We start from the raw sequence: 144,179 nt of genomic DNA, 5'->3' as shown, positions 1-144,179 counted from the left end.
GCAAATTAAACAAATGCAAGGAGGGAATATTGGGAAACACTGACTTATAACCAGTTGCTCTGAAATACGGTGACAACCCGGCCTTAACACTGGCATCTGAAGATGTGGGGGGCAGTCTTATAGGACTGAATGCTTCACCTGTATTATTTGATGTCATCTCCAGGTAGATGGTATCAGAATGTAGTTAAATTGGAGGACACCCCACTGGAGTCTGGAGCACTGTTTGTTGATGTGGGAAATACACACACACACACACACACACATGTCGGAATTGGTCTCAGAACACCATTTTAACAAATATTAGATTTTCAAATAAAAGCTGGTCATAGCTCCCAAAGCACTTCCAAACACATTAACTCCTTGATCTTCCTCATAGCCCTGTGCAATAGGTACTGCAGTTATTTTCCAGATGAGAAAGCACACTCTCAGAGGAGGAAGGTCACACTCCTAGAACTAGGCACACTGAAGATAAAAATTCAAGCCTTCTGGGTCCAAACCAACTGCACCTCCCACTTCCATTTTCAAGTGCGTAACAGTCATGAGAATGAGTCAATTCTCTGAGAAAAGAGCAAAACCCTTGGCGAGTGCTCCTAAATTTTTTCAGAGCCCCTTGGAGGACTCAGAGCTGTGTTTTAATCCCTGGGAGGGGAAGAGACCTTGGTGGGCTGAACTTTTGCATGAGGCTTCAGCAGCAGGCTCAGGCTGCAGATGGGCAAAGGGAGGGAAGACCAGGGTGCAACGCTCCAAGCTCGGATTAAGCATTCCAAATTGGAAAGAGAACAGCTGTAGCCCCTTTACATTACAGTTTTAAAATTCTGAGCGTGTAAAGAACTATAAACATCACAAGTAGGCCCTGGATCATAACAGATGAATAAGGGATTTATAATCTTTAAACTGCAAGGAGAATGGCTTACATTTGTACCATTTCCTATTTTGATTACAATCATTGTCCTGAGAGCAGATTCATGTTGTGCCTTTTCTGATTCTTTCTGCAATCCATCACAAGGAGACAACAGGCTGGTGATGCCACTGTACATTCTTTGAAAGACAATAAAAGCCTGTGTAACTTTAGACCTCTCTTGTTTGGCTTCTTTGTCATAACTTGATTGGGCAATTGTTTTCTATTGTGGCCTGTTAGCCACCTCATTAACCTAGAAGGGTGAGATGGTCTGGACAATGCACTTCTGGAAAATTTAAAAGATTAAAGCAAAAAGCCTGCTACTCAGAGCTTTTCATAAACTAGCTAGGATATTAAATTCAAATATCTTGATCCAGGGTCCCAGACAGTCATCATAAGAAATGGTAAAAAGCGAGGCTCTTCCTGAATTGTTTGAAAATGGCATTCTTCTAATGTTTTCTGGCCCTGTGTGGTCTATGTGTCAGTAAGCCCAGCAGAAATGTCTACCCTCCCTTCCCCACAACACCCTCCTGCAACAGAATGTCCTTTATTCCTTAGGAGGGACTTTTTTCCAGCTCAGTCTGTTTTCCTATGTATTACAGAAACTTCTGTAAAGTTGATAGGAACCTCTATAGCAACCAAATTCTCTATTTTTCTAGAAACTCACGAAATGGGGTATGAAGATATTGACGCTCATATGCAAAGAAACAAATACAAAAGTTTAGAACCAGTGCCTCTGGGCTCTAGCCTGGCTATTAACTATTATGGCCTATAGTAGAGACATCAAAGTGTGCACCTACCTGTATTATTGTGCTATATGTGCAACCATCTGGAAAACTATAGCTGCATCAATGCAAAACAAAAAAAGTGAAAAAGGAAGACATGGATTATGTTACAATTTTTCAGATGGTACTCAAGTCATGCAGTTGGTTAATGCAAGGACATAAAAATCCAGTGATTTCTAAATTAAAAAGGAAATATTCATTTTTCTTCTGTGTTGATTTTTTTTTTTCCTTTCACTCCTTATCCAGCTAGACTGCCTGGCCTTTTATAGCAAAGAAAATCTATGGAGCATAAGAAACTGGTAGCATGCCCATAGCTGACCTAACTTTATGGAATTGCACTCCTATCCCTATCACATATATTTATTGTACTCCAACTTCTCTTGAGTGGCTTTATACCCAGGTGACAGTTGGGATCTGTGGGGATGTTCCCCTGGAAAGCTGTAAAGCTCAGGGTAAATTATACCACATGTGGCTAATCTAAGAGCTCATTAAAGCATTTCCATACACTGCATTCTGATGGATATGCCAGCCTCAGGAATTCCAGTTGGATATATAAACAGCCTCTTGTTTTTTATTCTAATTGTGGTCATTATACAAATGTAAATGAAATGTACACTCTGCTCTTCATTTGCATGTAAAGTTGGCAAGCAGTATTTGAAAAGTCTTGTCACCCACTTCTTTTACCAATCACTCTCTTCTCAGACAACAGATTAACTCATTCATTCATCCACTCATTTATCCCACAAACATTTCCTCTACTGTGTACTCAACAGTATGAGAGGATAGCAGGCACAGGATATACAAAAATGACCAAGAGATAATCACTTCCCTCAAGGAGCTTATGTCTAGTGAGGAGAAGAAGAAGAAGAAGTCGCTCAGTCGTGTCCAACTCTTTGTGACCCCATGGACCGTAGCCCACCAGGATCCTCTGTCCATGGGATTCTCCAGGCAAGAATACTGGAGTGGGTTGCCATTTCCTTCTCCAGGAGATCTTCCCAACCCAGGGACTGAACCCAGATCTCCTGCATTGTAGGCAGACGCTTTACCATCTGAGCCACCAGGGAACCTAGTGGGGAGAAAAGTAGTTAAATTACAAGTACTATTTGTTAAGTGGTAGAATCTGGGTACAAATAAAATTGCATATCACAAGACCCAAGTAGGCAGGTTTAACAGAAATGTTATTTGAGTTGGATTTGGAGGAATTAGTAGGACATTTTCAAATGGAGACAGCTCAAAGGACACACTTGAAAGAAAAAACAAAGGCAGAGAAAAAAAATGTATGTCAAGGGAATACAATTTTAGTTCTGGCCTCAGCAAAACAGAATTAAGTAAAGGCAATCCACTTTCCACTGCTGCCCCTTCCCCTTCATAAATCACATGATACTGGCAAATTCCAATACAAATAATTTGGGACTTTGCTTCTGTTCATCTCCATTCTTATGAACAAAGGCAAGACTGTTACTGACAACCACAAAGACAGCAACTAACTTGGTCCCCTCCTCTTTCACATCACTATCTCCCTTGATCTCATGGGTCTTGGGAAATAATCAGTGCAGGCTTGTTGAGAATTCCCGGCTCTCTAAGGCCTACTTGGAATTAGGAATTCAATGTTTGTGCCAGGGCACGAGAGGTTTTCAAGAGGTTCAGTCAAGATTTCAAACCACAGTGTCTCCCACTGTGCAGTTGTGTTGCAGAGACTAGTTGAGCACACGGCTCCTGCCTTCTCAGGTCTTACTAGTCGTCTCCAGCAGGGCTGAACCATGAGGTGGTAGACCAGATCACTTCTGAAGGAGCTGGCTATTGCCCCAGCAATGAAGTGGTACAGGGACCATATTTTCTGAAGATAAAATGAAAACACATGGTCTGGTAACAGAACCAAGTATCTGAGGGCAAGGCCATCTTGAAAACCTACCAAGATGGAAGGGTGCAGCAACCATTTCTTTGAGGAGGAGCTGCTCTCTATACTATTGCTGTCCCGTAAAAATATGAGTCACAAATATGAAGCATACATGTAACTTTAAACTTTTTTCTAGCATTAAAGAACTAAAAAAAAGGTACAATTCATTTTAATAATTTTTATTTAGCCTAACCTGTCACAAAATATAATTATAAAATGCAAATAATACTTTTTAAGTATTAAGATAATTTACTTTTTATGTTCATACTTTTCTGTGCATAAGTCTTTGCCATCCAGTATGTATTTTCCACTGATAGCTCATCTCAATTTGGCATTGGTATCAGACGGCGTAGCTCTACAGCCAAGGAGCTGTCTGTGGTCTTCTCCTCCTTGTATACTCTGTACTGATAGTAAGACCCAAGTAACCAAAGCATTAGCCAGGGTTATTTAAGACTCTGGTTAAGGACATACAGTAACCATCCTTAGCTCTTTCATTGTTCCATTCATTTATTCACTTAGCAAATATTGTTTCAGCAACTATGGCATATCAGTTAAGTGCTTCATGTGGAAACATAAAATGAAGTGAGACTAGGTCTCTACTTTCAGAGTCTAGATGAAACAAGTAAAACAGTAATGACGCAATGTTTTGAATTCTTTGCCAGTGTGTACACAGGGAGCCTTGGGAGCCCAGAGGCAAGTCAGGGAAGAGAGGAGAGCTGAGGAATCATTCAGAGCACTTAGCACTAGTGCAAGTTTAGCCAGACAGTTGTAAAGTAGAAGGAAAAACATTCCTTGGAAGAGAAAGGGAAGAGGTGCAAAGACCTAAGGCATCATTCCACAGAAATCAAAAGTAAAATTTGTAATAAGGAGTTTCCAAAGATGTCAGAGAACATGTTAGGAAACCTAGTGTGTCTGCTACAGTTGGCACAGCATGGAGCCAGAGAACCTGCAAGCATTCGACAGAGTCTTCTGATAAGTTCCAGGCAACTCCCTGCAGTAGGAGTCTGTTATCAACATTCCAGAACCCAACTAAAAGTCTAACAGATTATGCTGCAAATGTACATGCTGGATACGAATGTAAGGTTCTACCACAGTTATTCAAACTTAACAGTATTTTCAAAGCAAAGGCTTGGTGCTTAACATCATGATGTCTTGCTTACCAAATAGAACTTTTCATACCAAGCTCAGAGAACCTTTTGCTAAAATACTTTTGGCAACAGTAGCAGGATTACATGTACCTAGGCTGACTCCCTTTAAGATGGCAGGCAAGCTTCCTCCCTTGCTTACATGCTACCTTCAGCCCCACCCTAACACTCACACTCCATCCACTGCACTCCAATCATAAGAAATGACTTGTCATTTCCAAAACACAGAGATGCAGTCATTCTCAGTTGCATACCTTTGCACCTATGAGTCCCAGGATGCACTAATTTCTACCTAGCCAACTGCTTAAAACTCAGCTCAAGTGCAACTTCCCTGAGGAAGCCTCCCAATCATGACCCCCTCCATCCATGTGGGTGCTATGTGCTTATGTGCTCTTGTAGACCTCAGCGTATATCTCTACCATTGCTTTTTGTGCCATTTACTTGTTATCTTTTCCTACAGGAATACTTATTCCTAGTGGGCAAACCTGTTTTCCTTTTCTTAACTTCTGTGTCTTCCACCCCCACTCAAATGCTCTATAAGTGACTGATAAACAGATAAATGAATGACTCAATAAACTATACCATCTTTAGAACAAAATTATTCAGGTTGGGAAATTATATCTTATAAATCATTTAAATACAGAAGGCAGAGTTATGACTAATCAATCAACTATTTTTTAAACAAAGCAATAAATGGTAAAGGTTATGAAGCGCAGCCGAGAGGAGCTACCCTGCGTCCGAGGTAAGAGAAACCCAGGTAAGATGGTAGGCACTGAGAGAGGGGATCAGGGGGCAGACAGACTGAAACTACAGTCATGGGCAACTAGCCAATCTGACACATGGACCACAGCCTCGTCTAACTCAATGAAACTAAGCCATGAATATGGGGCCACCCAAGACAGACGGGTCATGGTGGAGAGGTCTGACAGAATGTGGTCCACTGGAGAAGTGAATGGCAAACCACTTCAGTATTCTTGCCTTGAGAACCCCATGAACAGTATGAAAAGGCAAAAAGATAGGACACTGAAAGATGAACTCCCCAAGTCAGTAGGTGCCCAGTATGCAACTGGAGATCAGTGGAGAAATAACTCCAGAAAGAATGAAGGGACAGAGTCAAAGCAAAAACACCACCAGTTGCAAATGGGACTGGTGACAGAAGCAAGATTCAATGCTGTAAAGAGCAATATTGCATAGGAACCTGGAATGTTCCATGGTTCATGAATCAAGGCAAATTGGAAGTGGTCCAACAGGAGATGACAAGAGTGAACATTGACATTTTAGGAATCAGTGAACTAAGATGGACTGAAATTTGTGAATTTAACTCAGGTGACCACAATATCTACTACTGTGGGCAGGAATCCCTTAGAAGAAATGGCGTAGCCATCATAGTCAACAAAAGAGTCTGAAATGCAGTACTTGGATGCAATCTCAAAAACGACAGAATAATCTGTTTGTTTCCAAGGCAAACCAATCAATACCATGGTAATTCAAGTCTATGCCCTGACTAGTAACACCAAAGAAGTTGAAGTTGAACAGTTCTATGAAGACCTACAAGACCTTCTAGAACTAACACCCCAAAAAGATGTCCTCTTCATTATAGGGGACTGGAATGCAAAGGTAGGAAGTCAAGAAACACCTGGAGTAACAGGCAAATTTGGCCTTGGAGTATAGAATGAAGCAGGGCAAAGGCTAGCAGAGTTCTGCCAAGAGAACGCACTGGTCATAGCAAACACCCTTTTCCAACAACACAAGAAAAGACTCTACACATGGACATCTCCAGATGGTCGACACCAAAATCAGATTGATTATATTCTTTGCAGCCAAAGATGGAGAAGCTCTATACAGTCAGCAAAAACAAGACCGGGAGCTGACTGTGGCTCGGATCATGAACTCCTTATTGTCAAATTCAGACTGAAGTTGAAGAAAGTGGAGAAAACCACTAGACCATTCAGGTATGCCCTAAATCAAATACCTTATGACTATACAGTGAAAGTGAGAAATAGATTTAAGGGACTAGATTTGATATACAGAGTGCCTGATGAACTATGGATGGAGGTTCGTGACATTATACAGGAAACAGGAATCAAGACCATCCCCAAGAAAAAGAAATGCAAAAAAGCAAAATGGCTGTCTGAAGAGGCCTTACAAATAGCTGTGAAAAGACGGGAAGCAAAAAGCAGAGGAGAAAAGGAAAGATATACCATTTGAATGCAGAGTTCAAAGAATAGCAAGGAGGGCTAAGAAAGCCTTTCTCAGCGACCAATGCAAAGAAATAGAGGAAAGCAATAGAATGGGAAAGACTAGAGATCTCTTCAAGAAAATTAGAGATACCAAGGGAACATTTCATGCAAAGATGGGCTCAATAAGGGACAGAAATGGTATGGACCTAACAGAAGCAGAAGATATTAAGAAGAGGTGGCAAGAATACACAGAAGAACTGTACAAAAAAGGTCTTAATGACCCAGATAATCACAATGGTGTGATCACTCACCTAGAACCAAGCATCCTGGAATGTGAAGTCAAATGGGCCTTAGGAAGCATCACTATGAACAAAGCTAGTAGAGGTGATGGAATTCCAATTGAGCTATTTCAAATCCTGAAAGATGACGCTGTGAAAGTGCTACACTCAATATGCCAGCAAATTTGGCCACAGGACTGGAAAAGGTCAGTTTTCATTCTAATCCCAAAGAAAGGCAATGTCAAAGAATGCTCAAACTACCACACAATTGCACTCATCTTACACACTAGTAAAGTAATGCTCAAAATTCTCCAAGCCAGGCTTCAGCAATACGTGAACCGTGAACTTCCAGATGTTCAGGCTGGTTTTAGAAAATGCAGAGGAACAAACATCAAATTGCCAACATCCACTGGATCATCGAAAAAGCAAGAGAGGTCCAGAAAAACATCTCTTTCTGCTTTATTGACTATGCCAAAGCCTTCGACTGTGTGGATCACAATAAACTCTGGAAAATTCTTCAAGAGATGGAATACCAGACCACTGACCTGCCTCTTGAGAAACCTATATGCATGTCAGGAAGCAACAGTTAGAACTGGACATGGAACAACAGACTGGTTCCAAATAGGAAAATGAGTACGTCAAGGCTGTATATTGTCACTCTGCTTATTTAACTTATATGCAGAGTACATCATGAGTAACACTGGGCTGGAGGAAGCACAAGCTGGATTCAAGATTGCCAAGAGAAATATCAATAACCTCAGATATGCAGATGACACCATCCTTATGGCAGAAAGTGAAGAAGAACTAAAAGGCCTCTCGATGAAAGTGAAAGAGGAGAGTGAAAAAGTTGGCTTAAGGATTAACATTCAGAAAACTAAGATCATGGCATCCGGTCCCATCACTTTATGGAAGATAGATGGGGAAACAGTGGAAACAGTGGCTGACTTTATTTTTCGGGCTCCAAAATCACTGCAGATGGTGACTCCTTGGAAGGAAAGTTATGACCAATCTAGACAGCATATTAAAAAGCAGAGACATTACTTTGTCAACAAAGGTCCGTCTGGTCAAGGCTATGGTTTTTCCAGTAGTCATGTATGGAAGTGAGAGTTGGTCTATAAAGAAAGCTGAGCACTGAAGAATTGATGCGTTTGAACTGGAGTGTTGGAGAAGACTCTTGAGAGTCCCTTGGACTCAAGGAGATCCAACCAGTCCATCCTAAAGGAGATCAGTCCTCAGTATTCATTGGAAGGACTGATGTTGAAGCTGAAACTCCAATACTTTGGCCACCTGATGCGAAGAGCTGACTCATTGGGAAAGACCCTGATGCTGGGAAAGATTGAGGGCAGGAGGAGAAGGGGACAACAGAGGATAAGATTGTTGGATGGCATCATCGACTCCATGGACATGGGTTTGGGTGGACTCTGGGAGTTGGTGATGGACAGGGAGGCCTGACGTGCTGCGGTTCATGGGGTCGCAGAGAGTCGGACACGACTGAGCAACTGAACTGAACTGAACTGAACTGATGAAGGGTTGTGATTAATTTAAAGGGAGGCAGATTTTGTCTCAAGGTAGAACTTTCTAACAGCTAGGGCTGTCCCACAAAAAAAAAAAAAAAGTGGTCTATCTGGGGTAGGCAAATTATGCCTTTGGTCCAAATTTAGCCCACCATCTATCTGTTTTTATAAATAAAGTTTTTTTGTAACACATCCATTTGTTTACATATTGCCCATAGCTGCTTTCACAGGCAAAGGCAGAGTTGAATAGCTACAAAACAAAAAACTAACCCTTGAACTTTCAAAGCCTAGAATATGTACTATCTGGTCCTTTATAGAAAAAGTTTGCTGGCCTCTGATCTAGTAATGAGGTTGTGAGATTTCCACTGCAGCAAATGTTCAAGTAGAGGATGGGTCTATCCAGGATGTGAAAGGAATATATTCTTTAAAAGGGAGAAAGGTAAACTTAAAATGTCCTCCCCTCTGGGCAAGACTACAATTATATGCCTCTATTTCTATGACAAAAACACATCATATTTTGTCTTTGGCTGGCAGTCCTGTAATGAGCGGTATTGCTAGTGAAATGGAGCAGGACCCTGTGGGGTCCTCCCAGGCTCAAATCCATTCAGTCTCCCACCCAAGTAGAGGACGGTAACTTCAGGATGAGCACAAGACTCCTGCTACTTCACCACCAACCAATCAGAGGAAAGTCTGCACACAGCGGAAGATAATGAAAACAGACTCTGATCACTTCCCTAAATGATTCTCCCTTAAAAAATTTTCATGGTTGAGCAGAAACTTTAGAGTTGGTTTCTGGACACGAGTCTGCCTTCTCATGGGGTTGCAGCTGCCTGAACAAAGCAAACTTTCCCTTCCAGCTGGGCTTCCCAGGTGGTACAGTGATAAAGAACCAATGCAGGAGACATAGGAAACTCAAGTTCTATCCCTGGATAGGGAAGATCCCCTGGAGGAGGAGATGGAACCCACCCCAGTATTCTTTCCAGAAAAATTCCATGGACAGAGAAGCCTGGCAGGCTATAGTCCACAGAGTCACAAAGTCAGACATGAATGAGTGCGCACACACACACACACACACACTCATCCCATCCAACTAACACTTGTCTCTTTCAAGCAGCAAACAGCCAAACCTTAGCTCAGTACTACTAGTTGTAGAAAAGGAAATCATCGTCTATACAGCCATGGTTTCAGTAATGCACCTGACTTCCTAAATATAGTCTATACTCTAAATAATGAAGGAAGTACATTTTTGATCCCAGGCATCACCATGACACTATCACAGAAAGAAGTCAAGAAAGATTCAACGGAAGTCAAGGGGACAGTAACCTAACCTGTCATTGACTCTGCATTTCCCAACAGACTTTAAATGAAGCTCTTCCTCTAGATCACATGTATTAATCATGGGTCAGCCCTTCAACCTTTGCTATTCTTTATGAGGCTATGTGGTCACAGTGGGGAGGGAGCCACCTATGAGACTACTTCTGCTTGCCTTGTGCTTATTGATTTGCCTCAATATCGCTGGAGGTCAAGTTTCCAAGGCTGTTTTTTCATCCTTTAGCAGGTTTATTTACTAGGAATGAAAAATTCTCAAAACCGAGCACTCTGGATGAAAAAGAATTTCTTTTCAAAAATCTTCCCATTTTCACATATTATAATGACACACCATGAAATGGTTTTAATTTTGGAATAAAGCCACGTGCATACATTTACTTGGTATTTATTAGGAGGGTTGAAATGTCTGCATGCTTCCATACTTTCAATTCTAGAGGATATACCTTTGGGTAGATTAAGGAAGGAACTGCTGTATCAAGAGGAATAAAGGCCTTCCTGCATCCCATTTTTCTGGAGAAGGTGATGATGCAGGAAACTGGCCAACGAAGGCAGGTCTGGGGACAAGGTGCTCCCACCACCACGTCGGCCAAGCTCAGCTGTCATCTCCATACATTTCCCACATCACCAGGTATAGTGTTCTACAAATAAAGGAGGGACCACTGCAAGTCCTAAAAACCCCTCATTTTAAAGTGGTTCCACAGGCTATCCCCAAAGACACTTACTATCCCCTCTTCAATGATCTCCTCACCAACTACATCAAGACTCAAAGATGCTCAAAGATGAAGGCAGCTGAAAAACCCCAAAACATCTATGGTGGAAATTACTTATAGCTGCCATTTACTTTCTAGTGGTCTCATATACAGGTTTCTAGTAAATTCTCCATCTTTCCTCTTGCTTCTCCATGAAATGAATCTCTCTCCTTGTTTACCACGGTTGCTGTGCCAGTGAGCTGCATTCTCGCTCTTAGATTTCTGCCGACTCCTATTATCACTCTGGAGGAACTGGCTGCTTTAGGAGAAAAGGGAAGAAATCTCTCCAGTACTATGTATCTCTAGTAATAGTATAAGGGGAGGGTCGTGTAAGTTATAGCTGTCTGGGGCCAATTGTGCAGACACTTAGCATTTATTCTCTCTTTCCTCTTCCCCACCCCTCCCTGCTCTGCTGGAGGATACCTGCTGTAATAAAAAATAATAGAGAAAACTTGCTCCCATGAAGCCTTATTGAAATGCTCCACTGGAAGGAGTGAAAGTAGGTCGGGAGGGGAAACATTCGGTCAATGGATTTCAGAGTGATGCTCCCTCGTCTTGAACTCCAAGGCACCAACTGGCTGAACCAGTCATTGTCATTTATCACATCCTGTTCTGCTCTGTTCTCTGTGTGTGTGTGTGTGATTCACTCAAAGAGGGTGTAAAATTCCTTAAAGGCAGTCTAATTCCATGTGCTCTCCTTTGGACCTCCAATAGCTCCTAGCACAGGGTCTTCTACCCTGAAGTCACTTGAAAAAAAATTTGTTGCTGTGCTACTTTTGAAGACTGTAAACTAGTTTTGAATGCATTTTAAGAACTATAAAAACTTTTCAGAGTAACCAGAACACAAAAGAGAAGGGGGCAGATTTTAAAATCCTTCCTTACTGGGATAGACAGTATGATATTACTCCCAAAGCAAATATGTTGGGGAATTAAAGTTGTAGATGGAGTTAAGGTTGCTAATCAGCTGACCTTAAAAGAGGGAGATTTTCCTGGATTATCTAGGTGGTCCCAATATAATCACAAAGGTCCTTGAAAATGGAAGCAGGAAGCAAAAGAGTTAGTGTCAGAGTGATGTTATGTGAGACTCTGCTAGCCATTGCTGGCTCAATAGATGGAAGGAGACACAAGCCGAGCAATGTGGGTAGCCTGTAGAAGCTGGAAAAGGCAAGAAAACAGATACTCTCTAGAGCCTCCAGAAAGAAATGCAGCCCTGCAGATTCCTTGCTTTTACCTCAGTTCTGAACTTCAATAAGTGTATGCTGTTTTAAGCCACCAAATTTATGAAAATTTGTTACAGAAGCCATAAAAAAAAAAAAAAACAACAGATTCAACTCTCCTTAGCTTATGCAAAAGGAAGAGAATATCGAGGCATTTTCTTCCTAGGAGCTTCTGCCTTGAAAAGGGCCTTCAGTCCTGGTTGATCAGAACGTTTCTAAGTGATAGAGACTAAGAAGGAGTCAAGTGACTATCAGGCAAAATCTTTGGCCTCCAAGGCCCTTGCATGTTTCAGGTAATAACTCTTGTGGAAGGAAGAGCCAGCCCTGCTCTTATATGAAATGAGCACTTGCCTCTGTAGTGTTATTTCATGGGAAAGGATAAGGTTTCCCACCCTACTTCCCTAAAAGAATCCCTCTCGCTTCCCCACAGGGAAAGTAATATCATAGCCAGCTGAATCTCATTTCCTTGCTTTCTGTAAGGAAATCTTATATCTATGGATATCAAGGGTCTAGTTTTCACAATGGAAAACCACTTGCTGTGGTGCCTGCCCAACAAATGTCACTTGATATTGGTGCCTCCAAACCTGATAAGCAGCAGACACTGCCAACGAGATAGGCTCAGAGCCACTGATACTGGCTGGAAACACAAAGGGATGTATGAAGATGTAGGTATTTTCCAACCAGGGAGGAAAACAGAGGGAATTGGGCTCCAAGACAATCTTTGCTAATATCACAATTTTGCTTACTTTCAACACTTAAAGGGGCAGGCTCCCCAATTCGGTCTTTATCAAGTTGATGAGGCTGGAAAGGCTGCAAAGGCTGCCCCTATTACATCCTCTGAGTGAAACAGGAACCTCCAGGGTTCTTATAATTGTTCAGCACTGAGGTCCAAGTGAACACATTTATGGGAGTTGGCCCGTAGCCCACTTCTTATGAATACACATAAACACACCTTTTATTGCTCAATAATGCTTTCCCTTTTGGAATTTTTTATGAAACAGTAAAAAAAAAATGGGGCTTGTATTTTAATTTTTTAAAAGAAGAAACCAGAGAAATACCAAAATCTTCCAAATGGGAAATTTTCTTGCCTGCTGCCCCTATCAAAAATGATTTGTCAAGGGACTGGTTGAAGCTTCAGCATCAACAACTCAAGATATTAATTTGGTCCAAGTCCAACTAACTGACTTGCTCTCCAGACTGAGTTTCTGCATTCCTCTTTATGAGCCCAACCTCCTTCTCTGGGGTGCTTCAGGTACAAGGCAGAATTCATCAGCTCTAGATGCCTATGGGATGTGCTCCCCATGGGCTCTGTTACAAACCAGTATTCTCTCATCTTGGTTCCTGTCCAAAAGTACAAGAAGTTATTTGATACATGTACATCATCGCCTTGCTTCCTTGACACCATGAGTCCAAGAACTTTGTGACCCCTACCTGGACCACTGCAAGAGCTTCCTACATAGTCACCCAGCCTCCAATATCTGCATTTTCCAATTTATATAAGCACACTGCTGTCATACTAATCTTAAAGGAGAGACACAATCATATTGCTCCAGCTTAGATGCTCCAATAGTTTCCATTTTTCACCAGTTTCCTCCACCTGGCATTCAACCTCATACAACCAGGCTCAGAATCCCCTTTCCAGATGTAGCGATCACTAGTCTCTTTCATGCATTCTGCACTGCTGACAATCTGGATAATCTGGCACTCTGCAGTGTACTCTACACATGCCTTTTTTCTTGCCACTTTGAGTTCTTTGCTGCAAGCCACACACAGTGACTTTGGTTACCTTGGAAGCAAAGAGATGCACTGGAAAGATGTGTGGAAGTTAAGACTCTGAACAACAAGACACAGAAAGGACAACAACCAGAGATATTCAATGGGGTCCTCAGTGGCAGGAACCGTTGGACAATCTCTTGGGGCACAACCAAAGTGAGTAAGTGAGCCCCAGATCTTTGAGTTGTTTTTTTGTTTGTTTGTTTTTGCTGTTCTGTTCACATTACAGCTTCAGAGAGCATCAAATTGACCTGGCTTTAGCTGTAGGCAATCAGAGCACCTTGATCATTTTACAATCACTATCCAATGGAAGAAGAGAATTTTTCAAAAGTAAATTAAAGCATTAGTACCAAACAAATGAATAATAGAGGCCTGAAAGTCAAAAGCAACAAATACCTACAACATATTATCTCCACCTGGAATGTTCATTTTCTATCTACTGTTCCCTGCCCATTCTCCAAGACTCAGTGAGACATAATTTTGAAGCCAAAACACATCTCTCTTGTGAATTTCCAGTTCAGAATGTGCTCCTTTCAGTCTTCCTTACTTTCTTCCTTCTTTCATAGTTTTTATGTCATAACTGCTTCCTCACTAGCTCTGTGATAATAAAAGTCACATCCCCTCTCTGTGCTCCAGTTTCTGGATCTATAAAAAAGTCAAAGTGTTAGTCACTCAGTCTTGTCTGACTCTTTGCGGCCCCACCCTCCTCTGTTCACGGGCTTCTCCAGGCAAGAATACTGGAGTGGGTTGCCATTCACTCCTCCAGGGGATCTTCCTGACCCAGGGAGCAAACATGGGTCTCCCGTATTGCAGAGAAAGACTAGAGATCTCTTCAAGAAAATTAGAGATACCAAGACCATTTCATGCAAAGATGGGCACAATAAAGAACAGAAACAGTATGGACCTAACAGAAGCAGAGATATTAAGAAGAGGTGGCAAGAAGACACAGAAAAACTATACAAAAAAGATCTCCATGACCAAGATAATCACGATGGTGTGATCACTCACCTAGAGCCAGACATCCTGGAATGTCAAGTCAAGTGGGCCTTAGAAGCATTACTACGAACAAAGCTAGTGGAAGTGATGGAATTCCAGCCAGCTATTTCAAATCTTAAAAGATGATGCCATTAAAATGCTACACTCAATATGCCAGCAAATATGGAAAATTCTCGCAGTGGCCACAGGACTGGAAAAGGTCAGTTTTCATTCCATTCCCAAAGAAAGGCAATGCCAAAGAATGCTCAAACCACCGCACAATTGTACCCATCTCACATACTAATAATGTTCAAAATTCTCCAAGCTAGGCTTCAACAGTACGTGAACAGAGAAATTCCAGATGTTCAAGCTGGATTTAGAAAATGCAGAGGAACAAAAGATCAAATTGCCAACATCTGTTGGATCATTGAAAAAGCAAGAGTTCCAGAAAAACATCTACTTCTGCTTTATTGACTAAGCCAAAGCCTTTGACTGTGTGGATCATGACCAACTGTGGAAAATTCTTCAAGAGATGGGAATATCAGATCACCTGACCTGCCTCCTGAGAAACTCGTATGCAGGTCAAGAAGCAACAGTTAATACTGGAAGTGGCAAAACGGACTGGCTCCAAATTGGGAAAGGAGTACGTCAAGGCTGTATACTGTCAACTTGCTTATTTAACTTATATGCAGAGTACATCATGCAAAATGCTGGACTGGACGAAGCACAAGCTGGAATCAAGATTGCTAGGAGAAATATTAATAACCTCAAATATGCAGATGACACCAACTCTAATGGCAGAAATCAAAAAGGAATTAAAGAGCTTCTTGATGAAGGTGAAAGAGAGTGAAATGTTGACTTAAAAACTCAACATTCGGAAAACTAAGATTATGGCATCTGGTCCCATCACTTCATGGCAAATAGACGGGGAGAGAGTGGAAACAGTGACAGACTTTATTTTCTTGGGCTCTAAAATCGCTGCAGATGATGACTGCAGCCATGAAATTAAAAGACGCTTACTCCATGGAAGAAAAGCTGTGATCAACCTAGACAGCATATTAAAAAGCAGGAACATTACTTTACCAACAAAGGTCCACTTAGTCAAAGCTATGGTTTTTCCAGTAGTCATGTATGGATGTGAGGGTTGGATGATAAAGAAAGCTGAGTGCTAAAGAATTGATGCTTTTGAACTCTGGTGTTGGAGAAGACTCTTGAGAGTCCCTTGGACAGCAAGGAGATCCAACCAGTCAATCCTAAAGGAAATCAACCCTGAATATTCATTGGAAGGACTGATGCTGAAGCTCCAATATTTGACCACCTGATGTGAAGAACTGACTCATTGGAAAAGACCCTGATGCTGGGAAAGATTGAAGGCAGGAGGAGAAGGGGAAGACAGAGGATGAGATGGTTGGATGGAATCACCAACTCAATGGACATGAGTTTGAGAAAGTTCTGGGTGTTGGTGAAGGATAAAGAAGCCTACATGCTGCAGTCCATAGGGTCGCAAAGAGTTGGACACGACTGAGCTACTGAACAACAATGACTGTATGAGTAAGGATTATCACAGATGTTCCATGAAACAGGAAAATAGCTTTCCTTGATCATTCTGTGGTTCTGAGACAGTTGGAAATACAGCTCCAGTTCTGTTCTTTGACTGTAATAGCCTGTGTCTGCAGGAGATTTTAAAATGTGTAATGAAGAGGAAGGAAGAATGGCAGTGTACAAACATCTAGAAATTTAAGGTGACCCATATGATAGAAAATGGATATCCCCAACCTTGACCTAGTGACCAGTTCTGTCAGTGTCCCCCTTAGAAGTCATTCTTGGTTATACTTTGTGCAATAGTTAGGGATGTTCCTTAGGCAAACTCATCTCCCTTGGTTACCACTATGGGTCTGCCATCTATGAATTTATCTAAATCATATTCAAATCTATCTGTATGTTTAATCTATGCCACTTTCCTCTTATATTAAAGTTTTGATTTAAATCTCACCTAAAATGCTAGGGAAGAATGAGAAAAACCTCATCCTTCCAAAAGAGAACTAGAGTAAGTTCCATTTAAACCATACCTGTGCCAACCACCAACAGCTTGGGCCAGGCATTTGCCCTCCCTGTCTCACCCTGATCCATTTAAAACTGACAGAATAATCTTCAGATTAAAGGTTAATTAGATTTTTAACTTTTTCTTGCCACTCAGAATATAAAGATTATATAAATATTTCATCTTATTATAGATTCTAGATAAGACTCTTTTCTTCATTTGATTAAATTCGTATTCCTCCCTGACCCATCCTTTGTCTTCAACACCATAATTTTTTTTACACACTTTAGATAATCCCTGTATTACCACAAAGTGTGGGTATGTAGAAGAGGTGAATTACACTACTCTAGGAGGTGAGGTTCATATCCTGTTTATCATATGTATGTCTATTCACTTTGAAAATTTCCACACAAAATGTCTGTAAAGTGTCTCAGGGAAGGACTACCTCTTTCTACTTTATACAAAGATATTTAGAAGATAAGCCTGGCTGGATCTGAAATATCTCTATGTCTCTTCCAACTTTATCCTTGAGTCTTTTAATTAACTTACATTTATTAGGTAGATTCAAGAAAGCTCAATGATATTTCAGCTATAATATACATGTAGTAGTTACCTCCTGCATCAGACTTCCTCCTCAGAGCAGCATTTCTCCTGGAGCTGGTTTCTGAGGCCCAGCACTTCCTCTTCTAGCCTTGGTTCTGGGTCCATAAGATACATACCTTAAAGCAGGTCTGAAAATTAATCAGGCTTCAATGTCTTCACTCCAGATCCCTCATGTCTGGCATAGAAATCTGTCTCAGATTGAGTGTGAAGATACCAGGTAAATCCCTAGAGTAGCAATTAACAGTATCTTTTATTTTCTCCTCAAAACGAGATTGTCCCCTGGAATTGACTCCTTCAGGGCACTGAAGAGTTATGTTTTTAACCCTAAGAGTAGAGGCAAGAAAAACATCTCTTGTTCCGTGTTTAGATTTAATATTTCCCGGTGGATTTAAGAAAACCACTATTATTTTGCTCCAGGTATGTATAAATGTGTGCACACACAAATTCAGATCATCAATAAAAAACAAGACAAAAATTTTAACAGGAACGGTCATCACTTCACAAATTTGGGAGTCAGAATTCTCAGGATGATGCAAGCAATCATCCGTCAAGTATTTAAAGAATTCTTACCCAGAACTCTGCTTTTGTTGAAACCAGAAGGGAGACAAAATCCTTACCCCAGGATAAGAATGGAAAGATGTCAAGTTATTTTACTAAACCTTTCTTTTCTAATCTTTAAAATGACAATAATACCTACCCCACTGGTCATTTCTAAGTGCATACAAGCTCAGTCACACTGGATTCTTTACGACACCATGCACTATAGTTCACCAAGCTCCTTGCTCCATGGAATTTTCCAGGCAGGAATTCTGGAGCAGGTTGTCATTTCCTACTCCAGGGGATCTGCCCAACTCAGGGATTGAACCTGAGTCTCTTGTGTCTCCTGCATTGACAGGCAGATTCTTTACCACTGAGCCACCTGGGAAGCCCAAGATCATTAGTTGAAGACCAGATCATTAGCTGAAATATAAACATGAAATCTTCTAAGCAGCTAATGTTCAACAAATACTTATGGAAAGCCTACTGCACTAATTTAAAAGAGAAGCACTGTTCCTGTCTTCACAGAGTTATACTTTTTATAGGGTCTTTTTTTCCTCAAGAGGTTTTTGAGCAAGAGAACAACCACTGGTGTGCCAGAGGCAGTGTATATTGACTTGCAAGAGCCAATTATTAAAATAATCAGAACTAGTTGCTAAACCATTGATAGTTTAAAGTGTGAAAGTGAAAGTGTTAGTCCCTCAGTCAAGTCCAACTCTTTGCAACCCCATGGACTATAACCCATCAGGCTCCTCAGTCCATGGGATTTTCCAGGCAAGAATACTAGAGTGGGTTGCCATTTCCTTCTCCAGGGGATCTTCCCTACCCAGGGATCAGATCTGGGTCTCCTGCATTGTAGGCAGATTCTCTACCATCTGAGCCACCAGGGAAGTCAGTCTTGAAATGTGAACTGGTTGTTAAACCATTGGTAGCTTAAAATATGAAAGTATTTACACCACAGAAATTGCCAAGCACTACAAATCAGCCTTTCTCCGCCCCCCCCCCAATCCAGAGGGCCAGCTCTCTAGCACACCTTTACAAAATATGAAAGCATGAAGAATATGGCATAGTAGTTAGGAAGAGGCTCTTGAAATGGTGAGAGATGCATCAAAATCCTAACTTTACAATCGACAGTTTGTAAGTCATTTAGCTACCCTAAGCCTCATTATCCTCATTAATAAACAAAAAAATGGATTAATATTGTAATCTACATATGTTGGTCTGCTCAGGTTGCCACTAACAAACATAGATTGGGTGGCTGAACAACAGTTTTCTTACAGTTCTGAAGCCCAGAAGCACAAGATCAAGGTGCTAGCATAGTCAGTCTCTGGAGAAGGCTCTTTGTCCAGCTTGCAGATGGTCATGTTCTCACTGCATCTTCACATCACCTTTCTTTGGTGTGTGTGCATGGAGACAGAGAAAGCAAGCTCTCTAATGTTTCTTTTTTTTTTTTTTTTAATTAAAGGATAATTGCTTTACAGAAGGATAATTGCTTTACAGAATTTTCTGTAAAACCTCAACATGAATCAGTCACAGGTATACATATATCCCCTCCCTTTTGAACCTCCCTCCCACCTCCCTCCTCATCCCACCCCTCTAAGTTGATACAGAGCCCCTCTTTGAGTTTCCTGAGCCATACAGCAAATTCCTGTTGACTATCTATTTTACACATAGTAATGTGAGTTTCCATGTTACTCTTTCCATACATCTCACCCTCTCCTCCCCACTCCCCATGTCTATAAGTCTATTCTCTATGTCTGTTTCTCCATTGCTGCCCTGTATATAAATTCTTCAGTATACCATTTTTCTAGATTCTGTATATGTGTGTTAGAATATAATATTTATCTTTCTCTTTGACTCACTTCACTCTGTATAATAGATTCTAGGTGCATCCACCTCATCAGAACTGACTCAAATGCATTCCTTTTTAGGGCTGAGTAATATTCCATTGTGTATATGTACCACAACTTCTTCATCCATTCATCTGTCAATGGACACCTAGGTAGCTTCCATGTTCTAGTTATTGTAAATGGTGTTTCAATGAACAATGGGATACATGTGTCTTTTTCAATTTTGGTTTTCTCAGGGTATATGGCTAGTAGTGAGAATGCTGGGTCATATGGTGGTTTTATTCCTAGTTTTTTAAGAAATCTCCATACCGTCTTCCATAGTGGCTGTATCAATTTACATTCCCACCAACAGTGCAAGAGCGTTCCCTTTTCTCCACACCCTCTCCAGCATTTATTGTTTGTAGACTTTTTGAGGATGGCCATTCTGACCAGTGTGAGGTGATACATCGTTGTGGTTTTGATTTGTATTTCTCTAATAATGAGCAATGTTGAGCATCTTTTCATGTGTTTGCCATCTGTATGTCTTTTTCTGTTTAGGTCTTTTCCCCACTTTTTGATTGGGTTGTTTGTTTTTCTGGCATTGAGTTATATGAGCTGCTTGTATGTTTTGGAGATTAATCCTTTGCCACTTGTTTCATTTGGTATTATTTTCTCCCATTCTGAGGGTTGTCTTTTCACCTTGCTTATAGTTTCCTTTGCTGTGCAAAAGCTTTTAAGTTTAATCAGGTCCCACCTGTTTACTTTTGTTTTTATTTCCATTACTCTAGGAGGTGTGTCATAGAGGACCTTGCTTTATGTCATTGAGTGTTCAGCATACGTCTTTAAGAGTTTTATAGTTTCTGGTCTCACATTTAGGTCTTTAATCCATTTTGAGTTGTATGGCATCACCAACTCAATGGACATGTGTTTGAGTAAACTCCAGGAGCTGGTAACGGACAGGGAGACCTGACGTGCTGCAGTCCATGGGGTCACAAAGAGTCAGACATGACTGAGTGACTGAACTGAACTGAATGGTGTTAGGAAGTGTTCTAATTTCATTCCTCTACATGTAACTGTCCAGTTTTCCCAGTACCATTTATTGAAGAGGCTGTCTTTGTCCCATTGTGTTCTTGCCTCCTTTGTCAAAAATAAGGTACCCATAGGTGCATGGGTTTATTTCTGGGCTTTCTATCTTGTTCCATTGGTCTATATTTCTGTTTTTGTGCCAGTACCATACTGTCTTGATGACTGTAGCTTTGTAATATTATCTGAAGACAGGAAGGTTGATTCCTCCAGCTCCATTCTTCTTTCTCATGACTGCTTTGGCTATTCGGGGTCTTTTGTGTTTCCATATGAATTGTGAAATTTTTTGTCCCAGTTCTGTGAAAAATGCCATTGGTAATTTGATAGGGATTGCACTGAATTTGTAGATTGCATTTGGTAGTATAGTCATTTTCACAATATTGATTCTTCCCAGGAACATGGAATATCTCTCCATCTGTTTATGTCATCTTTGATTTCTTTCCTTAGCATCTTATAATTTTCTGTGTACAGTTCTTTTGTCTCCTTAGGTAAGTTTGTTCCTAGATATTTAATTCTTTTTGTTGCAGTGGTGAATGGGATTGATCCCTTAATTTCTCTTTCTGATTTTTCATTGTTAGTATATAGAAATGCAAGTGATTTCTGTGTATTGATTTTGTATCCTGCAACTTTGCTAAATTCACTGATTAGCTCTAGTAATTTTCTGATACTATCTTTAGGGTTTTCTATCTATAGTATCAGGTCATCTGCAAACAGTGAGAGCTTTACTTCTTCTTTTCTAATCTGGATTCCTTTTGTTTCTTTTTCTTCTCTGATTGCTGTAGCTAGGACTTCCAGAACTATGTTGAATAATAGTGGTGAAAGTGGACACCCTTGTCTTGTTCCTGATCTTGGGGGAACGCTTTCAGCTTTTCACCATTGAGAATAATGTTTGCTGTTGGCTTATCATATATGGCCTTTACTATGTTGAGGTAGGTTCCTTCTATGCTTTTGAAGAGTTTTAATAATAAATGGGTGCCGAATTTTGTCAAAAGCTTTTCTGCATCTATTGAGATGATCATATGGTTTTTATCTTTCAATTTGTTAATATGGTGTATCACAATGATTGATTGCATATATTGAAGAATCCTTGCATTCCTGGAATAAACCCAACTTGATCATGGTGTATGAGCATTTTGATGTGTTGCTGAATTCTGTTTGCTAAAATTTTGTTGAGGATTTTCACATCTATGTTCATCAGTGATATTGGCCTGTGGTTTTCTTTTTGTGTGTTGTCTTTGTCTGGTTTTGGTATCAGGTTGATGGTGGCCTCATAGAATGAGTTTGGATGTGTTCTTTCCTCTGCAATTTTTTGAAAGAGCTTTAGAAGAATAGGCATTAGCTCTTCTCTAAATGTTTGATAGAATTCTCCTGTGAAGCCATCTGATCCTGGGCTTTTGTTTTTTGGGAGATTTTTAATCACAGCTTCAATTTCAGTGCTTGTAATTGGGTTGTTCATAATTTCTATTTCTTCCTGGTTCAGTCTTGGAAGATTGAACTTTTCTAAGAATCTTTCCATTTCTTCCAGGTTATCTATTTTATTGCCATATAGTTGTTCATAACAGTCTCTTATAATCCTTTGTATTTATGCATTGTCTGTTGTAGTAACCTCCACTTTTTCATTTCTGATTTTGTTGATATTCTTCTCCCTTTTTTTCTGATGAGTCTGGCTGAAGGCTTGTCAATTTTGTTTATCTTCTCAAAGAAACAGCTTTTAGTTTTATTAATCTTTACTATTGTTTCTTTCATTTCTTTTTCATTTATTTCTGCTCAGATCTTTATGATTTCTTTCCTTCTACTAATTTTAGGTGTTTTTTTGTTCTTCTTTTTCCAGTTGTTTTAGGTGTAAAGTTAGGTTGTCTATTTGATGTTTTTCTTGTTTCTTGAGGTAGGATTGTATTGCTATAAGCTTCCCTCCTAGGACTACTTTTGCTGCATCCCATAGGTTTTAAGTTGTCATGTTTTCATTGTCATTTGTTTCTAGAAATTTTTTGATTTCCCTTTTGACTTCTTCAGTAACCTGTTGGTTATTTAGAAACGTGTTGCTTAATCTCCATGTGTTTGTGTTTCTTAAAGCTCTTTTCTTGTAATTTATATCTAGTCTCATAGCATTGTGGTCAGAGAAGATGCTTGATATGATTTCAATTTTCTTCAATTTACTGAAGTTTGATTTGCAACCCAAGATGTGGTCTATCCTGGAGAATGTTCCATGTGCACTTGAGAAGAAGGTGTATTCCTCTGCATTTGGATGGAATGCACAGAAGATATCAATGAGATCCAGCTCATCTAGTGTATCATTTAAGACTTGTGTTTCCTTATTAATTTTCTGTTTTGATGATCTGTCCATTGGTGTGAGTTGGGTGTTAAAGTCTCCTACTATTATTGTGCTACTGTCAATTTCTTCTTTTATGTTTGTTAGTGTTTGTCTTATGTATTGAGGTGCTCCTATGTTGGATGCATAGATATTTACAATTGTTATGTCTTCCTCTTGGATTGACCCCATGATCAGTATGTAGTGTCCTTCCTTATCTGTTATAATCTTCTTTACTTTAAGGTCTATTTTGTCTGATATGAGGATTGCTACTCCAGCTTTCTTTTGCTTCCCATTTGCATGGAATATATTTTTCCATCCTCTCACTTTTAGTCTGCATGTGTCTTTTGGTCTGAAGTGGGTTTCTTGTAGACAGCACACATATGGGTCTTGTTTTTGCATCCATTCAGCCAGTCTGTCTTTTGGTTGGAGCATTTATTCCATTTACCTTTAAAGTAATTATTGATATATATGTTCCTATTGCCATTTTCTTAATTGTTTGGGGTTGATTTTGTAGATCTTTTTTCTTCTCTTGTATTTCTTGACTATATAAATCCCTTTAACATTTGTTGTAAAGCTGGTTTGGTGGTACTGAATTTTCTTAACTTTTGCTTGTCTGAAAAGCTTTTTATTTCTCCATCAATTCTAAATAAGATCCTTGCTGGGTACAGTAATCTTGGTTGTAGATTTTTCCATTTCAGTACTTTAAATATATCCTGCCATTCCTGTCTGGCCTGCAGAGTTTCTGCTGAAAGATCAACTGTTAAGTGTATTGGGCTTCCCTTGTATGTGACTTGTTGCTTCTCCCTTGCTGCTTTTAATATTCTTTCTTTGTGTTTAGTCTTTGTTAGTTTGATTAGTATATGTCTTAGGGTGTTTCTCCTTGGGTTTATCCTGTATGGGATTCTTTGTGCCTCTTGGACTTGACTATTCCCTTTTCCATGTTGGGGAAATATTCAACTATAATCTCTTCAAAAATTTTCTCATACCCTTTCTTTTTCTCTTCTTCTTCTGGGACCCCTATAATTCAAATGTTGGTGCATTTGATGTGGTCCCAGAGGTCTCTGAGACTATCCTCAGTTCTTTTCATTCTATTTACTTTATTCTGCTCTTCAGAAGTTATTTCCACCATTCTATCTTTCAGTTCACTGATTTGTTCTTATGCTTCAGATATTCTGCTATTGATTCCTTCTAGAGTATTTTTAATTTCAGTAATTGTGTTGTCTCTGCATGCTTATTCTTTAATTTTTCTAGGTCTTTGTTAATCGATTCTTGGATTTTTCCATTATGTTTTACAGGTTTTTTTATCATCTCTATTATCATTATTCTGAATTCTTTTTCAGGTGGTTTGCTTATTTCCTCTTCATTTATTTGGACTTCTGTGTTTCTAGTTTGTTCCTTCATTTGAGTTGTATTTCCTGCCTTTTCATTATTTTTTTAAACTTTATTGTGTTTGAGTTCTCCTTTTCCCAGGCTTCAAAGTTGAATTCTTTCTTCCTTTTGGTTTCTGCCCTCGGATCCAGTGGTTTGTGTAAGCTTCATATAGGGTGAGATCTGTGCTGAGTTTTTGTTTGTTTGTTTGTTTTTCCTCTGATGGGCAATGCTGAGTGAGGTGGTAATCCTGTCTGCTGATGACTGGGTTTGTATTTTTATTTGTTGTTTAGATGAGGTGTCCTGCACAGGGTGCTACTGGTGGTTGTATTTCTTGTATTTCAGTGGTTTCCTTTGTGTGAGTTCTCACTATTTGATAACACTTATGGTCAGTTCTCTGGTAGTCTTGGCTCTAAGAGTCTGTGCTCTCACTCCAAAGGTTCAGGGCTTGATCTCTGTGAAGCTTAGGAGAAAGGTTTTTGATGACAGATCCTTGGGATCCTGGTTCTGTCCTCCAGTGAGATGCAGAGACCTGTCCCCTTTTGACCATGTGGGAGACCCTCAGCAAAGTCAAGGACTTCTAATTCCTCCTCAAGAACTATAGAATATTCTGAGCCATGTCTTGTGATCTGTCATATAGCTACTAAAACCCCTCCTAGGTGGAGAAGTTAGCTACATGATGATCAGACTGTAGCCAGGACATAAGTTTAATGTTTCTTCTTATAGACACTAAAGCTACCAGATCAAGGCCCCACCCTTAAGACTACATTTAACCTTAATTACCTCCTTAGAGGCTCTATATCCAAATAAAGTCACATTGGGGATAGGACATATGAATTTGGAGGGAACAAACATTCAATCCATAACATTATCTCACTGAAAAATAAAATGAGACACACTATGTTGATGCAATGTCTAGTACTTCAAGTGCTCAAAAATATTAGCTGTTATTACCGTTTCTCATTAGAAGAGTAAGTCTGGTTTTATGTCATGGTGGAAAAGGAGACTAGAGAGTGAAAGCCTACAGTCAAGAGGATCATTAAGCAAATTGTTGGAAAACATCAGATAAAGACAGATTCCATTAAGTGAAAAATTAACAAGATATAGAAATCAACTAGATATGGAGATAAGAAAAAATGGTCAGAGTCAGCTCCAAGCAGCCTAGGTGGAAAGGAACTGGTGGGGAAAAGACACCAAAAGATGAGAATCAGTTTTATCAGATGAAATGAAAACAATTGAGAATTTAAGGTAATGGCTAAAAATATCCAAAATCCTCACTTTCAAATTTTGAGAGTACACATTTATTAACCAAATATTTCTTGAGTTTTTGCTGCCAGACACTGTAAGGGATACTGGTGAGGATATGGTCACTGTTTTTATAAACCTACGTCCATTATGGAAAAGGACATAAAAAGAAAATTGTCACTGAAGCTTGAAAGATTTAAATTAGGTGCAGTAAATTAAAAAAAAAAAAATAGGAGATAACTTTTTGCTGAGGCTATGTTAGGATAGGATTTTGTGGAGGCAAAGGGATAGAGCATGAAAGATAGATAAATATGAAGATGTGGATGAGGGTAGAGAAAGGCTTCCTCACAGAGATTTTCCTCTAACATAAGAAAAAGCATTGAGCTGAAAAAATGTAATCAGGGGGTGGTTCAGTTAGCCAAAGCACAGACAGTCAATTAGAGAATAGTAGGAAAACAAGCTAGAGAGGTTGTCAAAGACCAAGCCACTGAGGATCTTAAAATCTAGGTTAAGAATGTGAACTTGATAAAACACTGATGAAGGAAATTAAAGAAACACAGATAAGTGTAAAGACATGCTCTGTTACTGGATTGGAAGAATTAATATTGTAAAAAATGGTCCATCACCCCAAGTGATTCAGAGTCAATACAATCCCCATTAAAACCCCAGTCTCATTCTCTATAGAAATAGAAAAAATTCCTAAAATATGTATGGAACCATAAAAGACCCCAAAGGGTCAAAGCATCTTTGGGCAAGAAAGCAAAGCTGGAGCCATTTCAAAGTATCTTGAAAAGCTACAGCAATTGAAAGAGTACGGTTCTGGCAGAAAAACACATGTATGGACCAATGGAATAGAATAGAAAACTCAGAAATAAACCTTACATTCAGCTGATTGTCAACAAGGGTCACAAGAACACACTATGAGGAAAGGATAGTCTTTTCAATAAACAGTGCTAGAAAAACTGTATATCCACTTGCAAAAGAATGAAATTAGACTTTTATCTTAGAACAGATTTAAAAAACCAACTTAAAATGGATCAAGACATGAAACCATAAAACTCATAGAAGAAAACAAGGGGGAAATGTTTGACCTTGGTTGGGGAAATAATTTCTTGGATATGACACCAAAAGCCCAAGTAACAAAAATAAAAATAGATAGCTTATTTTAATTATTTCCTTCCATTCTGTAAGTTGTCCTTTCACTCGCTTGGTCAGTTTCTTGGCTATGCAGAAGCGCTTTTTGATGGAACTCTGCACAGCCAAGGAACTGACCAAGCGAGTGAAAGGACAACTTACAGAATGGAAGGAAATAATGAAAAACCATATATCCAATAAGGGGTTAATATTTATAACATATTAGGAATTCATACAACTCAAAGCAAAGGAAAAAAAAGTTTTTTAAGATTGACAAACTATTAGGTATAAAATAAGCTACAAGGATATATTGTACAACATGGGGAATGTGACCAGCATTTTATAATAACTTTAAATGAAGTATAACTTTTAAAAATTATGAATCACTATATTATATACCTGTAACTTATATAACACTGTACAGCAATTATACTTCAATTTTTTTTTTAATGGACAAGGACCAGAATAGATACTTCCCAGAAGAAGATATACATATGACCAACAGATATGAAAAGGCACTCAGCTTCACTGGGATATATCCAAATAAATGAAATGAGTATCTTAAAAAGATATCTGCACTTTCATGTTCATTACAGCATTATCACCATAGCCAAAATGTGGAAACAACCTAAGTGTTCATTAACAGATGAGTGGATAAAAAAATGTAGCCTACATTTTCATACAAGGGCATATTGTATAATTATACTGTATTACGAATAAACCATATAAAAGGAAATCCTGCCACCTGCAACAACATGGATGAACCTGGATGATACGATGTTAAGTGAAATAAACCAGACACAGAAAGACAAATACTGTATGATCTTGCTTATATGTGGAATATAAAATACTCAAACTCAAAGGAGCATAGAGTATAAATGATGTTTATGGAGGCTGAGGGGAGTGAGGAATGGGGAAATGTTGATCTGGGGGTACAAAGTTTCAGTTGTGCATGATGAATAAATTCTGGAGACCTGATGTACAACCATGTGACTCTATTAACAATTCTGTATTGAATACTTGAAATTTGCTTAAGAGAGTAGATCTAAAGTACTCTAACCAGAAAAGAAAAGAAAAGGTAACTACATGAGATGATGGATACGTTAATTAACTTGATTGCGATGATTCTTTCACAATGTATATGTGTACCACATCAAGTTGTATACATTAAAAATATACAAATTTTAATTATCAATTACACCTCAATAAATCTGGGAAAAAACTTAAGTAAAACCTGGCCCCACAAAAAAAAAAAAAAATGCATGAACTTGATTCAATAGAAAGTGGTGAATCACTACCACATGGTTCACATGGAAGCATCTTTCGCCTCATCTGCAGCTGATTTACACAGACCCTTTCATTCTCTAAGTAAACTTAGCTGTGCTAACTTTTAAGGTGCCTAGTTCCCAGCATTAACCTTCTCACAATTCCTTCAGCAACCAGGCTGTCCAAGACTCCAGAACTCTTCCTGATCCCTGGAAAACTAAACCATCTCCTGCCTTTAAGTACCTTAGCTTTCAATCTCAGAATTTCCTCAAAAAGATTAAGTAGAAAAGTCTGCTGTTCTCATTTCTGCAGTATTCCTTTGTGCAATATAGTCTATGAGAGTACTCAATATACAGTCCCGAACAGTTACTAAGGGAAAGAAAGAGAAGCTAAAAATATCCAGGTGACTTACCAAGAACCTTTAGAAGGTCTCTGGGAAGAGGAATCAGAGGGAGAGTGTGAAAGCTGATGTTCGTGAGGCTCCAGACCACAAACAGGGCTTCTCTGGTGGCTCAGCTAATGCAGAGAGACAAGAGATGGTGGTTCCCTCCCTAGGTCAGGAAGATCCCCTGGAGGAGGAAATGGCAACCACTCCAGTATTCTTGCTGGGAAAATCCCGTGGACAGAGGAGGCTGGTGGGCTACAGTCTGTCCATAGGGTCACAAAGAGTTGGACAAGACTACACACACAGACCACAAGCATGTACACACCTACTGTCTCCCTCACCCGCATTTGCACCTCTGCCTGTGGCTTCAATTTGAGCCTGAGCATCTCTGCAGAGCAAGCCAAGTTCCTTGTTTAGATCAGAGCCCCGAGTGGGCGGAGGTTATGCGGCGGATGTAACCTATGAGCTGAACCTAAACCTTCCGAGGTTCCACAGCCTCCCTGTTCTTGGAATCTACCTTCGGCCCACTCTTTCCACAGCCGGAGCTGAGCTTAAGAGAACTTAAGCTTGAGAGCGCGTTCTGATGTTGAGACCATCTGGATGGCACACTTGATTGAATCCAGTTAAGGCCTCTACATAAACTTTGAAAATTCGAGGGGCGGGTGGGGTGATCTATTGATACTTGCAGCAGAGGAGACTACTGTCCTATGTAAGTTTCCGTGCTTGTTAATCCTGCTACCTACTGATTTCGAGTGGTCTCTTTCTTAAGTGTTTCCTGCCCTCCAAGTATGGGGCAAGTTTCAGATTTCACCCAGGAAATGTCAAAGTTATTAATCAACGGTTAATGAGGCAGCCAGGGCACCGGAGAAAGGGGAAAGCGGCCTGCTGGGCACGTGGCGGCCAGGGGAGCCGAGTTGGCCACTGACTTCTATGTAGACAAGGGTGGTCCTTCTGTTAGATGTTTGTGGGCCACCGAGTGAGTCTAAGAACGCCCAGAAATGTTTGAGGAACTGCGCAGGGCCTCACTGCAGCCAAGAGGGAAATAAACAGCTGCGGCAGTGGGCTGTTCTCTACTGTGGGCAGAGCTGAGCCCCAACGCCCAACTGGAGGCCGAAGCGCAGCTTACAAAATTGGAAGAAGAGCTGAGGATATAAAAGGATGTGCAGTGTCCCTGGCTCTGCTAGCTTCAGGGCTGGCAGAGGAGGTGGAACAGCCAGGTAATAATTTGGAGACCTTAGCAACTCATCTTGTGAAGTTAGGAGCGCACAAGCTTATGGGGAATTAAGGTCTGAGTGCTCATAACAAAGCATGCCTATATGGGTGCTCTGTCGTGTCCCACTTTTTTGGGACCCCATGGACTGTATCCCGCCAGGCACCTCTGTCCATGGGATTTCCCAGGCAAGAATACTGGAGTAGGTTGTCATTTTCTCCTCCAGGAGATCTTCCCCACCCAGATATCAAGCCTGCATCTCCTGCATTGGTAGGCCTATTCTTTTCCTGCTGAACCACCTGGGAAGCCCTAAGAAAGCCTGATGGGGATGCTAAGATCAAACCCCTGAGATAGTGAGGGGAGCAAAAGAAGAATTTTGCAGTAATTGACCGTGAAATGGACGAAACGCCTCCTTCAGTACAACTCCTAAAACAAAGGAGACCAAAAGCATAACAAAACAATGCCAGTCAGCAGCCCCCAGTTCAGGAAACGTTCTTGAGGAGAACATGGACTCCCACTGAGGCTACTGATACAGCTACCAAGTTCCAGCAGAAGTCCAGGGAAGATCCCCAGTTATGGTTCATGAGGCTGTGCTATACAGGGGGCGATGGCATTTCTCTAACAGGACAGGAGGCAGAGAAAAATAAGCAATATCACCACACAACCTGCCATCTGGCAGTGCCTGCATGAGGTTGGGGGGAAGGGGCTGTTCAAAGAACTCACTGCCTTATAGAATGGATTATTCTAGCCCTCTTCCAACAAAACTAAAGAAGACTCTACACATGGACATCACCAGATGGTCAATACTGAAATCAGATTGAGTATATTCTTTGCAGCCAAAGACGGAGAAGCTCTATACAGTCAGCAAAAACAAGACCAGGAGCTGACTGTGGCTCAGATCATGAACTCCTTATTGTAAAATTCAGACTTAAATTGAAGAAAGTAGGGGAAACCACTAGACCTTTCAGATATGACCTAAATCAAATCCCTACGATTATACATTGGAAATGAGAAATAGATTCAAGGGATTAGATCTGATAGAGTGCCTGAAGAACTATGGACAGAGGTTCGTGACATTGTACAAGAGGCAGTAATCAAGACCATCCCCAAGAAAAAGAAATGCAGAAGAGCAAAAACAGCTTTCTGAGGAGGCCATACAAATAACTGTGAAAAGAAAAGAAGCAAAAAGCAAAGGAGAAAAGGAAAGATATGCCCATTTGAATGCAGAGTTCCAAAGAATAGCAAGGAGAGATAAGAATGCCTTCCTCAGTGATCAGTGCAAAGAAATAGAGGGAAAAAATTGAATGGGAAAGACTAGAGACCTCTTCAAGAAAATTAGAGATACCAAGGGAGCATTTCATGCAAAGACGGGCTCAGTAAAGGACAGAAATGGTATGGACCTAATGGAAGCAGAAGATATTAAGAAGAGGTGGCAAGAATACACAGGAACTGTGCAAAAAAGATCTTCATGCTCCAGATAATTACGACGGGGTGATCACTCACCTAGAGCCAGACATCCTGGAATGTGAAGTCAAGTGGGCCTTAGGAAACATCACTATGAACAAAGCTAGTGGAGGTGATGGAATTCCAGCTGAGCTATTTCAAATCCTAAAAGATGATGCTGTGAAAGTGCTGCACTAAATATGCCAGCAAATATGGAAAACTCAGCAGTGGCCACATGACTGGAAAAGGTCAGTTTTCATTCCAATCCTAAAGAAAGGCAATGTCAAAGAATGTTCAAACTACCGCACAATTTTACTCATCTCACACACTAGCAAAATAATGCTCAAAATTCTCCAAGCCAGGCTTCAACAGTATGTGAACTGTGAACTTCCAGATGTTCAAGCTAGTTTTAGAAAAGACAGAGGAACCAGAGGTCAAATTGCCAACATATGTTGGATCATCGAAAAAGCAAGAGAGTTCCAGAAAAACATCTACTTCTGCTTTATTGACTAAACCAAAGCCTTCGACTGTGTGGATCACAGCAAACTGTGGAAAATTCAAGAGATGGGAATACCAGACCACCTGACCTGCCTCCTGAGAAATCTGTATGCAGGTCAGGAAGCAACAGTTGGAACTGGACGTGGAACAACAGACTGGTTCCAAATCAGGAAAGAAGTATGTCAAGGCTGTATATTGTCACCCTGCTTATTTAACTTATATGCAGTGTACATCATGAGAAACCCTGGGCTGGAGGAAGCACAAGCTAGCATCAAGATTGCCAGGAGAAATATCAATAACCTCAGATATGCAGATGACACCACACTTATGTCAGAAAGTGAAGAGGAACTAAAGAGCCTCTTGATGAAAGTGAAAGAGGAGAGTGAAAAAGTTGGCTTAAAACTCAACATTCAGAAAACTAAGATCCTAGCATCTGGTCCTATCACTTCATGGCAAATAGATGGGGAAACAGTGGAAACAGTGAGAGACTTTATTTTGGGGGCTCCAAAATCACTGCAGATGGTGACTGCAGCCATGAAATTAAAAGATGCTTGCTTCCTGGAAGAAAAGCTATGACCAACCTAGACAGCATATTAAAAAGCAGAGACATTACTTTGCCAACAAAGGTCCATCTAGTCAAAGCTATGGTTTTTCTAGTAGTTATATATGGTTATGAGAGTTGGACTATAAAGAAAGCTGAGCACAGAAGAATTAATGCTTTTGAACTGTGGTGTTGAAGAAGGCTCTTTAGAGTCCCTTGGACAGCAAGGAGATCCAACCAGTCCATCCTAAAGAAAATCAATCCTGAATATTCATTGGAAGGACTGATGCTGAAGTTGAAACTCTAATACTTTGTCTACTTGATGTGAACAACTGACTCATTGGAAAAGACCCTAATGCTGGGAAAGATTGAAGGCAAGAGGAGAAAGGGATGACAGAGGATGAGATGGCTGGATGGCATCACTGACTCAATGAACATGAGTTTGTGTAAGCTCTGTGTGTTGGTGATGGACAGGGAATCCTGGCCTGCTACATTCCATAGGGTGCAAAGAGTCAGACACGACTGAACAACTGAACTGAACTGATTATGACCTGTAGGGAGCATTGAGCCAATGAAGGGGGACCTCCCTGAGCCTGTGTGACCCTGGAAACCCTAGAGGAAGCACAACAAACTCTAAGGCATTTGGGAATGAGACAGACCATCTCCACCCCTGTCTTTGAAGATTCTGATTTGGCCACATTCACTGCAGGAATAGAAGTCAAGATACTCGAGTCCACCTCTCAGTACCTGGTATGGGATGCTGGTATCCAGGCCAAGTCCTGTTGAGGGAGAAGACACGTATGGTGTTGGGCAATCCGTCGCTGGTCTGGGGAAAACTGACAAAACCCAGGAACAGGTCCATGCTGTGGGCAAGACCCAAGACAGAGGGAACTCAAAAAGCCAAAAGGCTATCCCAAGCACTTGTGAAGGACTGGGTAAAAGTAACCCAGAAGCAAAGTGGTTTGACCTCATTGCTGCATGGGCCGCACCTGAAAAGACAGAGAGGCAAGCCAATGCTGTCTTTTTAAGCCTGTGGAAAATCTTAAGACCTGAGCAGTAATTCAGATCTGCTTCACCTGCCCCTACAATCCCTGATGCCCCACCTGCTCCCACAGAGTCTTCAAGGGTTCACACCCTGCATATAGGATGCAATAAAATCACCTGTAGGTGAGGGCAGTTGGAGGCCTCACGTTGAGCTCCTAGTCACAGTTCCCTAGTAATAAACAAAAGATGATGGCTCTGGGCCGCTCACACCTTCTGAGATGGCCCACACTCTGTGGAATGTGTTTCTCTCTAAACAAGTCCACTTCTTTACCTATCACTTCAAAAAAAAAAAAAAAGAAAGAAAGTGATGGTTCTGGTTGATGTTGGTACCAAATGAACTCTAATCACAGTAACCCCCAGAAGCAGCAATTGATGGTTTTGGAAGGCAAATGATTATGGTCAGAAAGGTCTTTTTGCACTGGATGTTAGGTGTTTGCTTGCACCAGGATATAAGGTTTTTATCTAAATACCAGAGAACATGTTGGGCTTTGATATTCTACAAGGTCAAACTTTGTAAACCTCTAATTCCACCTACAGGTTATGAATTCCACCTACAAGTTAAAGTAATCAAACCAGTGTTGAGGGGAAACATCAGCTGACGAGCAGTTCATCTAGCACCTCCTTAAAGAGTTGTTGTTCAGTCTCTAAGTTGTGTCTAACTCTTTGTGAACCCGTGGACTGTAGCACACCAGGCTCTGCTGTCCTCCGCTGTCTCCCAGAGTTTGCTCAGATTCGTGTCCATTGAGTGTGTGATGCCATCCAACCATCTCATCCTCTGTCGTCCCCTTCTCCTCCTGCCCTCAATCTTTCCCAGCACCAGGGTCTTTTCCAATGAGTCAGCTCACATACCAGGTGGCCAAAGTATAGGAGCTTCAGCATCAGTCCTTTAAATGAATATTTAGGGTTTATTTCCTTTAGGATTGGCTGATTTGACCTTGCAGTCCCAGGGACTCTCAAGAGCAGCACAATTCAAAAGCATCAAAGAATGGTAACTGTCAAACAATATAAATTGCTGAGACTGGAGCATCATAGGAGAAACTATCTGAGAACTGTACTGAGTGGGTATTGGACATCCTGCCCACAGTGCTTTCAACAGCCCAGTGAGGCCAGTAAAAAAAAAAAAAAAAAAAAGCCAAATGCCTCCTGGAGGATGACCATGGACTACCAAGCATTGAGCAAGTCCCCCAAGAACTCAGCAAGTTCGCCATGTGGCTGTGCCCAACACTGCACAACTCTTAGATACCTGGCCCCCGCCTTAGGAGTGGACCATGCTCTACTGGACTCAGCAAATGTTTTTCTCAGTATAACCCTGAGGCACAAGAGTCACAAGAGCAATTTGCCTTCACATAGAGGGTCAACGAGGGCCCTTTAAGGAGCTTCCCCAATATTACCAGCCCAGCCCCGCCAAATGGCATGGGATGGCAGTGTGACCTCTGTCCCTGATATCTTTCCCACATCAATAAAATAAGCCCATGACCTTGATGGTGTAATGTTAACATAAGGGCTTGCTTCTGCTGCAGAACCCTCTGAAGACTTCCCTGGAACATCTGTGAGGGAGAAGAGGGGCAGTGATGCCACAGGAAACTCAAGGCACAGATACCACTGCAAAGTTTGAGGGAGTTATTTGTGTCAGGTAAGATGTGTATTGTCCCAGAAGGTGTGATTGATATGGTGCAAGCCTGTCGAGTCCCTAAGAACGTGAGAAGTACAAGCTTTCATAGGAGTTTAGGTGTTTGGGAAGACTTTTATTTCCCACCTGGGACAGTGCCTTCATTCCTTCTACTTCCCGGTAAGGAAAGGGCATGTGAGAAACTGAGGTTCAGAGCAGCAATCTGCCTACAAGGAGGGAAAAAATGCTCATGAAACAGATGTGGACATCTCCCAAGCAGGGCCACCGTTTGAGTTAGATGGGTCTGTGACTCTGACAGGTATGGGTTGGGCACTACCGCGGAGGCAACAAAAGGAGAGGAACCCAGGTCTGGAAGAGGGTAGGAACTGGGAAAAAAAAAAAAAAAACCCAGAAAGCAATAGTCCCTCCAACTAGAGCTATTCAGAAAGGAACAGCATGTCACATGTAAGGACATCCCTTCCTAGCAAGGAGTTGAGAATGTGTTCCAGTGACCCACCTCTGCCATGGCTCAGACTCCCAGTTTGCCTAAGAGACAGTAATCTGCCTGCAGTGCAGGAGACACAGGAGATGTAGATTTGATCCCTGGGTCAGAGACTCGGGTTCAAACCCCGGAGGAGGAAATGGCAACCCACTCCAGTATTCTTGCCTGGAAAATTCCATGGACAGAAGAGCCTGGCGGGCTACAGTCTGTGGGACCACAAAGATTCAGACATGACTGAGCACACCACAGCACCATTTGCAACAGTGGAATATCCTGTCTGTCAGCCCCCTGTCTCTAGAAATGCAGGGGGCTACTTGGCCCTGCAGTGTATGTTGATTCTCAAAATGCCTCCACCCCTATCCTGGTGACAGCCCCTGCAGCCTGTAGGGAGGGAGGCAGGGGGAAATTTCCACTGACACCTGCTACGCTACACAGGTGGGTCTAGTAGGGCAAACAACTCCTGCACGTAGACTGTGGTCTCTCTTCAGCCCAACACTGACACCATCTGGATGAAAACAGGAATAAACTGCAGCAGCCAGTGAGCTGAACTCAGCAAGAGCCCTGACTTCCAACTCTTTTGCATTGATAGCTGGGCTGTTCTAAAGGAATTAACCCTATGGCTTGCACAATGGGAAACCGAAGGGTAATAATCATTGAATAAGCCCTTGTGAGGTTGAGACGTGTGGGAAGACGTCTGGGTTCACCTTCAAGGGCCTCAGCTTTCCTCACTGTCTTCCACGTCCCCACTCATGAGGTGCTGACACCTGCCCTGGCAATCAGAAAGCTGATATCCTTGCTCAGGTGCAAGTCCTAGCAACTGACATTTCAGTAGATACAGCAGATTGGGTGGGTTGCACATTGCCAAGGATGCTGTATTGCCCTTGAGATACAGCAACTTGATTAATGCGTGAACACCATGTCCTATGTGTCCTAAACAAGGTCCAAGGCAACTGCCAACGGAAACTGGGGCCATCCACTGGAGTTCCCAACTGCAGAGGGATTGGCAGGCTGATTATCTTGACCCCCTCCCTCTGGGTGAGAGTTCTAAATATGCTGGATCTGTGTGAACACTGTGTCTGGCCTAACCCAAGCTTTACCCTGTCGCTGTGTAAACCAGGGTTAGTGGAAAGCAAGAATGGAATATTAAAGCAGCAGATTAGATTACAGGTAACACGTGTTGGCCAGGGGGACTACAGCGCTATCTCAGGCTTTAATACAGGTGAATGACTAGGCAGGAGGACCTGCTGCCTCATATGCCATTCTGGGAAGTTGCTGGAAACAGCCACTGCCCTGATTCTCGTCATGAATGTGCTATGCTGCTTGAGAACACCAAGCCCCATCACGACTGGGAAAGGCATTATCTACCAGAATTTGTAATGGGATGGACTTATTTCACACTCCTGGGTGAGGGAGACCTACTCAGTCTCCACTGGGTTCCTGTTGTCCGACTGCAGACCTACTGAAATGTACTGTACCTGGAATGGAACATGTATCATTGGGTGTCCTGGTCTGGCATATCCCATCCCCATTCATCTCTTTAAACCTGACAATGCTGCTTTTCCTGGCCAACATGTATGGTGTACACAAGCAGGTCAAATTCCTAAAACTGCACCACATTGATATCCAAGGATCAGGCCATGGTGTAATTCTTACAGAAAGGAAAGAGGCTCCCATCCAAGTTCCAACTAAATATCTGACCCTGGACTTCTGCAACTCCTGTGGTATTGGGTAATGCACCGGAGGACTGATTTGGCACTGGCTGGTCACGCTGCCCAGGTATTTATCAGGTGGCCATAAATCTGTGGCACAAACCTTGAGCTGTGATTCCCACCTGAGTGGTTGGACCACTGTACCCTGGGTTTTCCCTGGGCACAGGGGAGAATTCACTCCATGGTAACAAAAATGTCCAGCCTCCCTCTCCTCAGGGCTAAATGGGTATATTCTGTTTTCCACTGGTGCAGTCATTTGGCCACCATCTTTATTCTTTCCATTGGCTTGGACTTCCCTGGTGGTCCAGTGGTTAAGAATACATACTTCCATTGCAGGGGGCAGAGGTTTGATCCCTGTTCAAGGAACTAAATTTCCACATGCTACATGCAGTGGCCAAAAAAAATAAATACATTGAAAAAAAATCACAATAAAGATTTGCTCAACTGAACATTTTCAGTGAAGTGAGCCTGCTTTCTTCTTTCACTTTTAGGGAGGCTGATGTGCTATGGAGCCATACTTTTTAAAATCCACAGATTTTTGTAGATAGGTAACCTAAATTCAAAACTATAGTGGGTTTAGTATGGCAGCAGCGTTACTATTACTATTACTGCAAGTACTGCTGCTATTTCTACCCCTTGAGCCCAGGAGTACTTAAAGATTCCCAAAGGTAAAGAAGACTGGAGTTCTTTGAAGACTCAAAACTATAAAGCAACCAGCCTTCACCTTCTCTCTGGAATACCAGCAAGAATTAATTACTTACCTGGGGGGAATGAACAGACGCGTTATCCCATCTAGAATGGGAAAACCAAGCCCTCGGGACTCAGAGGGCTTCAAAGCTGAGCCTGCTAAGCTACATCAATTTAAGGAAGATTTAAATGCCGTATCCTTCTCTCTCTCTGTCAGAGATGAATCACATTGCCATGAGAAGAAAGCCTAGCAATGATAGCAAGCCTCTGGCCTGAGGTCAGTTGGCACAGTCTATCACTGATACATGAAGGTGAAGATGGCAGCTGGATCTCTGGAGTCAGCACACCTCTGAGTTATTAAGAACAGGGATTTGAGATTAAAAAGAAGCCTCGCAATACATGTATAAGTATGACAAGTCCCCTTCGCTATTCACCTGAAACTATCACAATACTGTTAATCGGCTATACCCCAATTCAGAATAAAAAGTTTTTTTTAAAAAAAAAAAAAAAAGAAAGAAAGAAAAGCCTTGTGTTTAGAAACAGGTGGGTTTCTCTTAATTTCTAGGGAAATTAGGAATGCCCAGCTGCTGCTGCTGCTGATAGAATCAACTTCTATTAGCATACCACAAGGTTGATACTATGTTGTTTGGGCTTCATAAAAATCCCAAATCCTTAAGTGTTCTGATCCTTAACAGCCCTAGTAAACTGGAACTGAAGGAGCTCCTCTGTTCACATATCTCGCCGTCTTCTCCTTCCCTCTTCTGCTCCTCACTGGGCATTTTGTGATTGAAAGGCAGTTACCCACAAAAAGAGTGCAGAAGCTCAACACAAGCAGTGTCTTCTTTCCCTCTGTAAAATGAATGGAATCTCAAGCTGTTACCCAATCTAGCAGCAACCAGTTTCAAAGGTCTTCAGCAAGCTTCCTTGATGGCGTGGGCATCCGCGCTCACTCGTGTCTGACTCTTTGCGACCCCGTGGACGGTAGCCTGCCAGGCTCCTCTGTCTATGGGATTTCCAAGGCAAGGATAGTAGAGTGGGTTGCCATTTTCTCCTCCAGGGGACTTTCCTGACCCAGGGATTGAACCCTTGCCGCTTATGTCTCCTGCATTGGCAGGTGGATTCTTTACCACTGGCGTTATCTGGGAAGCAATCAGTGCAAAAGAACTCACTGATTAATTTAGCTAACTTTTCTTAAGCATCAATGTTATGTCAGGGATTGAGGTTTCAGACGTGCTGGACAAAGCCCATTTCCAAGTTTATGGCAAAACTCCAAAACTCACATGCTCTAAGGCCAGTGTAGTCCAGACAAATATAGGCTGTAGTATCTTCCCAAGGATACACTGGCAAGACTGAAGACTGTTCTTCATAGTGCCTTGGTGTGGACTTTGAAATAAGTTTTATAAATCTGGTGACTGTCTTATGAAAAGCCTATTTATATTGCACTGTATTTTTGTTTTAAAACAATTGGTCAAAGAAAGATAGATATACACATATTGTTAATGCTCTACAATTTCTAGCATTATTCTAGTATTTCTCCATTTGCACATATACTGAGTGCCTCAAAATGTGGAAGTGACACAAGCATTTCTGAGAGTATAAAATAATAAGGATAGCATGAAACCATGGAAATGACATCATCTTTTTCTAGCACTTAAATCATCTCAAAGTAACTACGCTTTTCTTTTAAATCTGCACTAAAGGTTTCTTATTGACTCTCTTTATAATGGCATGATGGCATTTCACTGTGGTTTGAAATTGTATTCTGCTGCACTTTAATCTAAAACCCTCCTGCATCAATTTCACTTCATTCTTTCTTGACCTATTGGTGTAAATAGAAAAAAAAAGAGTCATTTACCATCTTTTATACTGGCTTTGCCTTACCTCTTTGCAATATATGTGGACAGAGTACATTGCTTATCATGCTGAACAAATGTTCAAATATAACCAATCAAGTCAAGTAGATTTATATACCAACTACACACACACACACACACACACACACACACACACACACACACACACATACTGGTTATTGAGCAAACTACTTCCAAAACTCTATACATATATTATCTTACAACATTTCTGTAAAGTTGTTTTTATTATCCCTGATTATGCAGCTGAGGAAATTGAATCTCAGAGAGGCTAAGTAACTTGCCCTGGGTCACACAGCTAATGAATTTTAGTGTTGGGACTTATGCCCAAGCCTATCTGACCTCAAAGTCCTGTTTCTGGCTCCAGACTGCTGGGTGGTGTCTCATCTTTGGTCCTGGCATTAGAATCTACTGTTTTTAATTGCTGATAGACTCCACAAGCACTTTCTAAAGAAAACAATTCTCAACTTTGAACAATTCTACAGAGAATTTGAAAAAATGAAGGGGGAATCTGGAGAGGTCAGAGCTTTGAGATTTTTTCCCATCATATTTCTTAAAAGTAATATCTCAGAAAGATAAGGTGGTACTTACTTCCAGTAAAACTGGGACAGTCCCAGAAATGCTGACTCACTTGTAATGGAACATCATTCCTGGAATCATGTCCCATATAAAGTGGCCTGTCAGAATGCTAGCAGACACAAAGAGGCCTCTGTGATCATGGCACCTCTTCCCTTCATTCCAGCCGGAGTGTTCACAAGATACCTTCTGTCTGCTTGATGCTCACATGATAGGTTTGTGCTAGAGGACCCAGAGTTTCTCAGGTTGTCCTAAACTATGTAGCTACCAGGGCATTGGTTTCTTCAAAATGAACAAAGTTTGAAATTAATCATTTATTTCCTCTCCTTTACTTTAGCGTTTCATTTTGGGTTTTTTTTTTTTTTTTTTAACCCTACCGTGCTTCATTTCTGTGCAAGTCATTTCGTTTGTTTGTTTGTTTGTTTGTTTGTTTTTGGCCGCACTGGGCTGCATGGGGAATCTTAGTCCCCTAATCAGGGATCGAACCCTGGCCTTCAGCACTGAAATTTTGGAGTCTTAACCACTGGACCACCAGAGAATTCCCATGCTTGCAAGTCATTTTTATAGAGTTCTGTTCTATATTAGAGCAGGGAAGCAGAGCTCTGGCTCACTGTGTCTCTCCAAAACCCCCAGACCAATCATTTCTAATACCCATCTCTGGCCCAGCTTTTTCAAGATCCTTTTCTACTCTATCACTTCTCATTCTCATTACTCAGCCTTCAACCAACTGTTCCCTTCACTACAGGAAAATGATCTCACTTATGCACCTCCGAAGAGTCACATTGCATGGATGTTTCCACACCTTATTTATTTACTCTCTGCAGTATGGGATACTGTTCACCATTCCCTCCTTGAAACTTTCACATCCCTTATTTTACATCCCATTTTCATCCTGTTTGGCCAACATTCCTCATTTTTACTCATATAAAATCTTTCATTCCTTCTTTCTCCATCTTAACTATTAATCATTCCTGGGATTCTGCTTCTGCACTTTTAACTATACTCTTCCTAGGTGACCTCACCCTCAAGATGTCAAATAGATCCATTATACTGTGTCTGCCAATCTGTCTACTCTAATCAAAATGAGAGCAAGGATCCCAACAATCTTGCCTGAGGTATAGAAAGTAACTAATAGATGTTTGTTGAATGTATTAAATATCTGTCTCCAACCCAGGTGTCTCTTCTGAGCCCCAGACAATAAATATGTATATATGTATATGTAGGTATACATATTATATATCTATCTATTGGACTACTCCATCTGAATGTCCTCCAGGCATCTCACATTTATCTTGTTCAAAAATAGCCTATTCTCTATTGACCCCCAACCTCTTCCTTACCTCTGATTCTCTATTTTAGTAAACGACATTCTGCAAATCGGACACACGGGAGGGTAGTCTTTATGACTCCTTCTTTACTCATATGCCCTCTCCCCACATCCAAGTATTCATTCCTTTATCTTTCTCTTTTAACTTTTCAAGTCTGTCTTCTCTATTCCCGCCACTCACGCAGCCACAACCTCAGTTCAGGCCTTCATCCTAAACAACCACCATGGCCTTCCTCGCTCTCTCTCTCTCCAGCTCCTGATCACCCACTGCAGTTTCTACACCTCTGTCAGAATGTCGTTTTCTGAAAACAAACCCATTCACATAAAGTTGGATGTCCAGTATCAAAGTCCATGAATTTCCTCTTTCTCTGTTTTTAAAAGCACTGCAACGGGTGCCTTTTATGAAAGATTCAGTCAAGGCAAACACAGCCATACCCCATAAAAGATTCAGCCAGTCTTCTCTAATGGGAGTCAAGCCCTAGGTCAAGAGGACCCTAGATTCTTATGCTTTGTTCATGCAAGAGCAGTGATGCTTGTGCCACATTCCTAGCCAATAATTTATCTTGTATAGTACTTACTTATAGTGAAATACTCCTTTACAATTATTGCTAGCATCCCTCAGGCTACCTAATAAACCCTCTAGTGCCAAATGAAATGATGGAGACTTAAACATTTACAGTAGCTACCTGAATAGATTCTTTCAAATGCTAACTAACCTCCCTTGGAGTGTGTATTTCTGATTAAAGCACTTCAAATATTAGCAATCTGCCCCTAGAGGTTGGTTAAACGAAGTAAATGCATACATATGTATTACATTTTCTATGTTAAATAATTTTAAACTGAAATACAGACAATATAATGCCCCATTTTGCGAGGCCTTATGCATATGCCTAATTTGCCTTCTGGGTATTGAAACAGAGTCAATACCTACCCAGCACTTGGCATTCTTGTCTCAATGCTCAAGACAAGAAAAAATAAGTAACAGATGTCTTGTTAATAAATAAATGAGTGACTTTATGAATCCATTAGCTATAAGGGCATGAGTTCTGGATGGGAACTCAGGATTCATTGCATTTATCTGGGCTTCAATCTTCCATTTGCTCTGACAGTAGTTAATGTTAAACTGAACCATATGAAAATGCCATCTTCAAAGTTGAAAAACACACAAATATTGGCACTTTTATATGATTCTTTCTCCCACGATGCTTCCAAGCCACCTTCAGACACACAGGGAGAAACCAGTTTAAAGCAAGTTCTTTTTAAATGCTTAGTGATGAGGCCCCAGGAGGAGAAGTGGACCCTTACCTCAAAGTGTAGTTAGTGTCTCCAACCTCCTTAATATTATTGTTAATCATTCAATAGGGCTTCGAGGTTGCCATGAAGTCATCACAGATCAATTAAATCCTGGGCGCTTCTGAGGTGACATTCAGATTAGTGGGAGGATAAAAGGAAATCAATTCTTCCTTTTCAGCCTGCAGGTGCCCACTGACTTCCTGGCGTGCACCGTGAACTCTCATTTCAAACACAAAGGCAAAGATGGCCTCTCCTTTCAGGGCCACTGGTTGATTGCAGAAGTGATGCTGGGAAGAATAGAAGCCCCAGGGGTCTAGCCTTGCCATTAAGGGCAATGACACAAAAAGACCTCTTTATATCGGGAGTTAAGAAAGAGGAGAGGACAGAATTCCTATTTCACCAACCCTTGAAGTAAAATTACCTTGAGAATTTGGGCTTCAAACAGGGATAAGAGCACCAGCTTTCATTTTCTGGCTTACACGTGGATGGAAGAAATGCTTTTTGAGGAAGAGTGTCACTGAGGAGTGAGGAGGGGGAAGAAAGACGAGTCAAGGTGAGGCAAAGTGAATTCCACCATTTAATTAACAATCACCCCTGACCTGCCAGACACTGCCAGTGTGATTCCTGAATGGAGTCAAAGCAAAAGAGCAGGTAATTAGACAACGTGCACTAGAGCATCACATTTCCAGGGCTTGCACTGAGAACAAACTGGATATATGTGCTATGCTTTTAATATATTCTGCTTTCCAATTAGCAATCAGAGTTGATTTGTCAGTCATTCCACCTATAATGCATAAAGCACTGGAACACAGAGTGGGGAAAAGCCAGTTCAGAAAATCAATTATGCTTATATTTATATTCCCTCAAGACTGAGGCGTTGCAAAAACTGCCGAAATATTATCTTTCTCTTTACAAAGGAGCAGAAAGAAAGTGTGAGATTGCAATTCAATATAATGAATAAATCTCTGGCTGTTTGGGGAAAGGTACAATAGCTGAATATTTACAAAATTGATGAAGGGAAATGCATTTCATATGGTCAGCAATTGTGGAACTATTCTACCATTTCTAAAGAACATAGGAACAAGTATGTGTTCAAGAAATAGAGTCATCTTTGAAATGTAAGGAGTTAACAGAAAATGTTTTAATATCTAGCTTTTTATTGGGTGGTGATTGGCAGAAGGAGAATATCTTGTCTATCTCACAGAATCACATGAGTTTAACACACTCACACAAGAAGTGAAAATGAGTTTCCCCAAAACCAAGCCCACTTCCCCAAAGCCAAGTTCCCCCACTGAATTTATGGTTAGACTCTCTATCCCCTGATAGCTCAGACAGTAAAGTGTCTGCCTGCAATGCGGGAGACCTGGGTTCGATCCCTGGATCGGGAGGATCCCCTGGAGAAGGAAATGGCAACCCACTCCAGTATTCTTGCCTGGAAAATCCCATGGACTGAGGATCCTGGTAGGCTACAGTCCATGTGGTCGCAAAGAGTCGGACATGACTGAGCGATTTCACTTCTCTATCCAAAACTTTATTCCCTTTCTTGTCCTACTCCCCTCAGGATTGGACAGTATCAAAGAAAAGAGGGATTGAAACCAAGCAGGATTCTGCAGGGACTCCCAGGTATAAACGCCTTTCTCTGTCCCCCATTTTGTGTTTGTAGAAAAAGGCTTTTAATCTTCTAGGGCTTCTGAGTCCCAAAGAGTGGATTCAAGCAGTTCCTAATTAAGGAAGTGAGGGAACACAGAAACAAAGGAAAAGCAGTCAAGCAAGAAGAGTAATGATAGCTTAAACAACAGCTCAGGAATAAAACAAAGTCCTAGTTCATCCTCAAGGTAGCAATCTGATGCTTATCTTTGAGTTGTTCTGCAGAACCTAAGACACCCTTCCCATATCCAGGTGGAAGATGTTGACTTCATGCTGACCACAGGCAGGTGGACCCCAGAATGGTTGGAACCAGAAGGTTGATGATTAAAGTTTCAAAACATCACTGTTATATCACCACTAGTAAGTCAGAAGAAAGTCCACAAGCTGCAACCCTCACCCCAAATTTTGCTTTTAAAAGCTCTTTCTAGAAAGCCATTAGACAGTTTGGGTCTTTTGAGCACCAACTGCCCCCTGCAGTGCCAGCCTGAAGCCCTAACCACTGGATCACCAGGGATTCCCTCAAACTTTTGCCTAAAGATTTTAGCATCTATCTTACTTAGTGACTCTTTCTATTGGATTTTCATAGTAATAATTATATATTTCCTTCAACAATTTTTAAATTGGAATTTTTCTATTGGGAAAAGTTGTCCCTTCTCCTCATTTATTTACTTCATCATGTATTTATATTTGTACTAACTCAAAGATACTTATTTTATTCTACTGGTCATAATCCCAATATTATAGTTACTTATTTTATTGTTCAGATCATTCCATTCTGGCTTTTGGGAGTTCCATTTTAGCTCCGCGTCCTTCTGATACATCCTTTTTTAAAAACCTACTTATTTATTTAGCTGTGCCAAGTCTTAGTTGCAGCACACAAGATCTTTAGTTGTGGCATGTGAGCTCTAGTTCCCTGACCAGGGATTGAACCTGGGTGCCCTACATTGGGAGCACAAAGTCTTAGCCAGTGGACCACCAGGGAAGTCTGTCATCCTTTTTTTGAGTACATCTCTTTTTTTGACATTGCAAGATGTTCCAGTCTCAACTCTTTTTTTTTTTTTTGGTCCACCCCAACTTTTCCAAAGAGGTCTGGGTTCTTTCACAGAAGAAGCAAAATTATATAAACCAAGATTTTACCACTAGGCGTGCTCGTGCCTACTAGGTTATCATCACTTCTAGGCTTAGTGAGCAAAGATGAGAAATATATATATATGAATACTAACCCACACATATAAACATCTACAATTATTTATACATATATCTGTCTCTATGTATATATGTAAATCTGTAAGTTCATATTCATGAATCATGCCTATGATTCCACTCCAACACCATGAGGCTCATTTCAGCCTTCTCACTTTATTTATCTCTGTTAAGCCAACAGTGAGAGACCCAGCTCTCACTTTCTACAGTATATTCATTTGTTTGTTCAATACCAGTACACACATAACATAGTTACACAATTGCTCATCTATACCCTAAGAGAAACAGATTTACTAACTAGATAACACTATTCGTATATATTTCTTTTAATCTTATCCTCACAGTATCCAGCTGTGAGGATATTCTTTTCCAACCTTATTTAGGTTAGTGCTTTTCTATCCTTTCAGCTTCAGTGCAGTAATGTTACTCATTTGTAATACAATTAGGTTCATTTGTTATTGATTACATTCCATTTTGGATTTTCTCCACTTCCTGGTTGATTTTAATTTTTAAGTGGGGAGCAGGTATGTATGTGAAATATTACTATGGCTCTAAAAGTCAAACCTATAAAAAAAATTACTCAGAAAAATATTTCTCCCTTTTCATCCCTCCCAACCTATTCCCATTCATTCTTTTTTCTTCAGCTTTCCTACCAAACTCAGTAGATAACCAATCTCTTTAGCTTCTCATTTATCTTTCCTGTATTTCTTTTGCATACATGTGCAGATATGTATGTAAATCCTTATACCTCTTCTTTCTCACACAAAGGGTAGCATTACTATATATTTTTTGTACTTTTCCTTTTCAAAAAATTTTTATTGGAGTGTAGTTGATTCACAGTGTCGTGTTAGTTTTAGGTGTACAGCAAAGTAAATCAGTTAAACATATACAAATATCCACTCTTTTTCTTTAGATTCTTTTCTCACATAGGCCATTATGTACATTTCCTCTTCACTTACTAGTAAATATGCCCTGTGAATCACTCCATGTCAGTTCCTAGAGATCTTTCTCACTCTTTTTTCACAGTGGCAGAGTACTCCATTGTCTAGGTGTACTATAATTTATCCAGTGATTTCCCAGTGTGTTGTAATTTAGGTAACAACCTAAAAATTATCAACATTTTCTAATTACAAACAATACTGTCTTAAATAACCTTGGCATATATAGTTTACATACATATATATATTGGAAGTATGTCTTCTTGGTAGATTCCTAGAAGTGTGATTTCTGGGTCAAAAACCAAATGCATATGTAGTTCTATTAGGCCTTAACAACTTTCACTCCAGAAGAGTTGTAGTTGTGCACATTCTTATCAGGTAATTACTAGGGAGTGTCTGTGTACTCACAGACTCGCTAGCAAGACATGTTGACATGCTTTTTTATTTTTGCCAGTTTGACAGTGAGAAATTATATTTCAGCATTGTTTTAATGTACCTTTATATAATTATAAGTGAATCTGAACATCTTTTCATTGTGTTTAAATGTTCCTTACATATTTTTGTGTCTATTCATGAATTTTTCCCATTTTTCTAATAGGTTTTGGCCCTTTGCCTCTCAATTTCTACAATCTCCCTTTCTCTCTGTTATATATACGTATATATGGGCTTCCCAGGTGGCAAATTGATAAAGAATCCACCTGCCAATGCAGGAGACAAAAGAGACAGGGGTTTAGTCCCTGGGTCAGGAAGATCCCCTGGAGTAGGATACAGCAACTCACTCCAGTATTTTTGCCTGGAGAATACCATGGACAGAGGAGACTGGCAGGCTACAGTCTGTGAGGTCACAAAGAGTCGGATATGACTGAGCAACAGCATACACACATGCGTGAGTGCGCACACACACACACACACACACACACACGCATATTATATATATATATACATATATATATATATATATATGTATGTATGTATGTATGTATTTGTCTGTGGCATATGTTAGATATTTTCTCCTCATTTTCCCTTTGGTTTTGTTTATGATGTGTGGCTCCTCCCTGTTGGCTCAGTGGTAAAGAATCCACCTGCCAAGCAGAAAGACATCGGTTCGATCCCTGGGTCAGGAAGATCCCCTAGAGAAGGAAATGGCAACCCACTCCAGTATTCTTGCCTGGGAAATCCCATAGACGGAGCAGCCTGGTGGGCTATAGTTCATGGGATCCCAGAGTCAGACACGACTTAGCAACTAAACCACCCATAATATGTGGAGGGTTTTATCACAAAAACTTTTTTTTTTTTGGTTAAATTTTTATATAGTCAGATTTCTTAATCTTTACTTTTATTGACCCTGGATTTTGAGTCACAGAGAGTCTTTCCCTGCTCCTTTAATAGTGTTAAAGATGAATTTATCCATGTTGTCTTCACATACTTATACGATAATATTTTTTACATTTAGATCCCTAATGCCTTTGGAGTTTCTCCTTGTGTATAACATGAGAAATGGGTCTAATTTTATCTTCTTCCAAATGGCCCAGTTGTCCAGCACCATTAAAAAGTTCAGCTTTACCCCAGTGATTGGAGATGCCATTGAATAATTGCTAAATCTACAACAATGAAGAGAGGAAAACTAGCAACAGACAAGACATTTCCAAAATTGTTACACAAAGCAGATAGAAGAGCATTGACAAATGAAGTCGAGCTAAGGAAATTCATACGGGAGGGACATTTTATGATGATTTTAAGTCAATTCATCAAGAATATATAACAATCTTAAATGTGCACAACTATACTGTGTCTCCTGACTGATTTTCTTATCTAACAAAATGCTATGGCCCTCATTTAACTCAAAAGTTGGGTTGGAAAATCATTTCTTTATTTGTTCTTCTGAAATTGTTTTCCATTTCACCCTACAGAGCCAGAGGCATAATGAGGAGCTTCTAGCCACATCTACAATAACATCTTGACATTCCTGACATACTTTCAGTTCAGTTCAGTCTTTCAATAGTGTCCAACTCTTTGCGACCCCATGAACCACAGCACTCCAGGCCTCCCTGTCCTTCACCAACTCCCGGAGTTTACCCAAACTCATGTCCATTGAGTCGGTGATGCCATCCAACCATCTCATCCTCTGTCGTCCCCTTCTCCTCCTGCCTTCAATCTTCCCCAACATCAGGGTCTTTTCAAATAAGTCAGCTCTTTGCATCAGGTGGCCAAAATATTGGAGTTTCAGCTTCAACTTGACATACTTTAGGTCCTTGGAAAATAGCTGGATATAGTAGTCATTCAATTCTTCCAGCTGCGAGTTTTTATCTTTTGCTTTTGCTTTTTAAATTTTACCAATTCATTTCTATTCTCCTAGAAAAACTTCAGGTAGTAAAAACATCCATTGTTTTAACAGAAATGATTCTGGGATAGCACTTTTTATCCTAAAAGACCATGAACAGGCAAGCAGAGCAGCTTTGGCTATGTTACATGGGCCTTCCAACTCCATGCTAGATCTAGATAAGCTCCACACTCTGCAAAAGCACTGAGAGACAAATCAGTTAATTTCATAAATACTTGGTGTTAATTACAAATCCGATGGTGAATTTTGTTGTAAGAAGGATCAGTTTGACATTTTGGAAACTCTCCAGAATCCAGGTTTAAGGTGCGCATGAGGCAGGCAGACAAAGCAGCTAGGATTCACACCGAAAGGTTTTGTCCCTATCTCTGAGCTGTTAGAATGTGTGTGTCAGCCAAAGTCTTTACTTCTTGTTTATAAAACGTCTTTCCTCCAGGGAGTTCTCCTCACATTTATTATCTTTTCAATCATCCACCTATTCCCTCAGAGAAAGCAAAGTGGGGAAACATGGGTTATATGGGTTCTTTCACTCCCAGGTGGGACTATGAGTTTCAGAGAGAACAAGTAAGTAAGTTGAATCTGAATTTTTTAAAAAATGCTGTCCTAAGACATTTGTGGTGTAATCATGTAAATTTTATTGTTTTAATCCCTGAAGTGTCTACTGAGAGTAAGAGGTGAACTCTTCCTCATGAGGATCCTTAGCGTTAATTAATTCACAATTTAATGTGGAAAAAAGCTTTAGAGCATGGTAGCAATAATGTTGGTCAAATTTTTCACACATAATACAGAAACCTATCAGATCCTCTTCTGGTCAAATCCTATTCCCTTGCCTGCACTATAAGGATTTATGAGATCTGTCTTAGGAATAAATCACTGAATTTCCTCATCTGTAAAATGAGGCCTCTGGCCTAGCCCATGTCTTATGCCCTAGGTACTTGGTGAGAATGAAAGATGGGAAAATTTCCTTGAAAGTGAAAGTAAAAGTCACTCAGTCATGTCCAACTCTTTGCAACCCCATGGACTATACAATTAATTCTCCAGGCCGGAATACTGGAGTGAATAGCCTATCCCTTCTCCAAGGGATCTTTCCGACCCAAGAATCAAACTGGGGTCTCCTGCATTGCAGGCGGATTCTTTACCAGCTGAGCTACGAGGGAAAATTTCCTTACTCCTTTGGAAAAAAGCAATTACATATGGCTAGTCAGGCAGATTATTACAGATCAAATGTCCTTTAAGGGAAATACAAAGACTTTATGACACTATGATCTGAGTGAGAATATTAATAAAAATGAGAAAATATTAGGACTTCCCTTGTGGTCCAGTGGTTAAGATTTTGTCCTTCCAATGCAGGGGGCATGGGTTTGTTCCCTGGTGGGAGAACTAAGATTCCACATGCTGTGTGGTATGGCCAATTGAAAAAAAAATTATATAAGTACCTGTTACTGTTTTCTGTATTCCAATATGTATATCTAATGGATCATGGTTATGATCTTAACCAATGAGGCTTTCCTAGGTTGGTCACCATTTGGAGGTATTGATATGGTTATTAGGTTTTATTATGGAATTAATTAATGTTTTGGAGATATTGTCTTTGCATGCATAATTTTAATTACTCCTAACAACAGTCAAAAGAAGAAAGCATTACTATCCTTATTTTACAAGTTAAATGGGATACAGAAAAAATTACAAAAGAAACTTACTTGGGATATTAGAGACAGTGGGTGGTACAGCTGATATTTGAATTCGGGTCTTTAATTTTTAAATATTAATACATGTTTGTTCCAATACATGGAACATTTGCCACCAATGACACGTTTCATCTTAATTTGAATTATTCTAATAGTTTGAATTATGTAATTCACAAAATGGAATGCATCTGTATTGGTTAGTTTGGAAATACTGGGATTTGGGACAAATTGGGAGCATCTCAACTGTCATGAGTGGAATACGGATAAATGCCGTCCCTTGCTGGAAGAGGCATCCCTGGGGATGCCTGACAGTTTGTGACCTTATGGACCATAGCCCACCAGGCTCCTCTGTCTGTGGGAATCTCCAGGCAAGAATACTGGAGTGGGTCGCTGTGCCTCCTCCAGGGGATCCTCCTAATGCAGGGATCAAACTCATGCCTCTTACATCTCCTGCAGTGGCAGGTGAGTTCCTTACCACTAGTGCCCCCTAGGAAGCCCCCATGATTGTTCTATGACCTGGTAAATCTGGGGGAGGAGGTTTTGTGGGTGTTTTTTAAAAAGATATTTGACAAAAGAACAATGTTCATGGCTCAGATTATAAGTGCCATATATGATGGCATTAGTTTTCAACTTGTATTTTGTCCCAACATTCCTATGGGATGCAATACACTGATATCAGTAATAGTGTGCGGTTCTCTCCTCCACCGATTCATAGCCACGTGGACACCCTGTCTGAGTACGCTTAGGGTAGGGTGGTGAGGCCTCTGTAGAAATCGGGAAAAGTCCCCTTTCTCAGATGACTCAGCTATGGGTGGTGGAAGAGGTAGGGAGAACAGTATTCCCACTAAATAAACTCAGTCCTCATTAGCACAAAACATGCCTTTCAGCAAGTTGTTAGAAATACAGCCTAAAAAAGTTCCAGACAAGTGCCCCCTCCTCCAGCCTGGTGTATGTCCATGTCCTTGACAAGTAAAGGCTGTTCTTCAGTCTCGACTCTCCGCTCAGGGTCAGTGGGAACATAATCTCCACAACCATCGGCAGTGGCCCTTCTTAGACGAATCTCCATGTTTCAGTAGAAACACAGAATGGCTCTAAGTACCTGTTAGAAGATTAAAACCTCAGTCTCTTTGCCCTTTGATAATTATCAACAGCTTGGTTTATTTACTAAAAAAAAAAAAAAAAAAGAAAAAGAAAGAAAGAAAAGAAAAGCATACATAACAAAACATTTAGCCTTACCAGAAATTAATGAAACTCAAATTAAAATAATTTTTTCACTTCAGGGAATTTCATCTAAAACCTGAATTTTTAGCTTTTCTTGAAAATCTAAAGATCTGGGCTATCCTTAGTCTTCATTCCTGGATGACAACAGTTGGCAAAATCTGTGTCAGCATACCCATGAAGATGGGGCATGCCATCTCCAGTTCTTTCCTGTCTCCAGTGAACTCTCCCTATTGTCTCACACATCTTCCTGCTCATTTGCCTGACCTCTGTTGGCTTTTGAGTTTGAAAACCCTGAGGAAGTGCCCTTCTCTGCTCCAATCATTTGTGGCCAGAGAGGTGGAGTCAGATGACAAGAAACAACCCCCTATTTGTAAGGAAATGATATGGTCCTGCTCCCTCAGCAGAGGGCCATGGATATAGAATACCTTCAGAAGGGAGCTAAGGGTACGGCAGACATTCTTGGCTTTCCTTATCCATTACACAAACAGGACAAATTATCTATTTTTGTAAATTTCAACATATACTGTTAAATTACATAGAGATATGGTCACAATATATTATGAAAAAGCAGGTTCAAATCAATAAGATAGTATCCCATTTTCATAATAAATGAATAAATTTATATGCAGGCATTGCTTGTTACCTGAATCTAATCATTTCTTGGTTTGATATGATGGATATCAAATTTACAAGTAGTGGAGAATGGGCCTTATACCTGTTTCAAGCCCATCCAAAAACCCCAACCAATTTTCCAAAATTTAACTAAATACTCTTAAACACCTATATAGGGAGACAACAAAGTGGCCAAGTAGAAAGACCTTGAGTTCCTCTCAGGAAAACACCAAAATCACAACTAATTGATTAACAACCATTAAAAAAAAGAAAAGAAAAACTGGAACCTACCAGAGAATATTCTCCATCGAAAGACATAAAGTAGAAATCGAAACTTAAGGTGGGGCACACTCGTGATATAAACACCTGTATAACTCCAAGGATTTCTGCATAAATCTACTAGGTAAAGCATCAATTACATAATTATTTAATGGGTTTTTAGTGGATGTATTTTCATGTATAATAATATGCAACAATAGAGCAGAAATTAGTATTACTTCTGTACAAGCATATGTAATACAAACTAAAAACTACTATATATTTTAAAGTTATGAAGTGAATATAGACAGAACTTGGTTAAATAAACAAACATGAAAAAATTTTAAATGATTATTTACCCAGTAAGAAGTGAGTTATAGAGAGGAAGATGAAAGGTCAGTTAGGTAAACAGTGATGGCTCTCAGGGATTGATGCGGTGTGGGAGTGAGTGGGCTCACAGTGAGCAAGTGAAACAGCACATGACCATAGTGCCTCTATGTTCAAGTCCAAGCATCTCAGGGACAGTCATATCTTTCTGGTCCTTGAGTCTCTAGAAGTGGATGGCCATGAACCATTATCTGAAATGGTAGATAACCAAGGACCAAAAGAAGCAAACAAACAAAAGACCTGCAAAAACAAATATTTTATCTGCATAATTCCAAGTTTTCTAAAGATCCAGCTACAGATATTTCTGGCTCCCTTCTTTCCCTTCCTTTGACCTAGAATGAACGTAGGTTAAACAAGTTTCTTGGTTGTAAGTTTTTTGTACCATCTGCTTCACTAAATCTAACCTCCTACCTAAGATTTAGGATTTTTGTTTTGCGTTAATCACTTCCTTGAAACCTTGGAAGTCAGCAACAATTGCGGGACCAGTTTTTCTCCATATTCCATTCACTGTTTGTTATGATACATGCCAAACCCAGTTGATAAATCTGAAGACCTTCTGAATGTCAAAACTCTTCCATAAATCCTGAATCGAAGCAGTGTTGCCGGCAACACCAGACCATATATCAGCATATAAGCATCCCGTAGTACATCACCATCTGTAAACAATGTGTCTTGAAGGCTGCAGGACTCTCAGAGGCTACAATAAGACATAATGCTGGGAGGCATAAAGACCACTGTGACATTATCTCCGTAACTGTCAACACTAGAAGGACATCTGGGAGCACTGTCTATTATCAAAAAAGCATTGTTTGCAAGTTTTCCATCTTTTTGTACCCTTTGATGAATGGAAACAGTTAGTTCCTCATGTAATCACTGAATGCTGTCACCCAGTCTTTACAAACTGAATATCACACAACAGACAATTTATTTTTCAATAGTCCCTAAAAGGCAACGGGGGTTTTGAAGTGATACACCAATGGAGCTTTTAGCCTAGAATCACATTCACTTTTGAGCAGTCTTAGCCTGTTTGGGATGGTTTATGTTCTGGCATTTTTATCTCCTTTTTCTGAAATGAGCGAACGAGATAGCATTTGTTTTCAAAATGACCCAATTTCATCAACATTAAAATTTTGTTTTGCAGTTCAGTCACCTTTGTCAATAGTTTTCTGCAATTCATGGCTCATCTACTTTCTTAACAGGCTTTTTGGCATTCTTAGAAAACATTTTCATGTCATAATATGGAGAAGCTGATGAGATAATGGACAACATGTTTAAAGTGTTGCACAGGATTCAGTCTTGCCAAAAGAAGAGCTGAGAACCTACAGCAGCATGCTCTTTTCTTTCCTGAATCTGTACACATATCAAACAGTTTTGCTGCTGTAAAAATGTGGATTTGTTATAACAAGTCTTCCTTTCAGATGTTGTGTTTTGGTAAAAAAAATTACAAGTCATTTACAGGTCATTTAAACAAAGATTTGGATAGTGAGATTCAGGTGGCAAGAATTACCGTTCACATAAAAGGATACTAACCAAGGTTAATAGTAACTATCCCTGAAAGATGGAACAAAGTAATTTTAACAAATTTTCTTTTTATCAAGTCTTATAATCTATTGAAAATGAGTATGTATCAGTTTTATAGTTAAATGGAGAAAATAGATAGTAGAATACAATACCATCTACCTGGACTAGCAGAGTATTTCTCGGCTGAAACACAGTTTTGGTCCTCCAAGCAGAAAGGCACTTTAACATTTCCCATCCACTTATACTGCATAACTTTCTTTAAAATGTGGCAAGGTAGTGGACTTCCCTGGTGGTCCAGTGAGTGAGAATCCACCTGCCAATGCAGGGGACACAGATTCAATCCCTGATCCAAGAAGATTCCACATGCCATGGAGCAGTTAAGCCTGTGCGCCACAACTATGGAAGCCTGTGATCTCTAGCCCTCTAGCCACAAATGCTGAGGCCCATGTGTCCTAGAGCCCACGCTCTGCAACGAAAGAAGCCACCACAGTGAGCAGCCCTCCCACCACAGCTAGAGAGTAGCCCCCAGTTGCCAGCACTAGAGAAAAGCCTGAGAAGCAACGAAGACACAGCAATGCCAAAAAAAAAAAAAAACAAATAGAAAGATATTAAAATGGGACTCTGTTTTGAATCAGTTTCAGCAAAGGCCACCAAGAAGCTCAGAGTCAAACAAAAGATGACAATGGAGGTGTGAGAAAACAGTGTTAAACCTTTAGTGGAACCTTCTGTCAAAGGTATAAAGAGGCTTTGTAGAAGAGATGGGACAAAAAACTTGTGGTGCTGTGACATTTTCCCTCGCCCCTTCCCTTGGGAGGAAAAAGGATGTTTCCTTCAGTTTGACCTCAGCTTGGAGAAAGGGGCTTTGAGGAGAACATTGCAAGAGCTGGATATGTGTTTTCTGGAACGTGGAAGGGCACAGGGGACTGATGTCTGGCATCCCTCCCCACCCCCACCGCCCACCTCCCACCCCCCCAAGCCCAGTGATCCACCGCCTGAGGAAGAAGAGCCTGGAAGAGCCCAGGCAGCAGGGGCGCTAGCTACACTTGCCCCACTAGTGAGGACACAGCACCACCTGCCAAGTAAGATGCTTCCTGACACTGACTTCTCCACTCTTCTTCAGAGTGGAGGAATCTGGGACAACTTAGTCATGGGGCTAGCCAGTGGGCGGCGGGGAGTGGTACTGTGTAGTAAGGAACGAGAGAAGGAAAATTTCAAAACTTAGAAGTGAGATGCAAGACTTTGCCCTCTTTATCACCATAGACTTCCAGCCCACCCTGGAAAGAAAAGTTCAGCTTTCAAATGAAGTTCAGAGTTTTATTTTCATGGGCTAAACATTAAAAAAAAAAAACCTAAAAGGAGACTATTCTGATGACTAAAAATGAGTGGAAACATTTCATCTTCTGAGAATGATAGAAGAACCTGAGGGACCTGTCCTAAATTTCATAAAAATCAACAGGCATTAAATAATGATAGCATGGGAGTGGGAGAAGAACGTTGCTTGTGATTGCACCTTATAAAGTTGTTTGTTCCTATTTACTAATGCTCCCATGTGTGACATAGTGTTACCATTACAAGGAAGAAGTTATGGGGTATGCCATATCCGATGCTGAGCATAGCTTCTCTACAAGAGCCCACAGGAAGCAATTTACCCCAGCTCTGTTTCAACATAGCTCTCCTCCACAGCAAAGTGTTTGTTTTTGTACTATACTTACTGGAAATCAAGTAACCGGTGCTGCTGGCCGTGGAACTGGTTTTTGTTCAGCTGTTCAAGCATCCAGAATAAAATGTGTAGTGCACGTCTAACAATATGCCAGACACTCTGCAAGCATTTTGAGTACTAACCTCAATCCTAGCTTTCACTTATCATTCCTATTCTTTTCCCCCATGGCTTTCTTTTATCTTTTTGTGTAGCATGCTTTTATGCAAACCACCTCAAATCCTTTATAAAATATGGTAGAGCAACTAATATATTTATCACAAATAATAAAACTAACTTGCCCTAAAATTAATCTTGAACATAACTTAACATTGTTCTGATAATTGCAAAGGTACTTTAGCATCTTGCATTGCCTTAAGGACATCAATATGAATGAACATCAAATATTATTGTGCTATACATGTGATTAAGCTAATAAAGAGTCTTATTAATGGTAAATCCAATAAAGAAGCTTTCTCTGTATTACTAGCCTGGGGTAGGTGGGGAATGAAGAATAATATTCTGAAATCATTTTCTTTAATTCTGAGATATTTCTAAGTAAACATTCATCTATATCAAAGGCATTTAGTTTTAAAGAAACAATGGTGTGTTTGTCTAACAATGCTATTTGTACACATGCAAGATTTTATCTATATGTATGTACATATGTGTATATACATGATATATATGTGTATATATATCATTGTTTGTATGTGTGTGTATATATATGTATATATTGACTACTACATTTATAATGTGGACCAACTAGGATTTCTTATTCAAAATGCAGCTTAGTCACAAATGATTACCCAATAAAGACTTCAATAGGAAAGAGTGAAGAAATACTGTAATAAAAGTGGACAGGCAGAAGGGAAAACATCAACAGAGAAAAGGTTTGAACACATTTCTAAAAGACGGGAAGATGATAGAAACCTGTTGAATAATAAAATCGACTGAGGAAGCAGAGACCTAGAATTCACAGAAAGAAGAAAAGCAGCAAAAAAGAGACAGTTAATCTTGATGCAGAACCCCTGAGAGAGAATGCATTCAAGGTCAGAGGTAAGGGGGAGGACAAGAAGATCGGGGGCTGAAAAGAGATTAAAAATCCTCTATAAGCAACACCCTGGGAGGTGGCTGTAGGGACAGGTGAAGGAAAAGAGCCTTACAAGAAAGGCTGGGGAGAAAGAGCAACAAGAAGGGGACAGGTTTGCAGAGTGAGGGAGGATAGGTGTGAGGCAGAAGGAGGAGGGCAAGAAGAGCCAGAGAGTAGGGAAGGAAAAAAAGATTGAGAGAGAGAGAGAAATAGGGAGCTAAGTACACAGAATGAGAGGCAGAGATGCAAAGGATGAAGAAGGTGAGGGGGAGTCCAGACACATGGTGGGTTATTTTGCTATGGGTTACTAGGCTGTGATGGATTGATTTGTGGTTTTGTAAGTTTGTAAACTTGAAATTTGCTTTTATTATACAGACAAGAATGAAAATTGCAAAATTCCTGTCTAGAAGGTGTGTGCATTTTGTGACTCTTTGTGTCAGCAGATAACTTGTTTGTGATCCCTATTCAGCCAAGTGACAGTGTCTTGATTCAGTCATTTGTGGGTCACCCTCTTCCCTTTTCCTGGGATGGCATAGGGGATGCAGGGAGAAGTGGGGCAAAAAATGACTCTCACCTATGGTGCTTTTTTAAAGGAACATTTAAAGTGTTTGGTGGTTTTTTGTTTGTTTTTTGTAAGAAATAAAAAGGAAGGAAAGGAAGGAGGGTGGGAGGGTAGGGAGAGAGGAAAGAAGTAAAGAAAGTCCTTGGAGCCATGTAAACTAAAATGTGACATGCTTTTGAGCATCTGGAAGAGACCTTGTTGATAATGGAAATCCACTTGAACCAAATGCAAGGATCATTTGGCTTTGATTGGTACCAAAGTTGAAACATGGAGTTTTTAATCCTAACACATGACTTACTTGTCTCCACACTGGATGGTATTCATTTGGTCATGATAATATAAATGTTGCTTATTAATGTTCAGTCTTTGAATTAATCTATAAACTGAACATGTAACACTTTAAAATGTTACATAACAGAATGTAAACATTATCAATTTTGACAATGTAAAATTAAGAGTTTTTTTCAGAGAAGACAGTTTAATGCTGTCCACCCACATGGCCTCCACGCAGCCCCCTTCCTCAGCACACTCATCACACTGAAGTCTGGACAGTGCATAAGAAGAGCATGCCCGCCATCGGTACTTCCTCTCCCTCCACACTGCCCAGGATTCCGGAACCTACAGGCAAACAGAAGAGAGGGCATGCTCTGGGGGAGAACAGCCAGGGAGGTAAGGGAAGGAAGAATGATACTCTCACTGTGGAAGGTGAGCAGGATGTCTGTGGGGAGTGAAAAGGGAAATAAACCTGTTAGATGCAGGAAATCAGTGGACACATGGTTTCTAGTGCACACATACTTAGATGCTTAGACATGACTAGTGCTTACTCATGTCTGACTCTCTGCGACCCTATGGACTGTAGCCACCAGGCTCCTCTGTCCATGGGATTCTTCAGGCAAGAATACTGGAGTGGGTTGTTATTCCCTTCTTCAAGGGATCTTCCCAACCCTCCTGCACTGGCAAGTGGATTCTTTAGCACTGAGCAACCTAGGAAGCTCTGATTTCTAATAGTTTTCTCCAAAGGAAACTGTTGTTGTTTAGTCGCTAAGTTGAGTCTGACTCTCTCCTGAACCCATGGACTATAGCCCCCAGTCGTCTCTGTCCATGGGAAACTGGTAGAGCATAACAATTAATATCACAGGTAATATTGCCATCCCAGTTCTACCACTTATCAACTGGTAACCTTGCACAAGTTATACAACTGCTCTGTGCCTCAGTTTCCACTCTGAAAAATGGGGATAATCATCTTTATTGCATAGATCCAATTTAGGAAAAATGAGTTCATATATATATATAGGGTTGAGAACAGATCCTGGTATTTGGTAAGCACAAAATAAATGTTTCAGTTCAGTTCAGTTGCTCAGTCATGTCTGACTCTTTGCAACCCCATGGACTGTAGCCCATCAGGCTTCCCTGTTCATCACTAACTCCCAGAGCTTACTCAAACTCATGTCCATTGAGCTGGTAATGCCATCCAACCATCTCATCCTCTGTCATCCACTTCTCCTCCTGCCTTCAATCTTTCTCAGCATCAGAGTCTTTTCAAATGAGTCAGTTTTTTGCATGAGGTGGCCAAAGTATTGGAGTTTCAGCTTCAGCATCAGTTCTTCCAATGAACACCCAGGACTGATTTCCTTTAGGATGGACTGGTTGGATCTCCTTGCAGTCCAAGGGACTCTCAGGAGTCTTCTCCAACACCACAGTTCAAAAGAATCAATTCTTCGGTGCTTAACTTTCTTTATGCTCCAACTCTCACATCCATACATGGCTACTGGAAAAACCATAGCTTTGACTAGATGGACTTTGTCTGCAAAGTCATGTCTCTGCTTTTTAATATGCTGTGTAGGTTTATCATAGCTTTTCATCCAAGGAGCAAGCATCTTTTAATTTCACAGCTGCAGTAACCATCTGCAGTGATTTTGGAGCCCAAGAAAATAAAGTCTCTCACTGTTTCCATTGTTTCTCCATCTATTTACCATGAAGTGATGGGACCAGATGCCATGATCTTAGTTTTCTTAATGTTGAGTTTTAAGTGAAATTTTTCACTCTCGTCTTTCACTTTCATCAAGAGGCTCTTTAGTTCTTCTTGGCTTTATGTCATAAGGGTGGGGTCGTCTGCATATCTGAGGTTATTGATATTTCTCCCAGCTATCTTGATTCCAGCTTGTGCTTCATTCAGCCCAACATTTCGCATGATGTACTCTGCATATAAGTTAAATAAGCAGAGTAACAATATAAAGCCTTGATGTACTCCTTGCCTAATTTGGAACCAGTCTGCTGTTCCATGTCCAGTTCTAACTGTTGCTTCCTGACCTGCATACAGATTTCTCAGGAGGCAGGTCAGGTGGTCTTGTATTCCCATCTCTTTCAGAATTTTCCACAATTTGTTGTGACCCACATAGTCAAAGGCTTTGGTGTAGTCAATAAAGCAGAAATTGATATTTTTTCTGGAACTCTCTTGCTTTTTCAAGATCCAACAGATGTAAGCAATTTGATCTCTGGTTCCTCTGCCTTTTCTAAATCCAGCTTGAACATCTGGAAGTTCACAGTTCATGTATTGCTGAAGCCTGGCTTGGAGAATTTTGAGTATTACTTTGCTAGCATGTGGGATGAGTGCAATTGTGCAGTAGTTTGAGCATTCTTTGGCATTGCCTTTCTTTGGGACTGGAAAGAAAACAGACCTTTTCCAGTTCTCTGGCCACTGCTGAGTTTTCCAAATTTGCTGACATATTGAGTGCAGCACTTGCACAGTGTCATCTTTCAGGGTTTGAAACAGCTCAACTGGAATTCCATCACTTCCACTAGTTTTGTTTGTAGCGATGTTCCCTAAGACCCACTTGACTTTGCATTTCAGGATGTCTGGATCTAGGTGAGTGATCACACCGTCGTGGTTATCTGGGTCATGAAGATCTATTTGTATAGTTCTTCTGTGTATTCTTGCCACCTCTTCTTAATATCTTCTGCTTCTATTAGGTCCATACCACTTCTGTCCTTTATTGTGCCCATCTTTGCATGAAATGTTCCCTTGGTATCTCTAATTTTCTTGAAGAGATCTCTAGTCTTCCCCATTCTATTATTTTCCTCAATTTCTTTGCATTGATCACTGAGGAAAGCTTCCTTATCTCTCCTTGCTTTTCTTTGGAAATCTGCATTCAAATGGGCATATCTTTCCTTTTCTCTTTTGCTTTTTGGTTCTCTTCTTTTCTGAGCTATTTGTAAGGCCTCCTCAGGCAACCATTTTGCGTTTTTGCATTTCTTTTTCTTGGGGATGGTCTTGATTCCTGTCTCCTGTAGAATGTCATGAACCTCCATCCATAGTTCTTCAGACACTCTGTCTATCAGATCTAATTCCTTGAATCTATTTCTCACTTCCACTGTATAATCATAAGGGATTTGATTTAGGTCATACCTGAATGGTCTAGTGGTTTTCCCTGCTTTCTTCAATTTAAGTCTGAATTTTACAATAAGGAGTTCATGATCTGAGTCACAGTCAGCTCCTGGTCTTGTTTTTGCTGACTGTATAGAGCTTCTCCATCTTTGGCTTCAAAGAAGATAGTCAATCTGATTTTGGTATTACATGCCAGAGATGCTCAGAGGGTTCAAACAAACCTTGTGCACACCAGGACCAGAGACCCTGAGACCCCACAGAGGAGACTGAGCCAGAACTGTGTTTGAGTGTCTCCTGAAGAAGAACAGGTCAGCAGTGGGCTGCTGCAGGGGCAGGGGCTCTGCGTGCAGCAGACCTGGGTATGGCATAATCCCTCTTGGAGGAGATCACCATTAACCCACCATAGAGCCTCCAGAACTTACACGGGACTGGGGAAACAGACTCTTGGAGGGCACAAACTGAACCTTGTGCACACCAGGACCCAGGAGAAAGGATCAGTTTCCCCACAAGAGACTGACCCAGAGTTGCTTGTGCATGTACAGGAGTCTCTGGTGGAGGAGTGGGTCGATGGTGGCCCGCTGCAGGGTTGGGCACTGAGTGCAGCAGTGCATGCATGGGACATTTTGAAGGATGTGCCATTATCCTCATTACCTCCACCATAGTTTGGCCTCAGGTCACAAAACGGGGAGGAAACACAGCCCCGCCCATCGACAGAAAATTGGATTTAAGATTCACTGACCATGGCTCCGCCCATCAGAACAAGACCCAGTTTCCCCCTCCATCAGTCTCTCCCATCAGAAAGCTTCCATAAGCCTCTTAACCTTATCCATCAGAGGGCAGACAGAATGAAAACCACAACCACAGAAAACTAACCAAACTGATCACATGGACCACAGCCTTGTCTAACACAATGAAACTATGAGCGATGCCATGTAGGGCCACCCAAGATGGACAGGTCATGGTGGAGAGTTCTGACAAAATGTCGTCCACTGGAGAAGGGAATGGCAAATCACTTCAGTATTCTTTTCTTGCTAACCCCATGAAGCATGAAAAGGCAAAAAGATAGGACACTGAAAGATGAATTCCCCATGTTGATCAGTGCCCAATATGCTACGAGAGATGAGTAGAGAAATAACTCCAGAAAGAATGAAGAGATGGAGCCAAAGCAAAAACAGCACCAGTTTTGGATGTGACTGGTGATGGAAGTAACGTCCCATGCTATAAAGAGCAATATTGCAGAGGAACCTGGAATGTTAGGTCCATGAATGAAGGCAAATTGGAACTGGTGAAACAGGAGATGGCAAAAGTGAAGACAGACATTTTAGGAATCAGTAAACTAAAATGGACTGGAATGGGTGAATTTAACTCTGATGACCACTGTATCTACTATTGTGGGCAAGAATCCCTCAGAACAAATGGAATAGCCATCATAGTAAACAAAAGAGTCTGAAATGCAGTACTTGAATGCAATCTCAAAAACGAGAGAATGATCTCTGTTCATTTCCAAGGCAAACCTTGGAGATATCACAGTAATATTTACATCACAGTATAATATCACAGCAATCCAAGCCTATGCCCCAACCAGTAATGCTGAAGAAGCTGAAGTTGAACAGTTCTATAAAGACCTACAAGACCTTCTAGAACTAACACTTAAAAAAAGATGTCCTTTTCATTATAGGGGACTGGAATGCAAAAGTAGGAAGTCAAGAGATACCTGGAGTAACAGGCAAATTTGGCCTTGGAGTACAAAACAAAGTAGGTCAAAGGCTAATAGAGTTTTGCCAAGAGAACACCCTGGTCATAGCAAACACCCTCTTCCAAATAAATGTTTAACATTATCTAACATCATTGAGAGTCATGAGATGCTGTCTCTGCAAAATTAAAATAATAACAATTGTTTTAAGTTTGAGGTGGAAGGGGAGGAGAGAAAGTGCAGTTTAAGTAGACACAATACCTCCCAGCTTCTCAGAGTTCAGCTATAAATAATGCCTGAAGTTGACAGTTGAAGAAACAACACTGCTTGGTATTATTTAAAGATAGAAAGGCAACCATTGGAAACATGAAAACCGGAAATAGTTTCTATATCCATACTTATTATTTTTCTAATAAAGTAAAGAATTATACAATTATTCATTTAAAAAATGGAATTATATTTGGCACAAATTAATTCTATGAAAACTGAACCACAAAAGCTAAACGAATCAAGCCAAGTCTATTCTTTTACAAATGGATTCAGCCAGGCAGATTTATTTGAAAGTGAAAAATAATCTCTCAGTCTACAATATTTTCCCGAGTCTCTGCCTCTCTCTGGGGTTATAGCAGTACCACACCTTCTGGAGGAAAGACTCAGTTCTTGGGGAGGTACAATATTAGTGCCTGATGTCATATTTCCAAACTCAACAGAAATTATGCTGGCCCACAGCCCAATTTCATTCAGACTCATGACAGCTTTGCCAGCTCCAGTGTGTGTGTGTGCAACTTATCTGTGGGTCTGAAACACTTCCTCTAGCAAATCGTTACACCAGTTATCAGTTTTCACACATCTTGCAGGCAGGTGATCTGAGAGGTGGTGTTTCCATCAGTAATAACAAGACTGCTCTTTGAACCATTCTAGCATGTCAGAGCGGCCACCTCTCTCATCTCTTCACCTACCACAACTTCATGCAGTGCTTAAAATCTGCATTCTCCCTAAGGTACATCTAATAGACATGTGTTAGGTTAACACCTTCTGAGAGGAACTAAAACATCAAAGGTATTAAGATATGCATTGGATATGGTTATTCTTCGTTTCAGTAATACAGTTGGTTGATCTTGCCTGATAGGCAGCTTTCCCATAGACTTTGGAACAATTTCAGCAGTTATTGAGCACTTATTATGTTCTAGGAATTGACAATCTAGTTTAACAGATAAATTAGACCTCCCCCAAATGTAACAGAATATAGTAAATTTTATGATGAAGGTAAACACAGGTGCTGCTGGACAGTTAGGAGGGGCACTAACCCAGCCTGGGAAGAAGGGTAGACTGTCAAGCAGGGTGTTTTGAAGGAGAGAATTTTTGTTGTTCAGTCACTAAGTTGTGTCTGACTCCTTGCCACCCTATGGACTGCAGCATGCCAGATTCCTCTATCTTCTACTATCTCCCAGAGTTTTCTCAAACTCATGTCCACTGAGGCAGTAATGTTGTCTAATCATCTCATTCTCTGTTACACTTTTCTTTTTGCTCTCAATCTTACGCAGCATCAGGGTCTTTTTCAATGAGTCAGTTCTTTGCATCAGGTGGCCAAAGTACTGGAGCTTCAGCTTCAGCATCAGTCCTTCCAATGAATATTCAGGGTTGATTTTCTTTAGGAATAACTCATTTGATCTTCTTGAGTTAAGCTAAAACGGAGAAGAAAGTCATTCTCAGGAGAGGGTACAGGATAGAAAAGGAGCATGTCAGGGAAGTCAGGCATGTTCTGGGAAGGATTTATTTAGAGAAGTGGTGAGTGATGGCTCTAAGGAAGTGAGAAGGAGCCAGATCATAAAGGGAGGGCCTTTTACACTTTATAATATGCTAAGGAGCATATATTTCTCTGGAATTCTCTAGGAGAGATATTGAAGCATTTTAAGCAGGACAATAATGTACTCATTTTGTTTTGGGGAGGCTACTCTCACTCTGAAGGATGGATTTCAGAAGGAGGACAAGAATGTCAGTTAGAAGGCACACCCAGATTCCTCTGGGTCATTTCAAACCCTCTCACCCCACCCCTTCTTGCAGAGCCATTGCTGGAGTAGGTGCTACCTACCTCTCACCTCCTGCACCAGAGATCCCTGAAGCTTTGGGGGGTGGGGGGTGTCAAAATCACTGCTGGGCATTCATGCCAACTGCAGCCTGGAATTGCTAGGGACCACCCTATGCCCATGGTGCCACCCTTATACAGCCAGAATGGGAACTGAGAAATCCATACTTCCTCCTTTCACATAACAGATCTGAGCAAGAGTGGTTGTGGTGGTGGCCAGCTAGGTAGAACAGACTGTTGGCTTTTCCTCCTTCTGCTTCTTCATTCCTACTCCCCAGGATGAACTACCCAAATAAACCTTAACACAAGCCCCTGTCTTAGATTCTGCTTCTGTGGAACCCTGAAGACTAGAGACCATCACATAAATCCTGGAAAAAGTCACGGTGCCTGAAATAAAGCCTGGCAGTGGGAATGGAGACAAGGAAACGGACTCATTCATAAGATCTTAAGGATGTGGGATCAGCAGCCTGGCTATGAGGAATGAGGAGGAGACAAGCCTAGGCCCCGGAGGATTTCCGGTGTCTGATTCAGGTGGTAGGGTAGATGGTGATGCCATTCACAGAAAGCTGTAAGGAAAAAAGAATACTAGAGGAGTGAAGGAAGAAGAGACTTCAGATGTGACTATATATAAAATGTGAGATGGTTTTAAATGATCCAGGGGATGATGTCCTGTGGGAAGTTTTATAAAAAGCTGTATATATATGTATACACACACACACACACACACACACACACACATATATGATAGGTATAGAGCTATACATACACGCATAAAATAGTATACTATGAGTACATAAAATACAAAGAACTGAGGAACAAAGATGAACAGGTAGGGAATATCTATTGGGGGATGGGCAATAATGGATGGGCCATGATTCTTTATATAATTCAATGAAATATACTGAGATCTAGCTCAAGAGGAAGAAAAAATAAAGAAGTGACACATTTCAAAGGAGGAAAAAGCTTTTAAAAGGAAGAGATGGTTTATGAGGACAGAACTAGAGGTACAATTGATGAGAACTGAAAAGTAGACATTAGATTTGACAAGCGGAAAGTCACAGTGACATTGGCAAACAAGTTTCAGTGGAGGTAAGTGCTAAAGCCAAATAGCAGTGGGTAACAGAGTGAATGGAAGAGCAATAAGAAAGTTAGAAAAAAATAACAACATAGAATTTTCTCTCCCCCCCCTCCACCAGAGACATAGATAGATGATAGATGGTTGGATAGATCTGTTCTATCTTTATGATAGATAGATCCTCTGTTCATTATTTAAAAGTTCAGACAATAGAGAAGAAACAACTTTTAAAAATCACTTTTAGTTCCATTTATAGACACTATTATTTTGGTATGTCTCTTTCTAGACTTTTTCCTACTCATATGTAATACTTTTAGCAAAATATAATCATATTCTATATACTATTTTATAACCTGTTTTTTCATATAATAATAGGTAGTGAACATCTTTCCATATCCATACATCTATATTAAAAAACATCATTTTTAATGACTGCATAGTATTCCATTGCATGAAATGTGTCACAATTTACATATCCAATTTCTTATTAAAGAACATAGAACATTTTTATACTGACAATCCTGTAATACAGCTATACATACTTGTCTATTTGCCTATGATCAATTTTGTGGAAGGAGTTTGACTCTATCAAAAAAAACACTTGATATATATATATATATTCTTTTTGATACAGGCCTACATTTATTACATTTGGCTTTATTGTACTTTGCAGACACTTCTGAGAGGAACTAAAACATCAAAACAAATTGAGTGGTTGTGACAACCTTACATTGTGACAACTTTGCATCCAGCAAGTCTACTGTCACCATTTTTCCAATAGCATCGGTTCACTCTGTTTCTCTGTGGCACATTTTGATCATTCTTGCCACATTTCACATATTCTTCTTCATACTATTATATTTGTTATAGTGATTTGTGATCAGTGATCTTTGATGTTACTATTGCACTTGTATGGGGGACACCGTAATCCTTGCTCATATAAGACAGTGAACCTTCTATAAATGTATGAGTTCAGACTGCTTTACTGACCAGCTCCCTGACCTCTCTCCCTTTCCTCCGTCCTCTTTTCTTTGAGACACAAGAATATTGACATTGTGCTATGCTTAGTCACTCAGCTGTGTCCAACTCCTCACAACCCCATGGACTGTAGCCTGCCAGGCTCCCCTGTCCATGGGATTCTTCAGGCAAGAATACTGGAATGGGTTACCATGCCCTCCTCCAGGGGATCTTCCCAACCCAGAGATCAAACCCAGGTCTCCCGCATTGCAGGTGGATTCTTTACCATATGAGCCACCAGGGAAGCCCAAAAATATTGACATTAGGCCAATAACCCTGCAATGGCCTCTAAGTAGACAAGTGAAAGGAAGATTGCATGTCTCTCATTTAAATCAAAAGCTAGACATGGTTAAGCTAACTGAGGAAGGCATGTCAAAAACTGAGATAGGCTAAAAGATAAGCCTCTTGAGCCAAACAGTTAGCAAAGTTGTGAGTGCAAAGGAGAAGTTCTTGACAGAAAATGAAGTGCTACTCCAGTGAAAATGAAAAGAAATTGAAACAGCTTCACTGATGATAGGGAGAAAGTTTTAATGGTCTGGATAAAAAATGAAACCAGCCACAACATTATCTTAAGCCAAAGCCTAACCCAGAGCAAGGCCCTAACTCTCTTCAATTCTATGAAGTCTGAGAGAAGTAAATAAGCTGCAGAAGAAAAGTCTGAAACTGGCAGAGGTTAGTTAATGAGGTTTATGGAAAGAAGTCATCTCCAAAACATAGAAGTGCAAGGTGAAGCAGCAAGTTCTGTGTAGAAGCTGCAGCAAGTTGTCCAGAAGATCTAGACAATTAATGAAGGTGACTCCACCAAACAACAGATTTTCAATGTAGATAAAATAGCCTTATATTGCAAGGAGAGCCCATCTAGGACTTTTGTAGCAAGTCAGTGCCTCACTTCCAAGCATCAAAAGACAGGCTGACTCTCTTGGAAAGGGGCTAAGTGAAGGACTCTCTTGTAAAGGACAGGCTGACTCTTGTAAAAGCTGTAAGCTGATGACTTTAAGTTGAAGCCACTGCTCATTTACCATTCTAAGAATCCTAGGAGTCTTAAGGATTATGCTAAGTAACTCTGCCTGTGTTCTATAAATGGAACAAAGCCTGGATGACAGCATGTCTGTTTACTGAACATTTTAAGCCCATTGTTGAGATCTGCTTTCCAGAAAAAAAGTTTTCTTTCAAAATATCACTGCTCATTGACAATGAACCTGGTCACCCAAGAGCTCTGATGGAGATGTACAGTGAGATGAATGCTGTTTTCATGCCTCCTAATACAGCATCCATTCTGCAGCCCATGGATCAAGGAGTAATTTTGACTTGCAAGTATTATTATTTAAAAAGTACATTCTGTAAGGCTATAGTTGCCAAAGATAGTGATTCCTCTGATGGATCTGGGCAAAGTCAGTTGAAAACCTCCTGGAAAGGATTCACTATTCTAGATGCCATTAAGAACATGCATAACTCATGGGAAGAGGACAAAGTATCAATGTTAACAGGAATTTGGAAAAAGTTGACTCCAACCATCATGGATGACTTTAAGGCATTCAAGACTTCAGTGGTAGAATTAATTTCAGATATAGTAGAAATAGCAAGCCTCATTGACTATGCTAAAGCATTTGACTGTGTGGATCACAACAACCTGGAAAATTCTTAAAGAGATGGAATACCAGACCACTTTACCTGCTCCTGAGAAGTCTGTAAGCAGGTCAAGAAGCAACAGTTAGAACTGGACATGGAAAAATGGACTGGTTTCAAATTAGGAAAGGAGTATGTCAAGGCTGTATAGTTGCCCTTCTTATTTAACTTATATGGAGACTACATCATGCAAAATGCCCAACTGGATGAAGCACAAGATGGAATCAAGATTTCTGGGAGAAATACCAATATCCTCAGATATGCAGATGATACCACCCGTATGGCAGAAAGCAAAGAAGTAAAGAGCCTCTTGGTGAAGTGAAAAAGGAGAGTGAAAAAGCTGGCTTAAAACTCAACATTCAGAAAACTAAGATCATGGCATCCAGTCCCATCACCTCAGGGCAGATAGAGGGGGAAACAATGGAAACAGTGAGAGACTTTATTTTCCTGGGCTCCAAAAATCACTGTAGATGGTTACTGCAGCTGTGAAATTAAAAGATGCTTGCTCCTTGGATGAAAAGCTATGATAAACCTACACAGCATATTAAAAAGCAGAGACATGACTTTGCAGACAAAGTCCATCTAGTCAAAGCTATGGTTTTTCCAGTAGTCATGTATGGATGTGAGAGTTGGAGCATAAAGAAAGCTAAGCACTGAAGAATTGATTCTTTTGAACTGTGGTGTTGGAGAAGACTCCTGAGAGTCCCTTGGACTGCAAGGAGATCCAACCAGTCCATCCTAAAGGAAATCAGTCCTGAGTATTCATTGGAAGGACTGAGGAAGCTAAAACTCCTATACTTTGGCCATCTGATGCAAAGAACTGACTCATTTGAAAAGACCCTGATGCTAGGAAATACTGAAGGCAGGAGGAGAAGGGGACGGCAGAGGATGAGATGGCTGGATGGCATCACTGACTCAATGGACATGAGTTTGAGTAAGCTCTGGGAGCTGGTGATGGACAGGGGAGCCTGGTGTGCTGCAGTCCATGGGGTCGCAAAGAGTTGGACATAACTGAGTGACTGAACTGAACTGAGAAAGAGCAAGAGAAGCAGAATTAGAAAGGGAGCCTTAAGATGTGACTGAATTGCTGTAGTCTCATGATAAAGCTTTAGCAGTTTAAGAGTTACTCCTTATAGATAAGCAGAGTGGTATGTATGTGTGTGTGTGTGTGTGTGTGTGTGTGTGTGTGTGTGTATGTATGTGGTGGATCTACTCCTGGTAAAGATGCTGTGAAGATTGTAGAAATGACAACAGAGGATTTACATAAACTTAGTTGATAAGGCTTCCCTGGTGGCTCAGATGGTCAAGAATTCACCTGCAATGCAAGAGACCTGGGTTCAGTCCATGGGTTGGGAAGATCCCCTGGAGAAGGGAATGGCAATCCACCCCAGTATTCTTGCCTGGAGAATTCCATGGATGGAGAAGCCTGGCGGGCTACAGTCCACGTGGTCACAAAGAGTAGGATACGACTGAGTAACACACACACACACACAGTTGATAAGGCAGCAGAGAGTTTGAGAGGACTGACTTCAATTTTGGTATTTTACCTATTCCAGTATTCTGGCCTGAAGAATTCCATGCACTGTATAGTCCACGGGGTCACAAAGAGTAGGACACAACTGAGCGACTCTCACTTTGACCCCAGCCTTCAGTAAAGACAATCCTGAAGAGTTAGCAGCCATCAACTCCCTGCCAGCACAAAATTATAATTTGTTGAAGGCTCAGATGATGGTCACAAAGAGTTGACCACCACTTAGAGATTGAACAACAGATGGTGGTCAGCATTTTTTAACAATTAAGTATTATTTAAAGTATACATATTGGCTTTCTTTAGACACAATGCTATTGCACACTTAACAGACTCTAGAGTAAATACAACTTTTATACACACCAGGAAACCAAAAAGTTTGTGACTTATTTCAATACTCACTTCACTGCAGTGGTCTGGAACCGAACTTGCAAAACCTCCAGGGTATTCCCTAATGAAATTTTTCACCATACACAAACAACTTATTAATCTTTATGAAGTAAAATATGTCTATTTTGACATTTCTTTCTTTTCCCCACATATAGAGGTTATGAAGCTACTTTCCTAAATTTTATTCTATATTTTATTGCTTTTATATTTTAAAACTGTATTTACAAAATGATATAAGGTGTAAATAAAACTTTGTTTTCTTCCAGATGGATAGTGCATTATGTCAGCATTTCCTCATAAGTAAACCATCCTTTATGTCCAAGTTGAAATGACACTTATCATTAATTAGTTTCTCTGATCCATATACTTTGATCTTTTTTTATTGGATCTTCTATATTATTTACTAACCTAGTATCATTCCAGTATTAAGTGGGTTTAATTATAGAAATTTGGGGGCTAAGTATCAAGGCAAGTCCTCCTTTACTATATGCAAAAGAATTTGGCTAGTCTCAGATGTCTATTCTCTCCTACAGACATTGTTATTTTGTACTATTCTTAAAAAAGATGCAAACAAAATAAACAAAAACCTACTTTAAAAAAAAGTGGGACTACATCAAATTCAAAAGCTTCTGCACAGCAGAAGAAACTATCAACAAAATGAAAAGGCAGCCTATTAAATCAGAGAAAATATTTGCAAATCATATATATTAGGGGCTAATATCCAAAACATAAAGAACTCATTCAAGAATCCCCTACCCCCGAAAAATCCAATTTAAAAATGGGCAAAAGGTCTGAATAGACATTTTACTAAAGAAGACACACAGAGTGCCAACATCTGTGCTAGATATCCCTAATCATCAGGGAAATGCAAATCAAAGCCACAATGAAATATGACCTCACACCTATTTACAAAGGCTATCATGAGAAAGATAAAAGAAGAGCTGGTAAGGTTGTGGGGAAAAGGGAACACGTCTACACTCATTGGGAATATAAACTGGGGCAGCCATATGGAAAACATTATGAAGGTTCCTCAAAAAATTAAACATAGAACTACCATATGACCCATTTTGGGTATTTATCAAAGACAGTGAAAACACTAACTTGAAAAGACATATGACCCCCATCTTCATTGCAGCATTATTTATAACAGCCAAGACATGGAAATAAACTAAGTGTCCATTGATTGGATGAATGGATAAGGAAAATGGATTATTCAGCCATTTTATTTTAAAAAGGAAATCAACATTACAGTTAACATGGAGAGACCTACTTGAGGATTAAGTTAGAGAGAGAAGGACAAATACTTCATGGTCTTCTTATATGCAGAACCCTAAAAAAAAAAAAAAAAAAAAAATACACAGCACACATACACACACAAAAACCCAAGACACAGGTGCATGGACACAGAGGACAGACTGGTGGTTGCCAGAGGGGAGGAGTATGGGTTGGGTGGACAAACTGGGTCAAAAGGTACAGACTTCCAGTATTAAATAAGTCATAGGGATGTAATGTACAGCATGATGACTATAATGAGTAATACTGCATTGTGTATTTGAAAGTTGCTAAGAGACTAAAAGTTCTTATCACACACAAAAAGTGTGTAACAATGTGTGGCAATGAATGTTAACCAGACATAGTGATTATCTTGTAATACATAAAAATATTGAGTTATCATAACTGAAACTAATGTTATATGCCAAGTGTTAGTTCAGTTCAGAAGTTCAGTCATGTCCAACTTCTTCTGACCCCTGTACTGAAGCACACCAGGCTCCCTTGTCCATCACCAACTCCCAGAGCTTATTCAAACTTGTGTCCATTGAGTCGGTGATGCCATCCAGCCATCTCATTCTCTGTCATCCCCTTCTCTTCCTGCCTTCAATCTTTCCCACCATCAGGGTCTTTTCCAATGAGTCAGTTCTCATCAGTTACCCAAAGTATTGGAGTTTCAGCTTCAGCATCAGTCCTTCCAATGAATATTCAGGACTGATTTCCTTAGGATTGACTGGTAGGATCTCCTTACAGTCCAAAGGACTCTCAAGAGTCTTCTCCAACACCACAGTTCAAAAGAATCAATTCTTCGGCGCTCAGCTTTCTTTATAGTCCAACTCTCATATCCATACATGGCTACTGGAAAAACTATAGCTTTGACTAGATGGGCTTTTGTCGACAAAGTAATGTCTCTGCTTTTTAATATGCTGTCTAGGTTGGTCATAGCTTTTCTTCCAAGGAACAAGATCTCATGACTGCACTCACCATCTGCAGTGATTTTGGAGCCTCCAAAAATAAAGTCTGTCACTGTTTCCATTGTTTCCCCATCTATTTGCCATGAAATGAAGGGACCAGATGCTATGATGTTAGTTTTCTGAATGTTGAGTTTTAAGCCAGGTTTTTCACTCTCCTCTTTCATCAGGAGGCTCTTTAGTTCTTCTTCACTTTCTGCCATAGGGGTGGTATCAACTGCTTATCTGAGGTTACTGGTATCTCTCCTGGCAATCTTAATTCCAGCTTGTGCTTCATCCAGCCCAGCATTTCACATGATGTACACTGCATATAAGTCAAATAAGCAGGGTGACAATATACAGCCTTGACGAACTCCTTTCCTTATTTGGAACCAGTCTGCTGTTCCATGTCCAGTTCTAACTGTTGCTTCCTGACCTGCATACAGATTTCTCAGGAGGCAGGTCAGGTGGTCTGGTATTTCCATCTCTTTAAGAATTTTCCAGTTTTTCAATATCCACAAGTGAAAGGCTTTGACGTAGTCAATAAAGCAGATGTTTTTCTGGAACTCTCTTGCTTTGCAATGATCCAGTGGATGTTGGCAATTTGATCTCTGGTTCCTCTGCCTTTTCTAAATCCCACTTGAACATCTGGAAGTTCACGGTTCATGTATTGCTGAAGCCTGGCTTGGAGAATTTTGAGCATTATTTTGCAATCGTGTAAGATGAGTGCAATCGTTCAGTAATTTGAACATTCTTTGGCATTGCCTTTCTTCGGGATTGGAATGAAAACCAAGTCCTGTGGCCACTGTTGAGTTTTCCAAATTTGCCGGCATACTGAGTGCAGCACTGCATCATCTTTTAGGATTTGAAATAGCTCACCTGGAATTCCATCACCTCCACTAGCTTTGTTCGTACTGATACTTCCTAAGGCCCACTTGCCTTTGCAATCCAGGATGTCTGGCTTTAGGTGAGTGATCACACTGCCGTGGCTATCTGGGTCGTGAAAACCTTTTTTGAATAGTTCTTCTGTTTGTTCTTGCCACCTCTTCTTAGTGTCTTCCTCTTCTGTTAGGTCCATACAATTTCTGTCCTTTATTGTGCCCATCTTTGCATGAAATGTTCCCTTGGTATCTCTAATTTTCTTAAAGAATCTCTGTTTCTCATTCTATTGTTTTCTTCTATTTCTTTGCATTGATCACTGAGGAAGGCTTTCTTATCTCTCCTTGCTATTCTTTGGAACTCTTCATTAAAATGGGTATATCTTTCCTTTTCTCCTTTGCCTTTAGCTTCTCTTCTTTTCTGAGCTATTTGTAAGGCCTCCTCAGACCATTTTGCCTTTTTGCATTTCTTTTTCTTGGGAATGATCTTGATCACTGCCTCCTGTACAATGTCACAACCCTCCACCCATAGTTCTTCAGGCACTCTCTGAGATCTAATCCCTTGAATCTATTTGTCACTTCCACTGTATAATTGTAAGGGATTTGATTTAGGTCAAACCAGAATGATCTAGTGGTTTTCCTTACTTTCTTTAAGTCCGAATTTTGCAAAATGAGGCCATGATCTGAGCCACAGCTCCTGGTCTTATTTTTCCTGACTGTATAGATCTTTTCCATCTTTGGCTGTAAAGAATATAATCAATCTGATTTTGATATTGACCATCTTGAGCTTTCCATGTGTACAGTCTTCTCCTGTGTTGTTGGAAGAGGGTGTTTGCTATGACCAGTGCATTCTCTTGGAAAAACTATTAGCCTTTGCCTTGCTTCATTTTGTACTCCAAGGTCAATTTGCCTGTTACTCCAGGTATCTCTTGACTTCCTACTTTTGCATTCCAGTCCCCTATAATGAAAAGGACATCTTTTTTAGGTGTTAGTTCTAGAAGGTCTTGTAGGTCTTCACAGAACCATTCAACTTCAGCTTCTTCAGCATTGGTTATGCCAAGTATAGCTCATAATATTTATAAATAAATAAGATTCTAAAGGAAATGTAGTGAATTTAGATATTAATTTATTTTCAATATTATGTATTCCCATTTAGGAAAAAGAAATCTTTGCTAAGCATTCAAGATTGCTTTATGCCCTTTATTTAATAAGGGTTTGTATTTACACAAGCCCTGATCGTTTATTAAATTTATTCCAAGGGTTTTTATAAACTGTCATTATTGTAGGGAAATTCTTTTATTTGGTGTCAGTTCAGTTCAGTTCAGTTCAGTCACTCAGTCGTGTCCAACTCTTTGCGGCCCCATGAATCGCAGCACGCCAGGTCTCTCTGTCCATCACAAGCTCCCAGAATTTACTCAAACTCATGCCCATCGACTCGGTGATGCCATCCAGCCATCTCATTCTCTGTCATCCCCTTCTCCTCCTGCCCTCAATCCCTCCCAGCATCAGGGTCTTTTCCAATGAGTCAACTCTTCCCATGAGGTGGACAAAGTATTAGAGTTTCAGCTTCAGCATCAGTCCTTCCAATGAACACCCAGGACTGATCTCCTTTAGGATGGACTGGTTGGATCTCCTTGCAGTCCAAGGGACTCTCAAGAGTCTTCTCCAACACTCCAGTTCAAACGCATCAATTCTTCAGTGCTCAGCTTTCTTTATAGACCAACTCTCACTTCCATACATGACCACTGGAAAAACCATAGCCTTGACCAGACGGACCTTTGTTGGCAAAGTAATGTCTCTGCTTTTTAATATGCTATCTAGGTTGGTCATAACTTTCCTTCCAAGGAGTAAGCATCATTTAATTTCATGGCTGCAGTCACCATCTACAGTGATTTTGGAGCCCCCCAAAAATAAAGTCTGACACTGTTTCCACTGTCTCCCCATCTATTTCCCATGAGGTGTTGGGACCAGATGCCATGATCTTAGTTTTCTGAATGTTGAGCTTTAAGCCAACTTTTTCACTCTCCTCTTTCACTTGCATCAAGAGGCTCTTTAGTTCCTCTTCACTTTCTGCCATAAGAGTGGTGTCATCTGCATATCTGACGTTATTGATATTTCTCCTGGCAATCTTAATTCCAGCTTGTGCTTCTTCCAGCCCAGTGTTTCTCATGATGTACTCTGCCTATGTTAAATAAGCAGGGTGACAATATACAGCCTTTTCCTATTTGGAACCAGTCTGTTGTTCCATGTCCAGTTTTAACTGTTGCTTCCTGACCTGCATACAGGTTTCTCAGGAGGCAGGTCAGATGGCCTGGTATTCCCATCTCCTTCAGAATTTTCCACAGTTTATTGTGATCCACACTGTCAAAGGCTTTGGCGTAGTCAATAAAGCAGAAATAAATGTTTTTCTGGAACTCTCTTGCTTTTTCAATGATCCAGCGGATATTGGCAATTTGATCTCTGGTTCCTCTGCCTTTTCTAAAACCAGCTTGAACATCTGGAAGTTCTCTGTTCACGTATTGCTGAAGCCTGGCTTGGAGAATTTTGAGCATTACTTTACTAGCGTGTGAGATGAGTGCAATTGTGCGGTAGTTTGAGCATTCTTTGGGATTGCCTTTCTTAGGGATTGGAATGAAAATGGACCGTTTCCAGTCCTGTGGCCACTGCTGAGTTTTCCAAATTCGTTGGCATACTGAGTGCAGCACTTTCACAGCATCATATTTCAGGAGTTGAAATAGCTCAACTGGAATTCCATCACCTCCACTAGCTTTGTTCGTAGTGATCTTCCTAAGGTCCACTTGACTTCACATTCCAGGATGTTTGGCTCTAGGTGAGTGATCGCACCATTGTGATTATCTGGGTCATTAAGATCTTTTTTGTACAGCTCTTCTGTGTATTCTTGCCACCTCTTCTTAATATATTCTGCTTCTGTTATGTCCATACCATTTCTGTCCTTTATTGAGCCCATTTTTGCATGAAATGTTCCCTTGGTATCTCTAATATTTGGTATAACAAATGCTAACTAGCTATTACCAACTTGACGAAAAGCTTTTGATTTCTGTATTATCAATCATGTAAGCAGCCAAATATTAATTGTAAGATTTTTAAAGGAAGTTTCGGAATATACAGCCACATCATTAATAATTTGCCTATTCTTTTAGTGTATAACAATTAATTTTTTATAATATTGAATTAGCTAAAGGCTTTAAAAACAGAATAAATAGTTGTGATGATGGAGGGTGAATCCTTTTCCAATTTAATGCAATTCTGTTCATATTGCATGTAACATGATTATTTGCCATCACTTGTTACAAAGTATTATGTTTAGGTGATTTCCCTCTATTATGTATTTTGAGGATTTTTTTTCTCTGTAAAAAACTTTACTGTGAAATATAACATTAATATGAAATACAAATTTAAAATGAATATTATGAAAATAACAAATACCCATGCACACACTATCCTGCATTAAGTCACCAATACCTTAGATTCTTCCTCTGTGCTCCTCTCCGACCACTACTCTCACCCTAAACAAACACTTTCAAGAGGCAACTGTTACCCAGAATTTTATGCTAGTTATGGCCCAGTGCTTTTCCTTAAAATGCTACCAGCTACCTGTCCCTAAATAACTGTCCTTTTTGCTCTTAAACTTTATACAGATAGAGTATTGCTGTATCTATTTTTTGGACTTGCTTTTTCACTATGTTTCTGAAATTAATGTTACTGGATGTAGATAAAATGCATTCATTTTACCACTGTATGTCATAAAATTGTATGGATATTCTATAATTATCCATTCTACTACTGGTAAACACTTGTGTTGTTTCCAATTTGTGAATACTGTAAGCAGTGCTGCTATGGACATCCTCATACCTGGACACCAAGAGACACATGTGTGCAAGAGTTTCCCTAAGTAAGAATGGATATACTATCTGGTTTGGTCATATAGAACTTCACCACATGACGACAAACTGATTTCTGTGCAATAAACCAATTCATCAGTACATCAATTTACCTCTCCTTGCACCAAATACCATATTGTTTGTAAGTCCTGGTATCTTGTAAATCAAATGCTATCACCTTGTCCCTCCTCACAAGTATCTTAACTTTATTAGCTACTTGTTCTACCAAGTCTATTTTAGAATTAGCCAGTTTAATAAATTAAAAATTCTTATTGAGGATGGGCAATCAACTTAGGTAATTTATATCAAAGAATACACTCTGTATTGTTAGATTAATGACTTCCAATAAAGTTTCAACTTTCTCCATAAAAAACTTTTGCAAATCTTCTGTTGTATTTTCATTGCCACTATAATTGTTATTTTTTTAATTATAGCTTTTGATTTTTGTCTGTGTATAGAAATAAAACTGATTTTTGTTTCCAGAACTTTATTACTCTTACTAACTCTACCAACGTATCTGCATGTTCTTTGGGGAGGAGGGGAGAGACAATAGGGCTATGCAGACAATAACACCCCTGTGAATAAGAATATTTATTTTCCTCATGAATTCATATACTTTCTTTTTTTAAAAATTGTCACTGCACTGGCTAGTACCTCCAATATAATGACTCCTTGTATTCTGTTCTTGAAGGAAATGCTTTTAAAGTTTCATCATTAAGTAAGATGTCTGCTGTTGTTTTTCTTGGTCAAAGTCCTTTATTACCTTAAGAAAGTACTTTTTTATGCATTATTTTATTTTTCAAATGCATCTTATTGATTTTCCCCTTCATGTGTTGATGTGGTTATTTATACTGATTTTGTATTGCTAAAGAAACCCTGCATTCCAGAGATAAACTCAGTAATGATGCATAATCTTTTTTATTCAATGCTGAATTGACTTTGCTAACAGAATACTAGCAATTTAGAATTTTTCCATTGAGAGTCTTGAAAAAGATTAGACAGTAATTTTTTTTCTTTTCTCTTTGTTTTGATATCAAAGTTATGCTAAACTCATTAAAAAATGGAAAATATTCTCTCTTCATTCTGTTTCTCGAATTTGGGGTATATTTGCCCTAAAGCTATTGAGACCAAGTATTTTCTTTGTAAGAAAGAATTTTAACTTTGGAGTATATTCTTTAACAACTTATAGAACCAACCAGACTTTTTTTCCCCTTATTCAGTCAGTTTTATTTGTATTTTTGTCAATATTTATCAATTTCAACTGTTTTCAATTTGACTGGGAGAAAGTTGTTCATAGTATCATATGCATGTGTCAATATATCATTTCTAATGTTTTATATTTGCTCTCTCAACCTTGACAGATGTTTGTCAATGTTATTGGTCTTCTCAAAAAACTAAATAAAGCAATAAATTACTATGAAGTGAACAACCGTGTAAGTCAAATAAAATACAGGTTAAGAAAAATCAGTAGAATGCTGCCAGCAGTACATATAAGCTCTCACGTGCCCCTTCCTCATTTACCCCATGGAGGTTAGACTGTTTTGGCTTTTAGAGTAGTAATTCTCTTGCTTGCCCAAACTTTTATCAAATAACTCTGCAACTTTACACAATAAAGTAATACTTTGTCAATTTTTAAACTTTATATAAATAGAATAAAAAGTTGGTTTTATATCTATTTTCTTTCACTCAATACTTTCAAACTTTATCCAGGACATTGCATGTTCAGTTCATTCAATGCATGACTATAACATAGTGTATTCATTCATTATAATATTGAATAAAATTTCTAACTTTTCATTTTCAACCTATTATGTATAATGCAGCTAAGAACATTCTTTTGTACTTGGATTCTGGTATTCATGTACCTTTTTTTTTTTTAATAAATATCTGGGATAACAGTTGTTTGGTATTAAGGTACGCATATTTTAAACCTTATAGTTTAATGCCCAAGCATTTTGTAAAGTGATTATGCAATTTACACTCCAAAGAGCAGTGAAGGGACTTCTCTGCTTCCTATCTGTGCTAAGCAAACACGGTGCATGTGCAATGGTATCTTATTAGCATTTTCTGCATTATGGATGAGGAACATTTCTTAATAAGGTTGTTGGCCATTTGGATTTCTTCACTTGTAAAATGCCATTTTTTTCTATAGAGATGTCTGATTTCTCAGACTTTTAGTTGAGTATATATTCTGGATATGAGTCATTTATCAATTGCAAACCTCTACTCTGTGACTTTCACTCTCTTAATGATGTCTTTTCATGACTAGAAGTTCTTAATTTTAATGTAGATTTATCAACCTCTCCCACTATAATTAGCTTAAACAAGGTAACGTGTTTAAGCAATCTTTTCCAACCCTCAGATAAAAGATACTCTCTTATATTGTCTAGTAAAATCTTTATAGTTTTACCGTTCATATTTAAGTCTATAATTCCCTTGAAATTCACTTTTGTATAGCATGTATAGAAGAAATTAATTTCCTTTTCTTCTGGTTTTAAAATAAACATACCCATTTATCTCTGCACTATTTATTGAACAGACTATCTTTTCTCCAAAGTTTTAAAGTGCCACTTTGTCTGTTTATAGATTTTCAATTACAATCCATTAATTTATTTTTATATCAATACACCAATACTTCCAACACTACAACTTTATAATAACCTTGTTTCTAATAAAGCCAGTCCTCTCACTTCCTCAACCGAGTGGTTATTCATAACTCATATATTTCCATATAAAATTGGAAAACAATCTGTCATGGTACACACAAACAAACACATACTTTGTACTTTGGCTTTGTTTGAATCTACAATTCTATTTGAGGGAAACGTTGTACAAAAGCAAAGGAACTAATCCATGACTATGATATAATCTCTCCATTAAGGTCTTTAATTAAAGTAAATAAATTCCCATACCTGCCTTCTCAGAAATCTGTATGCAGGTCAAGAAGCAACAGTTAGAACCAGACATGGAACAGCATACTGGCTCCAAATCGAGAAAGTATGTCAAGGCTGTATACTGTCACCCTGCTTATTTAACTTATATGCAGAGTACATCATGAGAAATGCTGGGCTGGATGAAGCACAAGCTGGAATCAAGACTGCTGGGAGAAATACCAATAACCTCAGATATGCAGATGACACCACCATTATGATAGAAAGTGAAGAAGAACTGAAGAGCCTCTTGATGAAAGTGAAAGAGGAGACTGAAAAAGTTGGTTTAAAACTCAAACATTCAGAAAATTAAGATCATGGCATCTGGTCCCATCACTTCATGGCGAATAGATGGGGAAACTATGGAAACAGTGACAGACTTACTGATGCTTTTGAACTGTGGTGTTGGAGAAGACTCTTGAGAGTCCCTTGGACTGCAAGGAGATCCAACCAGTGCATCATAAAGGAAATCAGTCCTGAATGTTCATTGGAAGGACTGATGCTGAAGCTGAAACTCCAATACTTTGACCACCTGATGCAAAAAACCGACTCCTTTGAAAAGACCCTGATGCTGGGAAAGACTGCAGGCAGGAGGAGAAGGCGACGACAGAGGATGAGATGGTTGGATGGTATCACCGACTCAATGGACAGGAATTTGAGCAAGCTTTGGGAGTTGATGGACAGGGAAGCCTGGCGTGCTGCAAGCAGTCCACAGGGTCACAAAGAGTTGGACATGACTGAGCAACTGAACTGACTGAAGATCTTTTACATCTTTTATTAGATTTACATTTAGGTATTTCAGTATGCACTCTTCTCCTTTCTGATCACAAAGAAGATGTTGCCAAGGCTTCATCATTAAGTAGGACATTCATTATAGTATTTGAGTAGATAACATTTATCAGTTTAAGGATGTTCCATTCTACTCCTAATCTGCAAGAAGTTTGATCATAGCAGACAAATTTATCAGATGTTTTTCTGCAACTACAGAGATAATATAGTTTTTCTCCCTTAGCCTATTAGGAAGATATACTGATAAATTATTTAAAATTAAAATAACCTTGTGTGCCTTGCATAAACCCAACTTAGTTATATTATTCTTTTAATATATTACAATATCTCATTTGTTAAAATTTGAAATATTACATGTACTTTTACAAATAAGACTCTTTATGACTCCATGGACTGTGGCCACCAGGTTCCTCTGTCTATGGGATATTTCAGGCAAGAATACTGGAGTGGGCTGCCATTTCCTTCTCCTAGGGATCTTTCCGACCCAGGGATCAAACCTGGGTCTCCCACATTGCAGACAGATTCTTCACTGTTTACAGATTCCCGCCAGGGAAGCCCCAAATAAGATTAATGTTTCTTAAAATGTCCAAGGTTATCCATAACTCATAAAATAAGTTGGGAAGTTTCCTTCCTCTATTCTCTTTAAGAATTTGTAATTGGTATTAGTTCTTCATTAAATATTAAATAGCATTATCCAGTGAAGCCATCTGGCTCTGGTGATTCCTTTCTAGGGATAATTTTAAACGTGAATCCATTTCTTTAGTGTTTAGAGGAACATTTATATGTGTTCTATTTCTTCCTATATCAGTATTAATAAGTTATATTTTTCTAGAATTATGTGCATAAGAATTATGGTATTCTGCTGTGGTAATGAGTTCCAGTTCGCTCATATTTCCCTGCATCCACACTCCTGGGTAATAGTACCTTTTCACACTGACTCTAATGCTCCCTTTAAAGTTAAAAGTAACTACCTGCTATATTTTGCCAATGAACATCCAGTACATTTCCAACTTCATGCCTTATCTCACGTCATTTCCTCTCCCTGGAAAACCCACACATTTGGGGGTAACAAGTTGTTGTTTAGTCACTAATTTGTGTCGTCTGACTCTATGCAACCCCACGGACTGTAGCCGCCAGGCTCCTCCGTCCATGGAATTCTCCAGGCAAAAATACTGGAGTGGGTTGCCATTTCCTTCTCCAGGGGATCTTCCTGACCCAGGGACCGGACCTGTGTCTCCTGCATTGGCAGGCATATTCCTCACACTGAGTCACCCCAGGAAAGTCCAGAAAAAATGCATACATGCTTATAAACACAAAATTGTATATAAACTATCATAGCATTCACTACTTTCATTCTGCAAAGTAGATTCCAGATTAAAGACTCCTAACTTACATACTGCCCAATATTAACAGAGGGAGGAATAAGCAAATAAATATGGAAACAAATACACAACAGAGCAAAGGCTGATAAAAGCATTCATACTGGCCTATGAAAATTTGTATAAAAGAAGTGTTTAAAATATGAAACATAAAATATACTTGAGTTTTAGGAATTTATTTACAAAGTTCTTCCTAATAAAACTGCTTTTAAAATATAGCAATAAAGGATCATTCACTATTTAAAAGTGGTACATATGTGGCATAGAAAAAAATCCATAGTCAGTTAAAGTATTATAACAGATAATTGAAAACTGTTAAATGACAAACATTTGCAGTACTCCCTAAACAGGTAGGAAATAACAATGCATTTATTCATAGGAACTTGATTATTTTGTACTACTATTGAAACCCTATTATGAAAGATAAAATCAGAGTTTGAAAAATATTTTACAACAGCAAGTAAGTGTATTTCAATTTTACATTTAATTATGAGGCCAGAATAAAAATTTAACCATACACATATCTATGCATTTTACAGTAGATTAGCCAACTTAGCAATTATTTCATAAAGAGTATAAACCACTTTACCACAATCTCCTCATGGTCTTATCTTTCCAAATAAAATACCACACACTATCAAACTAAACCAAGTGACCAATGGCTAAAATCACTATAAAGTATACTGGCCCTTAAACAAGTATACATCAGTATCATGTTTGTGCAAAATATATATGATTTTTTAATCCTTTTGTCCTTATCTCAATTTGCAAGTAAATTCTGAAACCACCTCCTTTAACTATTACTCTTGTCAACAGTGGCAAATCTTTCAAAATCCACATGCGATATCTTTATTTATAAAATAAACTTGCAAAAGGAGCAGTTAAATAACTCAACAGAGTATGTGAACCCAGAACCCACTATTCAGAGATCTATGCAGGTTTTCATTTGTGATATCACTTCATTTCTAAACAAATTGAGATACATATTTATTTCCAAAAATTCATTCATGGACACTATACAAAGAGATTTACAGCAGTATTTGGCATCAACCAATAAAATTTATTTACTGTATCATGTGGCAAAGTTACTATTATCATGAATAACTTAAATGACTGGTCTTCAACTGGAGTCAACAAAGAGAAAAATTACACCAAAATCAATATAACTTTTTACATGAATTAACTCAAAAAATGTCAGAGGTTAACCTTACTCTTTCAAGAAAAAAATAAAATGGCATAGTTTAGTGTTACCTTCTTTCCAGCTTTCACCAAGTGCTAACATTAAGTACCATTTAAGTCAGTTTCTTATTTGAGTATGAGGTGCTTATAACTTTGCACAAATTATGATTTTTTTTTAAGCTTCATATCAAATGAGTTGTAGATCTACTTAAAGTATGGCTTCTCCTTTCAAAGAAGGCAGGAAGACTGACAAGGGAGGGAGATGGGATGCCCTGTAAAGACAAACGTTTTATACTTAAATATTTTTTCTTTTAAGTAAGATATAGCTTAGTATCATACACACTATTTTTGCATTTTACAAATTATCATAACAAGTGAGACATCTGAAAATCTAAACTCTTTAAAGAAACAGAAACTTAAAATTAGGAGGGAAGGGTTGGAGAATTCATAGAACTGTTTTAGTATTCTGAAGAACGAGAAAAATAGATACACTGGTTTACTACATATTAACTCAAATGAAAGAGATAAATGCTTACTGCTAGTAGTGGTACTTCTGTAGATATTAATGATTTAGTGTTTCAGGTGTCTTTTTAGAATTATAAATTAGAAGACAAGTTTTTGAGGTTAAAAAGACAAACCACAATTAAGAACAGTAAAATTACTTCATGGGAAATAACTTTCTAAATTAAAAGCCACACACTCTGAAAGAGTTTTATATTATGTGTGCAACCCATATTTACATGTGTGTAGGTATGATTTTGCTTCATATATGACTGAGCAAAACAGCAGTGCTTCTAATAGAGATTACTAACATACTAAGCTGTCTAAACTTTATTATTTCAGAGTGTCAAAGTTAAATATCATCAGAATTAATAACAAAGAAACAATACCAAAAAGTAAAGAGGGGATATAAATCAAAACCAATTATTATGAAAAGTACTATTTTAACGGACATGAATGGTTAACTACTCCCTGGAGAAGGGAATGACAACCCACTCCAGTATTCTTGCCTGGAGAATTCCATGGACAGAGAGGAGCCTGGCAGGCCACAGTCCATGGGGTCACAAAGAGCAGGACACGACTGAGCAACTAACACACACAAACTTAGAGCCAGCAAGGTAGCTGCTAAGTTCTCATCAAAGGTTTGGAGAGTTTAAAGAGCTGGGTTGGTAAAGTATTACCACTCAGGTGACAGCAAAGCAATGATTTAAGTAGATAGTATAAAAGTTTATATTTCCTCGGGTAAAACCTTTATGATTCGTCATATGAAAAGCATAAATTTTACACAAATGTCATAATTCTAAGATTAAGAATCATATTTGGAATATAAATCCACTTCACAGGACAATTACTAACATTTTAAAATAATTATTTCCATAAATAAGAAAATCTAATGGGACTGATTTTTTCAGGCCTTATGAGTAAATTATCTTTAAAATAGTTTTATGTGCCAATAAACAAAGAAACTCCATTAAGCCTAAGTTGTTGGGATTTCAAAGCAGTTATAAAGTTGTGAATTCAAAAGTCCCCATTCACCTGATCAGTGATTCAGTGGAGAAAAATACTTTCTTTTTTCACAATAAATACAAATTTCAAATAGCTAATAAGCTCACATTAAACTTCATGAGGCTTGTTTCCATTACTGGTTGACATATCTCCTAATTCCTCACAAATATCAAAGATGACTTGGATAGAACTTTTTTTGAAATTTGATAATTCAGAATTTCCTTCTAGCATCTCTGAAAAACTAGCTCATGAGGCAGAATGACGTACAGATTGAAACCAGGAGTTTTGAAAGCGCCCACCAGTAGAGTTTGAGCGCTGAACATAACCATGCTTAGTAAATCCAATTACACTGCTTGTGGAAACAGAATGGGTAATCTGTTAGAACAGAAATAGGCAACTGAGAAGAGGACAAGAATGTCTTAAAGATACTTTAGGTACTTATTTATATTATTCACATAAAACTGGTAAAGCCATAAGTAATAAATATTCATTTTCCAAAAATTTTCTATAAAATTCAATTATCTTTATTTGAAAAGCAGTAATATTTATAATAGTTACAACAGATGCAGGAAATAAAAAAGGGATAATGCACTGGGCTTCAGAAAGTTTACAACTTAATTTTAGTAAATGAATGCTTACTATACTTTGTCAATTTCAATACTTTTTTTCATTAACTAACTTCTTTGCAAAAATTTATATTATCAACCAAGTATGATTTCTCTTCCATTGGAAGGTTAATATTGATTACAAATCTGTATAAACATATTCATATTAAGCTATAACCTTTGATGTATATTAACTAAAGACTTAACTAGCTTTATAAAAAATAAGCTATTGAGCATTATGTGCCTTTTTTGTATACATTTTATATAATTAAAGGTAACCATTTATAAAACTCCAAGGTGTTACCCTTGAGCACTTTGTGTATACTAACTTACTTAATCCTTACAACTAATACTTTTGATTCATTTTATAAACAGTGAAATTGAAACAGAAAGATCTTTAATAAGTTGACAAAAGTCATACAGCTAGTAAACAGCAGAACTGGGATCTGAACTCAGGAGTTTCAGAGTTCCTGCTCTTAACCACTACTCAAACTGCCTCTGAGAAAATAATCACATCATATACGCGAGATAGAGTGTGTGTATTTACCCTTTACAATAGTACCACAGGGTAAGTACTCCTTTCTTTCATCTGCAAATTGGGAATAAGAGAAAACAGGAAACTTGCTAAAGGACATACAGCTAAGAAATGACAGTCACCTGCCTTTCTTAACCTTAGTAAGTTATATTAATAATAATTTTTACAAAGGACAGATACATCACTATTTAGTGACAGTAATATATGTTAGAAATGCCTTTAATATTAATTAAATATATAATAATTCTGACACCATTGGGAATTTGGATTGCTCAGGAAACATTTAAAAATAAACACATGGATTTAGTACCCTTAAAACCTTTTGATACTCACAACTTCAGCCATTATCTGTTCACAGACATAAAAGGAAATAAAACTCAGTCTCTGCTATATTATTGGAGCCCATCTATAAATAGAACTATCTTTATGTATGTCAGTAAAGTGATAGGCTAGACCGAAACATGTTGCTTTCTTAGAGATTAACATCTCAATCCTAATAAAATTTCATATCAAATGAACTACACCTTAAGTAAGCCTCTAGTTCATTAAGTAAGGTTTTCTAAGTTATCTTAACCCAACAATGAGGTTAGATATATCAAAAAAATTGGTGAAGATATTAAGATTTCTACCTTTAAAAAGTCAACAAATTTGTACCAACTCAGTAAATTTGAAGACATTTAGCCCATTAAATCAAAATCACTTACTGCTAATGACGATGTGCTAGCCAGACGACTCATTACATGCTTCTCATTGCTAGAAGGACTTCTTCCCTCTGCTGAACTCTGGGATGCCATAAGAGCCCTTCGGAGAGCTCTTTTTGGAGTTTTGGAGAAAGAGAATGCTCTTGTAACCTAGAATTAAAATAAGACACAATTAACAGCCTAGATAAATCTAATATAATTGGTTAGAACAATTACATGTAAAACAAAGCCAAATTCACATTAAAAGTTTTTCTATAAAAAATATGGAGGAATTTTTGTAGAAAAAGTATATGGCAGAATGAGAATATCTGGACAAAGCAGTGAGAAAATGTAGTACATTGTGGATTATGCCATCTTGCATTCATAGAGCACTAGTTCAGCAGGAGAAAGTAGGACGGAAAATTTAGCATGAGAAGAAACCTTGGTGTTGTCTAATTCTGCTATAATTCAGTTGTGAGATCAGCAGGAGAAAGTAGGACGGAAAATTTAGCATGAGAAGAAACCTTGGTGTTGTCTAATTCTGCTATAATTCAGTTGTGAGATCACTGATCCAAAGCCACTTAAACCTCAATTTAACTGAAAAAGGGTAGGACTTTATTTGAATCACTATTGTTAATGTTTATCTACTATATATCATTCATGTTAAATGCAGAGATACAATGATGATTAAAGTATGCAGCCTCCCCTCAAAGGCAAAGAAAACAACAATCAAAAACTTATAAACGGAACAACAGACTCTGGCTGTAAATTTCACCTATAAAATTAAAACTCTAGTTCTACTTTTAAAAAACCTATTACCAACATTCTTGTGTAGTCCTGAACTTCCATAAGGTAAGGTAAGGTAAGATAAGTAGGAAAGTTATTTTCATCATTAGAAGTCTGAAACACAGTATGTTAAGGAACAGATCCCAGGTTTCCTGACTCTATTGTGTGTCCTTTGCTGAAAAATATCTAAGGCAATTTCTAACATGAATGCACACATACTTAAAACACCATCAGAAATATCAAAGTAACTAAAATGGGAAGGGCAAAAGCTGTTACAATTACTGTGCCAAAGAATTCACTAAGCTTATCTATTATCTCTGCAGGCCATTTCCTAAGACCAAAATACAACTCTGTTTTATGTACTACCTTCACACTGACATCTATGGCTATATTATTTTAATATACTCTGAAAAATACATTTTGGAGATACGGTGAATAATAAAGTCACTGAGATTTACCTTTTTTGAAGTCTTTTTTATTGCTCTAGATGCTCTACTCAATGTACTGTCCATATCTTTTGTATTTACTTCAAAGGATTCTGGATCAGCAGTGTAAATAAGATTCTCCTGTTGAAAATTAATATTAATTTTTAAAATAATAAAATAAAACTACACAGCTGTTCCTAAAATTGAACCTGTAAGAACTCACATGCACACACAGGTGCTTATATAATATCAATATAATATCAAACTACTCAAGATTTTTGCTGTGTTTGACATAATTTCTACTCTAAAATTTATTTATGGGCTCATAAAGTATATAACAGAAGGACAAAAACTGATTTAAAAAATCAGACATTTTTATATTTTTTACAATGTATGTGTGAGTATAGAAATATTTTCTCTTCCACATGACAAAAGTTCTCAAAAGAAAAGACACCAACTCAGGGCATTTTAAAATGTACTATTTGAAATGCAGGAGAAGAGTTCAACTATAGTCCCTGAATATCTAAATTTATAAACATTTTTTAGTAACAATATTTCACAACTGGAAAGAATTTTGTGGCTTAAAACAGTATAAATTAGGATATAGATTAAATGTTTGCTGCCACCTTGTGGTTAATTCTACTTTATGAAATACTTTCATTAATTGTTTATATTCCAGTTCTAGAATTACCAGCCATCCTGTGGCTAGTAATTCAATAGATTTTATTTTCAGTATTTTTCCATTAACTGTGTACACTTCAGAATCATAGTTATAAATTTAGAAAAGACTGCAAAAGCCATCTAGTTGGACACTGTGATAAATTTAGGAATAATCTCTATAGTAGGAAATCACTATACTGCAGAGATCCATTTTATATATGGATACATAGGACTATGAGAAAAAATTCTTCCTTATAACGAACAAGTTTTTGGCTTCACAAAAAGCTGTCTCCATTATTTTCCTAGCCAGCACTCTGTTGTATGCACTAGTACTGTATTTCTTTCAATGAACCTTTGTGTGGAGCAACACTTTATTTATAACAATATATTCTTGGCCCACAGAAATTAAAAAAAAAACAACAACAACAAGGACCAGACCAAGATGATGCAATAGAAGGACATGGAACTCACCTCCTCCCACAGACATATCTGTATATAGAATATAACTCACAGAATACCTGCTAAATACTGGCAGAAAAGCTCATAAAACCAAAATGCAAGAAAGATCGCCACATAACAGGGTAGGAGAAAAGAAAGAAAAGGGGAATTGGGACAGGATCTGTACCCCTGGGAGGGAGCTATGAAAGAGGAAATGTTCCTTGACACGGGAAAACGCTTCACCAGCAGGGGAGATCAGTGTTGAGAGAGAGAGCTTCAGGGGCTCCGGAGAGAACAAAGCAAGTGGTCTGCAACAAGTAGAGCAGAGGGAAGCCCGCACAGAGGGTGCAGGCCATCTCACTGCAGTCCTCAGCCTGAGAGGCACGTCTGCTGGCGCACACAGGTGCTCAGCTATGTCCAACTCTTTGCAACCCTTTGGACTACAGCTCACCAGGCTCCTTTGTCCATGGGATTTTCCAGGCAAGGATACTGGAGTAGGTTGTCATTTCCTTCTTGAGAGATTTTCCTGAACCAGGGATTGAACCCAGGTCTCCTTTATTGCAGGTGGATCCTTTACCTTCTGAGCCATCTGAGAAGGTTGGGTGCTAAAACCTGGGCTTCAGAGGACAGACCTGGGGTGAAGACTGGAGTTGTCAGCATGAAGACTGCCTGAAGGGGCTTGGAGTGTGATCCAAGCTGCAATCTGGTGCATATGCAAAAAGGAGACCGGATCCGCCACTGAAGCCCCACTGTTAACCTGCAAGCTCAAAGGAAGGGTGGGGCACAGAATAGCAGCCTCATTCTCAGTGCGCTCACAACAGGCCCAGCTGCTCATTCACAGAGGCCAGGCTGCGATCCGAACCAACTGCCAGTGGCCTTACAACTCAGAAAGCACAGCTTGACCCTTAATGTCCCCACGGCTCTGCTATCCATGAATTTAAGTGCCTGAGATAGCTTGGTAAACTCAGGGCCTGCAGGACACTGGCGTAGATTACTGTGCTTCTGTGGCTGGGGCAGGTCTGGAGACAGTAGGCTTTGCTGGTGCTCACACACAGAGGTAGGCCGAGGGTCTGGGCTGACTCAGTAGCTCCTACAGCCAAGGAGGGTCCAGGTGCTCAACCCAGCCATGGTGGTCCCAGTGCCTGACCTCAGGAGTTGTATCAACAGATCTGTCCTAGTAGCTCTGTGAGTAGAAGACCTGAGGGTTACCAGAGCTAACTATCTAAACTCCACAGCTGAGGTGGGACCAAGGGGTCTGCCAAAACCTGTACTCTGTGAACCAGCACAATAGTGACAGGCAAAATCACAGAGTGCACTTTCCTGTAGACAAGTCCTTCCCCAATATTCACTGGGTGGCGTCTCTCCCAGTGGGAGCATTCCAGTCCTATCTACCTCACACTGTAGAGGGCATCTATCCAAAAGGGGGCAGACCCTGCCCCAGACAGAGTTGTAACAACCACAGAGCAGAGAGGAGGCTACACTCAATATCCAGTACAGGCTCTGGTCATCATGAAAACAATCATGCCCTTATCAAGGGGATAATGGATAACACACAGAGAGAAAAAATGTGGCAGGCATCCATACTAAAAACAGTCTTTGAACAAAAATATTACACTCACGAAGGCTACACAGGGACACTCCCTTATAAAAACCACCCTTGCAGACCATGGTAGATAACTGTTTCTCCTTAATTCACAGACTCAGAGAAATAGAAGTAAAATGAAGAAGAGGAACCACACAATTAAAAGACCAAGAGAATTCCCCTGAAAGAATAGACGTCTCCAGTCTACCAGATCCTGAGTCCAAAAAGGAGATAATGAAAATAATGAAGGAGTTAAGAAATGATATGGATAGAAATAGAAATTACTGTAAAAAAAAAACAAAAAACACATATATATACAAAGAGGAGTCAATTAAAAGTAGAAAACTCATTTGCTGAGACAAAAGCTGAACTAGAGGCAGTCAACAGCAAACTGGATAATGAAGAACTAGTAAGTGATCTGGAAGATAGAATAATGGAAATTACCAGACTAGAAGAGCAGACAGAAATACAAATTTAAAAATATATATATAGAAGACCTATGGAATAATATAAAGTATCCAGATCTGTGCATAATAGGAATCCCAGAAGGAAAACAAAGAGAAACAGGAAATTAAAAATGTATTTGAAGAAATTATGGCTGAAAATGTCCCAAATCTAAGGAAGGAAATGGAAACCCATGTATAAGAAGGACAGAGGGTCCCAAACAAGATGAACCCAAACAGACCTACACCAAGATATACTATAACTAAAATGGCAAAAGTTAAAGATATAAAGAGGATTCTAAAGGCAGCAAGAGAAAAACAAAGAGTTAATTACAAAGGACTCCTCCCACCATGAGGCTGTCAACTGATTTCTCTATCTACAGAAACACTGAAGGCCAGAAGGGAGTGGCAGGATATATTCACTCAAAGTCTTAACCGGAATAGCCTGCAGCCCAGGACACTCTATACAGCAAGATTATCACTTAGAATAGGGAGAGATAAAGAACTTCTCAGACAAGCAAAAGCTAAAAAGAATAGAGCAATAGTAAACTTATCCTAAAAGAAGTATTCAAAGGTTTCTCTAAATAGAATAAAGAAAAAAAATCTACATGAAAGAGAAAATCACAATTGCAAAGAAAATCAAGAGAAAATCACAATTAGAAAGAAAATCACTTACATAAGCAAGTACAAAAATTTTTTAAATAAAATAATCTTTTCTGAAAGTAATGATAACTACAACTAACACCAAAAGAGTAAATACAAAGATGTAAAAGAGGACATCAAAATCATAAAATGAGGCAAAAGAGAGTACAAAAATGTAGAGTTTTTTCTTTTAAAGAATGTGTTTGAGCCTATATGACTATCAGTCTAGAGCAAGTCAATATAGTTGTGGGTTAACACACTTGACAGCCAGGGTAACCACAAATCAAAACCATGTAACAGGTTCACAAAAAGTAAAAGAAAAGAAAAAAGTATAATACAAAAGAAAACCATCAAATGAAAACAGGAAAAACAGAAAGGAACAAAGAAGAAATATAAACTCAACTGAAAAATAAGACTTAAAAATGGAAATAAATACATATCTATCAATAATTACCTTAAATGTCAATGGACTAAACACTCTAATAAAAAGACAGTGGCAGACTGGATTCAAAAAAAAAAAAAAAGAGCCTACAACCTGCTGCCTGTAAGAAACCCATTTAGGGCCAACGACACACAGATTGAAAGTGATGAGACTGAAAAAGATATTTCATGCAAATGGAAATGACAACAAAGCAGATCTAGCAACACGCATTCCAGACAGACTGTAAAACAAAAGTCATAATGATAAAAAAGGACACTCTATAATGATAAAAGGGTCAATATAAAATGAAGATATTACATACATTTAATACTTATGCAATATGCAACATATGCAATATACGAGTACTTAATACAAAAAGCAAGTATTAACAGACATAAAGGAAGAAACTGACAGGAATAAAACAGTAAAAGACTTTAACATCTCATTCACATCAATAGATACACCTTCCAGACAAAATGAAAAAGGCAGCAGAGATCTTAAATGATACAATAAAAAGGTAAGGCTTAACTGATATTTTCAGGACATTACATCCAAAAAACCAGAATACATTCTTTATAAGTGCACACAGATCAATCTCTAGGATTGACCACATACTAGGACACAAAACAAGATGGAACAAATTTAAGAGGACAGAAATTATTTCAAGCATCTTTTCTGATCACAATAACATGAAACTAGAAGTCAACCTTAGAAAGAGAGGGGAAAAAAAAAAGATTATATGGAAACTAAAAAGCATGCTACTAAAAAAAAAAAAATCAAAGAGTCAATGATGGAATCAAAGAAGAAATCAGAAGACACCTTGAGACTACTATATACTCTTGACAAAGGAGGCAAGAATACAGAATTGGGGGGGGGGAAAAAGTCTCTTCAGTGCAGTGTTGGAAAAACTGGATAGATGCATATAAATCAAGGAAGTCAGAACAGTCTCTCACACCATACATAAACTCAATAAACACCATTCTCTTCTCCAGGAGATCTTCCCAACCCAGGGACTGAAACTGGGTCTCCTGCATTGCAGACAGATTCTTTACCATCTGAGCCACCAGGGAAGCCCCAAATATATGACATGACACCATAAAACTCCTAGAAGACAACATAGGCAAAACATTCTCTGACATAAAAGTCCAATTGTTTTCTTAGATCAGTCTCCCAAGGCTACAGAAATAAAAGCAAAAACAAGCAAATGGGACCTAATAAACTTAAAAGCTTTTCCACAGTAAAGGAAACCATAAAAAAGAAAAGACAGTCTACAGAATGGGAGAAAACATTTGCAAACAATGTGCCCAACAAGGGATTAATTTCCAAAATATACTAGCAGCTCATACAACTTAATAACAAGACACAACTCAATCAATAACTAGACAAAGACCTAAATAAACACTTCTCCAAAGACATACAGATGGACAGCAGAACATGAAAAGACGCTCAACATCACTAATTATTAGAAAAATGAAAATCAAAACTACAAAAAGGTACCGCCTCACACCAGAAGGAATGGCCATCATTAAAAAGTCTACAAATAACAAAGGCAGAGAGGGTGTGGAGAAAAGCGAAGCCTTCTACACTGTTGGTTGGAATGCAAATTGATGCAACCACTACAAAAACAGTTCCTTAAAATCCTGAAAATAAAAAAACAATAAAAACTAACAAACAAAACCAAAAAAACCTTAAGATAGAGTTGCCATATGACTCAACAATCCCATTCCCAGGCATATATCCAGAGAGAACTATAATTCAAAAACATACATGCACCCCAATGTTTATAGCAGCACAATTTACAAATTACAATAAATTTTACAGCAGCACAACTTACAACTTCCAAATCATGGAAGCAACATGATAGATGAACGGATAAAGAAGATGTAGAATAGATACACAATGGAATACTACTCAGCCATAAAAAAAAGAGTTTAAGAATGCCATGCAGTAACATGGATGGACCTGAGAATATCATGGGTTTCCCAGGTGGAACTAATGGTAAAGAATCCACCCGCCAATGCAGGAGACGCAAGTTTGATCCCTGGGTTGGGAAGAGCCCCTGAGGTAGGAAATCACACCCCACTCCAGTATTCTGGCCTGGGAAACCCCCTAATGGGCTACAGTTCATGAGGCCACTAAGAGTTGGACATGAATGACTGAGCACACACAACACACATGCACACACACACAAAGATTATATCATATTAAGTGAAGTAAATCACAAAGAGAAGGACAAATACTATATATCACTTATATGTGGAATCTAAAATATGACACAAATTAAATTATTTACAAAACAGAAACAGACTCACAGACATAGAAAACGTAAGAACTTATCATTACCAAAGGGGAAAAGGCATGGGGGAGGAATAAATTAGGATTAGCAGATATAAACTACTATATATAAAATGGATAAACAACAAGGTCCTACTGTACAGCACAGGAAATTATATTCAGTATCTTATAATAAACCATAATGGAAAAGAATATGAATATATATGTATAACTGAATCACTTTGCTATATACCAGAAACTAACACAACACTGTAAATAGACTTCAATTAAAAAAAATTTTTTAAGTCTCTTAGTTTTTCTGAAGTTATGTAAATATCCTTAATCAAGTATTTATAAACAATAATAATTATACCTCAATGTCTTTGAAGATCAGATTTAACTTTAATAAACATTTGTTTCCCACAGGAAATGTCCAAGGCAATCTACTATACTGAAAAGGGTCATCTATTTATACATTCTCCTCCATCTAATGTATCATTTGTGCAAATATGAAGGGATCAATATCTATCACATATCCCTCCCATATATGATGAAGAAATCAAATTATCTTCTAATGGACCTAGACTGCATCCAAGATCTATCACAAACTACCTGATTTTGATTTTCTCATATATGTTCACTTTAGTCTGTACAAGATAAAAGTGATTATATATTTACAATAGCTTTTGATTTTAAGAGACTGAACTGATAAAACTGGATTGGCAGCTTGCCTGACAGGAAAAGCCACTTGCTACAGCTCACCACATTGCTCTCAGTAAGGTAACAGGACAACAGAACAAAACATTCTCTCACAAACAGCAAAATCAAAGCGCATAAACGAACATGCAAGTTCCAAAAGCTTCACTAAAGCAGAGTCACAGGAGTTCTAAGGCTACGAGGGCCTATCTGTAAGCTAGGGATTCAAAAAAAAATGTTGCATGTGTCTATACATTTAAATATCTTTTCCAAAACAGCTTTTAAATCAGTTCTCCTCAATAAACACAAAACTAAAACTCTCCTGTATTCATAATTAACAAGTCATTAGAAATATACAGGTGTAGTATGTACACTACCATGGAGTTTATAAACTTTCCTTACAATAGTGGTTTAAGAACTTACAGCATCCGCTTTACAAATGGTGTTGGCTACATGTCGACATAGCATCTTTAGCCAGTTTTCTTTTGGAAGTTCCTCTGATGTCATCTGGAAACTGAGCAGCACATTTGCTTGCTCTGTTGGTGGCCTCACGAGCAATGCAAAAGCATTATGGCAATCTAGGGTTCCAGAATAATCACAAACACTACATGTTACTCCTTGGAAAATGACAGATTTAACACAAGTTTAGTTCCCTCAGAGCAAGAAAACTCCACTGAATTCTCTCTTCTCTATCCAGTAAATTATCTCTGTCTCTATCTTTGCTGTTCCCTTAGTTTTTAACTGGACCAAGAGCAGCATCATATTATGCTGAAACATTGGAAAGAATAATACATACCATGTGAGGAACCAACAATAATAATTCAATGTTGTTAGGTAAGCAGTATTTTCCATAACATTTAATATTTTCTTTAATGAAGCTTTAAAAAATTAGATCATTTTTTAGAATTCTAGAATTTAAGTTTTAAAGTGACACTTTAAGAATAATTCAATAATTCAACCTACTTAAATCAATGAAAGAAATAAAATACTCAAATATTAAAACTGTTACAAAAGGTTTTCTGATCAAGATGCTAAAACAGAACCTATTTTAAACAATGAAGTCTTCCATAATTATAATCCAAAAAATATAGACGATTTAAGTAAATGCTCTATGGAGCCCTTAATAAATCCAGAATTTGACAACTGAGTAAAGAGAGCAATATAAGTTGCTCTTCAAGTTTTCTTTGTTTCTCATAAACTGAAAGCTTTACTTCATTTGAGGATAGGATCACTGATAGAACCAGCTTACACTGTAAAAATATATGCCTAAACAAGCAAAATATTGCCAAGCATACATATCATTAGTTACTATTTTAAAAAATCATATTGCTTATGGTTGGTATAAACTTTTGCCAATTTCAAGCCTTCAAAGAACCCTCTCTTAACATTCCCAAAGTTTAGAGTAAAAGCTTTCCTTAATATACATGAGTCCATGTTGAGTCTACCATAGTTACTTTGGGTATATTTACTCATGTGTATATCTATTTCTGGTGATATCCTAAATGTATCCCTCACAATGCAGCCACTGGTAACAGGAAATGTTGTAAGACGTGGACGCACAGGTATTACACGACAACTGCTTTTGGATTCTGAAGGAATAAGTTTTGGTGTCAGAATGGAGAGGATTTTAACCCATGTAACCATTTAAAAGCTCTTTGTATCTTAGGAAATGAAGATATTCTACAGAATATCTTTTTTCATTTGAAAAAAACTAAAAATCAAATCAGTTCCTAGAAATGTAGTGGGATAAAAGTAAAGAACAACTACTTTGCCAGAACTAATCAACAATATTGAAAAATACTTTACCAGTTTAAAAATACACATATAAGGGAAATAAACCTTCAATGAATATAAACTATTTTTATTTAGCCAACAGTTTATACAATGACCATACCTTCTGTCTCTCGTATGTCTAGCACCTTCTTAATCTGAGAAAGAGGCATTAGATGAATATGCTTAAGAGAAGCTGGGGGTCGGGTCTGGCCATGAGGACTCCTAAAAGTACCAATAACCTTGTGTCGTTTTCTTGCTATCTGATTATTGGGGGAAAAAAAAAGTTGATGTCAGTAACAAAAACAAACACCAAATGCTTAAAAATAAAATGGCACTAGTCACATAAATCTATGTGCAGCTCATTTAAGTATCAGTCATTCCAAAATTATTATCTGTAAGTAGCATAGTTACTATGTGACAAATTCATACATGTAACTATGTAATAGAATTGTTCACATTCAAATGCAAAGAGCTCAAAAGTCAGGAAAACAGATCTATGGAAAAGATCCCAGAGGTGTGAAAGAACTTAGAAGCATTGTGAGAAGTAATGGGATCAAAGGATGATGGAATCTTCAATAAAAGGCCTTGAATTCGGAAAGAATAGTTGCTCTGGGATTACTGCCTTGGGTTCAAAAAAATAACTGACTTCAGTTTAAGAACAGAATTCACAATTATCTCAGATCCCATGCAAGGAAAATACTTGCATGAGGATAAAGGAGCGAATAATATAGAAATGGTGCTGATATAACTTCAATTAAACTGGGAACTCACCAAAGGGAAAGACAGGTAAAGTATTGCTGGAGAAGACAGGAGCAAAATCAGAAAGGATCCTGTGACTCATGATGTATTTAAGTTCTGAGAATTTTATAAGGTCTTTAAATTTTTCATTTCCATGAAATCATAGTATATTATTTTGTCTTTTTTAAAAGAATATCTCTTTTGGGCTTATGAAACTGAAAGTCGCTCAGTCATGTCCGACTCTGTGACCCCTTGGACTATAAAGTCCATGGAATTCTCCAGGCCAGAATACTGGAGTAGTAGCCTTTCCCTTCTCCAGGGAATCTTCCCAACCCAGGGATCAAACCCAGGTCTCCCGCATTGCAAGCGGATTCTTTACCATTTGGATTTATAATCATTAACTAAAAGACACTAACACAAAATAATTTAGATAAAGTTACTTAATGAATTGAGATTGATTGGTCATATTCATCATGATGAATATGAAGTATTCAAAGTAAGGCTGAAATATGTACTATCTGTGTTGGTTAATGAGAAAAGATCAAAAGGCAGTCAGTCACATTCACATTGATGCAGAAATATGACAGAGATCTATGATAGATACCAAATATTAAAAGCCCATTTACATTAATATGGTGAAAAAAAGCAATTCTTTAATTTCCACTATAATATTTGAATGTACTTTTAATTTAGCTAAGTAAAATAAAAAATTTTAAGGCTCATTTTAAAAAGGAAAAACAATGACAAGTATTAATACTGATGATACAAATGCTAGTCCATCAAGGTAAGAAGTCAAAATACAGATACATCACCTGTCATGTCTAAGTGAAGTCAGTTCAGATCTTATTCATTTTAAATGTTTCTAACATTTACCATTCTCTTCATTCCAAATTTGCTCTAAGTTTTGGTGTTTTTTTAAAACAAACAAACAAGCTAAACAATAAGAGCTTATAAATCTAAAGATCCAAAATTTGGGCTCCAAATTTAATGTTAGAAATAGAACTGTTACAGTTAACGTGATTTTGACATGGAGACTAAGAGAGAGTAGGAAAAAAAGCCAGTGAATTCAGGAAGGATGAAGGAAACGAGAGGCCAAGCTATGATAACAGACTTGGAGGCTACAAGGAATGACCAACGGCATGAATTAAAGTGGAAGGTGAGTCAACAAGCCAGTTGTAGAAGACATCACAAAAATTGAAGGGGAAGTAAAATAAAAAAAATTTAAAGTAAGCCACAACTCTCCAAGGATTAAAGAGGATAAAGACCTGGGTTGGGAAGATCCCTTGGAAAACGGAATGGCTACCCACTCCAGTATTCTTGCCTGGAGAATTCTATGGACAGGGAGCCTGGTGGGCTATAGTTTCATCGGCAGGGATTTATAATTCATTATATTAAATAATCAAGTTATGTCCTTCCTTCAACAAAATATGGATTTCTCTGCTGGGAAAATGTACTTAATTTTAAAAAGAAGTCATACTTATTTTGTAAATCTTGAAGAAATATACATACATACAAGAAGTTCCTAAAATTCTTGATCTAGGCATTTATTTGCATGGAAATAAACTAAATTTTTATTTTGACATGGATTTGAAGTTATGAAAAATTATCATACTTCTTAATATTAGGTCTTCTCCTAAGAGTATTCAATTTATAGCATTAAATCAACAATTGGTTTCATCAAAAAAGTGATTAAATTAATTGATTTAAGAAGTTTAAAGTAAAGTGAACTTTAATTAAAACTTATTGTTTCAATCAAAGCTTAGTTTTAACGATTCAATGAAGTCACACAAAACAGCAGTGTTATTACACTGTATTAAGGACAACTTTACCTCCAGGCAGTCATTGAAGAGGAAGAGAGTCACTTGTTCTCCTCTGTCACAGGGGTGCTCACCTAGAGAAATTGTTTCAACTCGCTGAACTAAACTTCGGTGAGAAGATAAAAGATTAGCCTGAATAGATTGAAAATATTAATAAAAGAGATTACTTCATGGCAAATAATTTTTAAAGTTATAATTAAAAAGAAAGTTGTGCCAAGATTCTGTTTATAACTGGCAGAATCTACATACAGCTGACCTTGAACAACACAGGTTTGAGCTGCACTAGTCCACTTATACAGTTTTTTGTTTTCTTTAGTAAATAAGTACTACAGTATTACACGACCCATGATTGGTTGAATCCATGGATGCAAAAGCACAGAAACAAGAGTGCCAACAATAAAGCTATACGCAGATTTTCTACTGCTCTGGACAGGGGGTTGGTGCCCTTAACTCCCAGTAGTTCAAGGGTCAACTATAACAAAAAGAAAATAAGTCGACAATCATCAAAAATGAATACTTACTGGACATCCATCTACCTCATAGACAACATCGAAAATTTGCTTTTGAGCTTCTGTTTTTCTCTTATCCTCATTAATATGGCTGAAAATGAATAAAGTTATTTTTAAAACAACAGACTATAAAAACTGTATATATATACATCTTGTGTCACACACACACACACAAAATCCCTCCATGTGAATATATCTTAATTTTGATAACCATATCAGTATTATATTCCCTAAAAGTATCCCACCACATTAAAAAATTTTTCATAGAATCCCTCAGAAAAGTAAGTTTTGCTTTACTCCTTACTATATTCTCTCTCTCTCGCTTTAAACTGTATTCATTATACACTTCCTAAAATACATTACACTGGTATAAACTGCAGGTTCAGAAGTTCTAAGTTCAGGTAAGGTTTTATGCAAATCATTCCCAAATCATAATGCTAATCATTTCACTGAAATAAAAATTAAGACTACTGCTTCCAGACAAGATGGAATAAGAGGAAAAATATACACCTTGCCTGAAAACAACTAAAAAACCTCCCAGCAAAGTATAAAGAAAGAGGCTTTTCAAGTCACCTCAAGTCAATGTCTCAAACAATGCAAGCCTAATTATATCATATCTACAAAAGATACACTTTACATCAAAGACATGAATAGACTAAAAGTAAAATAATGAAAATATCCAATAAGAGCACAATATACATGGTACCTTCACCAGGTTAAGCCATAAAATAAGCCTCAGGAAGTTTAAAAGGATTGAAATAATACAAAGTATATTTTCTATAAATGGTGACGTGAAATTAGAAAATCAGTATCAAAAGGAAACTTCAAAAATTCACAAATATGTGGTAATTAAACAACAAACTCCTGAACAACCAATAGGTCAAGATGTAATCACAAGGGAAATCAGAAAATAGTTTCAGGTAGAAACAAAAAGCAAGAACATGACTAAAGTAGTTTTTAAAGGGAAATTTACAGCTATAAAAGTAAACAATTAAGCTAAATCTAAAGCATGCAGGAAAAAGGAAATCAAAAGTTATGAACTAGAGACTATAAAAATAGTAGAAAAAGATCAACAAAATTAAAAGTGTCTTTCTTTTATGAAAATATGTTAACACTGACTGCATAATTCACAGTTTGTAGAAAGGATCAAGGTAAAGAATGTGTATGTTAAACCACAAAGTGTTGAAAAACACTACTATCCTGATTCCAAAATAACAAACCAAAAGCATGACGGTTGGCTGATCAACATATAAAATACAAGCATAAGCAAAAACCAAAATATCCATAATGCTTTCAGTAGCAACAGAAGCTCATGTCCATTAATTTGGGCATTATGCTACTGCTGGACCCTTTCACTAGAGCTGGTAATTTCTATCTAGGAGCTCCTTACAAGTATTTTAAGAAACTCTATTTCAGGACTTCCATGGAGGCAGTGGTTGAGGATCTGCCTGCCAATGCAGGGACCACAGGTTTGATCCCTGTTCTGGGAAGATTCCACATGCCAAGGAGCAAGTGAGCCTGGGCACTACAAATGCTGAGCCCGCACACTGGAACTACTGAAGCCTGCATGCCTGGAGCCAACAAGAGAAGCCACTGCGGTGAGGAGCCTGCACACTGCAACGGAGAGCAGTCCCTGCTCTCGGCAACTAGACAAAGCTTGAATGCAGCAACTAAGGCCTCGTGCAGCCAAAGAATCCAGGCGCTAGGTTTGAGAAGATTTTTTTTAAAAAAAAGAACTTCTATATCATACAGAAGCACCTCATGGAATCTCAGAAGCTATTTAATTAAATTGACTGAATATGCTTATATGTAAATTTCAAAAAGGTGCTATGTCCTCATCCTTAGGAAGCAAAACAATTAAGAGCAACAGAGCTTTTAATTCTGATCGTACTAGTCAGAAAAAATTTCTGATCAATGCTGTCTCCAAGTTAGACCTACAGTAAGCAGCTTAAGTTTAATAATCAATTTCCCCTAGTAAATTTCATTGAGTTTGTACTTTGAACACATCTCCAACAAACCCTACCAATTTAAGTCCACAGAATTCAAAGTAAGGAAAAAAAGTCAAAGCTAATGTGAAAAACATATTAAACTTTTCATTTCATCATGGTCAAATTCCCAAGTTCCATTTGGGTAGTTAATAAGAATATGAAGACAAAAACAAGCTAAGACTGGAAATATATAAAGAAAATGTCTATTGGTGCATTTATAACATTTTCAAATTTCTAAACCACTGTTACCCTCTACATAATAGTATACGTTAATGTTTTTGATTAATCATATCTTAACAATACTTCTAACATTTTAATATGTGACTACACTACTAAAAATAATTTAGATACTATTTTACAGAATTTTGTTATTGATCTTCTATTTACAATTCTAATTGTTCCACCAATTCCACTGTAAATCTAAGGAATAACAAAAAAACTGCAATAATGTACGTACGTCATTACTTCCTTTAGTGATCCAATAGCTTTTTCCAGAGTGCTTTTGTCAGGATTTTCTTCAGATGTGTGCTTCTTAAGATCTGTAATATTTTATCAAATATTTTCTCTATGATTAAAAGAAATTCAATGGTTTTCCAACTATGACTTAAAAATGCTGTCCACTGTGACAGACACAGGTTAATTTAAAAAAATAGTATCTAACTTTTCCTTTTAAAAAAAAGTTTTTATACAGTGTTCCCTTAAGAACGAGTTTCCCAGGCAGTGCTAGTGGTAAACAATCCACTTGCCAATACAAGAGACATTAAGAGATATGGGTTCAATCCATGGGTCAGGAAGATCCCCTGGAGGAGGAAATGGCACCCCACTCCAGTATTCTTGCTGGGAGAATCCCATGGACAAAGGAGCCTGGTGGGCTACAGTCCACAGGGTTGCAAAGAGTTGGTCACGACTGAGTATCTGAGCACCCTTAAGAGCTCTCTTCTTAAATGTATTAAATAAGTTTCCACATTTTTTCACTGAATAAATTTTCAGAATATGTACCAGATTTTCTTTCACTATTTCAATTCCCTTCTAGTAAAGTTTGATGACTCCTAAATTCTTCAAACTCTCTCTGAATTCATGATTCTCAATTAACTAAGAAGTCATTATACATGCTATATTTCATAGTGGGGCCCATGGCTCCATCACAGAGAGCAGCCAGTGTGAAGAGAAGGTTTTGTTTAATTTATAGGTTCAATGAGGCGCTTAGTCTTTGACTCTTCTTACCCAAGCTGCTTATAATGTTCTGCCCAATGGTTCCCTATATCTTCCCCACCCACCACCTAATCTTTTAAGTGGAATAACAGAAGAAAGGCTAAGAAACCAAGTTCATTTGAGTCATAACAACATTTGATGGATTGCTATAAGTACTTAATAAAACAACAATGAAGATAAATAAGAAAAGAAATAGCCTATTTTGTAAAGTTAAAAAGGTTGCATATTCATAAATTTTCCTTATAATCTGTAAAATAGAATAGTTTTTAAAGACTGGAAATCATTTTATATGCTAGTAATTCTAAACTATATTAGATAACCTCAAAGAGAATAAAAATTACCAATTTTTGTAGTTACTACCACAATTCATAGTTTAACCAATATATTTCAAAGACAATAATAGATAAAAAGAGTCACAAACTTGGCCTCCTTAAGCCTCCTACACACACTATTGTAGTTAAGGTCTAGAGGTCAAAATACTTTGTTACACTTATTCCTGTTTTATGCAATTTAGTTCTCAAATTTAAAAGTATAAAATTTAAATTTAAAAATATAAAAACTGACACTGTTCTAGACCTATTCACTACTTCAGTCAGGTAAATATAAAAGCATATAAATACACCTTTCTTTTCATGCAGGTAAAATTTATTCACAAAAATTAACTCTGCTATAGATGTCCTTTTCATTGAAATCTATAATTTAAGTTTTAGAATAAATGGATGGATGTTTCAAGAGTGTTCTGCACACTATAAGGAAAAAAAAGCATAAGATCAAGCATAAAGAATTTTACTAAGAGTCAGAAAAAGACTAAATAACTTCAGACATTGTAATCATCTGTCATCTTGTGATTTTGTGGGTGAATTTTATGTGGATGTAAACTGTTTGGGAATTAGTGACATACCATGAAATATAAGAAGACTTTTAGGAGAGAGGCAGAAAGTTCAATACTAGTCAGTAAAACTGATTTCACAACAAATAAAGCATTTCTAGGCCAGAGTGAATTTTTGTACCACCAGTGATTATTCAGATTTTCCATAAAGATATTTTCTACATAAAAGATACAAACTTTAAAACTGAAACCTAAGAGCACTTTGAAAATGAGAAATTTTGCCAATTTTTTAGACCAAAACAATTACATAAAAACATCCAAAATCGTCTGGAAAGAGATCAGACAAGTACCATTTAAAAGTAATGCAACGCTGGGTAACCTCTGTACTGGTCGGATGAGAAGTTCAACAAGGCTTTGCCGTCCACATTCTGGCTTAGCTTGGTTTATCTGAAAAGAATTAATTTATTCAAAATTTATTTTGAACGTTTTCTGCAAAGATTATTATACATTACATTTATTAGATTACACCTTATCATTTGTGCCCTGATAAGAATGGGAGAAGTAGGGTGGTAGTTGTTCTCTGGCAGATTATTGTGGTTCAGTAATCTCCCAAGGCCTAAAATAGCCTCCTGGCAAGCCAAGGATTAACACCTTAAACAGAGAGTGAGTTCCTCTAAGCACTTTTTCATTTCAGTTTTTCTTAAATCTACATCATTCAAAAAGAAAAAAATTTAAAAAATATTAATTATGCTGATACCATTTAAATAAAGTAAGCCACCAATAAGAAAATCATTAAAAGCAAAGCAAAATCTCACTGGAAAATTTTAAAAGTGTTTGAGAACTAGAATATGTACAACTTAAAACATACACACACACACAACATTCATATTCACTCAGCTGCCTCTTGGATCCTGCTTCTGGCATATCAAACCTTGTGATGCTAAAACATCACTGCCACTTTCAAGTAAAACTAAACATAACACATAACATTAAGGTGTTCTGACATGGATGTATCTTTACTATTAAAATTTAATTTTAATAAATTCCTTCAGAAAATAATTCTCTGATTTTTATTTCAAAGAAATATACATTACCTTAAGAAAAGCATGAAATCTTGGTTTCTGTTTTTCACATTTAATAATAGTTTCCTTGCTCATTTCAAAGAAGTTCACAAAGGGAGGATAGATTTTCACCAAATCTTTGGACTAGTAACAAGCAAACAAAAAAAAACCCAAAACCCATTAATTTGTGATGGCTGTTACCCTTAGTCAATGAAACTTAGAAAGTTAAATAACCAGTAGTCAAAATCCGACATACCAGATGCAAAAGAAAAGTTCAAAATACATTTCTTCTCAAGGTAAATACAGGAAGTTTATTTCATAAACTTCTCACTAACTAGTGAGTTAATTGCTAAAGAAAATGCATCAATTGTTAAACAGAGCCTAAAACCTGAAAAGCAAATAAATACTCAGAAACAAACAAAAGCTGATATACCTTTGTTGAACTTCAATATAAGCTTAATTGAATTGATTAACATGACAAAGTTTTAAAACTTCTATTAATTTAGAATACAGTAGCAATTATAGTTGATCTATGAAGAACCCAAGAACATGGTATTATCTTTTGAAGGATCCAAACAACCATTAAAAGATCAACTGTACTGGGCAATTTTGAAGTATAAGGAAAATAAATGTCTTGATAAATTGAGACCAAGAGGTACCAAAAAGATCTGGGAGAATAATTTGCATATTTGAAATTCTCAGTCAACCAGAAAGAACATCTAACGGCTATACAGTAAGCACTAAAGTTAGGAGACCTTAGAAATCAAAACTAAATGGGCAAGAATCCAAGGCACTGAAACTCACCTGGTAGGACTGAATCATATCCAAAGAGACTGAAGGAAATTTATAAATTCTATTTGTGGCACCTCATTCAAAACTAATATACTTTAACTTAACCTATGTTCTCAGAGAAGAAACAGTTCATTGGAAGGTTTTATGCAGACACAAAGACAGTAAGGAAAGAAAAAAACAAAAATTATAGAAAACTTAAAAAAATCATTAATCTACGGCTATTTATGATGGGCAAATGACATGATATATGGTAAAATGACTGTAACACAACAGTTAGTATTAAAGATGAGCTATCAAGAAAGTGTTGGATTGTATATGGAAGGCATGTTTCAGAAGACAAGAACACTTTCAAAATATTTTACAAACACAACAATGCCTAAGTTTTTAAAAAGTTCTCACATTTAAACAGGTAACTTTCATTCCCTGCCATTTCTTGATGAGATGATACTTTAATCTGAATACTAAAAAAAGAAACAAAATTACTCACATATTTAAGAAAGATATCACCAATGCTTTTGCTCTCATCCCAATTAACAATAAGGTCTTCAAGATCATCCTGAAAAAACACAAAATGAGACAATAAGTGATTCTGACAATCACTTTAGCATCTCTTAAAATCTGAATATTCATTTGAAAGACATACTTTACAGAGTACCTTAATTTGGCATGTATAACAGTAACATTCTTTCTCAATAAGAAATTAACTTTTTGGCTACAAGAAAAATATCCTTTGAAAAATAATTTAAGAAAACATAAAGAATGTCAAATCAATAAGACAGTCTAATTTCCCAGTATGATGTGAAAGTGTAATTAATTTATACAGCTGATTGGTTTACTAATTAATTAATTACAGAAAAGCACTTTTGATCTTGGCTGTTGAAGCATCAGCCATTAGAAACTATAATCTATAATAGAGGTCAGCAAACGTTACATAAAGGGCCAAATGGTAAATATTTTAAGGCTTGCAGGCCATATGGTTTTTGTCACAAGTCCTCAATTCTGTCTTTGTAGAAAAGAACCATAAACAATATATAAATAATTGTGAGTGGCTGGGTATCAATAAAACTCCCTTTACAAAAGTCAGCAAAACTTTACCAAAATCCTAAATTGGCTGGATTTGATCCAGTGACCTAGTCTGCTAATCACAGAGAGGTAAAATTTCTCAATCATCATCCTAAAATATTACTTATTAGTAAAAATTTAGAAGATATTTAAAAGCTTTCTAAGATAATAAAACCAGATGATAAAATGAGATGGCAAGAAATGACATGCCCTAACTGAAATTCTAAAAGTGACTTTAAAGTAGAAATTAATCAATAAACTTATACAAGAGGTTGTCAAACCGTTACATGTAGATGTTCTCCCAACACATTTTTTTAGTGGGATCCATAAGATTAAACTATTTTCATTACAATATGAAGGCATTATTTGAATCCTTGATTCTCTCATAAGGATACAACAGAGTCATACAGAGGTGATATGATGTGTGATACTGAAAAAGAATGAATTAAGAAGTAGACAGGAGAAACAAGTTTTCTATTAAGCCAGACCAAAAAAAAGCAAAACAAATCAACATCACTCTTCACTGTTTCTGTTTTGGAAATTAGTTATATTTCAAAAAGAACATGTTATCTATGCTACCACATAAGGAGTCATTATTATTAATGTATTATTTTAAAAACTGCATGAGTTCAGTTCAGTTCAGTTGAGTCACTCAGTCGTGTCCAACTGTTTGTGACCCCATGGACTGTAGCACACCAGGTCTCCCTGTCCACCACCAATTCCTGGAGCTTGCTCAAACTCATGTTAATTGAGTTGGTGATGTCATCCAAACCATCTCATCCTCTGTCATCCCCTACACCTCCCACCTTCAATCTTTCCCAGCATCAAGGTCTTTTCAAATGAATCAGTTCTTCCCATCAGGTGGCCAAAGTATTCAGCATCAGTCCTTCCAATGAACACTCAGGACTGATTTCCTTTAGGATGGACTGGTTGGATCTCCTTACAGTCAAAGGGACTCTCAAGAGTCTTCTCCAACACCACAGTTCAAAAGCATCAATTCTTCGGCACTCAGCTTTCTTTATAGTCCAACTCCTACATCCATACACGACTATTGGAAAAAACATAGCTTTGACTAGATGGATCTTAGTTGGCAAAGTAATGGCTCTGCTTTTTAATATGCTGTCTAGGTTTGTCATAGCTTTTCTTCTAAGGAGCAAGCATCTTTAAATTTTATAGCTGCAATCACCATCTGCAATGATTTTGGAGTCCAAGAAAATAAAGTCTGTCATTGTTTCCGTTGTTTCCCATCTAGTTGCCGGAAGTGGTGGGACGGGATACCATGATTTTAGTTTTCTGAATGCTGAGTTTTAAGCCAGCTTTTTCGTTCTCTTTCACTTTCATCAAGAAGCTCTTTCGGTCCTCTTCGCTTTCTGCCATTAGGATGGTGTCATCTGCATACCTGAGGTTATTGATATTTCTCCTGGCAATCTTGCTTCCAGCTTGTGCTTCATCCAGTCCAGCATTTCTCATGATGTACTCTGCATATAAGTTAAATAAGCAGGGTGATACTATACAGCCTTGACATACTTCTTCCCAATTTGGAACCATTCTGCTGTTCCATGTCTGGTTCTAACTGTTGCTTCTTGACCTGCAGACAGATTTCTCACAAGACAGGTCAGGTGGTCTGGTATTACCATCTCTTTCAGAATTTTCCATAGTTTATTGTGATCTACACAGTTGAAGGCTTTAGCGTAGACAATGAAGCAGATTTTTTCTGGAACTCTCTTGCTTTTTCAATGATCCAACAGATGTTGGCAATTTGATTTCTACTTCCTCTGCCTTTTTTAAATCCAACTTGAACATATGGAAGTTCTCTGTTCCTGTAGTACTGAAGCCTTGCTTTGAAAATGTTGAGCATTACTTTGCTAGCATATAAGATGAGTACAATTGTGTGGTAGTTTGAACATTCTTTGGCATTGCCTTTCTTTGGGACTGGAATGAAAACTGACCTTTCCAGTCCTGTGGCCGCTGCTGAGTTTTCCAAATTTGCTGGCATATTGAGTGCAGCACTTTCACAGCATCATCTTTTAGGATTTGAAATAGCTTAACTAGAATTCCAATAACCTCTACTAGCTTTGTTCGTAGTGATGCTTCCTAAGGCCCACCTGACTTTGCATTCCAGGATGTCTGGCTCTAGGTGAGTGATCACAGCATCATGGTTATCTAGGTCATGAAGATCTCTTTTGTATAGTTCTTCTGTGTATTCTTGCCACCTCTTCTTAATATTGTATATCCACATATAAAAAGATGATCTTTAAACCTTCACCTTAGCCAAAGATGAACTCAAGATAAGTTATAGAGAGCTAAGACAAAACAACTTCTAGAAGAAAACATAGGAGAAAATCTTCAAAATCTTGGGTTAGGCAAAAATTTCTTAGATGTAACAGCAAAAGCACATTACATGTTAAAAAATGGATAAACCAGACTTCATCAAAATTAAAAATTTTGGTACTTCAAAAGACACCATTAAAAAAATGAAATAAGCAACAATAGGCCAGGAGGAAATATATGCAAAACACATAGCTGATAAAGGACTTGTACCAAGAATTTACAGAGAACCCTTACAACTTGGTAAGCCAACACACAACCCAACCAAAAAATGGGCACCAGATCTAAGCACACATTTCACAAAGATAATATACAAATGAAAAGGAAGCAGATGAAAAGACATTCAACATCATTAATCATTAGGGAAATGCAAATAAAATCATTTTATAGCCTAGAATGGTTATAAAAGAAAATATGTTAAGTACCGGCAAGAATGGATAGAAATTTGAATGCTGATACATTACTATTAAGAATATAAAATGATGTAAAAACCTGATAGTTTCTCAAATATTTTAAATGAAGACTGCCAATATAACCCAGCAATTCTACTCCTAAGTATCTATGGAAGAGAATGAAAACACACCCAAACAAAGATTTGCAGACAATGTTCATATCAGCATGAGTCATAACTGCCAAAAACTGGAAACAACCTAAATTTCTATCAACTGGTGAATGGATAAAGAAATGCAGCATATCCTTCTAATGGACTATTATCTGGCCACACAAAGGAACAAACTACTAACATGCTAAATCATAGATAAATTCAAAAATACACTAAGTTAAAGGAGCCAGACATAATACACTACCTATTACATATTTATGTTATACGGGATGTCTAGAAAAGGCAAATTTGTAAGACAGAAAGTAGATTAGTGGTTGCCTGGACCAGGGCTAGGTATGGGCATGAAGGATTTTAGTGGGGAAGAGGAAGATGTTCTAAAATGTATATGGTGACAGTTGCATGATTTGATGACTTATTAAAATCACTGAATCATATATTTTAAAAAAGGCTGAGTTTAAAGATGTAAAATGTACTTCAATGAAACTGTTAAAAAACTGAGATATCTTTAAAAGTATTTTTAAACTTTCTGTTTCAATTTCAAAAACAATTAATACGAATAAATAAAACCCACATAAACACAAGTTCCTCAATCATTTTTTAGGAATGAAAAGGGATCCTGAAATCAAATAATTTAAGAACTACTATCCTATACTCTGGGCTTCCCTTGTGGCTCAGCTGGTTAAGAATCTGCCTGCAGTGCAGGAAACCTGGGTTATATTCCTGGGTTGGGAAGATCCCCTGGGGAAGGGAAAGGCTACCCATTGCAATATTCTGGCCTGGAGGATTCCATGGACTGTAGAGCCCATGGGGTCGCAAAGAGTCGGACACGACTGAGTGACTTTCACTTCACTTCACATCCTATACTCTGCAGATTCAGAAAAGTTAAAAGGGAAAAAATTTACTTTCAGTAGTGTAAATGTGAACTCAAGTAAGAATAATTAAACAGCCCACAGAGTCAAGAATTAAGATTTAACTATTTAAAATGGATACAAAAACAAGACCCCTATATATGCTGTCTACAAGAGACCCACCTCAAAACAAGAGACACATACAGACTAAAAGTGAAGGGCTGGAAAAAAATATTTCATGCAAACGGAGACCAAAAGAAAGCAGGAGTCGCAATACTCATATCAGATAAAATAGACTTTCAAATAAAGGATGTGAAAAGAGACAAAGAAGGACACTACATAATGATCAAAGGATCAATCAAAGAAGAAGATATAACAATTATAAATATATATGCACCCAACATAGGAGCACCGCAATATGTACGGCAAACGCTAACGAGTATGAAAGAGGAAATTAATAGCAACACAATAATAGTGGGAGACTTTAATACCCCACTCACAACTATGGATAGATCAACTAAACAGAATATTAACAAGGAAACACAAACTTTAAATGACACAATGGACCAGCTAGACCTAATTGATATCTATAGGACATTTCACCCCAAAACAATCAACTTCACCTTTTTCTCAAGTGCACACGGAACATTCTCCAGAATAGATCACATCCTGGGCCATAAATCTGGTCTTGGAAAATTCAAAAAAATTGAAATCATTCCAGTCATCTTTTCTGACCACAGTGCAGTAAGATTAGATCTCAATTACAGGGAAAAAATTGTTAAAACTTCAAACATATGGAGGCTAAATAACACGCTTCTGAATAACCAACAAATCATAGAAGAAATCAAAAAAGAAATCAAAATATGTATAGAAACGAATGAAAATGAAAACACAACAACCCAAAACCTATGGGACACTGTAAAAGCAGTGCTAAGGGGAAGGTTCATAGCATTACAGGCTTACATCAAGAAACAAGAAAAAAACCAAATAAATAACCTAACTCTACACCTAAAGCAATTAGAGAAGGAAGAAATGAAGAACCCCAGAGTTAGCAGAAGGAAAGATATCTTAAAAATCAGGGCAGAAATAAATGCAAAAGAAACTAAAGAGACCATAGCAAAAATCAACAAAGCTAAAAGCTGGTTTTTTGAAAAAATAAACAAAACTGACAAACCATTAGCAAGACTCATTAAGAAACAAAGAGAGAAAAACCAAATTAACAAAATTAGAAATGAAAATGGAGAGATCACAACAGACAACACTGAAATACAAAGGATCATAAGAGACTACTACCAGCAGCTCTATGCCAATAAAATGGACAACTTGGATGAAATGGACAAATTCTCAGAAAAGTATAACTTTCCAAAACTGAACCAGGAAGAAATAGAAGATCTTAACAGACCCATCACAAGCAAGGAAATCGAAACTGTCATCAAAAATCTTCCAGCAAACAAAAGCCCAGGACCAGATGGCTTCACAGCTGAATTCTACCAAAAATTTAGAGAAGAGCTAACACTATCTTACTCAAACTCTTCCAGAAAATTGCAGAAGAAGGTAAGCTTCCAAACTCATTCTATGAGGCCACCATCACCCTAATTCCAAAACCAGACAAAGATGCCACAAAAAAAGAAAACTACAGGCCAATATCACTGATGAACATAGATGCAAAAATCCTTAACAAAATTCTAGCAAACAGAATCCAACAACATATTAAAAAAATCATACACCATGACCAAGTGGGCTTTATCCCAGGAATGCAAGGATTCTTTAATATCCGCAAATCAATGTAATACACCACATTAACAAATTGAAAGATAAAAACCATATGATTATCTCAATAGATGCAGAGAAAGCCTTTGACAAAATTCAACACTCATTTATGATTAAAACTCTCCAAAAAGCAGGAATAGAAGGAACATACCTCAACATAATAAAAGCTATATATGACAAACCCACAGCAAGCATCACCCTCAATGGTGAAAAATTGAAGGCATTTCCCCTGAAATCAGGAACAAGACAAGGGTGCCCACTCTCACCACTACTATTCAACATAGTGTTGGAAGTGCTGGCCACAGCAATCAGAGCAGAAAAAGAAGTAAAAGGAATCCAGATAGGAAAAGAAGTGAAACTCTCACTGTTTGCAGATGACATGATCCTCTATATAGAAAACCCTAAAGACTCTACCAGAAAATTACTAGAGCTAATCAATGAATATAGTAAAGTTGCAGGATATAAAATTCACACACAGAAATCCCTTGCATTCCTATATACTAACAATGAAAAAACAGAAAGAGAAATTAAGGAAACAATACCATTCACCATTGCAACAAAAAGAATAAAATACTTAGGAGTATATCTACCTAAAGAAACAAAGGACCTATACATAGAAAACTATAAAACACTGATGAAAGAAATCAAAGAGGACACAAACAGATGGAGAAACATACCGTGTTCATGGATTGGAAGAATTAATATTGTCAAAATGGCTATTCTACCCAAAGCAGTCTATAGATTCAATGCAATCCCTATCAAGCTACCAACGGTATTTTTCACAGAACTAGACCAAAGAATTTCACAATTTGTATGGAAATACAAAAAACCTCGAATAGCCAAAGTAATCTTGAGAAAGAAGAATGGAACTGGAGGAATCAACCTGCCTGACTTCAGACTCTACTACAAAGCCACAGTCATCAAGACAGTATGGTACTGGCACAAAGACAGAAATATAGATCAATGGAACAGAATAGAAAGCCCAGAGATAAATCCACGAACTTATGGACACCTTATCTTTGACAAAGGAGGCAAGGATATACAATGGAAAAAAGACAACCTCTTTAACAAGTGGTGCTGGGAAAACTGGTCAACCACTTGTGAAAGAATGAAACTAGAACACTTTCTAACACCATACACAAAAATAAACTCAAAATGGATTAAAGATCTAAATGTAAGACCAGAAACTATAAAACTCCTAGAGGAGAACATAGGCAAAACACTCTCCGACATAAATCACAGCAAGATCCTCTATGACCCACCTCCCAGAATATTGGAAATAAAAGCAAAACTAAACAAATGGGACCTAATGAAACTTAAAAGCTTTTGCACTACAAAGGAAACTATAAGTAAGGTGAAAAGACAGCCCTCAGATTGGGAGAAAATAATAGCAAATGAAGAAACAGACAAAGGATTAATCTCAAAAATATACAAGCAACTCCTGAAGCTCAATTCCAGAAAAATAAATGACCCAATCAAAAAATGGGCCAAAGAACTAAACAGACATTTCTCCAAAGAAGACATACAGATGGCTAACAAACACATGAAAAGATGCTCAACATCACTCATTATTAGAGAAATGCAAATCAAAACCACAATGAGGTACCATTACACACCAGTCAGGATGGCTGCTATCCAAAAGTCTACAAGCAATAAATGCTGGAGAGGGTGTGGAGAAAAGGGAACCCTCTTACACTGTTGGTGGGAATGCAAACTAGTACAGCCGCTATCGAAAACAGTGTGGAGATTTCTTAAAAAACTGGAAATAGAACTGCCATATGACCCAGCAATCCCACTTCTGGGCATACACACTGAGGAAACCAGATCTGAAAGAGACACGTGCACCCCAATGTTCATCGCAGCACTGTTTATAATAGCCAGGACATGGAAGCAACCTAGATGCCCATCAGCAGACGAATGGATAAGGAAGCTGTGGTACATATACACCATGGAATATTACTCAGCCATTAAAAAGAATTCATTTGAACCAGTCCTAATGAGATGGATGAAGCTGGAGCCCATTATACAGAGTGAAGTAAGCCAGAAAGATAAAGAACATTACAGCATACTAACACATATATATGGAATTTAGAAAGGTGATAACGATAACCCTATATGCAAAACAGAAAAAGAGACACAGAAATACAGAACAGACTTTTGAACTCTGTGGGAGAATGTGAGGGTGGGATATTTCAAAAGAATAGCATGTATACTATCTATGGTGAAACAGATCACCAGCCCAGGTGGGATGCATGAGACAAGTGCTCGGGCCTGGTGCACTGGGAAGACCCAGAGGAATCGGGTGGAGAGGGAGGTGGGAGGGGGGATCGGGATTGGGAATACATGTAAATCCATGGCTGATTCATATCAATGTATGTCAAAACCCACTGGAAAAAAAAATAATAATAAAAATAAAAATAAATAAAAAAAAAATAGAAACACTAAAAAAAAATAAAATAAAATAAAATTCCACTTGAAAGAAACAAAAGAATAAAAGGATTATACATAAGGATAATCTTGGAACAATATAATGCAGTGAATTCTAGCACTGACTAGTTAGTTTTAAATACTGGCTCTAGAGCATGTTAAGTTTTGTGCCCTTGGGCAAATTACTTAACCTATAAGTGCCTCAATTTTCTATTCTGAAAAATAAGTATAGTAATGACTCCTATCTCATAAAGGATTAAATTAGCTAATATTTGTATAGCACTTAGAAGAAACCCTAACAAAGAATAGTGCTCAGTAAGTTACTATTAACTATCTTTTCCTATGTATTTAATATAAATATGGGAGATATTTGGAAAGCTGTGATGTAAAAGAGAAAAAACCTATAGCTCTGCAAATATAATCCAGTGGTACATTTTTAAAGTGTAAACAATTACAGGATGGCGGTATATAGTTATATGAGACCATTACAATCAGAAAGCAAAATAATCTCTAGGCCACCTGAAAAAGTCTACTGTTTCTGGTTAACCTTTAAATCCTTGAGCCTGTTGATTAAATAAAGATCTCTGCCCTAATCACTTGGTCAGCTCAGAGACTAAGTAATAAAGAAACTAAGGCTTAGAGAGATTAACTTGCCCCAAATCACACAATTGTGAACCAGTATTCACACTCATGCTCGTCTGACTCCAGATTCCATGTCACTCTACTAGATCTATAGCACAGTTATCGCCATTAGAAACGGGGAGTCAGGTGGGCAGGTGAGCCCCCAGGAGTATTAGTCATAGTGCCACCATTTCTTACAATGTTTCTGTGGGAATATGCTTGACTCAGTTTAGTACAGACCCTGGGACATGTCTCCTCCTTGTCCATACACAATTCTCCATAGGATGCTCCCAACATTACCTCCTGGCAGTAAGAAGAAAATTCTATAGTTCTAAGACATTGAGCATAGAGCTTCCAAAGCCTATTTAAAAAGTAGAGGAAGTTGTAAACAGATTGAACTAAGAAAGTTAAGCTCTTTCTTTCTTTTCGTCCTTGCTAAGATTTCTTCTATACCATTACCATCTACTTTACACAAGATGGGCTTCTCTTTTACTTAGCTCACTGCACAAGACACCAAATCAGCAGACTCCCCAATACAAACCTGTTCCTGAAACAAGTTCAAGGTACCCTGAGACTTAACACTAAATTAACAAATAACAAAGCATAAACACAGAAAGAAAAGGTCCTCCCTCAACTCCTCTCTTGCTCTTTTGTTTCTTCATAGTTCAATACAAAAGCAGGTATTTGCACATCAAGAACCAATGCTGATGAGACAAGTGCTCGGGCCTGGTGCACTGGGAAGACCCAGAGGGATCCTGTAGAGGGAGGTGGGGAGGGGAGATGGGGATGGGGAATACATGTAACTCCATGGCTGATTCATGTCAATGTATGACAAAACCCACTACAATATTGTAAAGTAATTAGCCTCCAACTAATAAAAATAAATGAAAAAAAAAAAGAAAATACACCCTGCCACAGCTATAACAACAAAAACAAAAAAAAGAACCAATGCTGATTAGCGTTGAAAAGGAAAAATTCACACTCAGAAAAAGATGCTGATAACAATCTCAGACATCCTCATCTTAAGCTAACTATTAGCATGCTGTAAGTTGCAGACAAGTGAAGAATGAGGCTAAAGGTGTACACATGATATCTAAGATGACAAAATAAATTTAACTTCCGGTCCTGATTTGGACATTTAAAAAGTAGCATGACCAATATTCAGCAAATATCTACTGACACAAATCTAACTGCCAGAGAGTGGTTGTAAACACAGTGGGTAAAAAATGATTTTAATCCTTCACAAAACAACCACTCATGAGTCAGACACTACTATCCCCATTCTACAGAGAAGAAAACTGAAGCAATTAAAGTTAACTTACTTTGAACCCAAATCTACTTTATTCCACAGTCCAAATTTGTAACCACTATGCAATGCTATAAAATACAAATAAATACCAGTGCTTCTCAGGAATATCATACCAATATGATATGAAAAACTATACAAGTTTAAGCCATATTTACATGATTTACTCATTTATATACTAAAAGAATGTTATCTACAGCATGATAATCAAGAAGCAATAGAGCATTAGTAAATTAGCACATGGAAAGAACCTAAACGTCCATGAATTAATGAATGGATAAAGAAAATGTGGTATATACAATGAAGTATTATTTAGCCATGAAAAAGCCATTATGCCTTCTGTAATAACATGTATAGTCCTTGAGGGCATTATGATACATGAGATAAGTCAGAGAAAGATAAGTACTATATGATCTCACTTATATGTGGAATCTAAAAAAATCCCACAAAAAACAAACACAAAAATCTCATAGTTACAGACTGGCAGTTGCCAGAGATGGGGGAAGGAGGGTGGGTAAAATGGGTAAAGGTGGTCAAAAAGGCAAATTTCCAGTTATTTTACTTACTCCAGTCCTGAAGATATAATGTAGAGTATGGTGACTACAGTTAACAATACTATTTTGTATATCTGAAAGTTGCCAAGGAAGTAAAACTAAAAAGTTCTCATCATAAAGAAAAAAAAACAAAAAAACCAAAAAACTACGTGTGGTGGTAGATCTTAACTAAACTTATTGAGTGATCATTTTGCAATACATACCCATATGAATCCATTATTGTTGTATACCTAAGACTAACACAATGCTACATGTTAATTTTATCTCATAAAGAAAGGGGGTTGGGAGCAAGAAAACGTAAGGGTTTAGGAGAACAGACTTTGAAGTTAGACAAAAGTGAAAGTGAAGTCATGTCTGACTCTTTGCAATCCCCTGGACTGTAGCCCACCAGGCCCCTCCGTCCATGGGATTCTCCAGGCAAGAATACTGAAGTGGGTTGCCATTTCCTCCTCCAGGGGATCTTCCTGACCCAGGGATCGAACCCAGGGATTGAACCCGGGTCTCCCGCATTGGAGGCAGGCACTTCAACCTCTGAGCCACCAGGGAAGTTAGACAAAAAGGGTTCAAAGTCAATGTCCAGCATTTATTAGATGATTGACTTTAGAAAAATTATTCAATCTCTGTACATAGCAGTTTCACATCTGTAAAATGTAGACAATTATAGTATCAACTTCTTGGTAATGTTCAGTGGATGTGGCAGTACCTGATAAAGGGCAGGCTACATTTAAAAGGAAGAAAAGAAAAAAGTGCTATGCAAAAAAAAGACAAAGAAAATACAGCATAATTTTGGGAGTATTTGGGTTACAGAATTATAGGTATTTTCTACTTTTTCCTTTTCTCCTTTATTTTATAAATATATGTTTGACAGCACATATTGGTTTCATGGTAGGAAAAAACCATAGGCTTTAATATTTTAAATGCATGACAAACCTGAAATTAGCTAAAAAACCACTACTACTTGAAATATTGGTAATCCAAGTTTGTAGAAGACGCTTAAAAAATTGGGTTACACATTAGAAAACTAAAGGGTAACAATCGTTTTCAAAGCTCCAGTGACTCACTAGTGAAGGAAACATAAAAGCAGACACAGATATAGAGTACAAACTAATGGTTACCCTTGGGGAGACAGAACTGGGAAGGGCAATATAACGACAGTGGGGGCAAACAGGGTTATTACGGAATTATATGAAATCATGTATACAAAACTTTTCAAAATTGTAAAGCAATATAGAATTTAAATAACCGTTTATTCACTAAAAAAAATTATTAACAACAAAAAAAGGTCCAGTGAATCAGAGAATAAAATTTGCCAAACTGAAATTATGACTCTGTACACATAGCAAGTTTATAACATTTTATATTAGATGGGAACTTGCATGTCCAGAATGGCTAAATGACTGACACCAAGTGATCTACAAATTAGCAATAAAACACCAAGATGAAATCTGCTTGCCATTCTACTCTATCTTTATACCTCTCAATGTTTCTCATGAGGAAAAAAAAAAGGCCATTCCAAGAAGACTTTACTCTTCAAATATTCAGAATCCTAATTGGAAATAGGGATAAACTAGCCTGTGATTCCATAGCTTTTTAATCTTTTAAGAAAAGAAAGACTCCTTCAAACTTACTTGTAAATTTAGAAATAGGTGAAATATGATCAAGGATTTTGAAAAAATACAAAATATAAGCATTGGATAAACTCCATTTTTATTAACTTACATTATCTTTCATATTTTTGTCTACAACATGCACTAAAATCAAAAGTAAGTTAATGTATTTGTTTGAAAACATTCTGTAACTCAGACTGATCATTTTATTGTAACACAGAGTAAACATTAGGGAAAAGATAAATTAGCAATAATACTGTGCCTCAAATAAACCTCACTGACTATGACACTGCCACAAAGCTGTAATAAACATCCAAATGGGTTGTTCTGAGAAGAAAACTGATCAGTTGTGCTCAGGCATCATCTATGAAGAGGAAATAAATTTAAGAGTTCATCTAAATCTTTCCCCAAATTACTTTACTATGAGAGATTGATACCTGGAATCCAGTGATCCTTCAACAAAGGAAAATTATTATAATAAAAAGTAGACAGCATTGTCTTTTACAGTTTTGGAATTTATCTGACTAGATACATAGAGAGAGAGGAATGAATGAAATGATCTCTAACCCTTTCCAACTTCCATTTTTTAAACAAACAAAAGAAAAACATACAACTCAAGATGAATAGCGGTAAAAAACAAGAAAAATAGTACTAGCAAACACATTATCTTAATAGAAAAGACTTTATAAGGTCGAAATTCTTTATTTTCAAATTAATGAAAGTAAAAAGACAGGCAGCAGCAAAGAAACATTAATAAGGTGCTAGAGCAAAGAGGCAAATGATTCAAAGGAATAAATGAGGGATTAAAAAATTTTAAATACAAATTTTATTTAGCTAACTAGAAGTACATGAAAAATCACAGGAAATATACATAATCTAAAAAGAATTACTACCACACTAATATATACAAATTTACCTTTATCTTAGTGTGCACATCAAAGATATCTGGAATACTACCAAAAATGGTCTTAATTTCTTCTTGTGCAAGGATAGGCCCACCTCGTTGTCCTTCCTCTTCCAATGGCACTTGAAACAACTAAAGGGTGAAACAAGACTAGATCAGGTAAACTGGAAGAAGAAAAGAGTTTTTTAAAATCTAATACATATACAGCGATAAAGGAGAGAGAAGATATTAACAGAAAAGTATTTCTTCCTAACCTAAATTTGAGACCTTTTCTCATAACATTTTCTAGTCTCTTTTATCCTATTTATTTACATATCTGTGTATGTATATATACATAAAATCTTGTAACAAAATATTAATTAGAATCTAGTAAAAGTTTATCACAGTCCTACAAATCATTAAAATTGCTAGTGTGATACAGAGTAATTTCTACTTTTTTAATTCAAGTTACTAAGGAAGAAAGCAATAAGGAATCATACTCTTAATATAGGTAATAAATGTTTTAAACTGATAGCAAAAAAAAAAAAACTTGGTTTAGGGGGAAAAGACTGGATTTGAAGCTAAAAGACCCGTCTGTATCCATGCTGCTGCTTCTGTCAATCTTAAAAAAATACTCCTACAACTAGTAAGTAAATTTAGCAAGGTCTTAGGGATACAAGGTCAGCACGCACATGCATGCACGCACACACACATGCATGCAGGCACACTGAAAAAAAAATCATATTTCTATAAACCAGTATTGTACAAACTGAAACAAAAAGTTAAAAAGCAGTATCATTTACAATAAAAAACCAAAATGCTTAAGTATAAATAGAATAAATCACATACATGATGCTGAAAACTACAGAATGTTGATGAAAGAAATCAAAGAAGACCTAAATAAATTAAGACATATGGTCATGGATTGAAAGGCTCAACATGGTAAAAATGTCAACTGTCCCCCATCCCCGAATTGATATAAGGATTTACCCTAATGCCTATCAAAAATGCCAGGACTTTTCATAGATAAAGAAAATCTGATTCTAAAGATTCATATGGAAGGGCAAAGAGCTTCTTACTATCAAGCTCCAGTATTCAAGATTGCACAACACTGGTGAAGAGAGAAACATTCAAGATCAACAGAACAGAATACAGACACTAGAAACAAATCCATGCAAATTTTTTGACAAAGGTGCAAAAGCATTTAGTGCAGGAAGGCAAGTTGTCCAACACAAGGTACTAAAACACCATCTGCCAAAGGCAAAACAGATGAAACTCGGCCTAAACATAATTTTTATACAAAAATTAACTCAAAAGTAACCACAGACCTAAAGAAAAAAACTCACAACTATGAAATATTGAGAAGAAAACCTAGGAGAAAACCCTGTGACTTAGGCTTATGTAAAGAGCGTTTAAACACGAAATCAAAAGCATGATGTATAAAAGAAAAAAATGATAAATTGGACTTTACCAAAACTAAAAACTCAGCAAAAAACTTACAACAAGAAAACATGTTATAGAATAGGAAAAAAATGTCTGCAAATCACATTATCTAACAAAGGACTATATCCAAAATATATAAAGAACTCTCAAAACTCTGGAAAGAAAACAATCCAATTAAAAACAAGTAAAATCTTTAGTCATTTCAATTAAAACAAGATATACAGATATCAAATAAGGACAAAGATGTTCCATATCACTAGTCTTTTGAAATGTAAATTAAAGCCAGGATGAGATAATACCACACACGTGTTTGAATGGCTAAAATAAAAAACACTGATGGCGTAAAGCAATGATGAGGATGTGAGAACTGAAACTTTTACATGTTGCTGGTTGAAGAGCAAAACTGTACAGCCCCTCTGGCAAAAGGCTTGGCGTTTTCTTTTGAAATCAAGCATTACTTACCATATGATCCAGCAGTATCACTCCTAGGTGTTTACCCAAGAGAAATGAAAATTTATGTCCATATAAAACTTGTACACAAATGCCTGTAACAGCTCTATTGATAACCACTCAAAACTGGAAACAACCCAAATGTCCTTTTAATAAGTCAATAGATAAACTGTGGTACATCCATACAGTGGCATACTACTCAGCAAAAGGATCAAACTATTTATACACACAAGTTAGGTAAAACCCAAAGGAACAGGTTGTATACTATGACTCTATTTTATGACATTAAAAAAAAAAATTATAGTAACAAAGAAGAGATTAGTGATTACCAGGAGTTGGAATGAGAAAAAGGTGTGACATAAAGGAATAGTACAGGAGTTTTGGGGGGAGATAGAAATGCTAAATGTATCAAAGAGTCAATTTATGGTATAATTAAAATTCTAAAATATTGACTATTCAAAGTAAAAATAATAATGTATGATTGGGTTAACATATGTAGAAGTAAAATGACTATAGCACAAAGGCCAGGATAGGATTAATGAAAGGAAGGAGGGAGGGAGAGAGAAGAAGAAAAGAACATTGTAAATACTTCATAAATAAATACTTCATAAAGATTATATACATACTTCATATATATATATACTTCATAAAGATTATATATATACTTCATATATATATATACTTCATAAAGATTATATAAATAAATACTCCATAAAGATTATGAATTGTTCTTACAAGTTTACCACCTCTTTCCCCAAAATACATATGTATATTCAGGCCTTCCATTTCTGCAAGTATGGTAAGCACCTACTTGCCGAAAACAAAATAATGAAGTAAGAAAAACCTCTGTCTAAATACATCAATAAGCTGACAAGAAAGTGAGGTACCTTCAGAGGCCAAAATCTAAGTGAAAGTAGAAAGGTGAGTACTAAACCTTTTTCCCAAAGACATTTGCCTAAATCGATGCAAGTTAAGCTTCACCTATAAAAGCCTCAGTGAGAACAGAAGACCCATTCAAAACCTAGATTCCAACATATTAACAACTTCCAGTAAAGTCAGAAGTATGTTTAACCAATGACCCAGAAATTCCAGATTTCTGCCCAGAATATGTTCTCAAGCAGCCATGAGTAAGAATACTCACAGAAGCACTACCAGTAACAGTAAAAACAAACAGCAATGAAAACACCAAAACAAATTCCAATGTCTACCAAAAATAAAAGTTAATTAGGTGGATATAATCATACAGGAAAATGAATTACTGCCACATGCAATGACACAGATATATCTTAAGAACATTTCCATCAAGCGAAAAAAGCAATTCACTAAAAAATATATACTGTTACATTTAGACAGTTTGACTTTCTACATATATATGATAGAACTATAAGGAAAATGGTAAGCACAAAACCCCAGGTAATGGTTATCTATGAGAGAGGGAAAAGAAACGGGATTGGGGAAAAACATAATAGAAGATACAAAGATATCTATAACCATTTATAAGCATTCCTTTATGTAGTCAACATTTCATTAAAAATCCTAAACAAAAATATTCAGGCCATCAAAATACATCAAGATTAAAACTTTTCAGTACTCTTAAGACACAATATCTTAAAATATTTTTACTGTTTTAACCCCGCATATAAAATTAGTTAGCTAAAAACTACTGATTCTACCTTTCCAATATATCTCAAAGCTATCCTCTTTTCATTCTCACTGAGACTATCCTAAGAAGTTTAGTTTATTAAAATCTCTAACCAAGAGTGCTGAAATAATCTTCAAATTGATCTCGCCTCCATGATTTCTTTCCCCTTCTTCAATACCTCTTTCAAAGTGAACCAAATGACTTTCTAGAATACAAGTCAAATGTTACCATCTTTCCCTTCCTTTCTATCAAAAATTCTCTAACAACAAATGACCTAGCACACTGTACAAAGGCCTTCCCCAGTCTAGAGTAAGCAATCTTATCTCAACTCTCACTATATTCACACCCTAAACTCTACCCTTAGTTCAGTTCAGTTCAGTAGGTCAGTTGTGTCCAACTCTTTGTAACCCCATGGACTGCAGCATGCCAGGCTTCCCTGTCCATCACCAACTCCCAAAGCTTGCTCAAATTCATGTCCATTGAGTCGGAGATGCCATCCAACCATCTCACCCTCTGCTGTCCCCTTCTCCTCTTGCCTTCAATTTTTCCCAGCTTCGGGGTCTTTCCTAATGAGTCAGCTCTTCACGTGGGGTGGCCAAAGTATTGGTGTTTCAGCTCCACCCTACCCTTAGCCCACCCTCAACTCAAATTCCCCTGGACTATTCTGTAATACTGTGAAGGATTACAGTCTTTTATACTGTTGGAATAATCTCAAATACACTTCCCACCCATATTCTTTGCATGCACTAATCATAATCATGCTTTAAAACTCACTTCAATTTGCATCTTCTGTATGATACTTTTTCAGTGTTCAACCATTGAAAATTCCAGCCCAACACCTTCCCTAAACCAGAAGAGGAGCAAAATTCTCACCACACATATCTCCAAATACCTTAGCTAAACCTCTCTCATGAGGTTCAGAACTTTCTATTAGGTTATAATTAGGTGTGTATGTTTTAACTCCTATTCCAGTCTAAGTTCCTTTAAAAGAGGAATCCTCTTTAACACCTGTCACAACATCTTATATTAATAGGCACCTAAGTATTACAAGGAAAAAAATCAAGAAGTTTCACTTAATTTTGGGGGCTAAGTAAAAATTAAGCTATTCTAAATTCAAATTAAAAAAAAAAAATTGTAGGACACATTGTAGGACACATTAGTCCTACATCAAAGCTTAAAAAGAACACTATAATGAATGTAGCCCACAAATTTTTAAGTAAACTTAGGCGAATTTATACTAAGCACAGTAGTGTGGAAGTTTGTCTACAGTGTAATAATTACAAGTGCTTTTAAAAAAGAAGTTTTAGTGAATGTAATTGATATGCAAATTACAATTTGAAACTCCAGGGCATTTACCATGGCCTGAAAGGATTTACATTTCTAGGTTATAAATGCTACCAAAGTACATGAACAGTATATGCCAAAAGGATTTTCTGCTACTCAACCACATTTTGGCTGACTATAAAAACTTCAACAAGAAACTCATCTAGGATGGCTTCCCTTGAGGAAGAGCAGAACTGACTTAAAACAAGTTAAGTTTAATATAGCAGAGGGCCTCATAAAACCCTGACTACTACTAAATAAATCAACTGTGAAGAATAAACTTTCCGTGAATACCAAGAAAAAAGTTTTTCATTTCTTATTCATGCATCTTATCAATGGTACAAGCAACTAAAGGTCATTATATTGGAACTTAATGAACAATATTAAGAATTAAAATAGAATTAAAAATTAAACCCAAATAAGAAACTCCCTATCATTTTCTATTCAAAGTTAAGCTAGGTGGTATCAACTTTATTTTCCTGACAAACTATCTCCTTCATTACTACAAACAAATTTATTCCTTCTTTCTACAGATTCCAAAATAATATCCTATTATTATGCTTTTCAGAACCTTGAATTTTGATTTATTCCTTAATATCTTTCTTGATCTCATCCTACAAGGATTCCTTAGAATTGTTTTTCTTCAGAAATAACTTCATAGTACATTTTAATAATAAGCAATGAGTCAACATTTGACTACTGCAAAATTTTAGAAAAACAACACATTAAAGGATAACTTAAAAAAAATTACTATGGGAGAAACCAACACAATATAGCAAAGCAATCAACCTCCAACTAAAAATAAACTTAAAAAAATGAAAATTTACTGACAAACATGTTGTTATGCTTCATTGCTAATTGTTTTTCCATATGTAAACAGTACTAAATAAAGCAATGACTCTGGGATACACACTATCATAAAAAGCTACCACTTCCAAATGTAAATGCAGTATCCTGACACTGAAGCTGCAAAATTCTGAATTAAATTCAGTCTCCTCTAAGACCGTCTATTGAGGATCTTTCTCTTTTTAAAGTCACTATTAAAAAAAAAAAAGCTATTTCTGCATGAAAAAAAAAGTTACTCTTACACGGCATTTCCCTAACAGCAGTTTCTGTCATAGATTTTCAATATCTATGTTTAAATTCTATGCTTATGCAATTATCTTATAAAAAATAACACATTTTTTTGTTTTTATTTATTAATGCTGGAACAGAGATCATTCTTCCAAATTCTTACCTGAATAATTGTGGCCAATATGTTTACATAATTACTTTCAGTCTGATAGAGCTCTTTTGCAACTTGCCACCTGGCTGACTGCTTTGAAGGAATTGGAGTGGAATTCTTAGAAGACTTAGTACAAGACTTTGGTGTTTCTAAAAGGAAAAAGGAGGAAAGATTTAAAATGGAAGCCAGATATAAGTACCAAACACTGTACAGATGTAATAAAAAAAAGAGAGAGAGAGAAGGGTATCTACTCTTATAAATATACCACCATATATATTTTCATTAAAGTAAAGTTTCATCCTAGAATATGGCCAGAAAAAAATAATGGTCATGTACTCTTCAAAAACATCAAGATCATTAAAAAACAAAGAAATACCGAAAAGAAGAACTGTTCCAGATAAGAAGAGACTAAAGAAAGATAACACAATTTATAATCCTGGATTGAATCCTAACTCAGAAAAACCTTTTTGCTTTTGCCAAATAGCATAGTAGGACATTAGTGGAACAACTAGTAAAATCTGAAGGTCTATAGAGTAGATCAGTGTTAAATGTTAATTTCCTAATTACAATTAACCTAATGAGACTCACTCCTCCATATTCAAAGCAAACTGACTGACTTACTATTCCCTAAAAGCTCATTCTGTATGCTGTGTTACAAGTATTCTTGCTCCTCTTGTAATAAATCTCAAATCCAACTCAGTTTTCTACATCTATTTTAAATTGACTTTTAATTCCTTCCATGAATATTTAGTGACTACCTATTCTATACTAAGGGCTTGCCTGGTGGCTCAGTGGTAAAGAACCCAGTTGCCAAAGCAGGAGATTCAGGTTTGATCCCTGGGTTGAGAAGATGCCCTAGAGAGGGAAATGGCAACCCACTGCAGTATTCTTGCCTAGGAGGTCCCAGGGACCAAGGAACCTGGTGGGCTATAGTACACGGGGTCCCAAAAGAGTCAGACATGACTTTGGGACTAAACCACAACTCTATTCCAGGCACTGGGAATAAAGCAGAGAAGATAGACAAGGTACTTATTCTCTTCAAGTTTACATTCTGGTGAAGAGAATAAAACAATAACGGAGTAAACAAACAACTTCTAACAGTGGTAACTACTACTGAAGACGACAACCCGGGGTCAGGGTGGTAGGAAGGAGTAGTGGGACAGGGCCTTACCTTTACAGAGAACCCAATAAGATTTCTTTAAAATAGGGAGAGCAAGTATAAAGTTCCTGAGGTATGGTTTTAACAGTAGAAAAATCTGAAGAATAACAGACACTGTGACTGATAGCCAGAGAGTATTAGTGGAGGACAATAGCACATGACCTTAGAAGTAACTGAGGAAGGATGACCTAGGAACCTGAAAGCTATGGTAATACAAAGCTACTGTCTTTGTGCAGAGAACAGCATGAACTAATTTACATGTTTTTAGAGACCTCTCTAAGTGCTAAATGTAGAAAGGCAAACATAAATATAGGGAGACCATCTAAAGGACCACTGCAATTATCTAAGAGACCATTTATATAGAAAAGGTTGATAAAGGAAGGGTAACAAAGGAATAGAGGTTGAATCAAGATTTCTAATGTGATTATGTGAAGAACAGGTTGTGTATTAGACATGAACAAGGAGGTGTGAAGAATACAGTTGAACAGGAAAAACCTCAAATTTGGGCATTATCAGCTATAGAAAGAAAAGCCATAGAATTAAATGAGATCATTTAGGAAGAATTCAATGGAAAATAAATGACTCAGGAATAACATTCCACATTTAGAGTTGGAAAGATAAGTTAGGCCAAGGAGAAAGAGAAATGAATGATATACAAAAGCCAAAATTAAAAAATGTGTCCAGGAAGGAGTAGCTGCTTATGTGCTCAATGCTGTTGACTGTACAAACTGTCAGCCCCCCCCCCCAGCAAGAGCACTGAAATTCAATTGGAATGAACTGAAAAGACAGTAAAAAGAAAGGAAATGAAACAATGGATGAAGATAAATCCTTCAAGAGTAGTTATATGAAAGGGAAGAGAGAAACAGGATAGTCAGTGGAGAGTATTACGAAGTCAAGGAAAGGTTTTGATTATTTCATAAATTAGAAAACAACATATTTGTGTGCAGACTGAAAAAAAAAACCAGAAGGAAAAAACTGAAGATCAAGATAAAAGAACTAATTATATGTGGCTTCCTGTATCAGCTGATACAGGAAGTAAGTTCACCTTCTTCTGACTTCATTGTACCTATTTTCTCCATTATTCATGTGACATCTGTGATTCTTTGTGTTAACAATCTGCTCTCTGAACAACTCTACTACTTTCTAGCTGTGTGACTCTAGACAAGTTTTACTTCTCTAATCTCAGTATAGTCATCTGTAAAACAGGGGCAATAAAGTTTATCTTATAAACACACAAAACATATAAACACTTAGTATATAGTAAGCAATTGTTAAATCTAAGCATTTTCATCTGCTTTTTATCCTCAGAACAAAGGCCAGTCACTATAGTATGGATTTATCTACATTCTAATACTTATTCTATTCCACTAAATTTAAAGATTTAAAAATGTGAATTACCTCCGTAGTTAATGCTAGATTCTGGTGTGTTGGAGATATCTAGGAGTGACCCTATAGAAAGGGAATGTTCAGCTGATGGGCGCTTACGGGGAGGGAAAGGTGACAAGTCTGCCTCTCTTGAAAGCTGAGCAAGTGTCTCTTTTAAACGACGTCTTTTGCGATTGCTGTTTGGGGTATTTAGAGAAAGCAGTGACACTGATTTCTTGAGCTCAGGTGTATTAGCCTGCAATCAAAAGCACAAAAGCTCAATTTTACTTCTGTGGTTCTTTACTGAGACAAGAACAAAAGAAAAACACACTTAGGAATCTGACAAAATCTGGGTTTTGCACAATAATTTTACAACTACACATTTTTCCACATAATTCGGCTGTTTCATAAAACATAATGATCAAAGGACTATTGTGATTGTCTAACCACTAACACCTAATTCTTTTCCTCCACAGTAGTATTACCATTACATAATTGCCTATAAGCTTGTTTACAATCTACTCTCCATCAGACCATAAATTCCGGGAAGGCAGGGACCATTCATTCATATTTTGTTCACTGTATCTCTGGCATTTAGCACAATGCCTGGATACAATGCTCTTCAATATTTCTCAAATATCACTTGACGTTTTTTAACTGTACTGTCTTTAAACATGCATCGACGATGCTCCACGAGGGCTTTCACTAATTGAGGTGAGCAGGAGCTACTCTGAGCTACAGTGCTGGGGCTTCTCACTACAGTGGCTTCTCTTGTTGCAGAGCATGGGCTCTAGGCTTGTGGGATTCAGTAGCTGTAGCACATGAGCTTAGCTCTCCCACAGCATGTGGAATCTTTCCGGACCAGGGATCAAATCCATGTTCCCTGCATTGGCAGGCGGGTTCTTAAGCACTGGACCGCCAGGGAAGTCCTACCACTATATTTTTTTCAGAATTCTCTCTTGCAACCTGAGGCATATTTTTTAAACTTTATGCTCAGAAACTTACATTGAGAATAAGCGCCCAAAGAGAACACAACAGAGTACATATTTAGATTTTATAGAAACATAATAAATGCATATTTCACCTTCAACATTCCATTCAAAATTATTAAATCCCAAACTGAAGTAAATTTTCCCTTGAAGCCTGCTTCTATATCTTTCTGTCACATTCTGGTGAACAACACTGTTTTCACCAAGATCCAGCAATAAAGGCTGGATTTTCCTTGCCTATAATTCCTTCTACTACAGTCATTTTTTTAATGACATCTCTCCCCATTCTTCAGTTACTCCAATACTTACGGAACAAATCAAAATGCTTTAACATATTAAAACCTTGATTCTGCCTATTTAGTCAGCTTTATCTGTTGGCCTTCTTTCCCACACTCTTTTCTGAAGCCATACTTTTAATGTACTTTTAAGCTTTCATATCCTCTCCCACCTGCTGTCTAACATGAATGTCCTTACTAAGTTAGCCAAGGAAGATGACTCAGCATTTATTTGCTCTTTTCAATCCTGCCTGAGTCTCTGAGTTAGCTAGTAGTTAGAATACATACATTGCTCAATTATGGCACATTTCATTCTGTACTGTAATTGTATGCACATCTCTCTTTCCTTTAAGGTTCTAAGTTTTTGAAGATAGGGATGTTATGGTTTATAATGGGATCACCAAGAATTAGCACAGAATGACAGATTAAAGTAAGATCCAATACATGGTCTACATAGACTATCCCTCAATATCCAACTGTTTAATTATTCTGACATTCCTAAACATGACAAAAAAACATGATCTATGTACTAATTATCCTAGGTTGTTTTGGAATAAAAAAGTGTGATCTTCATACAATCAAGCTCACAGAACAAATGAAAAAAGGGACAAACAGCATACCTTTTCATATAAATACATAGTTTCTCCAGCTCGGGCATCCATTTGAATGCTTCCCCAGAACCACTAGTGGAAAGAACACTTTAATTAAGAATTTATCTCATCAGAAAAGCTATTACTAATGTTTTTTAAAAACCACTCTTATTTTACAATTACTTGCCTCTTGTTTCACAACATAAAGTTTCTTTGAAGGTTCAAATGGAAGTTCTTTTACTATATTCTCTTCAACTATAAGGTGAGTACATCTTTCATCTCCAACTGGTAAATAGTTTCCTCCTAAAAAGGAAAGCATACAAGCTACATAAGACCAACTGTTTATCCCCAGGCCCAAATTTTTCAAAGAGACATATTCTCGAGGAAGTGATTAGCAAGAGTAGGGAATAAAATATGTTAGCTTTTAAATTATGCTGAATACTACCTTGCATTTTAGTCATTTCTTCCATATTGGTTTTCTCTTCATCCGAAAAACCCAGGAAACTTAAAATGCAATCTTGAAATGGAGGAACTTTAAATTCATTTCTAAAGTCATCAACTGATGCACAGAAGTCCCTAAAAACAAAGTACACTCTCCTAAAACCAGCTTAACTAAAATTCAATATAAGTAAAGCAGATCAATTTATAAATCTACAGTAACTTGCAAGGTTTTAGCATAATCCATTTATTGAAAATATTTTACATTAGGTCCTGAAATGTTCATAAAAACTACAGTTAAAAAAAAACTGATGTGTCCTCAGTCATCCCAGAAGTAACTTCCCACACAGTTTAATCAGAGCTAATTGTTACAAGATGCAAGTATCTACTCTGTACATGAAATTGTATATGTATTCCAGGCGTTCTATAGTTTCATAAAATCTTAAGTAATAATCAAGTACAAGAGCAAGGAATTATGAGACTAGAAAGCTTAACAAGGTTATGAAATGCAATTACCACTTAAAATGTAACCAGACAAATGTAAAAAAAAATATAGCACAACCCAAACATCCAGATTCAGTAAGCTATTACCTAATAATTTTAGAATGTTTTTATTGGTTATTAAATTATTTTATAAAGTTCAAAGATACCATAGCTGTCTTTCCATTTTCAATAATTATAATAATAATAATAATAATAAACTTTGTTCTTCCTATACTTTATTCCCTAAGCGTCACAAAGACCGAATTAACTTTTCATATATTAATTTATGAATTTTGGGCACATGGGTTTCCTAATGACATGTGCTTGATTCACATAATTAACAACTGAATTTCTAAATACTTACTGTTCATTCCTCCTTTCCCAAGCTTTATAAATCCATTCTGGTTTCATAATTGGAGTACCTAGGCTCACAGCTACCTAAAAACATAAACATTAATTATGATGAATTTTTACCTTAAATAACTGCATTCCTATAAGATATAAACAATTATAATTACATTCTTAGATCACTGCCCATCTGCTTTGTAACAAAATATAAAGAAAAATTAAAGAAAAAACTATATTTCCATCATACAATTTAGGTTAAAATAACTTCCAAAACAAGCTCACAAGGTCCAAGCTGTTTCATTTTATTTTAAATAAATACATCTCCCAAGTTGATTCAGTTCATCTTTATTACATTTCTATTTCCCTGTTTACTTTCTTAGAAGTATAAACCCCCATGATAGCACTAAGAGTTTAAGAGAAAATATCTGATTAGTTCACAAAATCTTCGATATGAATTCTAAGTATACCTCCTAGGAATTCAACATTACCCTAAACTTACCATTTGCTACATATATACACTGATGGAGGGTGACAACAAAGTGATAAACTCTTCAAGTGCAATCCTGAACTAAGACTTTAATCCCAATAAAAGTATTTTCTCCTGTTCTATAATTTTCACAAGTTAAATCTTGGAACCGTTTTATAAGTTTTGCTCTTAGATAAGAGAGAAATACCTGCCCTCATCACCTTCTGACCCCCTTACTCACCAACACTCATAGTAATTCTTTCCTAATATTACTCATCTGCCTCCTAAAATGTTACTCACTTACCAACCTCCACTATCCTAATCATCTTTCAAGACCTAACTCAAGCTCCACTGCCTCTTTAAAACCTCAGAGGCCACACTTCTATGGTTTAAAAATTTTTACTCAACACACATATAGCAAAAATTGAATTTCTGATCCTCAATAAATTGTGAGAGAAATAGACAAAATGAGAACATTATCATTATATCCACTACCAAACAGTGTTATATTGAAATACACAAAAATACTAAAATTTACATACCCTGAATTTTTCTCCTTGTGTACAATTTGCCACCAAATGTGTAACTTTCGAATTAAAGTCTTTTCGAATAACTCCACCCATGTGATGAACCAATGTCACCAATCTGACCTCAAAAGAAAAAGTAAACACTGGTTTTTTTGATTAATATGAACAAAATTTTAAACTATGTTTATAGTTCATTTAGCATATACTGATTTCTAAGGTACATAAAAGAATTTTTATAAAGTTTATGTTAAAAATTAAAGATTCATGTGCCTTATTGGCATAGGCAAAATCATACAGAGAGATAAGTTAGTTAAGATGAACATACAAAACTAAGTTAATTAAAGACTGGCTTTCACACAAGTGAAAAAGTAAATATATTTCTTCTCAGAGGTTGGTGGTGAAGTAGAAAAGCTTGTTGCTTTGCCAGGCAAAGGGGGACACAACAGGCTTGTGTCCCAAAAAAATATATGTCCTCAATTTATTACTTTTTAAAAGCCAGGTTGCCATCACATCAAGATTCTTCCCACAATATCCCATTAGCTCCAACATAAATAATTTTACAGATCAAAAAAAGAAGTTTCTATGAATTCTCTAGAGCAATGAGAATACTTTAAGACTAGATATACATAACAAAAAATCACAATGCATAAACAAAAACTTCAAATAATGCACTAATAAAATACTTAAAAAGACAATTTAAACAGATAGTTACTAAGTTTTTCTAATTCACAGACCAGCCACCCTAGACAAAACATTTGTTTGTTTACAAGGTTCTTCAGAATGTTTCTTCACAAAGTTTAAGACCTAGTATACTCATAGTTGGCTTCCCAGCTGGCTCAGACGTAAAGCGTCTGTCTGAAATGTAGCAGACCCAGGTTCAATTCCTGGGTCAGGAAGATCCCCTGGAGAAGGAAACGGCAACCCGCTCCAGTACTGCTGTCTGGAAAATTCCAAGGATGGAGGAACCTGGTGGGCTACAGTCCATGGGGTTACAAAGAGTCAGACACGACTGAGTGACTTCACTTTATGTTCATAGTAATTTCTCCTTCAATATTTTAAAAATAAAATCATGATACAACTACCAAAAAAAAGCAAATTTAAATTTATTTTGCTAGAGAAAATATTCTTTGACTAGAACGTTTTAAAATACTTACTAGTTCTTCTTTCTTCCTGAATCCAGTAAAACATAGTACTAGATTCATCATGCTGGTACAATAGAGTGGGCGACATGAAAATGGCAAAGGCTGAAAGATACAATTTTAAATCTGTGAGATTCTATATAGCAAAAATAGAACACATCTTTCTAAACTAAACATATTTCCCTCTCTTGCCATTTAACATTCCCAACCCCAAAATATACTTGCATCTTTCAATATGTAACAAATTGCAAGGACCAATTTCACAATAAAAATTTCCCATGATTTCCCATATCATATTTGATACACATACTCTAAACACACTTTACTACTGCCAAGTAAAATATAAATACCCATACCCAAACCTTTATTTCCAAAATGTACTTTGATACATGAGGTATTGTCTATAATAAAAGATTTCCATATACTACTGTAAATGCTTCAAGTTAAAGTTAAAAGAGGTCAAAAATATTTTTCTAATAAATACTGATCATACATATACTTGAACCAAATATGATTCCAACTTTTCAGCTAAAAAATGGAGACAGTAAATAATTTAACAAATCATTTTATCTATCTATATATGAAAGAGAATGCTTAAAAACAGATATAAATTTAATTCCCACTATTAGGCAGAAATATACTTTTCCATAATCTTGGCCTTTAAAATGTTTATGTGTTTTTTGAAAACAACACTTCTGAATCAAAACAGAGAATTAAAAGATTATCATGTGCTCATTATTAGTATCTATAATAAAAGCACAAAGACCCAAGCAGTTTAAAGTTAATAAGGCTAGCTTAAGAATGCCAAAACAGAGCAATAAAATAAGTATTAACTCTACTACAACTTAACTGAAATGCTATTCAAAAACAAAAAGCTAAAGTAATTTCCCTAATTTATCAGTAGAAACTGATAAAAATGCAATTGTGGTAGCTGTTCTATGTAGAGGAAAATTAAAGTTTATGTATTTATATATACACATCATTGGTACTCAGGTTTAAAGCAAATTATTTCTTTCCAAGATACTGCAGGTATTAAGATTTTGTATATACATATGATATTCCTTGGGCTTCCCAGGTGGTACTAGTGGTAAAGAACCTGCCTGCCACTGCAGGAGATGTAAGAGACGGGAGTTTGATCCCTGGGTTGGGTTCGTTCCTTGGGTTCGAAAGGAACCCTGCCTGGAGAATCCCATGGCCTGGTGGGCCAAAGTCCATAGGGTTGCAAACAACTGAAGCGACTTAACATGCATGCACACACATATTATTTATGATTAAAGGACTTTTGAGTTCTTAGTAGGGAGTACTACAGAGTAGTCACTACTATTTCTATTCTAAATATTTTATATTCTCAACAATTAATGAGATTTTTCTGCATAAAAATTCATCAATAAAATTTTATTAACCTTGAAAAGTTAAAATAAGCATATATTCTTTCTTACCTCTCCATTTTCTGCACAGTTTAATACAACTGGTGGTCCAATAACTCTACAATCAGCCTTGTATAACTCATTAAAGACAGAATCCTGGAAGTCCATGACTATGAATACATTTTCAAATTCTGGAGAATCCAAACTTTTAAATTCTTCAACTGATTCCATCTTTACAAATGGCACTTTAATTTCCTTGATTTTTTCCATGGCGTTATTAAGAAATAAAATTTATTATAAAATCAATTATAAATCTCTCTAAATAAGACCCCAAAATCAACTCAGTATCAACATTTTTATTTGTGTATTTGTAGAAATGTAGAAACTTAAGTTTTAAATCATACAATGAGCATTATACTTAATAGTGAACTGTCATACATCTTTAGTTATTTATATAAACATATCTCTACATTAAGATTTTAAATTTTGAAAATTATAAAGGCGTAAGTTTCTGACATGACTTAGTAGTCATTATAAAGCATCTAGTATGGATATAAAAATAGGGATGATGAATTTTTTAAGTACATGTATTTTGATAGTAGCATGCCTTAGAAAGATATTCACAGTTGCTTTTAATTCTGACTGAGAAAATGCCATACGCATAGTTCTTCCTCCACAAATTATAGTCAGAAAAAAAGGAAAAAATACTATAACATGTAACATCTACAAAAAGTTCAGTTTATATGAGGGAAATAAGAGAAAGATAAGAAAATATGGCAGCAACTACAACATGGTATACACAGGATACAAAAAGGCAACTGTGTAATGTACATCCCTGAAAAAGAATGAAGATAGTTAAGTATCTACATGACTTGTGTAAAAAAAACAGAACCATTTAAAAGAAAATTCAAATGGGTGAGTCAATATTTGGGCTTTACTTTCCAGGCTGATGTGAAGGAATGAATTGTGTATCCCAAAACTCATGCTGAAGTCCTAAACCCCGGTACCTCAGAATGTAACTATTTCGAGATATGGCCTTTCAAGATGTAATAAAGGTTAAATGAAGTCACTTGGGTGGATTCTAGTCAGACTGGATTAGTGGTGGATAGGTGTCCTTATAAGAGAAGGAAATATGGACATACAAAAGAGATATGCATGCACAGAAGATAAGGCATGTGAAGATAAAGCAAGAAGATGGCAGTCATCGACAAGCCAAGGAGAAAGGCCTCAACAGAATTAAACCTGCTGGCACCTTGATCTTGGACTTTGGCCTCCAGGAAAGTGAGAAAATGTATTTCTATTGTTTGAGTCACCCAGCATATATTATTATGGAAACCCTCACAATCTATTATTAGCTGGTATAGGGAATTAGAAATATTTCATACAGTGAGGTAAATTCCCTGATGACTGTCAAATATTGACTTGCAATTGTGGAAGTAAAGCAAGAATTTAGAATAAAATAAAATTATTCAGAAAAAAGTAGAGTTTAAAGTATTAGATCTTCACAAATACATAAGTGAAATGTCATTTAAATTTAACAATGCCAAATTACTCTATAAGGATTTCATTATTTATAGAACATTATAGTTTGAGGTTTCAGAAACATCCAAATTTTAAAATAAATGTCATAGTTTTCATTAATCTAGCTTCAGAGTGCTCAAAGTATACCTCGTGTCTACTTTAGGCCCAATCACCATTAAGTGGACTATAGAATACAATCAAAGGAAGTGCAGCATGCCACATGCAATGAAATGCTTGACCTACCATATTAACAATACTTTTTATTAATTTTTCATCCGATTTTCCAGGACAACTTTCTTTTATCTTTATAACAGGGACTTCCATTATTTTAATAGTCTGTGGAAAAGAGACTTAATTATGAGATTAAGAAAACTATAAATTTATTTATGCACCGATGGAAGGAAAATAGTCTCTTTCAAAAAAATAAAAAGCTAAATCTCCATACCTTTAAGGCTTTTATAAGTTCTTCTTGTTTTCCAGCTTCTTGAACCAGTATGACTCTTGTTTCAATCTGAGGCATTTCTTCTATTAAAATTAAAAATGTTTAAGTAAAACACTTTTATTATTCACTAACACTGAAATCAGTAGTCTCCAACCCCTTTTTTGGCTATATCTGTAATGTTTTTCATCTTTAAGATAATAACATTCCTTGAAATTAAAATGACTTAATTCCTAGTTTTTTAAAAAAATCTGATCAGGTATCATTTCAGAAGAGAAACATTGTGTATTATAAACAAAGTATTCAAACATTAGCACTCTTCATAACCAAAGAAAGCATTCACTAACTTGCAGAGTCATCCTCTTAAATAGCGCATACAACTTTAGGAAAGATAGGTTTACACAGTGGAAAGGGAAGAAGTGGCTCTTCACCTGACCAGTCCTAACTGAATATATTCTAGCTAACAATATTGCAGCTAGACTGCCTTCACATACAGCAAAAGCAATATCCAACAAGACGCCCTCTCCTTCGAAGTTGGGAAATGCCAAACAACAATAAAAAAATTTAGTGTAATGGGTTTTTGTTAACAAATTTTTACTGAATGCCTATACCCTAACTTAACAATATTATAGTCAAATCATAAGAAAATCGCTAGTTTGTAAGTTTAGGATTAAAAGAGTGATTTGGCATTTTAAAGCAGGTAACATGTTTACCTTCAACACATGAAGTAGATCCAATAAATAAGTTGTCCTTAGAAGTTTCGGCAACTTTAGAATCAAAAATGGAAGAGTCTGCCAAGCTTGTACTGCCAGTAGTGGATGTTAATGCACTATTATCAGCCATTGTTTGTTCTCTTCTATGATGGCTGAAAAAAAAATTTAAATAAAATTACAAAAAATGAACATAATTGTTAGGCAAAAACAAGCATTAATACCTACAACTTACAAGAAATATCATTGCCCATTTTTTAAAAATACTGAACCAAAAGAGGTCACTCAACTTCTCTGAGGCTGTTTGCTCTTTTTATCTGTAAAATAAAGATACTCATACCTGACTCATAGAGATATAGTAAAATAACAATGTACCAAAAGTACATTATATGTATAAAAGTACAAAAGTACAGGATATTACCAGTCAAAAAGTACTCAAAATGTACTCATAAATACTATGCTACCTCCCCCTCCATACCTTTGTCCTCATCCAAACTATTTCTCTTCGTATTTTCATTTATCATGTCACCATCATCCCCTAAATAAATCCCAGTCAAAAACCTGATCCATCCTTACTCTTTCATCTACCTCATTTGCCCTCCCCTAAATGGTGTTGGAGAAGACTCTTGAGAGGCCCTTGGACTGCAAGGAGATCCAACCAGTCCATCCTAAAGGAGATCAGTCCTGGGTGTTCATTGGAAGGACTGATGCTGAAGCTGAAACTCCAGTACTTTGGCCACCTCATGCGAAGAGTTGACTCATTGGAAAAGACCCTGATGCTGGGAGGGATTGGGGGCAGGAGGAGAAGGGGACGACAGAGGATGAGATGGTTGGATGGCATCACCAACTCGATGGACATGAGTTTGAGTAAACTCCAGGAGCTGGTGATGGACAGGGAGGCCTGGCGTGCTGAGATTCATGGGGTTGTAAACAGCCGGACATGAGTGAGCGGCTGAACTAAACTGAACTGAAATTGCTATCAATCCCTCAAGCATCTCTGTATCTCTGGGATCCGGCCAGTCTTTTTGTGGCGAATGCCACAATGCCCATTGATGAAAAGCAACAGTTCCAGACAACTGACTCTATCACCAGTTTCTTCAGAGGTCACAATCCACATGGTTTTCAGGGTATGGTTCTAAAAATAAATGTGACCATGTTACTTCCCTGCTTCAAACTTGCATGAGAAGGGCTCCTTAGACAATCAAGTTCAAATTCACCGTCCAGTTTACACTTTCGTCCTAGTCCACCTATTTAACCTCACCTCCTCTATTTCCCCAAGTCCACATGGACTGTACTGCTCCAGCCACAAAGGATTTCCCAGAATTCTGCAAACAATTTACTTCACACCTACTTGCATTTAATAGGGCTCAGTTCTTCTCCTAGCATGTCTTTCAACCCATCACACCACTTGACTTATCTTCTGTAGATTTCTCCAAACTTCTCAGGTATAACTGGACTGCTCCCTTATTTGTATTTTCATATTACTTTACAAAAATTTCTCCTCTAAAAGATTTCATGAGATAATAACAAGTGTCATTATGATCCTGGACTATGAAAGAAAAATTCTTTCTTTTTTTAATTTCCAGGACTTAAAGAGTTGAAACGTTAAGCAAACCGGGAATAAAGAAAAAGCTGAATAGACCTTCATCAATTCAAATTGGAGTTTTTAATGTAAGTTTATTGTCTTGAGGTAAATTTCCAGAATATTGGGCAAATACAAAGAAGAGGCCCCATCTGATCTAAAGGTGCATACCTTTCCTACATTTTCAGAATAAAAAAATATACAAATAATTTTCACTATATTTTTAACAAAGTAATGTTTAAAGTATTATTAGCCTCATTTCTGCAAAGTGATATCAAATAGTGTGACAAGGTACACACTAATAGTAATAGACTTAAGCCTGATTATTAAGTGCACTAACTTATATTAGTTGCTTCAAAGTCAAGCAACTCAGCTTCCAGTTTCACCTCTGCACTTAGTAGGTTATGCCTCAGTTTCCACACCAGGAAAAGGTAACAGTACAACTCAAATCCAGTTGTGATAAACTTAATAGATGATGTCTTTACAAGAGTGACAATTATTCATTCTCATGATGCAGGGAAACATTGAAGGCAGGAGGAGAAGGGGGGGCAACAGAGGATGAGATGGTTGGATGGCATCACTGACTCAATGGACATGAGTTTGAGCAAGCTCTGGGAGCTGGTGATGGACAGGGAAGCCTGGTGTGCCGCAGTCCGTGAAGTTGCGAAGAGCTGGACATGACTGCGTGACTGAACTGAACTGATAACGTTCACAAGGTGAACATTTCTCATTGTTTTACCATATATCCACATCAATCATTATTTAAAGGCTTCCCAAAGGAGAGCTCCAATAGTTGATAGTAAAAGTCTTAGAATCAGTAATAAACTCTATCCAGCCCTTATTTTTCTGTTAAGTCTCTCACACGTAAATGTTTCTAGTGAAAAAGAAACGCTCTGAACAGGCTTTCATTTCAAGTCCCCTTAAAAGTATGTTAATAAGAAAAATCCACACAACTACTAACCTATATGCTACAACTACTGAAGCCAGGGCCCAACTACTGATTTCTGTGCTTGGCAACAGAAGCCACTGCAGTGAGAAGCCAGTGCGCCACAAGGAATGAAGAGAGTAGCCCCAGATCACTCACCACAACGAGAGAAAGACCACAGGCAGCAAGGAAGACCCAGCACAAACAAAAATAAAATTTTTTAAAAAGAAAGAAAAATCAAGAGATGACTGCTGCTTTAAGGAACATAAGAGTGAGTCTTTAATAAATCAAAAATACCATGAGTTCACATTTTTTCACTTATGCCTCTCTGTTTAAAGACCATGAAAACAGGGAAGTAATTAAAAAGTAAAATTGTCTCCGATGATACTATATATGATCAGTTCATTGCCAAAACAGCTTTCAGTCAGTTCAGCTGCTCAGTCATATCCGACTCTTTTGCGACCCCATGAATCGCAGCACGCCAGGCCTCCCTGTCCATCACTAACTCCCGGAGTCCACCCAAACCCATGTCCATTGAGTTGGTGATGCCATCCAACCATCTCATCCTCTGTCGTCCCCTTCTCCTCCTGCCCTCAATCTTTCCCAGCATCACGGCCTTTTCAAATGAGTCAGCTCTTCCATCAGGTGGCCAAAGTATTGGGAGTTTCGGCTTCAACATCAGTCCTTCCAATGAACACCCAGGACTGATCTCCTTTAGGATGGACGTTGGATCTCCTTGCAGTCCAAGGGACTCTCAAGAGTCTTCTCCAACACCACAGTTCAAAAGCATCAATTCTTCAGCGCTCAGCTTTCTTTATAGTCCAAATCTCACATCCATACATGACCACTGGAAAAACCACAGACTTGACTAGATGGACCTTTGCTGACAAAATGATGTCTCTGCTTTTTAATATTCTGTCTAGGTTGGTCATAACTTTCCTTGCAAGGAGTAAGCATCTTTAAATTTCATGGCTGCAGTCACCATCTGCAGTGATTTTGAAGCCCAGAAAAATAAAGTCAGCCACTGTTTCCACTGTTTCCCTATCTATTTGCCATGAAGTGACTATGCCAAAGCCTTTGACTGTGTGGATCACAATAAACTGGAAAATTCTGAAGGAGATGGGAATACCAAACCACCTGACCTGCCTCTTGAGAAACCTGTATGCAGGTCAGGAAGCAACAGTTAGAACTGGACATGGAACAACAGACTGGTTCCAAATTGGGAAAGGAGTATGTCAAGGCTGTATATTGTCACCCTGCTTATTTAACTTATATGCAGAGTACATCATGAGAAACACTGGGCTGGATGAAGCACAAGCTGGAATCAAGATTGCCGGGAGAAATATCAATAACCTCAGATATACAGATGACACCACCCTTATGGCAGAAAGTGAAGGAGAACTAAAAGGCCTCTTGATGAAAGTGAAAGAGGAGAGTGAAGAAGTTGGCTTAAAGCTCAATATTCAGAAAACTAAGATCATGGCATCTGGTCCCATCACTTCATGGCAAATAGATGGGGAAACAGTGGAAAACAGCTTTAACATTTAGAAAAAAGATGCATGCTAAAGTTACCACGTATCAACAATCTGATTACAAACTGAAAAGCACTAATCATTTTTTCACATTCATGTATTCTGTAAGCTTTTAAGATAAACACACAAAAAATCAATGTTCATAAACCCATACAGATTACTTTTCATCTGAGAACATACTCAAAGAGTTTCTAACTAAATACAACATATGTCTCTTTCCATAACAAAGATAAAATTTTGTCATTTAAACAAATTTCCTTTTATTTTTTAGGCAATCATCTTTCAGGGTGGAGGAGCTAAATGCCATACTGGACATGTTGGTGGTGTTATTGACAATAACATTGTTCACATTAGGTAATACTGTCATTAACAAATAAGTTTTATTTAACCAATTTGTGGGACTGTTCTAAAACCTTTTACTTGCATTCATTTAATCTTTGCAACACTCCTGAGAGGCAGGTACTATTATTATATTCATTTTACAGATAAAGAAACCAAGAGCAGAGAGAGAAACTTCCCCCAGGGCATACAGTTGGCAAAACATTCAATTCCGAGCTGATTTCAGAGGCTGCGCTTTTAACTCTTAAACCATACCCATCTGTACGCGGGGTGGAGCGCCGGAAAGGGCTGGCGTTCTACATTAAATACTGAAAACTAAAGATGCCAGGAAGAATCCAAGAGTGAAACCACTAAGGAATCTGAGATAAGCCCCCAAACGCCGCAGCTGCCGGCCCCCAGATTCGCAGAGCCCGTTGTGGCTTACCAACACCCCCTTTCCGACAACTCCCCCCTTTGCCCAGAAACTCTTTCGGAAGAAATATCCAAGCCGGCAAGCGATGACGAAGCATAGCAGCCAGGAGGACCTCCAGTTCCCACTCCGCAACCCGGCCCCGCTGTTGGGAAGCCGGCGGGGTGGTTTCCCGAGCCGGGAAGCCGGGGCTGGGCGCTCCGGAATTCGCGGTCACCGGGGCGGGGCCGCGGGACACAAGCACAGCGGCCCACTGCTCTGGGGACGCCGGCCCACTCCCCACCTCCGCCACGCGCACCCACAGAGCCCTCACCACTCTCAGAGGACGCCCTCGAAGCTCCACCTTTTCAAGCACAGGTCCCGCTCACCGTTACCGCCATTCCTCGCCGGCCGCGGCCACAGCCAAAGCCAATTCAAAAAGTGAGTCGCTCTCTCTAAAAGCCATGCCGATTGGCGCGTGATGTCAACCTCCTTCCCATTTGCTGGAGTCTCCAGAGGGGCGGTGATTGGCCGCCGCGCTCCTCCCTGCAGACGCTGACGGATTGGTCGTGCGTGTGTTTCAAATAAACCCAACGGCTCCGACGTCAGAACGTCACGAATTTGTAGAGAAGCGCCGGGACGCGACCAGGAGGTGGCGATAGAGGAGCCTGGGTTTCTGTGGGCGTGATTAGCAGGTGTGTCTGAGGCTACCGCTTGTTTACCCAGTAAATATCCCGTTTCCTAGGGAGAGGTTCAGTGGATTTTCCGTCCCCTCAGCTTTCTTTTTTTTTTCTCATGGATTACGCTCCGCCAGATCCCTTAAATGTAACCTGTGCCTTGACAGATGAATTTTTCCTCAGTGGTTCCTGTGAGTTGTAAGATTTTTCTTCCTGTATGCTTCCGGCTTCAGGAATTTAAACGAGGGTTAAGGGGTTTAGAGTTTGATAGTCTCTTGGTGTCCAGGACATGGGAACTTAAGAGTCTCTCCAGCTGGACTTTCAGAAGGTGCTTATTTATATCCTGACGTATGTAAAGCACTGTG

The 144,179-nt window shown here is 37.8% G+C and overlaps 1 protein-coding gene across 8 annotated transcripts; it reads right to left on the bottom strand.

Annotated features, from left to right (window-relative positions):
* Positions 1-83,068: 83,068 nt before the first annotated feature.
* ECT2 (epithelial cell transforming 2) lies at positions 83,069-143,626 on the bottom strand. Of its 8 annotated transcripts, none has more exons than XM_061168350.1 (25): positions 143,472-143,626; positions 138,375-138,526; positions 137,668-137,747; positions 137,466-137,558; positions 135,774-135,956; positions 134,350-134,439; positions 133,211-133,318; positions 132,219-132,292; positions 131,379-131,509; positions 131,121-131,236; positions 130,964-131,026; positions 129,113-129,335; positions 126,568-126,704; positions 120,506-120,625; positions 106,992-107,060; positions 105,746-105,856; positions 105,002-105,098; positions 103,068-103,149; positions 100,635-100,713; positions 100,126-100,245; positions 97,680-97,818; positions 96,209-96,363; positions 88,663-88,770; positions 87,443-87,589; positions 83,069-84,364 (listed from the first exon to the last, which is right to left on the bottom strand). In XM_061168350.1, exons 2-25 carry the CDS (start codon positions 138,502-138,504, stop codon positions 84,275-84,277), a joined length of 2,745 nt encoding a protein of 914 aa, XP_061024333.1. In that variant the 5' UTR covers positions 138,505-138,526; positions 143,472-143,626; the 3' UTR covers positions 83,069-84,274. The 8 variants fall into 8 exon arrangements, with proteins under 8 accessions (XP_061024333.1, XP_061024334.1, XP_061024337.1 ...); XM_061168351.1 differs by having other exon boundaries at positions 143,502-143,621; XM_061168354.1 differs by having other exon boundaries at positions 129,200-129,335; positions 143,472-143,620.
* Between the last annotated feature and the right edge of the window lie 553 nt (positions 143,627-144,179).

Source organism: Dama dama, chromosome 19 (assembly GCF_033118175.1).
Source record: "Dama dama isolate Ldn47 chromosome 19, ASM3311817v1, whole genome shotgun sequence".
Taxonomy (NCBI): domain Eukaryota; kingdom Metazoa; phylum Chordata; class Mammalia; order Artiodactyla; family Cervidae; genus Dama; species Dama dama.
The sequence above is the reverse complement of the archived record's forward strand: the minus strand, read 5'-3'. Positions and strand labels throughout refer to the sequence as shown.

Coding starts and splice junctions, on each gene's coding strand:
- ECT2 (XM_061168350.1), bottom strand. CDS start 138,504: ATGGCTGATAATAGTGCATTAACATCCACTACTGGCAGTACAAGCTTG. Junction 137,559..137,667: donor AACTTATAAAAGCCTTAAAG/GTATGGAGATTT, acceptor TCTTTTCCACAG/ACTATTAAAATAATGGAAGT. Junction 103,150..105,001: donor CGTTGCATTACTTTTAAATG/GTACTTGTCTGA, acceptor AAAATATTACAG/ATCTTAAGAAGCACACATCT.